Below are 120,662 nucleotides of genomic sequence, written 5' to 3' on the forward strand. Positions count from 1 at the left end.
TTATTAAGTGCTTACTATGTGCAAAGCACTGTTCTAAGCGCTGGGGGGATATAAGGTGATCAGGTTGACCCACAGGGGGCTCACAGTCTTCATCCCCATTTTCCAGATGAGGGAACTGAGGCACAGAGAAGTGACGTGACTTGCCCAGAGTCACACAGCTGACAAGTGGCGGAGCTGGGATTTGAACCCATGACCTCTGACTCCAAAGCCCGGACTCTTTCCAGTGGAAAGAGCCATGCTGCTTCTCTTCTACTTCCCAAGCGCTTAGTACAGTGCTCTGCACACAATAAGCGCTCAATAAATACGATTGAATGAATTACAGAGGAACCCGAGGCCCAGAGAAGTGAAGTGACTTGCCCAAGGTCACACCGCAGACAGGTGGCAGAGCCAGGATTAGAACCCAGGTTCTTCTGACTCTCAGGTCCAAAATCTATCCACTAGGCCATGCTGCTTCTCAGCTGCACGCTCCCACTGCTTCCTGTCATCCGTAATTTCCATTTCATTGTACACAGCACGGAGAGTGTTGAACATATGGTAACTTTTTTTTTTTAATGGCATTTATTAAGCGCTTACTATGTGCAGAGCACTGTTCTAAGCGCTGGGGAATTTACAAGGTGATCAGGTTGTCCCACATGGGGCTCACAGTCTTCATCCCCATTTTACAGATGAGGGAACTGAGGCCCAGAGAAGTTAAGTGACTTGCCCAAAGTCACACAGTTGACAAGTGGTGGAGCCGGGATTTGAACCCATGACCTCTGACTCCAAAGCCCGTGCTTTTTCCACTGAGCCACGCTGCTTCTCTACTTATATATACGTAGCCAGAAACCAGCTGGGGCCTGCTGTTAAGCATCCCGTAGTCATTTATACTCTAAATTTGTGCTTCTTAAAAGAAGAGAGAGGAAACTGAGTCTCGCTCTATGCTTAAGTACCTTTTCCCCTGACCCCCATCTTTGGAGAAGTGAGGAATCGATCTCTATCATCCAATCGGTAGTATATATTGGGCCTTTACTCTGTTCAAAGTACTAAATGTCTGTGAAGGCAAAATAGAGTTAATGGATAATATTAATATAATAATGGTGGTATTTGTTAAGTGCTTACTATGTGCCAAGCACTGTTCTAAGCACCGGGTGAGATACAAGGTGATCAAGGTTGTCCCATGTGGGGCTCACAGTCTTCATCCCCATTGTACAGATGAGGGAACTGAGGCCCAGAGAAGTGAAGTGACTTGCCAAGGTCACACAGCTGACAAGTGGCGGAGCAGGGATTCGAACCCATGACCTCTGATTCCAAAGCCTGGGCTCTTTCCACTGAGCCACACTGCTTCTGTGAATCCTGTCCTCAAGGAGTTTATGGGTACACTGAACACTTTGGAGAGTACAACACAATCAAGTTGGTAGACATGAGCCCTGTCTACCTCAAATTCCTCAAGGAATTTCCTGTCTACTCCATGCAGAGAGCTGGATCGACGCTTGGGAGAGTCCAGTAGAGTTGGTAGACATGACTCCTACCCTCAAGGAGCTTCCAATCTAGAGGGAATAAAGCACTGTAATAAGCACTCAGGAGAGGACAGTAGAGATAGTAATAATAATAATGGCATTTATTAAGCACTTACTATGTGCCAAGCACCGTTCTAAGCGCTGGGGGATACAAGATGATCAGGTTGTCCCACGTGGGGCTCACAGTCTTCATCCCCATTTTACAGATGAGGGAACTGAGGCCCAGAGAAGTGAAGTGACTTGCCCAAGGTCACACAGCTGACAAGTGGTGGAGTCGGGATTTGAACCCATGACCTCTGACTCCAAAGCCCGGGCTCTTCCTACTGAGCCACGCTGCTTCTAGATGGGATTGCTATGCCCAGACAGCTTCCAGTTTAGCATGGGAGGGAGATATTACAATAAATTACAGGCAGGATGCCGTAAGAGAGTTAAAAAGATATATACACGAGGACAATGAGAATAGGGTGATATTGCCCAAGTGCTTTTAAGAAAAGGAGAACGTGCCCAAGTGGCGGTTGGTAGGGGGGAAATAGGCTGGGGGAGGTGAGAGATTAGTCAGAACTTCCTAATTGGAGGCAATTTCTTAATCCTGGTGATTCTTTAAAAGGACATATTTTCACCCAAAACACAAGGGTCGAACCCACGGTCCATTTTTTTTATAGTATTTCTTAAGCGCTTACTCTGTGTCAGGCACTGGGGTTGATACAAGCTAATCAGGTTGGACGCAGTCCACGTCCCACAAGGGGCTCACTATCTTCATCCCCATTTTACAGATGAGGGAACTGAGACCCAGAGAAGGGAAATGACTTGCCCAGAGTCACACAGCAGTCGAGTGGCAGCCCGTTCATCCCGGGACATCTGGGGAACAATGGGAGTCGCAAGTTGGAAGGGATTTTTAAGAACTCCATCCAGACAATGCGGGGCCCAGGTGTCTTTTCATTATTCTGTTTCAGGTGGAGTCAATGACATATCTTCGGGGCCCAGTCCGCTCCGGAATATCCCGCCTACTTTTCCAGTCGGGACCTCAAGAATTATTTGTTGGGGATCTGAGGACGCAAGTGACATCTCCTAAACCAATCTGGTTACGTGGAATCCCATCATCCAATATGACTGCGTGGTTGCGCTCAGACGCAGCAGTTGTCTGGGTGGAATTGAGCTGGAACCTGGGCCTGCGTGTCTGAGGTCCTAGGTTCTAATCCAGGCTCCGCCAATCAATCAATCAATCAATCAATCGTATTTATTGAGCGCTTACTGTGTGCAGAGCACTGTACTAAGCACTTGGGAAGTACAAGTCGGCAACACATAGAGACAGTCCCTACCCAACAGCGGGCTCATAGTCTAGAAATCCGCCACTTGTCCGCTGTGTGACCGTGGGCATGTCATTTCGTTTCTCCGGGCCTTGGTTTCCTCATCTGTAAAATGGAGACAAAAACTGGACGCTCTCTGTGAGACAAGGACTGTGTCCAACGTGGTTAGCTAGTATCTAAGAGAAGCAGCGTGCCTCAGTGGAAAGAGCCCGGGCTTTGGAGTCAGAGGTCATGGGTTCAAATCCCGGCTCCGCCAATTGTCAGCTGGGTGACTTGGGGCAAGTCACTTCACTTCTCTGGGCCTCAGTTCCCTCATCTGTAAAATGGGGATTGACTGTGAGCTCCACATGGGACAACCTGATGGCCTTGTAAACTCCCCAGTGCTTAGAACAGTGCTTTGCACATAGTAAGCACTTAATAAATGCCATTATTATTATTATTATTATCTAACCTAGAGTTTCGTACAGTGCCTGGCACATAGTAAGAGCTTAACAAATGCCACAACCGTTATTATTATTTTCATGGCTCCTTCTTTTTTCCCCCACCTTCCCCTACATCCAGCATTGAAATGCATGGAGCAACTAAAGGAACAATCCCAGGATCACGGAAAAACCAGGAGCATTGACAGTTCTTTGGAAAGCGACGTGGTGAAACGCGTTTAGCCTTCAGATCTGGTTTGCGATTGTCATTTTTTGATTTCTCATATCCAGACGGTTTTCATTGTTGGGTATTTCTTCCCAAGTGTCTATAGAGCCCTCCACTGGCTTTTCTTTGTCTCCTTAATCTTTGCAGCGCAAATCCAAGGAGGGGGACCCAGGATGCGGCAAGGAAAAAAGTCACAGCATAGAAATGGCTTGGGAGTTAAAGGTCCTAACTGTTCTCTGGGATTGAAATGGGCAAAATGAAATGCCCTGGAGGGTAGTTTTGTGTAGAAAAGGTGCTGAGATGTCAAACCACTTTGTGAAAGTGAGTGTGTGTTTGTGTGCCCATGCATATGTGTGGGAGAATGTGCCCATGTGTGGGAGTGCTGTGCATGGTGTGTAGGGATGTATATGCACATACATGTGTATGTGTGTATATAAGTACACCTGTATGGGTCTGTGCACATGAGATCACCTGCATGTGCATGTATGTGCATGTTTGGGAGTTTATTTGCATAGTGTGGGTGTGTGTGTGTATTCATGTGTGCATATGTTTAGCTGCAGGGGTGTGGACACATGGGGCATGCAGGTGAGTGTGTATGTGAGGGAGTGTCATGTGTGTACCTTTTCATTCATTCATTCAATCGTATTTATTGAGCGCTTACTGTGTGCAGAGCACTGGACTAAGCGCTTGGGAAGTACAAGTTGGCAACAAGTTTACCTGTACGTCTGTGTGCATATGAGGGTACCTGCATTGGCATTTGCATGTGCTGGGGTGTACAGGTGAATAAAGGCCATTCATTCATTCATTCATTCAATCGTATTTATTGAGCGCTTACTGCATGCAGAGCACTGTACTAAGCGCTTGGGAAGTCCAAGTTGGCAACAGAGAGAGACAGTCCCTACCCAACAGCGGGCTCACAGTCTAGCAGGGGGAGACAGACAAGAAAGCAAAACATATTAACAAAATAAAAGAAATAGAATAAATATGTACAAATAAAATAGAGTAATAAATCTGTACAAACATATATACAGGAGCTGTGGGGAGGGGAAGGAGGAGGGGGAGAGGAAGGAGGGGGCTCAGGCTGGGAAGGCCTCCTGGACACAGTAAGCACTCAATAAATACGATTGAATAAATGACCGAGCCCCCTCCTTCCCCCTCATCCACCTAGCCTTACCTCCTTCCCCTCCCCACATCACCTGTACAGATGAGTGTATGTTTGTGCGTATTTATTATTCTATTTTATTTATACAATTTATTTATACAATTTATACTCTATTTTATTTGTACATGTTCTATTCATTTTGTTTTGTTAACATGTTTTGTTTTGTTGTCTGTCTCCCCCTTCTAGACCGTGAGCCCGCTGTTGGGTAGGGACCGTCTCTCTATGTTGCCAACTTGGACTTCCCAAGCGCTCAGTACAGTGCTCTGCACGCAGGAAGCGCTCAATAAATACGATTGAATGAATGACTGAGCCCCCTCCTCTCACTGCCCCATCCCAACAATACATTCACGGGCACCTCGCATCACAGGCCGGGAGCCACATAAACACATTCTGGAGCTCATTATGGGCTTCGAGTCTAGACAATTTTAATTTGCTTTCTTGAGGAAAAGGAAAGATTTTTCTTTTACCCCCGCTTAATCTGTCAAAAAAAAAAAGAAAAGAGGAGAGAGATGACGAGGAGGAAACCGAGTGATGTGCGGTGACAGTGGAAAAACCAAAGAAAATAAAAAGTTCAGAGCTAAGGGGTCCGGAGCCGGTTTGCATCCAAATTCTTTAGGAAACGTTGCCATCTCCTGGCTACTCTGCCGCAGTCGGAGCTGGGCAACTTGCTGCCTGATTCATTCCATCTTATTTATTGAGCGCTTCCTATAATAATGATGGCATTTATTAAGCACTTACTATGTGCAAAGCAGTTTACTAAGCCCTTGGGAGAGTACAATATAATAGACACAGTCCTGGCCACAACGAGCTCACGGTCTGGATTTCATGGCCAGGGATGCAAATCGATCAGTGAATTGATGGTATTTATTGAGCGCTTATAATAAAAACGGTGGTATTTGTTAAGCGCATACTATGTGCCAAGCACTATTCTAAGCACTGGGGGCGGATACAAGGTAATCAAGGTTGTCCCACGGGGGGCTCACAGTCTTCATCCTCATTTTTCAGCTGAGGGAACTGAGGCCCGGAGAAGTGAAGTGACTTGCCCAAAGTCACACAGCTGACAAGTGGCAGAGCCGGGATTAGAACACAGGACTTCTGACTCCCAAGCCCGGGCTCTTTCCACTGAGTCACGCTGCTTCTCTTGGTCTTATAACAGACCAAGCTGGAGAACAGAGACAAATGCTAGCCAAAATCCTAAGGTATTAAGACTGCGAGCCCGATGCAGGACAGGAACTGTTGTCATCATCATCATCAATCGTATTTATTGAGCGCTTACTGTGTGCAGAGCACTGTACTAAGCGCTTGGGAAGTACATATTGGCAACATATAGAGACAGTCCCTACCCAACAGTGGGCTCACAGTCTAAAAGTCCAAAATTGTTGTCCAATTTGATTTGCTTGTACTCACCCTGGCATTTAATACAGTGCCCGGCACACAGTGAGTGCTTAACTGTGAGCCCGCTGTGGGCAGGGATTGTCTCTATTTGTTGCCGAATTGTACTTCCTAAGTGCTTAGTACAGTGTTCTGAACACAGTAAGCGCTCAATAAATACAATTGAATGAATGAACTAATACCACAATTACACCACTCATGCGTGCCCCAAACCAGTGACTTCTAAAACCTCCCTGAAAATTAAGCACATTGTTGGCAGAGAACGTGTCTCCCAACTATTCTTATGTACTCTCCCAAGAGCTTAGTACAGTGCTCTGCACACAGTAACGCTCAATAAATATGATTGATTAATCTTGTCCCCAACACTGTCGCAGTAAACTCCTTGAGGAAGTTTACTGTCTAGAGAGGAAGACAGACATTCAGAGTCTCAACTTAGTAATAATAATAATAATAATGATAATGATGGTATTTGTTAAGCGCTTACTACGTGCCGAGCCTGTTCTAAGCTCTGGGGTAGGGACAACTCATGGTCTGGCCCTTGAAGGTGATACATTACACATGGTATATTACACCTGAAACATTCAGGTGTTGTAGCTGTACTATTCATGGTATTTATTGAGAGTCTATTGAGTGCAATTTACTGTACTAAGCTCTTGGGAAGTTCAAGACAGAAAAGCAGCCATAGCCTAAGGGAAAGAGCACAGGCCTGACGGACAGAAAACCTGGTTTCTAATCCCAGCTAGTAACGATGGCATTTATTAAGCACTTACTATGTGCAAAGCACTGTTCTAAGCACTGGGGAGGTTACAAGGGGATCAGGTTGTCCCACGTGGGGTTCACAGCCTTAATCTCCATTTTACAGATGAGGTAACTGAGGCCCAGAGAAGTTAAGTGACTTGCCCAAAGTCACACAGCTGACAATTGGCGGAGCCAGGATTTGAACCCATGAGCTCTGACTCCAAAGCCCGGGCTCTTTCCACTGACCCATGCTGTCTGCTGTGCGACATTGGGCAAGTTATCTAATTTCTCTGGGCCTCAGTTTCCTCATCTGTAAAATGAGGATTAAATCCCTCTCCCTCTTACTTGGACTGTGAGCCCCATATGGGATAGGGATTGATTAATTTGTATCTACCCTATCCCTTATACGGTACTTGGCATAAGGTAAGTGATTAACAAAGACCATTTTAAAAAGTGGCCCGTCCCCTGCTCCACAAAAACCTCATCTAATTTAAACCAACCTGAAAGATCAGCTCCTCGCTTAATGAAGATACCACAGCAGTGAGGGCTAAGTAAAGGAGTGAATGATCCAGATCTAAGGGAAGACTTGCCAAAATCTACAAGCGGAGAAGTGAGGGGTGAGAGATGAAGAAAATTGAGGATAAAGCGGGAAAAAGGTCAAACACACCAGGACAAATCAGCTGAAAAAAAATACCTGAATGTCCCAATGAATATATAAGACATATAAACTAAAATATACAGAGAATAAAAAACTAATCCTGGCTCTGCCACTTGCCTGCTGTGTCTTACCAACTCTGTGGAATTTTACTCTCTTAGGCACTTAGTACAGTGCTCTACCCAGCATAAGCCCTTAATAAATACCATCGGTTGATTTCTGCGTGACCTAAGGCAAGTCACTTAACTACTGTGGACCTCACTTTCCTCATCTGTAAAATGAGGATTCAGTACCTCTTCTCCCTCCCCTTGGATTGTGAGCCCCATGTGGGACAGGGACGGTATCTGCTAGGATTGTACTGTATTTGCCCCAGCCTGGCGCATAGTAAGCACTTAAATATCATAATTGTTATTATTAGTAGTAGTAATAATAATGATGATGGCATTTGTTAAGCGCTTACTATGTGCCAAGCACTGTTCTAAGCGCTGGGGGGGATACAAGGTGATCAGGTTGTCCAACGTGGGGCTCACAGTCTTAATCCCCATTTTACAGGTGAGGTAACTGAGGCTCAGAGAAGTTAAGTGATAATAATAATAATAATAATAATAGCATTTATTAAGCGCTTACTATGAGCAAAGCACTGTTCTAAGTGCTGGGGGATACAAGGTCATGAGGTTGTCCCACATGGGGCTCACAGTCTTCATCCCCATTTTACAGATGAGGGAACTGAGGCCCAGAGAAGTGAAGTGACTGGTCCAAAGTCACACGGCTGACAAGTGCGGGAGCCGGGATTTGAACCCATGACCTCTGACTCCAAAGCCCGGGCTCTTTTCCACTGAGCCACGCTGCTTCTCTAAGCCTGGCCTCCAGGATCTGTTCTGGGGCTGGGCTCAGTTTCTTCTACACTCACAAAACACGCTCCCAAGACAGAAAGCGAAGAAAAACCGGGTTATTTCCAACGCTCTGTTGCTCAGAGTTCGCGGTTTCCAGGGCTAGTGTTTCTTCAGCTCTCGTCCTCCTCCGGGCCTGGATGGGATCCTTCGTTTGGCAGATGAACTGGGGCAGGATCTCCAAGAAACCAATCCATTCCTCATCCCAACCCCACCGTATCAGCCCGCAGAAAGACCCCGGCTCAGAACCCAAACCGCAGCAGGGTCAAAGCCTACCTTTCCCAGAACCTACTGGCTGGCTATTTGGATATTTGCGTTTTTCACAAAGAGGTGTTTTGGACTCCAGGCACAAATGGAACTTACACACGCGCGCATACGCACCCGCACACACAAAAGCTTTGGGGGGGAGAAACAGAAAATAATGTTTTGCAATTACAGTCCACAGCTGCTGCAGCTCCAGTGAGGTTGATATACACAGGTGCAGCTATTATAACAATGAATAGCGTACATTAAAGGTGCCATCCAGAGAGGGACTAATACTAGGGTGGAAAAGGTAGTTTCATTTGCAGCCTGATGTGAGGCTGAAATAAAATGAATAAAATGCAGCCTGATGGCTCAGCTGCCGCCTGAGATCTCGGCGATTCGTGACGGGTCCAACTGGGATCCGCTGGTGAAGTCCTGCTGGTCAGCGGGGGTGGGTTGTGGTCATCGGATGGCCAGTGCCAGCCCCCACGGCTGAGAAATCCAACCTCGTGGGATCCTCGGTCCAAGTCAGCGCTTAGAACGGTGCTTGGCCTATAGGAAGCGCTTAGCACGTACCATCATTATTATTATATCTCCCCGCTCCTCAAGAACCTCTAGCTGTTGCCCATCCACCTCCGCATCAAACAGAAACTCCTCCCCATCGGCTTTAAAGCAGTCAATCGTCTTGCCCCCTCTTACCTCACCTTGCTGCTCTCCTACAACCCAGCCCGCACACTTCACTACAGTAATAATAATAATGGCATTTGTTAAGCGCATGCTATGTGCCAAGCACTGTTCTGAGTGCTGGGGAGGTTAAAAGGTGATCAGGTTGTCCCATGGGGGGCTCACAATCTTAATCCCCATTTCACAGATGAGGTACCTGAGGCACAAAGAAGTTAAGTGACTTACCCAAAGTCACCCACCAGACTTGACAGAGCCGGGATTAGAACCCATGACCCAAGCCTGGGCTCTTTCCACTCAGCCACGCTGCTTCTATAATGCTAAGCTACTCACTGAACTGCCTGACCTCTCGCCCATGGCCTGGAACATCCTCCCTCCTCATATCCGACAGACAATTACTCTCCCCCACTTCAAAGCCTTACTGAAAGTACGTCTTACAGGAGGCCTTCCTTAAATCCTCACAGTAAATAGACGAGTTCCCTGCCCACAAGGAGCTTACACTCTAGGGAAGGAAGCATGGCTTCCTCAGAGTCCAAATCACCAGCCTCTCTGTGGCCACAGGCCCTTCTCCCCAGGCCCCAGAGGCACGGAGGAGAAGGCAGCCATGCCCAGGACAAGCTGGGCAGATGCTGGGAAATGCAACAGATCCTTTTTGGCCTAAGACAGCAGCACCACAATCCATTTCAGGGGCCTGCAAGGGAGGTGAGCATAAAAATTCATTGGAAACTTTGCAGGAAATCCGTGTAATGAAGACAAAACTGGATGGATGGATGGGCGGGCTGGCTGGCTGGCTTCCACACTGGGAAAGAGCTCAGACAGCTGAGTACTGGGTAGACTGGGGTCTGCTGGACACACACACACACTCAGGGTGTGGTGTAGACAGCGTGGAAAAACACTGAGGGGAGGGAGAGGGAGAGGGATGGGACAGGAATAGGGATTGTCAGCCATCTGCCTGGGAGAGTGGTAATAATAATAATGGTAATAACTGCGGTATTTGTTAAGTGCTCACTATGTACCAGGCACTGTACTAAGTGCTGGGGTAGGTACAAGGTAATTGGGTTGGACACAGTCCCTGTTTCACCTAGGGCTGACAGTCCTTATCCCCATTTTAGGGCGGCCCAGAGAATCAATCAATCAATCAATCAATCGTATTTATTGAGCGCTTACTGTGTGCAGAGCACTGTACTAAGCGCTTGGGAAGTACAAGTTGGCAACATATAGAGACAGTCCCTACCCAACAGTGGGCTCACAGTCTAAAAGAGAAGTGACTTGCCCAAGGTCACACAACAGATGAGTGGCGGAGTCAGGATTAGAACCCATGACCTTCTGACTCTCAGGACCGGGCCCTAATCACTACGCCATGCTGCTGTGGTAGAAAAAGGTAGAAGGGCCACCGGAGGAGGAAAGAAAAGAGGTGGGGAGGGAGAGAGGGAGAAAAGGGGAGGGAGGGTTTGTTTAGAGTCTATGTGGGGAAGACTTCAGGTAGCGGTCATTGAAAATATTGCGTTCCAGAGGAAGATACAGCAAGAAAAATGGGATCAGCTTCAGCTTTGATAAGTAGATTGGAAGCTCCCTGAGGGCAGGAAAGCCACGACTTGTTTTGTACCATTCTCCCAAGCACTTGGTGCAGTGCTTTGTTCTCAGAAGACTCTCAGGAAATACCACTGATTGACGGATTGATAATGAGAAAAGGATTTTAAGTAATGGTCGCTCTGAACTCCTCCTTCAAGAGAGGCTCCCTTCCCCTTCTTCCATCTGGAGAAGGGTCTAGATGCTTTTCTCTACCACAGGTCCCGTCCATTTCTGGGAAATCAGCAAAACCTCTGGGAATTCAGCGAAATCATCCGGGAATGCAGCCTCTTTACCACAGAGACATTCCCCATCTACAGCCCTTGTCTGGAAAGAAGCAGTTTTGCCTAAGGGAAAGAGCACAGCCCTGGAAATCAGAATTCCGAATCTGCCACTTCCCTGGGTGACCTTGGGCAAGTTCCCTTAATGTCTCTGTTTTCTCATCTGTGAAACAGGGATAATAATAATAATAATGATGGCATTTGTTAAGCGCTTACTATGTGCAAAGCACTGTTCTAAGTGCTGGGGGGGATACAATGTGATCAAGTTGTTCCACGTGGGGCTCACAGTCTTAATCCCCATTTTTACAGATGAGGCAACTGAGGCTCAGAGAAGTTAAGTGACTTGCCCAAGGTCACACAGCAGACTTGTGGTGGAGCTGGGATTCGAACCCATGACCTCTGACTCCAAAGCCCGTGCTCTTTCCACTGAGCCACGCTGCTTCTCAAGAAGCTTCTCAAGAAGAAGGGATGAAAGAAGCGTCCTCCTTAGTAATAATAATAATAATGGCATTTATTAAGCGCTATGTGCAAAGTACTGCTCTAAGCGGTGGGGAGGTTACAAGGTGATTATGAATCCCCATTTTCCAGATGAGGTAACTGAGGCACAGAGAAGTAAAGTGACTTGCCCAAAGTCACACAGCTGACAATTGGAGGATCCCCTCCCTGAGACTGTGAACCCCGTGTGAGATGGGGATTGGATCTGATCTGATTATCTTGTATCTACCTCGGCGCTTAGCACAATGCTTGGTACATACCGTGATTATTTTGGGGACGAGTCGGAGGACTTTTTTGACCAAGCGAGGACCTCCACCTACAAGCCTGCAGGAAACTTCCCAAGCGCTTAGTACAGTGCTCTGCACACAGTAAGCGCTCAATAAATACGACTGAATGAATGAATGAAAGAGTAGGCTCTCTCTCCCACCCAAGCGGCCTTGCTAGCCCTGGCCCCTCCCCCCATCTCCCCACCGCAGTTTTCCCCGTAATTTAATAACATTCACAGGGAGAGTGGATTAATTGGATTTTAATTCCAGATGACTGTGAACGCCGAGAGATGAGTCACCAGCCTGTACTAATGAGTCGCTCTATTAAGGATCCTGCTCTGATAGACACCTTACAGCAGGGCTATAAATATTTCATCCCCAATTAATTGAATTTTGCCCCTTCTGCGCCCCTCTGCCCCAGAACGTTCATCACCCGAGGATGGAGAAAGAAGGGGGTGGAAGCAAAAGCCAAAAGAATTTGGCATCCACCTCCCTGCTTTCCTCTCCCCTCCGACCCACCAATCCTTCCCCTCCCCATGACACCAGGCATCCCCTGCCAACCCACATGAGACCAGCAGAAAGGAGTCGCTGCCTTTTTACCCCGACTGCAGCTGCTTCCACAGGGCAGGGAAATTAATGTTAATTAATCAGGCAGCAGTTTGATACCGGGCTTTGTGCGGAAGGTTATTCGAGTCCTGCTGCAAATGGATTGAGAGGTGGAATCGCCACGCTGGGCGACCCTAGGTAAACGGGCTCATTAAACTGGCCATCGCTCAAGAGGTCTAATTGAGAAGCGGGGCAGGAGGATAGGCGGGCACCCCTGGAGCCGGGCATTTGTTCGCCGAACAAAAAGAAGTTCTCCCGCCGGGAGGATTGGTGGCCTGCCCGTCCGGTCTCTCTGCCCAAGCCCGCCCACACGTCCCCGCTGCCAGCTCTCCAGAGGGAGGGTGGCACAGGCTTCGTAGGCCTCAGAGGACAGCATAAATCAACGATGCCCAGAAAGGTTGCCCACCTGGGCCCATCAGGCCGGGGCAGAAGTGGCCAGCTGGTAGGGTCTGAGCAGGGAGGACAGAGGGATCGTCCATCCTGCCCGATGACGAGAAGTGGCGTGCTACTGGGTACCCACTACCCACTAACTAGTGGGTACAGCACGTGCTTGGAAGTTAGAAAGACCTGGGTTCTAATCCCGGCTCTGCTACTTGTCTGCTACAAGGCCCTGAGCCAGTCACTTCACTTCTCTGGGCCTCAGTGACCTCATCTAATAATAATAATAATGATGGCATTTATTAAGCGCTTACTATGTGCCAAGCACTGTTCTAAGCACTGGGGAGGTTACAAGGTGATCAGGTTGTCCCACGGGGGGCTCACAGTCTTCATCCCCATTTTACAGTTGGGGTAACTGTGGCACAGAGAATTTAAGTGACTGGCCCAAAGTCACACACCTGACAATTGGCGGAGCTGGGATTTGAACCCATGGCCTCTGACTCCAAAGCCCGGGCTCTTTCCACTGAGCCACGCTGCTTCTCTTGCAAATGGCAAGCACTCAATAAATGCCACCGAATGATAATAGAAATGTTAGAGAAGTATACCTAAGTACTGTGAGGCAGAGGGTAGGGTGATTATCAAGTGCTTCTAGACTGTGAGCCCGCTGTTGGGTAGGGACCGTCTCTATATGTTGCCAACTTGTCCTTCCCAAGCGCTTAGTACAGTGCTCTGCGCACAGTAAGCGCTCAATAAAGACGATTGAATGAATGAATGAAAGTGCTGAAGGCGAACAGATCCAAGTTAATAAGTGACACAGAAGGGAAAGGGAGTAGAGAAAATGAAAGCCTATTCAGGGAATTTCCCACGCCTCCCATTAAACTATCTTTTCAAATTAATTCGCTATCTCCCCACAGTTCCTGGGTGACTCCCTACCCCACTGGCCCCGCCCCTGGAAACTCGACAATGCCAAATTGTAATGTCCAAACCAAGAGTAGATTTGTCAATCAACGGTGTTCTCCGAGCGCTTACTGTGTGCAGAGCCCTGTACTAAGCGCTTGGGAGAGTCCACTTTAACAGAGGAGGTAGGCCACACTGCTTCCCTGAATCCTCTCCCCTTACAGAACCGAGCCAGGATACCATTTCCACAGAGCACCGACCTGGACACCCGCCAAAGTTTCTGAAATTTCCTCCCACAAAGCCACCCCTCCTTTCCTGCCGGGCAATGAACGCTGCGAGGGAGAGGGGTAGGGTTAATCCAGGAAATCCTCAACCTAAATTCAAATGAATGCCATTATTATTATTATTATCTAATGCTAACCTCCTCACTGTGCCTCGGTCTCACCTGTCTTGCCACCGACCCCTGGCCCACATCCTACCTCTGGCCTGGAATGCCCTCCCTCCTCAAATAATAATAATAATAACGATGGCATTTGTTAAGCTCAAATCTGACAAACAGGTTACTCTCCCCCTCTTCAAACCTTTACTGAAGGCTCATCTCCTCCGAGAGGCCTTCCCAGACTTGGAACAGTGCTGGGCACATAGAAAGTGCTTAACAAATACCATTATTATTATTATTATGACTGTGTACCTACTCATTTTGTTGTGTGGTACTCTCCCAAGCACTTAGTACAGTGTTCTGTACACAGTAAGTGCTCCGTAAATATGATTGATAGTTGATACTCTCCCCCTCTTCAAACCCCTACTGAAGGCTCATCTCCTCCGAGAGGCCTTCCCAGACTTGGAACAGTGCTGGGCACATAGAAAGTGCTTAACAAATACCATCATCATTATTATTATTATTATTATGACTGTGTACCTACTCATTTTGTTGTGTGGTACTCTCCCAAGCACTTAGTACAGTGTTCTGGACACAGTAAGTGCTCCGTAAATATGATTGATAGTTGATACTCTCCCCCTCTTCAAACCCCTACTGAAGGCTCATCTCCTCCGAGAGGCCTTCCCAGACTTGGAACAGTGCTGGGCACATAGAAAGTGCTTAACAAATACCATTATTGTTATTATTATTATTATGACTGTGTGCCTACTCATTTTGTTGTGTGGTACTCTCCCAAGCACTTAGTACAGTGTTCTGGACACAGTAAGTGCTCCGTAAATATGATTGATAGTTGTAATTCTCTGGAGTCAGAGGAGTTCTGACAGTTACTTCATAGGAAGGAAATGGATCCGTGAAAAGTGAAGCCCTGCTTTTCCTCATCTTTCATTCCCTTCTCCGTCACTCTGACTTGCTCCCTTTGCTCTTCGCCCTTCCATCCCCACAGCACTTATGTCCATATCTGTCATTTTATTTATTGGCATTGATGTCTGTCTCCCCCTCCAGACTGTCAACTCATCATCATCATCATCAATCGTATTTATTGAGCGCTTACTGTGTGCAGAGCACTGTACTAAGCGCTTGGGAAGTCCCTACCCAACAGTGGGCTGACAGTCTAAAAGGGGGAAAAGGGGGAAAACAATAAAACTCATTGTAGGGAGGGAATATCACTGTTTATCGTTGTGTTGTACTTTTCCAAGTTCTTAGCATAGTGCTCAGCACACAGTAAGCACTCAGTAAATATGACTGAACAAATGAATTCAAAAGGCAACTTCCGTGCTTCTACCCTGTAAGGTTGTCCCCCGGGGGGCTCACAATTCATTCATTCATTCAATTGTATTTATTGAGTGCTTACTGTGTGCAGAGCACTGTACTAAGCGCTTGGGGAGTGACCTTGGACAACACAATTAACTTCTCTTTGCCTCAGTTATCTCATCTGTAAAATGGGGTTTAAGATTGGGAGCCCCATGTGAGACAGGGATTGTGTCCTACCGATTAGCTTGCATCTGCCCCAGCGCTTAGTATAATGCCTGGCACACAGTAAGCCCTTAACAAACACACTTTGAAGAAAAAACATCTTCTAAACTCTAAGCTTCCTGAGGGCAGGGAATCAATCAATTGTATTTATTGAGCGCTTACTGTGTGCAGAGCACTGTACTAAGCGCTTGGGAAGTACAAGTCGGCAACATATAGAGACAGTCCCTACCCAACAGTGGGCTCACAGTCTAAAAGAATGTGTCAACCGACGTTGTTATGATGTAGAGAAGCCGTGTGGCTCAGTGGAAAGAGCCCAGGCTTTGGAGTCAGAGGTCATGGGTTCAAATCCCGGCTCCGCCAATTGTCAGCTGTGTGACTTGGGCAAGTCACTTCACTTCTCTGGGCCTCATTTCCCTCATCTGTAAAATGGGGATGAAGACTGTGAGCCCTCCGTGGGACAATCTGATCACCTTGTATCCCCCCAGTGCTTAGAACAGTGCCTTGCACATAGTAAGTGCTTAACAAATGCCATTATTATTATTATTATTATTATTATTATTATTATTACTTGCCCAAGCGCTTAGGTCAGTGCTCTGCACACAGTAAGAGATGAATCATCATCAATCGTATTTATTGAGTGCTTACTATGTGCAGAGCACTGTACTAAGCGCTTAAAAAAACTGTTCTAAGTACTGGGGAAGTTACAAGGTGATCAGGTTGTCCCACAGGGGGCTCACAATCTTACTCCCCGTTTTACAGATGTGGTAACCGAGGCCCAGAGAAGTGAAGTGACTTGCCCAAAGTCACCCAGCTGACAGTTGGCGGAGCCGGGATTCGAACCCATGACCTCTGACTCCAAAGCCCGGGCTCTTTTCCACTGAGCCACGCTGCTTCTCTGTGGCTCAATAAACACGGTTCAGTGATTGGTAACATTGCTCCTACTAGAAAACCTTCTGACTTGGAGCCTTTTGACAAGGCAGTTTGCGGGAGGGAATTGTGTCCCTGGATTGTTTCAACCGCTCTGCGTGGATTGATAAGGAGAGCGCCACTGAGTCAGCTCAAGGCCCACTAGATGTCACTAAACCAATGCTTTCTGATGAAACGTTTCGGAAAAACTTCTTTCCTGCATTCAATCCTATTTACTGAGCGCTTACTGCGCACAGAGAACTGTACTAAGCGCTTGGGAAGTACAAGTGGGCAACATTATAGAGACAGTCCCTACCCAACAACAGGCTCACGGTCTAGTCTAGTACTTCTTGCCACAAGGGATGCTTCAACATGGCCCTAGAGCAGACACTAAACGCAGGGTTTAATCGATCAAACTTATTGAACTCTTACTACTACTAATAATAATAATGATGGCATTTATCAAGTGCTTACTATGTGCAAAGCACTGTTCTAAGCAGTGGGGTGATTACAAGGTGATCAGGTTATCCCACAGGGGGCTCACAGTCTCCCCATTTTTACGGATGAGGGAACTGAGGCACAGAGAAGTGAAGTGACTTGCCCAAAGTCACACAGCTGACAATTGGCGGGGCCAGGATTTGAACCCACGACCTCTGACTCCAAAGCCCGGGTTCTTTCCACTGAGCCACGCTGCTTCTCTACTATGTGCACAACACTGAACTAAACTCTTGGGAGAGCACAATACAGCAACATTAGAAGATACACTCCCTGCCCACAAGGAGCTTACAGCCTAGAGGGGCAGAGACATTGGACAAGGAATGTGTCTGTTCTATTGTTATATTGGACTCTCCCGAGCGCTTGGTACAGTGCTCTGCACAGTATAAGCGCTCAATAAATACAATGAATGAATGAGGTGATTATACTTTGGACTCTACCCCTGCTCCTGCGGCCGATTCCCATAGTTTGGAAGTGGCGCCCAAGTTCAGCGGGACTTGGGAGGGGAAGGAATTGGGGCATGAATAGGAAGGGAGAGGGATGGACCGGGGGAATTAGTTTCCGGAGCTCCAGGGCCACTTCTGCAAAACGACACAAATAACATCAATCTGTTTCTCCATGTGCCCATGGTAACGCACGTACCAGTGCATGGGTCTGTGTGTCATTCAGTCAGTCGTATTTATTGAGCGCTTACTGTGTGCGCAGCACTATACTAGGCACTTGGGAGAGAACACTACAACAATAAAAGGACAAATTCCCTGCTCACAACAAGCTCTGGAGTTCACAAAGACCTTCGGTGTTCACCCTAAATAGACCGACCCTCTCGTAGGGGAAGACAGGAACAGTAATTAATCAGTCAATTGTATTTATCAAGGACGTTGCTTTTTTAAAAAAAAAATCGTATTTGTTAAGCACTTATCACGGGCTGGGTATTTGTACTAAGCACTGGAGAAGGTCCAATTTAATCAGTTTGGACACAGTCCATGTCCCACATAGGGCTCAAGGACTTAATCCCCATTTGACAGATGAGGTAACTGATGATGATGATGATGATGATGGCATTTATTAAGCTCTTACTATGTGCAAAGCACTGTTCTAAGCGCTGGGGAGTTTACACGGTGATCAGGTTGTCCCACGGGGGGCTCACAGTCTTAATCCCCATTTGACAGACGAGGTAACTGAGGCCCAGAGAAATGAAGTGGCTTGCCCAAGTTCCCACAGCAGACATGTGGCAGAGTCGGGATTAGAGCCCATTCATTCATTCAATCAATCAATCAATCAATCGATCGTATTTATTGAGCACTTACTGTGTGCAGAGCACTCTACTAAGCGCTTGGGAAGTACAAGTTGGCAACATATAGAGACAGTCCCTACCCAGCAGTGGGCTCACAGTCTAAAATCGTATTTATTGAGTGCTTACTGTGTGCCCATGACCTTCCAACACCCGGGCCCGTGCTCTACCCACTAAATAATAATAATAATAATGGTATTTGTTAGGCTCTTACTATGTGCAAAGCACTGTCCTAAGCGCTGGGGAGTTTACAAGGTGATCAGGTTGTCCCACGGGGGGCTCACAGTCTTAATCTCCATTTGACAGACGAGGTAACTGAGGCCCAGAGAAATGAAGTAGCTTGCCCAAGTTCCCACAGCAGACATGTGGCAGAGCCGGGATTAGAGCCCATTCATTCATTCATTCAATCGTATTTATTGAGTGCTTACTGTGTGCCCATGACCTTCCAACACCCGGGCCCGTGCTCTACCCACTAAATAATAATAATAATACTGGTATTTGTTAGGCTTTTACTATGTGCAAAGCACTGTCCTGAGCACTGAGGGGATGCAAGGTGATCAGGTTGTCCCACGTGGGGCTCGCAGTCTTGATCCCCATTTTGCAGATGAGGGAACTGAGGCCCAGAGAAGTGAAGTAACTTGCCCAAAGTCACACGGCTGACAATTGGCGGAGCCGGGATTTGAACCCCTGACCGCTGACGCCAAAGCCCGGGCTCTTTCCACTGGGCCACGCCGCTTCTCTAAACCCAAACCTCTTAACTAAACCTCGCTGCTTCTTGATGGCCAAGAGGCAGCCTGGATTCTGGCCACCAAGGGCCCACCAGAACCCCCCGCCAAGACCCGGCCGGGACAGGGAAGGATTGTCCTCACAGAAAGGCGGCATCAGCGGGCACGCTGGGAGTGAGAAAGCCAGGCCCCCGACCTCCGTCGCCTAGCAGACACCAAACAGTGGAGCCAAATTGGGGAGGAATGAATGGGTGGATTGTAGACAGCAGCTGCTGAGTCAGCGACCGCTTTAATGCCCAATCTGTTTACCCCTAAAGAATCCCCTATTGTCGGAGGGCAGACAAAGGGCGCTGTTGGATCCGACAACACCGTGTGCCCGGCAACGCAACGGGAAAAAAAGTGTCTTTCGGTCCACAAAATCCCCCTGGGCAGCCTGACCCCCTGAAGACCGCTGCGGTCAGCAGGGCCGCTAGCTGACGGAGAGATTTGGTTTAATTCGGCCCTCTCGGTGCCGTGTTTCCCCCAATCCGGAGAGCAGAACCTTTGGAATTCCGCTCCGCAGCCCAGACTTCTAACCGGCCAAATTTCTGGCGCTTAGTACGGTGCCTGGCGTGTACTAAATGCATAACGAATACCATAAAGTCAGCCCATCCACAAGCCGACTCTGGGAATCAGTGCTGCGGCCTAACAATAATAATGATGGTATTTGTTAAGCGCTTACTATGTGCAAAGCACTGTTCTAAACACTTGGGAGATACAAAGTAATCAGGTTGTCCCACGTGGGGCTCACAGTCTAAATCCCCATTTTACAGACGAGGGAACTGAGGCCCAGAGAAGTGGCTTGTCCAAGGTCACACAGCTGACAAGCGGCGGAGCGGGGATTTGAACCCATGACCTCTGACTCCCAAGCCTGGGCTCTTTCCACTGAGCCACGCTGCTTCGGGCCTGGGTGTTGGAATAACCTGGGTTCTAATCTTGGTTCTGCTACTTGTCTGCTGTGTGACCTTGGGTAGGTCATTTCACTTCTCTGGGCCTCGGTGACCTCATCTATAAAATGGAGATTAAGACCGTGAGCACCATGTGGCACAGGGACTGGTGTCCAACCTGATTAGTTTGCATCCACCCCAGTCTTAGAACAGTGCTTGACACATAAGTGTTTAACAAATACCACTATTATTATTATTATTGTGTCCTAATAAATCGGTGAAGAAGTGCTTTTTCCACTAGTTGGATTTGAACTTCATCTTCTTCCGAACCCCCATCACTGCCACCCAAGCACTCACACACAGACACAGTTGCCCGGTAATTTAGGGGCTTTTTATTCTCTGAAAACCTCAATGGACCTTTCCCCTTCAGCGCCCCTTAACTACCCCCCCAAAAGCCCCAGCTCCGATAGGAAATTCCTCTAGTTCTCAGATACCCATCACTTGAGGGGGAATTGGGGAAAATGAGCAGGGAAGCGTTGGTTCCCACAACCCAACACAAACCACACGCTCGCAAATCAGCTCCCAAACCTCACATACAGCAAAAATACGCTTCAAGCATTGAGATTCCTGATTCGATCACTGGACGAGGCGAAATTCAAGGAAGAAGTGAGGACTTTTGCCCAGGCGAAGTCTTTTTCTGAACCCCGGAGAAAAACAGAACTGAGAAAGCTATAAATAAGTTTGATTCCCTTGGCATCTTCTTGACAAAGTCCTCCACAACTCTCTACACTCAAGAATTCGGCTGCCCTCACGTACTCTATCTGTATATATCCTTAGGTCTGTCTCCTCTGCCAAATGTGTGAGCTTCTTGTAGGCAAAGAAAAAGTCATTCCTTTACACTTTCTTTCATTCATTCAATCGTATTTATTGAGCGCTTACTGTGTGCAGAGCACTGTACTAAGCGCTTGGGAAGTACAAGTTGGCAACACATAGAGATGGTCCCTACCCAACAGCGGGCTCACACTTCTTAAAACTCTTTTAGACTGTGAGCCCACTGTTGGGTAGGGACTGTCTTGCCAACTTGTACTTCCCAAGCACTTAGTACAGTGCTCTGCACACAGTAAGCGCTCAATAAATACGATTGATTGATTGATTAAAACCTTAAAACAGTGCAATGCACCAAGTTGAGCACTTAATAAATATTTCTAATACTACTAAGGAAGGCCACAGGGAAACAGCATCCGGGCCTGGGAGTCGAAGCATGTGGGTTCTAACCTCGGCTCTACCACTTGCCTGCTGTGTGTCTTTGGGCAAGCCATTTCACTTCTCTGTGCCTCCGTTACCTCACCTGTAAAACGGGGATTAAGACTGTGAGGCCTACGTGGGACAGGGACCGTGTCCAACCATCTACCCGAGAGCTTACAACAGTTCCTGGCACATAATAAGCACTTAAATACAACACACTGCTACTACTGCGCTGCCCATTTGGTCTCCATGAGTTCTGCTGGTCCAGGTCAAGTCTTCTCCTCAACGGTCAACGTCATTAGCAAGCCACAATTAGGGCCACCGGCTTCAGCTCTACCAGGGGAGAAGGTATCTTGAAAGAACGAGGTTTCCTAATTTTTCTAGAGGGACCAGCTCGGAATTAAGAGGGAGGAAGAAATAGAAATCAATGTTACGTCCACCCTGGAACGAGGCGGCCCCGGCTCAGCTCAGTCAGCCCAAGATGATCGTCTCCCTGCAGGATTTGCCCTTCTGGTCCACCCGCTGCTGACTGCCCGCCAATGGACGGTCCCCGTCCGGAGGGAATTCTCACTTCCAACTACGTGGCAAATCAAGCAGCGGGCAGCTTGGCTTAGTGGTTAGAGCACAGGCCTGGCAGCCAGAAGGATCTGGGTTCTAATTCCTGCTCGGTCATGCGTCTGCTGGGTGACCCTGGGCGAGTCACCTCGCCTCTGCTTAGGTGCACTGCTTAGAGAAGCAGTGTGGCTCGGTGGAAAGAGCCCGGGCTTTGGAGTCGGAGGTCATGAGTTCAAATCCCGGCTCCGCCACTTAGCTGTGTGACTTTGGGCAAGTCGCTTCACTTCTCTGGGCCTCAGTTACCTCATCTGGAAAATGGGGATTGAGATTGTGAGCCCCACATGGGACAGCCTGATCACCTTGTATCCTCCTCAGCGCTTAGAACAGTGCTTTGCACATAGTAAGTGCTTAACAAATGCCATCATTATCATTATTATTATTCTCAGGGCCTCAGTTACCTCATCTGTAAAGTGGGGGTTAAGAGTGTGTGTGTGTGTGTCCAAGCTGATTAACTTGTATCTACTGCAGAGCTCAGAACAGTGCTTGGCACACGGTAAGCGCTTAAAAAGTACTGTTATTATTATCAAGGCCGTCATCCTGGAATTCCCTGCCGCCTTCCTCTTCCCTGCTGGGGCTTTGGTGGAAGCAGCCAGGCAGTGCTCGTCACTTCCAGATTCTACCGTCCGACACAAAGATGTGACACAAGGCCTCCGAACTTTCCAATTCCTCGCCCCCAGCAGAATGGCTCCGAAGGCGCCCTTGCAAAATCCTCCCCAACGCTTGCCCGCGTGTTACGCAAATCTAACCGTCAACAACCCGCGCTGATGTCCGTGTATAAAAAGGTTTGATTAAAAAAAAAAAACAAAACCGCACTCCAAGACACAGCAAGAAACGAAGGAACTGGCTTCAGATCTCCTGCTGTTCCACGGACTTTCTGTCTCCTTCGCTGTTCGGTAGCGGAGGAGGCCACAAACGCTTATCGAAGGCTTCCGAACACCTCAACTTAGCAAAAATAAAAGAACTCCATTTCCCTTTGCTTGCCATCTTCCTCTAGACTGTAAGCTCGTCGTGAGCAGGGAGCGTGTCTTTTTATTGTTGCAGTCTCCGAAGCGCTTAGTTCAGTGCTCCGCACACAGTAAGCGCTCAATAAATACAATCAAATGACTCTTCCTTGGCCAGATGCCTGCAGGCTCCCTCTGAAGAGATCACATCTGCTTTCTGTTGTTGGAGTTTAGGAGCTGTCTCTTAGAGGAAGCCCGGGGCTTGAGAGGCAACACAAGCAATACCAAGAGGCTGATGATGTGTACGTGAAAGTACATTGACCTAGGGGAATAAAGAGCAAAAAGGATGTTTAAAAAAAACTATAGTGGTGTGGATTCAGTGCTTACTACGGGCCAAGCCCTGTGCTGAGCTTTGGGGGAGGCGAAAGTTCATCCCATTAGAAGGTCCCCATCCCCTATCACATTCACAACCGATGAGGGAGGGAAAGCAGATATCCCCATTTTACAGTAGTAACAATAATAATTGTGGTATCTGTTCAGTGCTTAGTCTATACTAAGTACCGTTTTAAGCACTCGGGTGGAGACAAGATCATCAGGCCGAATGATCACAGTCCCTGCCCCACACGGGGCTCACGGTCTTAATCCCTATTTCACTGAGGCACAGAGAATAAGAATAATAACTGTGGTATTTGTAAAGCGATTACTACGTGCCAGGCACCGCACTAAGCTCTGGGTTGTATACAAAGCAAATCGGATCACAGTTCCCCTTCCCACGTGGGGCTCACGGTCCTAACTCCCATTTTACCGCTGAGGCCACAGAGAAATGGAGGTCCCACAGCAGACAAGTGGCAGAGCCGGGATTAGAACTCAGGTCCTCGGACTCCCGGGCCTTTCCTCTTTCCTCTAGGCCACTCTGCTCGTGGCCTTCACCCTCGGGCTCGGGTTCCCTTCATGGGGACCGCCGCTGGGTCACGGCCTGGTCAGTCCTGGCCGTCCGCAGAGAAGGCTGCTTCCAGTAGCCGCCCCGGGCTTGGGAAATGGCCCTGTCCATCAGCCGTTAGAGATTTCCAGAGGACTGGGAATGTTTCCAAACTTGGCTCCCAAACAGGACTGCCCGCACGCAGACACGCCCAACCCTATGAGTTGCCCAACTGCCCGGCCAATGCCCGTTCCCACTCACCATGCCCATCTCCCACACCCCGCTCTGGCCACGCTCACCTCCCGCCAACAAGGCTGAGGGAAAATGGGTGTCTGTGGGTGGGGCGGCCCCCGCTCATGGGGTCTTCAGCAAAACCGGGGATAATTTTAATCCCCAGAAACAGGGAACACTTTACAAGCCTCCCTCACGGGGCTGATGTCCAAAGGAGTCTTCAACTGAGGCACCATGGCGACCGTTGTGACCAGAAGGACTCTGTTGTCCTTTGCCATGAAGAAAAATGCGTCCTTGGTCAGGAAAGCCAAACTTCCGACTTGGCAAATACCTTCTGTAAAAGGAGTTCTTCACGCAAGAATTGCCTGGGAACTTCCATTTATTTGAAGAGGCAGAGTTTTTGACTTTCCTCACTCTTTGGCAGCCGGAAAGGAGGGAAAAAACCCATCTTCCGAAGACATTTTTAGTCTGGTCACTTCAGCTTTCTCTCTGGCTGCTTCAGGGCTCCTCTCATTTGAAAGAGAGAGTCTGTGGACTCACCTCTAGTCCAAACGAAGAAAGCTGTTCATTCATGAACGGGAGTGAATGGAGATTGGATATCTGTATTGCTAAACTAATATTCCTATTTAGCGGTGCAAAGCACCCTCGAAAAACACGAATGTGGTCTAGACGTTGGAGGATGCCCAAGGTTCTGGGAAGGAAACCGCAGAGTCCAGTGGAAAGGGTGGGAGTCAGGAGACCTGGGTTCTGCCCCAGGTTGCTGTGAGACCTTTGGCACGTTGCTTCGCCAGTCTGAGCCTCAGCTTTGTCATCTGTATAATGGGTATGATTCACCTGCTCTCCATTGGGCGGTCAACTCTGAGGGCAATGATCATGTCTACCCACTGTATTATGCTCAGCCAATTAATCCCCTCTCTCTTCGATGGTGAACTCAGAGTCTGTGTCCAACTGATCACCTGGCGTCTACTTCAGTGCTAAGCAGCTACACCAATACCTTCCGACCGACCTGAATACAAACCTACTAGCTACACCAATCATCATCATCAATCGTATTTATTGAGCGCTTACTATGTGCAGAGCACTGTACTAAGCGCTTGGGAAGTACAAATTGGCAACATATAGAGACAGTCCCTACCCAACAGTGGGCTCACAGTCTAAAAGACCATCATCATCTTGTTATAGGCAGGAAACATACCTGCTAATTGTTCTGTAGTGTACTTTCCCCCTAGTGCGTAGTACAGCGTGCTGCATGAAGTAAGCACTCAATAAATACCATTGATCGATCGATCAATCATCCGGGGACAGCCAAAAGATGGACAACATATCTCCCTCTGCCTCTCCTACTGTTGGATTCCCTTAGTCAAGTCCCGAAACGCCAACCTCCTCAAGCACCTCCCAAATGTCAGCAACATTTACTCTATTTATTTATTTTGCTTATACATATCTATTCTATTTATTTTATTTTGTTAATACGTTTGGTTTTGTCCTCTGTCTCCCCCTTCTAGACCGTGAGCCCACTGTTGGGTAGGGACCGTCTCTATATGTTGCCGACTTGGACTTCCCATGCGCTTAGTGCAGTGCTCTGCACACAGGAAGCGCTCAATAAATATGATTGATTGATTGATTTCCCCCCGTCGCCCTCCCAACTCCCCACCCCGAAGGGCCCGAGGGCTTTCGGAAAGGCAGAAACTCACTTGTAGACGCTAATGGTGGGCTCCACGGCCAGAAGGACAAAAGGGACGACGGTATAGGAGATGGCCAGCTGGGTCATCACCCAGGTGATGAGGTCATAGGTTGTCTTGAGAGCCTTGTTCGAGAGGAAGTACGGTCTCACGTTGTTCCTTACCTGTGAGCCAATGAAGGAGAAAAAAAAATAAATACAAAATGCTTCCGGTTAGTCCCTTGCGTCCAAACATCCAGGGCCACAGATGGCAACCGCTTTGGACCTCAGTGCTCCCACCTGTAAAATGGAGGGGGAACAACTCCTTGCCCTCCCTTCCCTTCTTCCCTCCCGGGGATGCTGTGTGGACGAAAGGAGGTAAGAAGAGTAGCAGCGTGGCTCAGTGGAAAGAGCACAGGCTTTGGAGTCAGAGGTCATGGGTTCAAATCCCGGCTCCTCCACTTGTCAGCTGTGTGACCTTGGGCAAGTCACTTCACTTCTCTGTGCCTCAGTTACCTCATCTGTCAAATGGGGATGAAGACTGTGAGCCCCGCCTGGGACAACCTGATTACCTTGTATCTCCCCCAGTGCTTAGAACAGTGCTCGGCACATAGTAAGCACTTAACAAATACCAATATTATTATTCATCCCCTGCCCCTCGGCCCAGGGAGTCCCCGTCTCTGCCTGGTCTCCCCCGGCGCTGGAAGCCCGCATGCTTTCTGCACATGTTCCTCAGGAAGTGTGGCCGAACACCAGCTGCTCGTGTCAAGGACGAGGACCCCAACACGATCCCAGAAGCTGTGACCACCCTCAGGATGTCCAGGAGGAGGGAAGGGTCAGACCTCAGACCTCAGCTACCTCCAGAGCCACAATAACGGGAGGGACAATCCCTTTTAAAGCTCCCCGCCCCCTCCCCGGAGACAGAGAGGGCAGGAAATTTACCCTGAGGACAGCCTCGAGATCCAAGTCAGTCAATCATATTTATTGAGTGCTTACTGTTTGCAGAGTGATAACAATAATAATAATAATAATGGCATTTACTAAGCGCTTACTATGTGCAAAGGAGGTAAGAAGAGTAGCAGCGTGGCTCAGTGGAAAGAGCACAGGCTTTGGAGTCAGAGGTCATGGGCACTGGGGAGGATACAAGGTGATCAGGTTGTCCCATGTGGGGCTCACAATCTTAATCCCCATTTTCCAGATGAGGGAACTGAGGCCCAGAGAAGTGAAGTGACTTGCCCAAAGTCACACAGCTAAGTGGCGGAGCCGGGATTTGAACCCATGACCTCTGACTCCAAAGCCCGGGCTCTTTCCACTGAGCCACGCTGCTTCTCTAAGTACTGTAATCAAGAGTACAGTAAGAGTACAGTACAGTAAGAGTACAGTACAGGAAGAGTACTGTACTAAACGCTTGGGAGGGTACAATCTAACATTCCCTGCCCACAGAGAGCTTACAGTCTAGAGGGGGAGACAGACATTGATAGAAATAAATACAATTTTAGATGGGTACAGAGCCTTCCCAGACTGAGCCCCTTCCTTCCTCTCCCCCTCGTCCTCCTCTCCATCCCCCCCCATCTTACCTCCTTCCCTTCCCCACAGCACCTGTATATATGTATATATGTTTGTACATATTTATTACTCTATTTATTTTACTTGTGCATATCTATTCTATTTATTTTATTTTGTTTGTATGTTTGGTTTTGTTCTCTGTCTCCCCCTTTTAGACTGTGAGCCCACTGTTGGGTAGGGACTGTCTCTATAGGTTGCCAATTTGTACTTCCCAAGCGCTTAGTACAGTGCTCTGCACATAGTAAGCGCTCACTAAATACGATTGATGATGATGATGATGATGCTGTGGGGATGAAGAAAGGGAGCAAGTCAAGGCAACCCAGAAGGGAGAGGGAGAAGAGGAAAGGAGGGTGCAGTCAGGGAAGGCCTCTTGGAGGAGATGCACCTTCACTGAGGCTTTGAAGGGGGCAGGGGAGGTGCTCTTACCGCTCTGGCCGCCGCCGTGACGAGGAGCCCTGTGATGAAAGTGAAATAGTAGCCGGGGTAGACACCGTGCCAGAGGGCTGACAGGATAAATGTCAGGGCCGTGGGGTACCAGGGAGCCCGCTCATAGCAAACCCTGCAGAGAGAGAGAGAGAGAGAGAGAGAGAGAGAGAGAGAAAGGGGCAGCCAGGGGAGTCGGGGTGGGGAGAGCAAATGAAGAGTGCCAATCTAGCCCCGGAAAAACCAGAATAATAATAACCATCGTATTTCTTATGTGTTACCACGTGCCAAGCACCGTACTCAGGGCTGGGATGGATACAAGTAAATCGGGTCGCACACGTCATCTGTCTTTCCCACTAGAATATAAGCTCCTTGAAGGCAGGGATCTTGCCTGCCAACATTTTTGTATTATACTCTCACAGGCACTTAGTACTCTCACAATCGCTTAGTACAGCTCTCTGGACCCGGTTGACTGTAACTTCCTCAAGGGCAGGGATTCTGTCTACCAACTCAGAGAATCAGCGAGGCTTAGGGGAAAGAGCTCGGGCTTGGAAATCAGAGGTCGTGGGTTCTAATTCCGGCTCTGCCGCTGGTCAGCTGTGTGACCTTGGGCAAGTCACTTGACTGCTCTGTGCCTCAGTTACCTCATCTGTAAAATGGGGGTGAAGACTGTGAGCCCCACGTGGGACAACCTGATGACCGTGTATCTACCCCAGCGCTTAGAACTGTGCTTGGCACATTCATTCATTCATTCATTCAATCGTATTTATTGAGCGCTTACTGTGTGCAGAGCACTGTACTAAGTGCTTGGGAAGTACAAGTTGGGCGTAGTAAGCGCTTAATAAATGCCAACGTTATTATTATTATGCTCTCGCGAATGCTTAATACAGTGCTCTGCACACAGTAGACTGTAATTCCTTGAGGTCGGAGATTGCGTTTAACAAATCTATCATACTCTCCAAAGCGCTTAGTACATATTCTGCACAGTGTAAGTGCTCAGCCAATACCACTGATCGATAAATGGGGCTGCAGGAAGCATCTTTCTCTCCCCTTGGCAGTCCGCATCAGCATTTCCCCCTTCCAAGAGTTCCCCAGAGTGACTTCGCCGATCTTACCGCTTTAGCCAAGCAGCTGTCTGAATGTTCCAGTTGTCTATGTACATTTTGAAACTCGTGGCCGTCTAGGAAGAAAAGAGTTAGACCTATCGTCGGTTTCGGATCACACCTATCTGAAGCTAGCCCTCCCCAAAGTGCACATCCGGGGGACAGCGGAGAGCGTGTACCATCTTTAACCTACGTATATTTGTACATATTTATTACTCTATTTATTTATTTATTTATTTTACTTGTACATATCTATTCTATTTATTTTATTTTGTTAGTGTGTTTGTTTTTGTTCTCTGTCTCCCCCTTTTAGACTGTGAGCCCACTGTTGGGTAGGGACTGTCTCTATATGTTGCCAACTTGGACTTCCCAAGCGTTTAGTACAGTGCTCTGCACACGGTGAGCGCTCAATAAATACGATTGATGTGATGATCTTTAAGATTGGAAGCCCCCTGTGGGACAGGAACCGTGTTTAACTCCCACCTGCTTATTCTTCCCCATGCTTAGTACACCGTAAACTAAGTAAGAAATGGTGTTCTGCCCTTGTCGGCTGTGGGACCTTGGGTCAGTTACTTCACTTCTCTGAGCCTCAGTTCCCTCATCCGTAAAATGGGGATGAAGACTGTAAACCCTAGGTGGGACTGTGTCTAATCCAAGTACCTTGTATCTACCTCAGTGCTTAATATAGTGCCTGACACATAGTAAGCACTTAAGGAATACAATTATTATTATTATTATTAAACTGCAAGCTCCTTGTGGGCAGGGAATGGGTTTTCCAACTCTGTTGAATTGTACACTCCCAATCCCTTAGTACGGTGCTCTGTACCCGGTAAGCAAAATTAAAGCCCTCACTGAGAAGCAGGGTGGCCTAATGGATAGAGCACGCTGGGAGTCAGAAGGACCTAAGTTCTAATTAAATGGTGTGGATTAATGAAGCAGAAAACTGCCTTGCCAAACTGTTGATATTTTTATGGCTGCCCCCCACCCCCACCCCGATTAGACTATATGCTCCTTGTGAGTAGGGAACAGTCTCTTTCTTCTGCTGTATTTTCCCAAGCATTTATTACAGTGCATTGCACCCACGGACACTAAATCCATATCATCATTATTATTGCAATCGCAAGCAGAGCCACTGACAATACAATTTAATTGCATGAGCCACGACCGAGGAAAAAGAGGAAATGCTCAAGTGGACAATCCCAGCAACCGTTTATATTTGACTTTTTATACTAACAATTAGGGACTTGGAGCACTTTGGGAGGGATGCTACTACTAACAATACTATGGAAGAATATTACTACTAGTCATAATAACAATGATAATAATGATAGTGGTATTTGGTAAGCACTTACTCTGTGTCAAGCACCGTATGAACCCCAGGTTAGACGCAAGATAATCGGTTCAGACACAGTCCCCGTCCCACGTGGGGCTATCAGTTTAAGTAGGGGGAAAACAGCTATTTTGCTGATGAGGAAACTGAGCCACAGAGAAATGAAGTGACTTTCCTAAGGTCACAAGGAGGGCAAGTGGTGGTCCTAGGATTAAAACCCAGGTCGTTTGACTCTCAGGCCAGTGCTCTAAATCACTAGCCGACCCTGCTTCTCAGTGACCAAATGGCCAGGCTATTTTTTCCTTTTTTCCTCCCTGTATCTCATTCCATACGAAGCTTTTGATCCAAGAGAGCTCTCCCCTTTCTCTCTTCACCTACTGTTACTTCTACTACTAACAACAATGTCTTTTATTTGGATTACTGTGTGCAGAGCATTGTACAAAGTGCTGGGGAGAGCATATTGTAGTTGGTAGATACAATCCCTGCCCTCAACTAACTTACCCTCCAACACCCTCATCAACAGAATTCACTGAATGTGTACCTATGAACAGAGCACTTTACTAAGCACTCAGGAGAAGACAGTAAAAAAGAGTCATCCTCATGGAGCTTACTATCTAATAATAATGGTAATAACTGTGGCATTTAAGTACTTACTATGTGTCAGGCACTGTACTAAGCACCGGGGTGGATACAAGCAAATTAGATGGGACACAATCCCTATCCCACGTGTGGCTCACAGTCTCAACCCCCATTTTACAGATGAGGTCACTGAGGCACAGAGAAGTGAAGTGACTTCCTTTCCCGAGGCCACACAGCAGGCAAGTTGGAGATTCGGGATTAGAACCCATGTCCTTCTGACTTCCAAGCCCCTAAGCCATGCTGCTTCTATGATGGGGGGGGGCAGACACTTAAAAAAATTTACCGATAAGAGGAATAACTGAACATCGTCTATAATATATGCATTCCGGTGCTATCGGGGGCTCTGGAAAAGACAGAGGGGAAGTTGGGGAATTCAAGGTGGGGAGATAAGAGATTACTTGGAGAAGGAAGCAACTTGATCTCAAAAAGGGGTTGGGAAAAGAGAGCTATCGGCCAGGGTAACTGCTCTCGCCAGCACAAAAGGAAGCAAAGAAAAGCTCAGGAAATGCAAGGTGCAGACAGACAAAGACAAATGTCTGCCACGGAGGAGGTGGAGGAAGGTCTGAAACTAGAATGCACATTCGCCCCAATATTTCCTTTCCAGGTTCTCTCCCGAGACCTGTGACCGTCAGAGTTTTGAACATCTAAGCACTTGGTCTGAGACCGCTGAATCTTGTCTGCCCAATTTTTGGACACAAAAACAGCGACGGAGGTTGGGGAAAATGACTTCCCGATTTTGGGGGGATATAGAGAAGCAGCATGGTGAGGTGGATAGAGCCCGGGACTGGAAGTCAGAAGTTCATGGGTTCTAATTCCAGCTCTCCCACTTGTCTGCTGTGTGACCGTGGATGAGTCACTTCTATTCTCTGAGCCTCAGTTATCTCATCTGTAAAATGGAGATTGAGACTGTGAGCCCCACATGGGACAGGGACTATGTCTAACTCAATAGGCTTGTGGGCAAGTCACTTAATTTCTCTGTGCCTCATTTCCCTCATCTGTAAAATGGGGATTGACTGTGAGCCCCCCATGGGACAACCTGATCACCTTATAACCTCCCCAGCACTTAGAACTGTGCTTTGCACATAGGAAGCACTTAATAAATGGCATCATTATTATTATTATTTTCCACCCCAGCACCTAATGCAGTGCCGGGCACATAGTAAGTGATTAACAAATACCATCATTATCATTATTATTATTATTATTATTATATGGGTGCTCCACCCAGAATTCTCCTGGGCCTCTCCCGGAATTCCCTGGGCCACCAACCCACAACCCAAAATCAGCTGCCTTCAAAATAAGAGAAAAATCCTGGGATTGGCACACCATCTCAACTGCCCTACTTCTTCCAGGCTCCCAACTGAGGGACCTTTGTCTAGGCCTCCTTCCTCATGCGCGGCCAACGAGGAGAGGCCACTCCCGGAGTGGGGAACCAGAACCAGAAACTGGGTTGAGGGGTTGAAGGAAGACAGGCTCACTTCGATCTTCCAGATGTTTAGGTTGGAGAGGAGGTCCCAGCGGAAATTTCCGTCCCGATCCACCCCGCTGAATCCGTAACCGGCGGCGTTGTGGATGGCGTCAGCTGCAATGGGGAAACAGGGCAAATCGAGACGTGGGTGGGCTCATCTCTCGTTGTGGCACCGATTAACGCTGCTGTGTCTTCATTATGGCATTTGTTAAGCGCTTGCTAGGTGCCAAGCACTGTGCTGAGGCTCTGGGGTAGATCAAATACCAACAGATCAGAAGCAGTCCCTGTCCCACGAGGGGTTCCCAGGCTAGGAGGTTGAGACAGAAGTGAGGCTAAGCCCATTCTGCTGAAGGGAGGCTAAGTGACTTGCTCAGGGTGACTAAAACCCAGAAGTCCTGATTCCCACTCTTCTTTTCTAGGGTACATCAATCAAGTAACTTCACCCCAGCACAACACACCAGAAAAAGAAGAGATGCCCGCCACGGAACATTTTCTTCTAAATCCAACCCTTTGGTCCGGGGGCGGGTGGGACTTGTGAATTCTGATAACAATCGGGAAGATGGTCTATTGTAATAGCAGGCCTGGCCCCTTCTTCTGGTTATTATAACACTAATGATGGCATTTGTTAAACTCTTACTATGTGCCAAGCGCTATTATCATCGTCTAATTATTTATCGTTAGGTTGGCTTTTCAACCCCAGCATTTTCTACCTCACGGTGGTGAGATTAGTAGACCCAGAATCCTCCCACTTCCCAATTTGCTACCAATGTAGTCCGTCGGCGATACGGTTCAGCAGTGTGGCCTGGTGGACAGAGCAAGGCCCTGAAAGTCAAGGGTCCTGTGTTCTAATCCTGGCTCTGTCGCTTGCCTGCTGTGTTCCCTTGGGCAGGTCACTTCACTGCTCTGTACCTCAGTTTCCTCACCTGTAAAATAGGGATTCAATGCCCGTTCTCCCTCCCCTATAGTCTGTGAGCCCCATGAGGGTCGGGGACTGTGCGTGATCTGATGTTTGTGTATCCTCCCCAGCGTTTAGTGCAGTGCTCGGCCCATAGTAAACCCTTAACAAACGCCACCGTTATAATCATTAGTCACTGATCATGAAGGACCTCCTCAGCGTCACTTACCTAACGTCCAAGCAAAGTAATACTTTGGTTTTGAGGCTTGCATGACGACGTAGAGGTAGCAAAGTCTGGACAGGAAGGATGCTTTATTGACAAACCAGTCGTCGACGAGGCAGGAGACAGAGAAAGTTTTGGACAGAGTCAGGAAGAAAAGGAGCGATACCAGGGTGACGGCCAGCTTGTGCATCACTGCTCCCTGAAAAAGGACAGGAGAGAAAATCCAACAGAATTCCTCACCGGGATCCAACGAGACACCCCCGGAGAGTCCAGGGAGAGAGTCAAAATTGAAGAGCAAGGTAGTAACCATGCTCGATTCTCCCGGACGCGGAAAGCCCTCAATAAATACAACTGAATGAATGGTGGAGTGAAAGGTCATCCCCGATCACGGGCTATCGACGCTCACCGTCGGAGACGGGTCCGGGAGCCTGGCGTAACCCTTCGCCTTCCAGTTCACGTCCATCAGCTTCATGAGCACGTGCCTCCCCTCAATGAAGGCGATGTAATCCTTGTAGTTGCTACAGGGCCCGGCTATGACGCTCATGAAGTTCAGGAGGTAGCTTGAGTACTCGAGGAAGGAGGGCCGGGACCTGCCAAAGCCAGGGGGAGAGCCAAAAACTCAACGTTCAACGACCTCCCCTGGAAGAAGGGATTACCATTTTTATGGGAGTATTACATCAACTCTTCCGGTAGAATTTCCTTTGAAAATATCAGGGGTCAGTAGTCATCACCCCCGATATGTTGCCAACTTGTACTTCCCAAGCGCTTAGTACAGTGCTCTGCACACAGTAAGCACTCAATAAATACGACCGGCTGAATGAATGAATCAGAGATTAAGATTCCCAACCCAGGGACGCTCCTAGACATCCTCTGGAGCTCACTGTTGGGTCAGAAACGGGAGCCCGATGAGACAACCCTAACACCCTTATTTTTTCCCACCCACTTGGAGGGTGGGCCTTGTACTCACATAAATACGGTATTGCATTCTTGGAGGAAGTGATTCGCCCAAGATCACACAGCAGAGGAGTGGCCGAGCCAGGATTAGCACCAAGTGCCAGGCCTATGCTCTACTCACTAAACCACGTTGCTTCTCCATTTTTCCAAAGGCCTCAGGGCAACCCTCTTCCCCCTTCCCTTTCCATCCTCCCAAGGACATCTCTCCCGCTTAATCCTAACATCCTGGGAATGTATCATCATCCCCATTTTAGAGATAGGGAAACTGAGGGTCGGAGAGATTGTACTTCTGTACAAAGAGCACAAGCCAAACTAGCGGCTGCACTGCCAGAGGAATGGAGTTAGGATTATCATCAGTGGCATTTATCAAAAGCTTACTGAGGGCAGGGCACTGTACTATGCTTACCTTACGGCGAGTTGTTGCTGCTCAAACGTGAGATCCTCTGCTCGCTGACCCAATCCTGGTATGGAAAAAGAACCCACGTGAGCTGACTGACATCACAGGGAGAAACTGAACTTCAGAAAGGAAGTCGTCAATGCCTGGTTTGGGATGCTGAACTCTCTGTGGCTTCCCAAATCCTGACAACAGTGGGATTATTCACTGAAACTCACCCAACTGGCAGAAAAACTATGAACGGAACCCATATTTCAGCTGTGCGTGTATCGAATTCCGCAGAAGGCAGCTTGGCCTAGTGGAAAGAGCTTGGGACTCAGAAGACCTGGGTTCTAGCTTGCCTGCTATATGACCTTGGGCAAGTCACTTGACTTCTCTGGACCTCAGGTTCCTCGACTGTAAAATGGGGATCCAGTATCGGTCCTCTCTACTACTTTGCCATGTAGGACAGGAACTGATTAACTTGCATCTTTCCCAGGGTTTTGAACAGCACTCAACAATTAGTAAGCACTTGACAAATACCGTAATTAGGGCTGACAGAGATAGTCTGTAGTTGAACCGAGGAGCCTCACCTCAAACAATCACTGGTAATCACTCAATCAGTGGCATTTTGTGTACTCAGCACTCTACTTAAGCCCTTGGGAGAATGTGTCATGATCCCCGCCCTGAAGGAGTTTACAACCCTGCACATCTACTAGTGTGCAAACAGCTAGGAGAGTCCTGATCGACTGCTCAGGGACCAGAGAAATCATTCAAGTCACTGCACTTCTCTGGGCCTCAGTTCCCTCATCTGTAAAATGGGGATGAAGACTGTGAGCCCCACGTGGGACACAGACTTTGTCCAACCTGATTAGCTTGTATCTACCCCGGCACTTAGTACAGTGCCTGGCACATAGTAGTTTCTTAACAAATACCATAAAAAAATCCCAAAAAGGATGGAAAAATCTCTTTAAAATCTCCTTTTCCTCCCGCAAGAAGGAAAAAAAAGGAGGAAAATATTTCCGTGTTACTAGGTGGTGCTCGATTAAACGTTCCAAGCAGTCAGAGACTAATCTAGTGAGGTGGGAGTAAAATAAAATAAATAACAGTAGAAGTCATTTTTGAAGTGGATTTTAAATAAACAGAGTCTTTTTTTTATCCTTGGTTTAAAGTTTTTGTCTTTGAGATCAAGTGAAGAGGGTTGGAATGAATAGCACCCAGGATATAGTTTTCCTTTCTAGGTCTGTCCTTACCAGTGGCATTCTATAAAGCAGGGCTAGAATTCCAGTGCTTTAGACCCTGGATCATGAAAATTACACCAAACCCTTAACTGAAGAAGCCAACAAACTGAAGAGTTCAGCTCTCCCCCTCTCGACTGTAAACTCTTTGTGGGCTGGGAATGTTTCTATCAATGACAGAGCGCTTAATCTAGTGCTCTACTTACTATAAATACCATCGACTGATTGAATCTACAGGCGGAGGTTACCAGCGATATCACCAGGCAGGTAGAAAACCCAGCCTCAACCCTTCCATTCCCGAAGACGTGTGTTTTCAAAATGCCACCAGCCAAAACCAGAATCAAATGCTGCCATTTGGCTGCAAGTAGTAGCTTCTGGTCTTTGATTCTGGTACACCGGAAACTATAAACTGCTTTTGGGCACTGTTGGACAATCGAACAAAATGATTCCTTTTCAACGCTTTAAACCAAAAACGCTCTTCTTCCAACTATTTTTTATATATCCAGTCTCACCCTTACAAATCCCTGTGTGGCAAATGACTGGCTTCAAGGCGGGAAGTATTTCCAGTGACGTGTTCATTCAGTTGTACTTACTGAGTGCTTACTGTATGCAGAGCACTGTACTAAGCGCTTGGGAAAGTACAGTAAGATGTTAAGCCACCGTAAATGCTACGTGGGGAAGCCCTCTGACTGGATGGAAAGAATATGGGGACGGCTTCCCTTTAATGGATTTAGTGCTGGGAAGTCCGGAGGAGGAAATCAATATGAAATCCAGGCCAACAGAGGAAACCCATTTGTCTCAATCATTCTATGCCCACCATCTCACAAGGTGAGATAAGCCGGGCAGAGGGGAATTAACTGGGCATGGCGGAGCCTGAAATTAAAAAGTTAGGACAAGATGGGGCTCTTCTGGAAACACGAGGGGACCTGTGGGAAGGGGAGCAGAGTTGGGGCCTCAAAGGTCGCAGAAGCCCACCTGGAAGGGAATTTCCTCACCGTCATGAACTTGGAATGCCAGCGTGGTGATCTTCTGAGTCACGATCATCAGCGGGCTACGAGTTCAAGACAGAGAAAGACCATGAATCCACAGGCAGCCCTACTGGAGGAGAACTTGGCCCTGTTATTCTAGACAGCGCTTCTCCGTCTCCGTGAGGAAAGGGGACCGTGGGAAGGAGAAATCAAACGTTGGCTTCCCCTGCCAGACTCCTTCACAAGCGAACAGGTATAATGAGATCACAGTGAGACTGGAGAAGAATAGCACTGTGGAGCCTCAGGAGGTTATTCGAAACACCGGCCCTTCCCTAAGCCCTTCTAGATGAGAATCCATCTTGGGGTTTTTATTTGGTGCTTATTATGTGCCAGGCACTGTACTAAGAACTGAGGTAGATGGAAGCTAATCAGGTTGGACACAGTTCCTGTCCCACTTGGGGCTCATAGTCTTAATCCCCATTTTACAGATGAGGGAACTGAGGGACAGAGAAGTGAAGGGTTTTTTCGTTGTTTTTTTATGGTATTTAAGTGCTTAGTACAGTGCCTGCTGGCATGTAGTAAGTGCTGGAGTAGATACAAGCTAATTGGGTTGGACATAGTCCACGTCCCATATGGGGCTCACAGTCAATCTCCATTTTAAAGACGAGGTAAGTAAGGCACAGGGATGGGAAGTGACTTGCCTAAGGTCACACAGCAGACCAGTGGCAGAGCCAACACAAGAACCCAGGTCCTTCTGGGTTCGAGGCCCGTGCGGTATCTACTAGGCCACGTCGCTTCCCTGGTTTACATACTGGTCCACAGACATCTGACCCCAGTAGCACTTTGAAGAAGCTCTTGAATGACACTGTGAGCCTCAAATGGGACAGGGACCGTGTCCAACCCAATTGGCTTGAATCCACCCCAGCGCTTGTACAGTGCCTGATATGTAGTAAATGCATCACAAATATCACACTTATTATTATTAATTATTAGAAGGGCATAAGGGGTGACTAGAGGTGACGCTGGGGAGTTGGAGGACAGAGTTTGGGATACTAAATGGAAAGTCAATTCACTTTTCTGGGCCTCTGTTTCCTCATCTGTAAAATGGGGATTCAATATCTGTTCTTCGTCCTACGTAGGCTGCAAGCTCTATATGGGACTTGCCCATCCTTAACTGCAAAGCAGGATTTCCAGCTGGTCAGTCTCCATTCCTGGCCCCTCTTGAGAATGCTCTTCCCATGGTGGGAGACAGAATCCTGGGCTGGATTAGGCCACTGAGGGAACCCAGTTCAAATCATTGTTCCATGCGTTGTTCTTTGGAGGGCAATTTCCTAGGCAGGCTTGGGCAAAAGTGTATTTTTTAAAGCCAACCCTAATACCGATAGTCTATCCACGACCTGAGCCGTCATCTCATCCTACAAGCCAATCCTATAAATCTTTGGAGTTATAGGAATCTAAATCTCCAAAGATTTATTACCAGTGCAGAAGAAATCGGCAACTTTCCGAGAATGAGAGAGAACAGGCAACTCACCATCATTTTCCTCTTAGCGGCAAGAAAAGAAAGAAACGTGGGATTAAGCCAAGAGTTCAGGAAATAAAACACGTTGAGAGTCTTTACAAAAACAGAACTAAAACCAATCTTTTTAATTCTTTGGAAAGAGGGAGAAATACCAGCACTAAAGTTAACTTCCCATTTCCTTTCCTGTGGGTTTGAGATGAGAGGGAGAGAGAGAGAGAGTGTGTGTGTTTGTGTGTTTCAGTGCAAGATAAATGCTAAGTGTGCAAAGTCACCCAATTCGCCATCACCCCAGTGGCTCCGCTGAACGAAATCCTGCACCCTTGTGTTTTGGTCAAGAGACGAGATCACCGAAAAGATCTTACAGCCAAACGGATCGATCGGTGGTGTTTATTTGAGCACTTAAGAGCATGCAGGGCACTGTACTATCTAGAATCCTCCTTTTGTTCTGTGTTGGGGTCTTTGAAGGAATTCCCCACAGCCAGGAAGTGTACCCATGGGGAATCTCGCTGGGGGAGGGAGATGAAACTGGGGGGATATTTGAGAGCAGCTAAGAAATCCTCGGGACAATGGGGCTTTTCATCCCTAGAGCTGCTTAGAAAAGGCACCGAATCTTTAAGGGTAACATCCTGCCCTTGGCTTTCAGCTGGGCACGCTGCCCCTTTCTCTGCCAGACCTCGAGTCTGAAATGAGTATCATCATCATCACAATACAGTCCTCTAGACTGTAAGCTCATAGTGGACAGGGAATGTGCCTGGTTTTCATTGTTTTGCCCTCTCCCAGGCGCTTAGTACATTGCTGTGCACACCGTAAGTGCTCAATAAATATGACTGACTGAATGCTTGCTCTGTGCAGGGCTCTGTACTGAGAAAATCTGACACTAGTCCTCCAGGAACTTGCAATCCAAGGGGGTTGGTGTTGGATGCAAATTGCAAACATAATAATAATGATGATGATGGTGTTTGTTAAGATTTTACCAGGTGCCAAGCCCAGGGGTAGATTCCTCATAATCAGTCGGGACAGAGGAAGCAGCATAGCCGAGTAGGAAGAGCATAGACTTAGGAGTCAGAGGACGTGGGTTCAAATCCCCACTCCACCACTTACCTGCTGTCTGACCTTAGGAAAGTCAATTCATTTCTCTGAGCCTCAATGAATGGGGATTCAGTATCTGTTCCTCCCCCTAATTAGACTGTGAGCTCTATAAGGGACTTGCCCACAGTCACATAACTGACAGGAGGCCTAGGTAGGATTAGAACCCAGGTCCTCTGACTCCCAAAGCCTGGTCTTTCCACTAGACTATGCTGCTTACTGTGTCTCAGCATAAATCAAAGTTCCATGGGCTGATATCAGGGCCAATGTGAGAGAGTCCTACACTCTAATCTTGGCTCTGGTACTCGCCTGCTCTGTGACACTGAGCAAGCTGCTTTGCTTCATTGTGCTTTAAATTTCTTCATCTGTAAAATGAAGATTAAATAACTATCATAAATAATAATAATGTGTGGTATAAAGCGTCTACTATGACTCAAACACTGTACTGGGCACTGAGGTGGATAAGAGATAATCAAGTTGGACACGGCCCCAGGGCCACACAGTCTAAACAGAAGGGACAATAAGTACTGAATCCCCATTTTACAGATGAGGAAACCGAAAGCTCATTAGAATTAAAAGCCAGTATATATTTACTATTCTGTTTATTTTGTTAATGATTTGCATCTAGCTTTATTTCTATTTATTCTGATGACTTGTCCCCTGTCTCCATGTTTTGTTTTGTTGTCTGTCTCCCCCTTCTAGACTGCGAGCCCGTTGTTGGGTAGGGACTGTCTTCCCCTTCTAGACCGTGAGCCCATTGTTGGGTAGGGACCGTCTCTATATGTTGCCGACTTGTACTTCTTAGTACAGTGCACAGTAAGTGCTCAATAAATACCACTGAATGAATGAATGAATGAATAAACACCCCTGCTCAATTCAAGTCACTCACCCAGAGAAATCTGTCGTCAGAATCCCATAGTGGAAGATGTATATGCGGCTGATGTGGCATATGGTGAGGTAACCCATGGCGACCACAAAGGAGTACCTGGAAACACAGCACACAGACCACCCAGATTACTCACGACACCACTTCCCGGAAACCCCGGTAACCACCAATCATTCTTTTAACTCCTCTTCCCACACCGAGAGCCGGGACCGGTCCCACGTGGGGAGTGGACCCAAGGCCAGTTCAAGGGGACCGCGGCCACCCGTGGGCGGTCACCCCTACGGGCTTCTGGCAGTCGTAGTTCCCGTTGCCTTGGACTTGCCCAAACTTTGGGCAGCTCACGGAAATGTCTTCGCTTCCTCAAAAGAGGGTCGGGGGTTGGCTACACCCGGCCCATTTCTGACCGAATCCGGCTTCTGGGTCGCACCCATTGTCCCTGTGGGTTAAGGACCATTGGGCCTCTCCTGGTCCGTGGGGCAGTTAGTGGGGTGCCCCACCTCCCTGGGTATGGACAGCAAATCACCGGACACTAAAGGCCTGGGCCGGACAGCAAAGAACCAGCTGGGACTTCGGGGTGAGACTCCCCGCGTGGTAATTTATTTATTTATTTTATTTGTACCTATCTATTCTATTTATTTTATTTTGTTAGTATGTTTGGTTTTGTTCTCTGTCTCCCCCTTCTAGACTGTGAGCCCACTGTTGGGTAGGGACCGTCTCTATATGTTGCCAGCTTGTACTTCCCAAGCGCTTAGTACAGTGCTCTGCACACAGTAAGCACTCAATAAATACAATTGATTGATTGATCGATCGATTGATCTCTCCTTTTGGGCACAAAATGTCAGGGCGTTCACCTCAGAGAACCAGCTTGGCCTAATGGATAGAATCCAGACCTCGGAGTCAGGAGGACCTGGTTTCTAATACTGGCAGTGCGACCTTGGGCCTCAGTTCTCTCATCTGTACAATGGGGATTAAGACTGTGAGTCCCATGTGGGACAGGGACTGAGTCCAACTTGATTAGCTTGTATCTACCCCAGCGTTCGACACACAGTAAGCCCTTAACAAATATCATTATTAATTCATTCATTTCCAGTGCCAGGCCGATGTTCTCGGGAGACCAGACGAGTCTGACATGTCTGGAGCCGAGAACCACCATTCCCTCCTGGCTCCCTGTGGCCTTAACCTCCGCTTACTTGACAAGGAACATTCCAGCCCTTTGGCTCCCAAATCTTGACCTTCCACACCGGGCTGGCAAGAACAGCTCCCAGGGTGGAGAGCAGCTCACAGCCACGAGCTCTTCTGGGTAGCGACAGGAATTTAATCCCCATTTTCAAGGTAAGGAAACTGAGGCACAGAGACGTTAAGGGATTTGCCTAAAATCAGACAGCAGACAAGTGTGTTGGCACCAGGATTCCCAGGCCACTATTCTTTCCACTAGACAATACTGCTTCTCCTTCCTACCCATCTCTTCCATTTTCCTGGCTCAGAAGTGCGAGAAAAACGTCCCTAGTGTTTTTGAGCACAGTCCTGGGACGGGTCTTTGAATCCTATTTACTTGTAAAATGACCCGATGCATCCGCCTGAAACAATCAATCAATCGATCAATCGTATTTATTGAGCACTTACTGTGTGCAGAGCACTGTACTAAGCTTGGAAAGTACAAGTTGGCAACATATAGAGACGGTCCCCACCCAACAGTGGGCTCACAGTCTAAAAGGGGGAGACAGAGAACAAAACCAAAGATACTAACAAAAAATAAATAGAATAGAAATAGAAACAGTAGCTCCCACCTTCCAAAGAGCTGACGACTGTGTAGATAAACACAGGGGAAGGAAAGAAAAATCTCATTCTGGCTCTCCTCTCTTCGGTCTGATGACATTTTAGGAAGCCACATTATTAGTCGGTGGTCAGTGACCACGGGGCTCCAGTTCCGGCAGAGTCGGAAAGTTCTGTTAGGGCTCTGACTCACTCCGAGTCCTCCTCCGTAAAATGCCATCCAAGGCCACAGCCCCCCTTGGGGGTGGGCGAAGATGGCTGCCGACCGGATATTCATTCATTCAGTCGTATTTATTGAGCGCTTACTGTGTGCAGAGCACTGTACTAAGCGCTTGGGAAGTCGTTCTGACGACTTGACACCTGTCCGCACGTTTTGTTTTGTTGCCCGTCTCCCCCTTCTAGACTGTGAGCCCGCTGTTGGGTAGGGACCGTCTCTATGTGTTGCCAACTTGTACTTCCCAAGCGTTTAGTACAGTGCTCTGCACACAGTAAGCGCTCAGTAAATACGATTGAATGAATGAATGAATGTGGTGGGGGACTGGAGAAAATGTTGCTGGGTAAATGCCCGGCATTGTAAGTACCGGACCGAATCCAGAGCCATCCGTTAAGAGGCCAAACTGCCTCAGGAAGACAGGACTTGGGATGATAATAACGGTATTTGTTTAGTGCTTACTATGTGTCAAGCACTGTTCTAAGCGCTGGGGTACATACAAGCTTACGTTGGACACAGACTCTGTCCCACACGGATCTCACAGCCTTAATTGCCATTTTGCAGATAATAATAATACCAATAATGGCATTTATTAAGCGCTTACTATGTGCAAAGCACTGCTCTAAGCCCTGGGGAGGTTACAAGGTGATCAGGTTGTCCCACGGGGGGCTCACAGTCTTCATCCCCATTTTCCAGATGAGGTAACTGAGGCCCAGAGAAGTGAAGTGACTTGCCCAAAGTCACACAGCAGACAACTGGCGGAGCTGGGATTTGAACCCATTACCTCTGACTCTAAAGCCCGGGCTCTTTCCACTGAGCCACGCTGCTTCTCTACAGATGAGGTAACAGGGTGACAGGGTGATTCCCGTGACATCACATAGGTCTGCCCCCTCCCCATTAGCGGCCCCCCTTCTCTTCCCACCCCCAGGAGAAAAGATCCCAAAGCACTAAAGAGATTATTCCAAGGGGGCCTTCGGGTTCCGGTCTCACCTGTGTACGTTGGCAGTGCTCGCCGTCACCATGATCCCATAGCACATCAACACCAGAACGAAAATGTGGAGGGAATACCTGAGCCGTCCAGCCAGAGAGAAAACAGAGTATTATCTCTGATAATACTGTTAGGGTGTACTCTCCCAAGCATTCAGTGCAGTGCTTTGCACACAGTGAGCACTCAATAAATACAATTAAATGAATGCATCTCCTCCAAGAGGCCTTCCCCAATTAAGCCCTCTTTTCCCCACCATGCTCTCCCTTTTGCATCTATGCACTTGGATTTGTCATCTTCGGATGCTTCATATTCACCCCACCCCCAACCCCACAGCATTTATGTACTTATTTTTAAATTATAAATTACTTATTTATTCCTATTAATGTCTGTCTCCCCCTCTAGACTGTAAGCTAGCAGGGAACATCTCTGCTAATTCTGTTGTATTGGACTCTCCCAAGAGCTTGGTTGATCAATTGAACTCCTGTGAATTTGGGGAAAAAAGGGGAATGTTTGCCACCCTGAGCCCATCTCCCTAAAATATGTCCCACAACTCTACTCCCTCACTTATCCAATCAATGGTACTTATTGAGCACTTACTGTGGGCACAGTACTGTACTAAGTGCTCCTTCACTGTATTAAATACTTCTCGCCTCCTTCCCCCAACACATAAAAAAACCAATCAATGCACAGTCTCAAGGGATTTTTGTTGTTGTTGTTGTTTTTTAAATAGTGCTTACTATGTGCCAGGCATTGTACTGAGTGCTGGGTTAGACGCAAGCTAATCAGTTTCGACAGTCCATGTGCCACATAGGGCTCACAGTCTTCATCCCCATTTTACAGATGAGGCAACTGAGGCACAAAGAAGGTAAATGACTTGCCCAAGGCCACACAGCAGACAAGTGGCAGAGCTGGGATTAGAACCCAAATCCTCTGAATCCTGGGCCCGGGCTCTTTCAGCTAGGCTATGCTGCTTCTCAAATTCCGTTCCAACTTTGAGATAAGGGGGAAAACATTTGAACAATTGAGCTCCAAAAGAAAAAAAGGGGGAAAACATTATAACAATGGAGCTCCGAAAGAAAGAAAGAGGGAAAACATTTTAACAATTGAGCTCCGAAGAAAGAAACCAATCTTGAAACAGCTCAAGGACTTGCTGAATGAAGCATAAACTCCTTACCGTTGGCTTTAAGGCACTCAATCAGCTCCCTCTCTTTTACTTACCCTCACTCTTCTTTCACTAGAATCCAGCCCTCACCCTTGCCTCCTTAATAATAATAATAATAATAATAATAATAATAATAATAATAATAATAATAATTTTGGTATTTGTTAAGCACTTACTGTGTGCCATGAACTATTTTAAGTTCTGTCTCCCCCTTTTAGACTGTGAGCCCACTGTTGGGTAGGGACTGTCTCTATATGTTGCCAATTTGTACTTCCCAAGCGCTTAGTCCAGTGCTCTGCACACAGTAAGCGCTCAATAAATACGATTGATTGATTGATTGATTGATTGATTGATTAAGTGCTGGAGTAGAGACAAGCAAATCAGACTGGACACAGTCCCCATCCCACATGGGCCTCACTCAGTGAAAAGAGCCCGGGCTTTGGAGTCAGAAGTCATGGGTTCAAATCCCGGCTCTGCCAACTGTCAGCTGTGTGACTCTGGGCAAGCCACTTCACTTCTCTGTACCTCAGTTCCCTCGTCTGTAAAATGGGGATCAAGCCTGTGAACCCCAGTGGGACAACCTGATCACCTTGTATCCCCCCAGCGCTTAGAACAGTGCTTGCACATAGTAAGCGCTTAACCAATCCCATCATCATTATTATTAAATCCCATTTTATGGATGAGGGAACTGAGGCACAGGGAAATGAAGTGACTTGCCCCAAATCACACAGCGGAGAAGCGGCGGAGTTAGGATTAGAAGCCAGGTCCTTCTGACTCCCAAACTCACGCTCTCTTCACTAGGGAACACTGCTTCTCTTTCCTGCCAAATCATTCCCTGGATTCGCTCTCTCCTCTCTCACCACTGACCCTTTCCTCCGACCTGAAACTCTTTCTTCCTTCACATTCAGCAGCAGCTCTCTCCATCTTCAAAGCTCTACTTTGTTTCTTTTTTTTTAAAAAAAAAATGGAATTTGCTAAGCATTTAAGCACGGTTCTATGCTCTGGGGTAGGTACAAATCAATCAGGTCAGACAGTCCCCTGTGCCACCTGGGGCTCATTCACAGTCTAAGTAGGAGGGAGAACAGGTACTGAATCCCCATTTTACAGTTGAGGAAACTGAGGCAGAGAAGTGAAGCGACTTGCCCAAGGTCACACTGCAGGCGAGTGGCGGAGTCGGGATTAGAACCCAGGTCCTCTGACTCTCAGATCTGTACTGCCTCCACTGGGCCGTAATGCTTCCCACCGTGGCTCAGTGGAAAGAGCCTGGGCTTTGGAGTCAGAGGTCATGGGTTCAAATCCCGGCTCCCCCACTTGTCAGCTGTGTGACTTTGGGCGAGTCACTTCACTTCCCTGTGCCTCATTTCCCTCATCTGTAAAATGGGGATGAAGACTGTGAGCCGCCCGTGGGGCAACCTGATCACCTTGTAACCTCCCCAGCGCTTAGAACAGTGCTTTGCACATAGTAAGCGCTTAATAAATGCCATCATTATTATTATTATTATTATCCCAATCACAATGACAAATCACATCTCCTCCAGGAAGTCTTCCCTGACTAATTCACATTTCTCCACCCTGCTACTCTCCCCACTGTCTCACTTATGCTCTTGAGTCCTCACCCTGTAAAAACTTACCTATTCACCCCTACAGCCCTGATGTGCACAGCTTTACATTGGGTTGCTTCAACTTATTGCTCCGCACTTGTCAGCTGTGCGACTTTGGGAAAGTCGCTTCACTTCTCTGTGCCTCAGTTACCACATCTGTAAAATGGGGATTATGACTGTGAGCCCCACGTGGGGCAACCTGATTACGCTTCACTTCTCTGTGCCTCAGTTACCACATCTGTAAAATGGGGTTTATGACTGTGAGCCCCATGTGGGACAACCTGATTATGCTTCACTTCTCTGGGCCTCGGTTACCACACCTGTAAAATGGGGATTATGACTGTGAGCCCCACGTGGGACAACCTGATTACCTTGTATCTACCCCAGTGTTTAAAACAGTGCTTGGCACATAGTAAGCACTTAAATACCATCATTATTATTATTATTATTAATAATAAAATGGGGATTAAGACTGTGAGCCCCACGTGGGACAACCTGATTACCTTGTATCTACCCCAGTGTTTAAAACAGTGCTTGGCACATAGTAAGAGCTTAAATACCACCATCATTATTATTATTATTATTATTAAAATGGGGATTAAGACTGTGAGCCCCCTGTGGGACAACCTGATTACCTTGTGTCTACCCCAGAGCTTAGAACAGTGCTTGGAACATAGTAAGCACTTTAATACCATTATTATTTTATTATTTTTATCAGCAAATAATAGACAGCCTAAGCTAGACTTCCTAAAAGGTCTGGGAAAGTGTGGCAGGAGGGTTAGCAGCGTGGCCCAGTGGAAAGAGCGCGGGCCTTTGGAGTCAGAGGTCATGGGTTCAAATCCCGGCTCCACCAATTGTCAGTTGTGTGACTTTGGGCAAGTCACTTCACTTCTCTGGGCCTCAGTTCCCTCATCTGTAAAATGGGGATTAAGACTGTGAGCCCCCCGTGGGACAACCGGATCACTCTGGAACCTCCCCAGTGCTTAGAACAGTGCTTTGCACATAGTAAGCGCTTAATAAATGCCATTATTATTATTATTATTATTATTATTATTATTATTAGCAACAACTTCAACTAATCACCAGGGAGTTGGTAGGGGGGAAATGGGGCGCTGGGGAAGACAGGGTTGCCTCCTGAACCCTTTGAGGAAGAACAGCTAATGAATCCAACTTCTGCTCTTCCGGAGATGGGATGATGCCCAGCCCATGAATTCCCCTTTTAGACTGTGAGCCCACTGTTGGGTAGGGACCGTCTCTATATGTTGCCAACTTGGACTTCCCAAGCGCTTAGTACAGTGCTCTGCACACAGTAAGCGCTCAATAAATACGATTGATTGATTGATTCCCCTGCACTGCGCTCCCCTCTAAGCAGGCGAGAGACACTGCACTGCACTCTCCTTCGCACTGCTGGCCTCCCCGTCTACGATGAGCGGATCCCCGACTTCCACTGTCCGAACGACTTTCTGGCCGCCTCCCTGTCTGCAGGGGCATCTACAAGGCTCAGTACTCACCATCCGAAGCAAAAGATAACAAAATAGATCCCGAAAGTGGTGGCAAAGGCGTGGCGGACGCCAGAACTGGCGTTACCGGGACCCAGGTAGGTGCGAAACCAGAAGGCAGCAAACAGGGCGAACAGCTGACAGGCCACAAAGTTCACCTACCAGAAAAGAAAAAAAGGAATAAAAGGCACTCAGTACTCAGATACTGCACTTGGGAGATGGATTTAATGGGGAGAGACGGATTCAGGTTTGATTTGCGGGGGAGGATTAACAGAGACGGACACACAGGAGACTGTGAGCCCCACGTGGGACAACCTGATCGCCTTGTAACCTCCCCAGTGCTTAGAACAGTGCTTTGCACATAGTAAGCGCTTAATAAATGCCATTATTATTACTATCAAGGGAGAGCCAGAGAGAGAGTGAGACAGAGAAATCTGTCTCTAGTCTGTACGCTTCTTGCGGGCCAAGAACGTGTCTACCAGCTCTGTTATATCGTACTCTCCATACGGTAAGTGCTCAATAAAATGATTGATTGATTGTTTTATCCGGCCCTGGGACCCTTTTTGGAGGGCGAGAAGCTGAGAAACCTGTCTCCGTCTGGATTGAGAGAGCAAGGACCAGATGCCCTTTGACCTTCTGAAGCCCTGAGGGGCTCACCAAAGCTTTTTTTGCCACCCTCCTCCCAAACACACAGACTATCGAAAGGCAAGGGGCCACCTCGGATAACCAAGCGGTCTCACGGCTTGTTCTCGACCCTTGGTTTCTGTCCCAACTCACCACCACTCTCCGCTACACCGTGGGGAGACCCAGTCCGAATGGGTGACCAGGCCAAGCCCTGGGAGGCTTTGTACAAATAAAAAAGAGCCAATCATCCTATTGATCAGTGACCGGTCCTGGCTTGGGTTTCAACCCAGTTTAAGGAAAATTGGTAACTAAAATTGGGTGATATTCAGTGTCTGCTCTGTGGCCTTGGCCACTTCACTTCTCTGGACCTCAGTTCCCTCCTCTGTAAAATGGGGATTAAGATGCTGAGCCTCACGTGGGACAGGGACTATGTCCAACCTGATTACCTTGTATCTACCCCAGTGCTTAGAATAGTGCTGGGCACATAGTAAATGCTTAACAAATACCACAATTATTAATAATAATAATAATAATAATTGGCATTTGTTATTATTATTATTATTATAGTGTAGAGAGGCAGTGTGGTCTAGTGGGAAGGAACATGAGACAGTTCTAGTTCCAAATTTCTAGTTCCAACTACATCACTGGGCCAGTTACTTAACTTCTCTGAGCCTCAGTTTCCTCACCTGTACAATGGGGATAAGATACTCGCTCGCCTTCGCTCTTAAACTGTGAGCCCCATGCGGGACAAGGACCGCATCTGATTTGATTGTATGGGATCGAACCCAGCATTTAGCACAGTGCACGATAAGCGCTTAACAGTGCTCTGCACACAGTAAGCGCTCAATAAATACGATTGATTGATTGATTAACAAATACCATCATTATTTACAGCTTGCTGCGAACACAACGGGTGGGAAGAGAGTCGAAGAAAAGAGGAGGGGTAAGGACCGTAAGCTTGTCGCGGGCAGGAAATATGTCTACCAACTCTGTTGTATTGTACTCTTCCAAGCACTTAGTACAGTGCTCTGCACACAGTAAGCGCTCAATAATTCTAATCCCGGCTCCACCACGTATCAGCTGTGTGACTTTGGGAAGTCACTTAAGTTCTCTGTGCCTCAGTTACCTCATCTGTAAAATGGGGATTAAAACTGTGAGCTCCACGTGGGACAACCTGATTATCTTGCATCTACCCCAGTGCTTAGAATGGTGCTTGGCACATAGTAAGCACTTAACAAATACCATCAATCATTATTATTATTAATAAACACCGATGATGATAAAAAGTTCTGAGCCGGCAGAGGGGTGGGATACAAACCCAGATCCGTAGGTGATGGAGTAGGGAGGGAAAAAAAAATCAAAGTAAAAAACTGCCATAAACCTAAAAGAAGCTGAGGAAAACTCTCTCTGCCTCTGTCTCTCTCATCATTTCTGAATTAAGATAAATCAGTTCCCAGTCACTCGAGGAACCCAAACCCGCTAATTACAAGTACAGTCTCTCACTTTTCCCGAACCCTCGGTTAGAATACTTTCATCGTGATTCGCTTAGAATGCGCTTACCCAGCAAAGAGAAGCAGCCACGGTTACATAAACGCTTGCCTAAATTTAGACTCCAACATGGTTTTCGGGGCTTTCATTGAGCCAGAGTTCGGTGGTAGTCCTGACTGGGGAGGGAGGTCTAATGAAATATTACGACATTAAGGCCCTGTCGCAAATCGAAAGAGGAGAACTGAAGATTAGGGGGAGAGGAAAGGGAGTCTGGGAATTTTGTAAAGGGATTTCTTTGTCCCAAAATACCTCCACTGTGCCCTCTCTAGGATGTCTACTGCTCAATCAAGAATACCGGATTCCCACCCATTTGCCAATCCAATAATAATGGTACTTATTAAGCACTTACTATGTGCCAAGCACAGTTCTAAACACTGGCGTAGATACAAGTTAATCAGATTGGACACTGTCCCTGTCCCACATTCATTCATTCATTCACTCAATCGTATTTATTGAGCGCTTACTGTGTGCAGAGCACTGTACTAAGCACTTGGGAAGTACAAGTTGGCAACAAATAGAGACAGTCCCTACCTAACAGTGGGCTCACAGTCTAGAAACGGGGCTCACACTCTCAATCCCCATTTTACAGAAGGGGTAACCGAGGCCCAGAGTGGTTAAGCGTCTTGCCCTACGTCGCACAGTAGACGAGTAGAGGAGCCGAAATTAGAACCCAGGTCCTCCTGAGCCCCAGGCCCTGCTGCTTCCCCGGGTTCATCCTGCATAGGGCAGGCACTTTGGAAGAGTTCATTAGAGTTAGTAAACAAGATTCCCGCCTTTCTGGGAGTTTACAAATCAGTAAGGGAGTTTACAATCGAGTGGACTGAAAGGGGCTACGTGGTCAGAGGTCAGCTGAAGTGAAGGAGCAAGTGGTGACCAACAGATTTTTCCCCTTCTTCTGGCTACCCATCGGGATTCCAACTTATTCACTGTGCCTTGTTCTCATCTGTCTCACTATCGAACCCTTGCCCCTAACTTTCCACCAGCCTGGAAATCCCCCCATTTCCCATCAGACAGACCACCTCTTATTGAGAGCTCACCTCCTCCAGGAGGCCTTCCCAGACTGAGCCCCCTTTCCCCTCTCCTCCTCCCCATCCCCACCTCCCCACAGCACCTATATATAAGTTTGTACATATTTATTACTCTATTTATTTTACCTGTACATATTTACCATTCTATTTATTTTGTTAATGACGGGCATTTAGCTTTAATTCTATTTATGCTGACGGCTTGACACCTGTCCACATGTTTTGTTGCCTGTCTCCCCCTTCTAGACCGTGAGCCCGTTGTTGGGTAGGGACCGTCTCTAGATGCTGCTGACTTGGACTTCCCAAGTGCTTAGTACAGTGCTCTGCACACAGTAAGCGCTCAATAAATACGATTGAAAGAATGAATGAACCACCGCTCTCCCCAACTTCAGAGCCCTACTAAAATCCCATTTCTTCCATAAAGACTTCCCTGACTAATCTCATCTCTCCCCCACCCTATTTCTTCCCCTTCTGCGTTACCTATTTAATTCATTACTCACTCTTTAAGGACTTCGATTCCCACCACAACTCCGCCCTTCCCAGCCCTTTCACAACCTTTCCCTACCTAATTTTTTTTTCTTCCAGATTCATTCATTCATTCAATCGTATTTATTGAGCGCTTACTGTGTGCAGAGCACTTTACTAAGCGCTTGGGGAGTACAAGTCGGCAACATATAGAGACGGTCCCTACCCAAAAACGGGCTCGCAGTCTAGAAGGGGGAGACAGACAACGAAACATGTGGATAGAAAATAATAATATTAATAATAATGGTATTTGTTGAGCGCTTACTATGTGCCAAGCCCTGTTCGAAGCGCTGGGGGAGATACAAGGTAGTCAGGTTGTCCCATGTGGGGCTCACAGTCTTAATCCCCATTTTACAGATGAGGGAACTGAGGCCCAGAGAAATGAAGTCACTTGCCCAGGGTCACACAGCAGACAAGAGGCAGAGCCAGGATTGGAACCCATGACCTTCAGACTCCCAGGCCAAGGCTCTATAATAATAATAATAATAATAATAATAATAATGGCATTTGTTAAGCGCTTACTATGTGCAAAGCACTGTTCTAAGCACTGGGGGGGATACAAGGTGATTGAGTTGTCCCACGTGGGGCTCACAGTCTTCATCCCCATTTTCCAGATGAGGAAACTGAGGCTCAGAGAAGTTAAGTGACTTGCCCAAGGTCACACAGCAGACATGTGTTGCTCCACGACCTCCGACTCCAAAGCCCGAGCTCTTTCCACTGAGCCACGCTGCTTCTCTAACCAAATAACTGTCCAAAGTGGCCCCATTGTCTGAGGGTGATCCCCGTGTAGGACAGGAACTGTGTCCAACTGGATTACCTATGTCCACCCCGGCGCTTAGTACAGTGCATGGCACATAGTGCATAACAAACACCACGATTATCCTTTTAGTCTGGGTCTCTCGCTGACAAACTGGGTTTTGAGGAGCACAAATGGAGTTTCATTTTTCCACCGACTGCAGAGGAGCGAGTTGCCATTTCCTTCCAAAGGCATTTTTCTGGAGAAGCTAAAATCCAATCACCCCTTTTCCCAATCGGCCTGCTGTGCGACCTTGGGCAAGTCACTCAACTTCTTGGTGCCTCAGTTTCCTCACCAGTAAAATGAGGATTCAATATCTTGGTCTCCATTTATGTTAGATTGTGAGCCCCAGGACTGTGTCCCTCTTAATTATCTTGTATCTCCCCCGGTGCTTAATACTGTCTAGATTGTGAAGAAGGGTTGGGATTGCCTCTATCTGTTCCCTAATTGTGCTTTCCAAGCACTTAGTACAGTGCTCTGCACACAGTAAGTGCTCAATAAATACGACTGAATGAATGAATGAATAAGGGCTTAACAAATACCACAATTATTACTATTATCCTTTTGTGCTTATGGCATGACTAATAGAAAGGGACTGTGAGGTAGTAATAATGGTATTTATTAAGTTCCACTGGGCACAGTGAACTGTATTAAGCTCTTGGGAAGTTCTGAGAAATGACATAGTCCTTGTCCTTAAAGAGATAATACTCTAATGGGGAAGACAGACATAAAAATATTTACAAACTATTAAACCGGTATGAGCTCAGTAGCCATAGCAATCTCCCTAAAACCCAGCTTTTCCTCTCCCAACTTCAAGCAGTGTTGCCTAATGGAAAGAGATGGGGCCTGAGAGTCAAAGGACCTGGGTTCTAATCCTGGCCACTGCACTGACCTGCTGCGTGACCTTGGATGAGTCACCTTCTATTTATTTTATTTTGTTAGCATGTTTGGTTTTGTTCTCAGTCTCCCCCTTTTAGACTGTGAGCCCACTGTTGGGTAGGGACCGTCTCTATATGTTGCCAACTTGGACTTCCCAAGCGCTTAGTACAGTGCTCTGCACACAGTAAGCGCTCAATAAATACGATTGATTGATTGATTCCCTTCTCAGGGGGGCCTTAGATTTTCTCAGGGTGAAATACCTGTTCTCCAACCTTCTTAGACCACAAGTCCCTGGTGGGACAGGAATCGTCATTGTCTTGAATTCATTCATTCATTCAATCGCATTTATTGAGCGCTTACTGTGTGCAGAGCACTGTACTAAGCGCTTGGGAAGTCCAAGTTGGCAACATATAGAGACGGTCCCTACCCGACAGTGGGCTCACAGTCTGGAAGGGGGAGACAGACAACAAAACAAAACATGTTAACGAAATAAAATAAGTAGAATAAATATGTACTAGTAAAATAAATAGAGTAATAAACACAAGCTCTTACTGTGTACAGAGCACTGTCCTAAATGCTTGGGAAAGTACATTATAATAGACCCAATATAATGCACATAGTAAGCACTTGATACATACCGTTGACTGATTTGATTGACTGATGTCTAATTCCCCACCCGAGTAATAAATACGAGCTCTTACTGTGTACAGAGCACTGTCCTAAGTGCTTGGGAAAGTACATTATAATAGACCCAATATAATGCACATAGTAAGCACTCGATACATACCGTTGATTGATTTGATTGACTGATGTCTAATTCCCCACCCGAGTAATAAATACGAGCTCTTACTGTGTACAGAGCACTGTCCTAAGTGCTTGGGAAAGTACAATATAATAGACCCAATATAATGCACATAGCACTCGATACATACCGTTGATTGATTTGATTGACTGATGTCTAATTCCCCACCCGAGTAATAAATGCGAGCTCTTACTGTGTACAGAGCACTGTCCTAAGTGCTTGGGAAAGTACATTATAATAGACCCAATATAATGCACATCTACCCCATCACTTAGCGCTTGGCACAGAGTAAGCCCTTAAATTCATTCCTTCAATTGTATTTACTGAGTGCTTACTGTGTGCAGAGCACTGTACTTAAAGAATACCACCATTTATTACTAGTACCATTATTATTAATGTGTTTCTATAGGCAGTGCCTTCTTATTTTGCTGATCCCTGCCACACCCATGTACTCCTCATGTATATCCGCGTGTCCTGGGTACATTCATTCCAAACTCCTTCAGACTTGTCGGCGAGAAACACATTCCTTCCAGACACTGCCAGCTTCTTCCATGCCCCACTGAGCAAGCCAACATGAAAACAGCTTGGAAATCCGTTCTCCATGGCCCACCGAAAGATTATCCACAGGAAGGGTTGGTCTTCCTCACTAGAACCTCCCTGAGGTCAGGGCCTGTGTCTAATGATGGCATTTATTAAGCACCTACTATGTGCAAAGCACTGGTCTAAGTGCTGGGGAGGTTACAAGGTGATCAGGTTGTCCCACGGGGCGCTCACAGTCTCCATCCCCATTTTACAGATGAGGTAGCTGAGGCCCAGAGAAGTGAAGTGACTTGCCCATCGTCACACAGCTGATGGTTGGTGGAGCCGGGATTTGAACCCATGACCTCTTACTCCAAAGCCCGGGCTTTGTTCCACTGAGCCACGCTGTGTCTACTTACTGTATCCTTACTAAGCACCTACTACATTCGTTCATTCATTCAATCGTATTTATTGAGCACTTACTGTGTGCAGAGCACTGTACTAAGCGCTCGGGCAGTCCAAGTTGGCAACACATAGAGACGGTCCCTACCCAACAGCGGGCTCACAGTCTAGAAGGGGGAGGCAGACAACGAAACAAAACATATTCACAAAATAAAATAGAATCGTAAATATGTACAAGGAAAAGCTGTGTGACTTTGGGCAAGTCGCTTCACTTCTCGGTGCCTCAGTTACCTCATCTGTAAAATGGGGGTGAAGATTGTGAGCCCCACGTGGGACAACCTGATCACCTCGTAACCTCCCCAGCGCTTAGAACAGTGCTTTGCACATAGCAAGCGCTTAATAAATGCCATTATGATGATGATGATGATGAACAGCATCAGAGATAGTCACTTTGCACATAGCAAGTGCTTAATAAATGCCATTATGATGATGATGATGACCAGCATCAGAGATAGTCACTGTAAAAAAAACCAAAAAACCAAGGAAGCAGGTACTGTGAGGGCTCGCAAAGCGATTTCTCAAATGGGCTGGAAATTTTGAAATAGCCCAACTTTGCAAAATCTGGTTTGAAAATCAGCCCTTTTGTCAATCCCCTTACAATGCAGCCTTCTTTCCCTACTCTGGCACGGCACAGAGAGGCGTCAGAACAAGCCCTCGGAAAAACGTGAAGGAGAATTCCTCAACTGCTTTAGGGATTGGATCACAACTTGGTTTCACCGATCCCTCTGTCGGGGCCAGCTTGTAGCACAATGCCGAACCTTTGTCGGAGGAGGACGCAGATATCAGCTGGGAAATGGTGCGGGTGAGAAAGGGAAGGGGATTGTGAGTACGGCAAGGGGAAGCAAAAGCCTGCCATCTCTGAAGACAGAGAGTATAATAATAATAATAATAATAATAATGGCATTTATTAAGCCCTTACTATGTGCAAAGCACTGCTCTAAGCGCTGGGGAGGTTACAAGCTGATCAGGGTGTCCCACGGGGGGCTCACAGTCTTCATCCCCATTTTCCAGATGAGGTAACAGAGGCCTAGAGAAGTGAAGTGACTTGCCCCAAGTCACACAGCTGACAGTTGGCGGAGCCGGGATTCGAACCCCTGACCTCTGACTCCAGAGCCCGGGCTCTTTCCACTGAGCCCCGCTGCTTCTAGGCCTGAGGGACGGTGAGGGCATTGCTTGAAACGAAAGAAGGGGAATGCTGCTGTGTCGAAGGAGGGAAATTTCATCACCAGCAGTCGTGTGGGGTCGAGGAAGAGAAATTCTGACTGAAGGGCCTTCACAATACAAGCTGTACGTTAAAAAAAGAGTCGGGTTAGGAAAGAGGCACAGTGTAAACCGGGAGAGGCCGGAACATTTTCTGCCCCGCGGGATATCCCTAGAAGCCCTTACTCAAACAAGAAAGAATAGTAAAAATGTGTGAAACACTTAAACATAACATAAAACAAACAGAGAGGCAGCATGGCCTACTGGAAAGAGGACCTGAGTTCTAATCCTGCCTCCACCACATATCTGCTGTGTGGCTATTATTCTATTTATTTATTTATATTACTCTATTTATTTATTATTACTCTATTTTATTTGTACATATTTATTCTATTTATTTTATTTTGTTAATATGCTTTGTTCTCTGTCTCCCCCTTCTAGACTGTGAGCCCGCTGTTGGATAGGTACCATCTCTATATGTTGCCAACTTGTACTTCCCAAGCACTTAGTACAGTGCTCTGCACACAGTAAGCGCTCAATAAATATGATTGAATGAATGGCTTTTTTTTTTTTTTTTAAATGGTATTTGTTAAGCACAAAGGGCCAGGCACTGTTCTAAGCACTGGGGTAAATCCAAGCTAATCAGGTTGGACACAGTCCCTGTCCCACATGGGGCTCACTGTCTTAATCCCCACTTTACAGATGAGGCCACTGAGGCCCAGAAATGTGAAGCGATTTGCCCAAGGTCCCACAGCAGACAAACGGCGGAGGCAGAATTAGAACTCAGGTCCTTCTCACTTCCATTCATTCATTCATTCATTCATTCAATCGTATTTATTGAATATTTATTTATTCCAGGCCCATGCTCTAACCTGTGTCCAACTACCCCGATGCTTAGTTATAATGCCTGTAATAGAAGTGCTTTAAACAGCATTTTTTTAAAGAAAAGATTCATTCTTTTTTAATTAAAAAAAAAGAGTCCACATTTAGACTACAACACTCAACCGGAGTCAAACCAAAAGTTCTTGGAAGGAGACTTAGAGACTAGGAAGTCTTATCTTCCGTGAAAAGAGCCCCTGGGAATGCCACAAACTGATTTATGAAGTTAGTCATCCATAAAATCGGGATTAAGACGGTGAGCCCCCCGTGGGACAACCTGATCACCTTGTAACCTCCCCGGCGCTTAGAACAGTGCTTTGCACATAGTAAGCGCTTAAAATGCCATTACTATTATTATTATTAGTCAATAGGTACAGGGCTTACCAGGAAATCAGAGCATTAGAAGTTCCCTGTACCATCCAGTGACTTCATCCGATTCCCGTTCTAAAGGCAGAATGACTCGTGAGAGAAAGCTTAAAAACGTGATCCTTTTTCTTCTTAATGATTTCCTTGTTTGGATTAAGTTAAAAAAAAAAAAGTCCTGATAGCAATGCCTTCTGACCAAACCGTTTTTTCTCCACATTGAAAAGAAGAAATCTTTGAACTTGAAGGCGCTGTTCAAACAAACCAAAATGGGAACCTACTTTTATCCGTGATATCAGCTCCGGGTTGACGGGGAAGTCTTCAGTCAGTCAGTCAATCAATGGTATTTATTGAGCGCTTACTACGAGCAAGGGCACAGTACTAAGCGCTTGGGAGAGTCCAATATGACAGAATAAGCAGACACTTTCCCTGCCCATGACGAGCTTTGTCACCTATCCACATGTTTTGTTTCGTCATCTGTCTCCCCCTTCTAGACCGTGAGCCCGTTGTTGGGTAGGGATCGTCTCTACCTGTTGCCAACTTGGACTTCCCAAGCGCTTAGTACAGTGCTCTGCACTCAGTAAGCGCTCAATAAATATGATTGAATGAATGAATGAGCTTGCAGTCTAGAGACAGACATTGATATGAATAAATAAGGAATTAGGGTAAATAAATTCATCCCAAAATTGATTTCACTTCAACACAACGGTCTCTGCTTTGACCTGCTTTCAAGTTTTATGAACTCCAGGTGTAATTACAGTGCCACATCACCATGAATAATGGGGAAAACTGGAGTAAAGCACCAATAATCTAGACGTCCCAGTGATAGCAGGTCTTTTAGGAGGAAAGGTGTGAGCCCACTGTTGGGTAGGGACTGTCTCTATATGTTGCCAATTTGTACTTCCCAAGCGCTTAGTACAGTGCTCTGCACATAGTAAGTGCTCAATAAATACGATTGATGATGATTGATGAAAGGTGGAGGGTGATTATCAGCTGTTCTGTTGTGGGTAGCTGACAAATCCTTTATAAAAAGGATGGAGAATTTACCCCGGAGAAACTCAGTTTGCTTTCTTGGGCCTCGTTCATTCATTCAGTCATATTTACTGACCACCTCAATAAGGAGGGAATTCTAAATAATTCATTCAATCGTATTTATTGAGCTCTTACTGTGTGCAGAGCACTGTACTAAGCACTTGGGAGAGGACAATACAACAACAGACACATTCCTGCCCACAACGAGCTCACAGTCTGACACTTCCTTACTCGGCGACCTTGGGCAAGTACTTCTCTGTGCCTCAGTTCCCTCCTCTGAAAAATGGGGATTCAATAGCTGTCCTACTTAGACTGCGAGCCCCGTGTGGGACCCAATTATCTTGAATCTAGGCCACAGTACAGCGGTTGGCGGAGAGGAAGCACTTAAATACTACGGTTAAGCCGGTGAAAATAAAACGGCACTAGGGGAAAAATCCTACCCCAAAACTGGCATTTGAGGGAGACTATCAGACAGTGCTCAAATCAACTCATCCAGACCACAAACTGCGTTTCTTTTTCCACTTCACTTGGTGTGCGGAAAACAGAAAGCCTGTTGGAAACCAGTGAGCTGGAACCATTGGCTCATTCATTCATTCATTCATTCATTCAATTGTATTTATTGAGCTCTTACTGTGTACAGAGCACTGTACCAAGCGCTTGGGCTCCCATGTACAAGATTAGAGTCTCAACCTCTTGTGGCTAGGAAATGTGTCAATTATTAATTCTGCACTTTGCAAGTGCCCAGGGGACAGCCAATAAATACAATTAGACTGCAAGCTCATTCATTCATTCATTCAATCGTATTTATTGAGCACTTACTGTGTGCAGAGCATTGTACTAAGCGCTTGGGAAGTACAAGTCGGCAACATATAGGGACGGTCCCTACCCAACAGCGGGCTCGCAGTCTAGAAGGTGGGCAGGGAATCTGACTGTTTATTGCTCTGATGTACTCTCCCAAGCGCTTAGTACAGTGCTCTGCACACAGTGAGCGTTCAATAAATATTGCTGAATGAATGATCGGATTAGTACTATTACACTGTGCACCTTAAACACTCAATCAATCCACCAGAGGTATTTATTCATTCATTCATTCAAGCAATCGTATTTATTCATTCATTCATTCATTCAATCCCATTTATTGAGCGCTTACTGTGTGCACAGCACTGTACTAAGCACTTGGGAAGTACAAGTTGGCAACAAATAGTGACAGTCCCTACCCAACAGCAGGCTCACAGTCTAGAAGGGGGAGACAGACAATCAATCAATCAATCAATCAATCGTATTTATTGAGCGCTTACTGTGTGCAGAGCACTGTACTAAGCACTTGGGAAGTACAAGCTGGCAACATATAGAGACAGTCCCTACCCAACAGTGGGCTCACAGTCTAGAACACAAAACAAGACATATTAACAAAATAAAATCAATAGAATAAATATGTACAAATAAAATAGAGTAATAAATCCATACAAACATATATACATATATAAAGGTGCTGTGGGGAGGGGAAGGAGGTAAGGTGAGGGGGATGGGGAGGGGGAGGAGAGGGAGAGGAAGGAGGGGGCTCAGTCATTCATTCATTCAATCGCATTTATTGAGCACTTACTGTGTGCAGAGCACTGTACTAAGCGCTTGGAAAGTCCAAGTTGGCAACATATAGAGACGGTCCTTACCCAACAGTGGGCTCACAGTCTAGAAGGGGGAGACAGAGAACAAAACAAAACATACTAACAAAATAAAATAAATAGAATAGATAGGTACAAATAAAGTAAATAGAGTAATAAATACGAGCTCTTACTGTGTACAGAGCACTGTCCTAAGTGCTTGGAAAAGTACATTATAATAGACACAATACAATGCACATAGTAAGCACTCGATACATACCGTTGATTGATTTGATTGACTGATGTCTACTTCCCCACCCGAGTAATAAATACGAGCTCTTACTGTGAACAGAGCACTGTCCTAAGTGCTTGGGAAAGTACATTATAATAGACCCAATATAATGCACATAGAGGTCATGGGTTCAAATCCCGACTCCACCACATGACTGCTGTGTGACCTTGGGCAAGTCACTTCACTTCTCTGAGCCTCAGTTCCCTCATCTGGAAAATGGGGATTAAGATTGTGAGCCCCACATGGGGCAACCTGATCACCTTGTATCCCCCCCAGCGCTTGGAACAGTGTTCTGCACATAGTAAGCGCTTAACAAATGCCATCATCATTATTATTATTATTATAGTAAGCACTCGATACATACCGCTGATTGATTTGATTTGAAGCAGCGTGGCTCAGTGGGAAGAGCACGGGATTTGGAATCAGAGGTCACGGGTTCAAATCCCAGCTCTGCCAATTGTCAGCTGTGTGACTTTGGGCAAGTCCCTTCACTTCTCTGGGCCTCAGTTCCCTCATCTGTAAAATGAGGATGAAGACTGTGAGCCCCACGTGGGACAACCTGATCACCTTGTAACCTCCCCAGCGCTTAGAACAGTGCTTTGCACATAGTAAGCGCTTAATAAATGCCATCATTATTATTATTTGATGGACTGCCTAATTCCCACCCGATGACTCTCTCTCCCGGGACTGAATAAAGTGCTTTAAACACAGTAAGCGCTTAAATACGTTACTCCTCTTCCTATTACTACTACTCCAAGGTGATTTTTTAGAGAAGGTTCCCCCGGCGATATGTGTACACGGTCTCTTGCAGGAGTTACATGTTTGAAATAGTTAATCACTGGCATTATTTGGCACCCACTTTCTGAAAAGCCGCCAACTTTACCTGATCCGGACAGGTGTAACCCGTATGGAAAGCGCCTTATCTGGGCTCATTTTACTGACGCGACTGCACGGTGGTGATTTTTATCCGCGAGCCTTTACTTCAGCGGACAAGGGCTTGGCCGATCCAGAAATAATCTACTGTCTAGCCATTCGTATATACTGAGTGCTTACTTTGTGCAGAACAACGTACCCGGCACTTACCAAACCCCGTTTGAACGTCCAGCTGATGCCCTTCCAAACTGCCAGGGCCCGAAATCAACCCCCTTTTTTCTTTAATGGCATTATTTATTTATTTGATGGCATTTATTAAGCGCTTACTATGCGCAAAGCACTGTTCTAAGTGCTGGGGAGGTTATTATTTATTTTGTGAATTTATTTTGTGAATAGTGCTCTATTTTACTTGTACGTGTTTACTATTCAATTTATTTTGCGAATGATGTGCGTCTAGCTTTAATTCTATTTGTTCTGACGACTTGACACCCGTCCACATGTTTTGTTTTGTTGTCTGCCTCCCCCTTCTAGGCCCAGAGAAGTGAAGTGACTTGCCCAAAGTCACGCAGCTGACAAGTGGTGGGGTCGGGATTCGAACCCATGACCTCTGACTCCAAAGCCCGGGCTCTTTCCACTGAGCCACGCAAGCGCTTCCTGGGTGCCAAACACTGTATTAAGAGCTGGGGTAGAAATAATAATAATAATAATAATGATGGTATTTGTTAAGCGCTTACTATGTGCAAAGCACTGTTCTAAGCACTGGGGAGATACAAGGTGATCAGGTTGTCCCACGGGGGGCTCCCAGTCTTCATCCCCATTTTACAGATGAGGGAACTGAGGCCCAGAGAAGTGAAGTGACTCACCCAAAGTCACACAGCTGACAAGTGGCGGAGCTGGGATTTGAACCCATGACCTCGGACTCCAAAGCCCGGGTTTTTTCCACTGAGCCACGCTGCTTCTTGGGCTCAGTGGAAAGAAACGTGCTAATCGGACTGGATTCGGTCGATGTCCCATATTCAGTCATTCAATCGTATTTATTGAGCGCTTACTGTGTGCAGAGCACTGGACTTAGCGCTTGGGAAGTCCAAGTCGGCAACATCTAGAGACGGTCCCTACCCAACAACGGGCTCACGGTCTAGAAGGGGGAAAACAAGGTAATCAGGTTGTTCCACACGAGGTTCACAGCCTCAATCCCCATTGTACAGATGAGGAAACTGAGGCACAGAGAAGTTAAGTGACTTGCCCGAGGTCACCCAGCAGTCAAGTGGCGGAGCCGGTATTAGAACCCACGACCTCCGACTCCCAAGCCCGGGCTCTTGACATTAGGCCACGCTACGCCTTATGGGGCTCACGGTCTTCACCCCCATTTTACAGATGAGGTAGCCGGGATACAGAAAAACGACGGGACTCATCCAAGGTCACGCAGCAGACCAGTGGCGGAAGAGGGATTAGAACACAGGTCCTCCTGACTCCCTGTTTTGCGGTCTATCCACTACGCCAGGGTCATTCGCTCAGTGGAAAGAGCCCGGGCTTTGGAGTCTGAGGTCATGGGTTCAAATCCCGACTCCTCCAGTTGTCAGCTGGGTGACTTTGGGCAAGTCGCCTCACTTCTCTGGGCCTCGGTCCCCTCGTCTGTAAAATGGGGATGATGACTGTGAGCCCCATGTGGGACAACCTGATCACCTTGTAACCTCCCCGGAGTTTAGAACGGTGCTTCGCACGTAGTAAGCGCTTAACAAATGCTAATATTATTATTATTTTATTATTATTATTATAAGGACGGACCCCTGGGTTCCGCGAATCGGCCCGGAGGACACAGCGGTTCAGTTGAGGCAGGATTCGGGCCTCCTCCAAGCGGGGCTGCCGCCAGTCGGTTCCAGCCGGTCCAAGTGGGCAGGGAGGGCAGGGAGGAGGGAATGCCAACGGAGCAGGGATTCAGTTTCCCTCTCCTTCTGCTCCATCAGGAAAAACCGGTTCAGAGGATCCCTCCCCCGTCACCAGTAGCTGCCCGCACCTCCAGACCTGCCCTAGACAGCATAAACATCCCAAACTCCAGCCGATCCGCGGTATTTATTAACAATAATAATGATAATAATGGTATTTGTTAAGCGCTTACTATGTGACAAGCGCTGGGGTAGACAGAAGGTCATCAGGTTGTCCCACGTGAGGCTCACAGTCTTCATCCCCATTTTACAGATGAGGGAACTGAGGCACAGTGAAGCACTTACTATGTGCCAAGCACTGTTCTAAGCGCTGGGGTAGACACAAGGTCATCAGGTTGTCCCACGTGAGGCTCACGGTCTTCAACCCCATTTTACAGATGAGGGAACTGAGGCACAGTGAAGCGCTTACTATGTGCCAAGCACTGTTCTAAGCACCGGGGATGATACAAGGTTATCAGGTTGTCCCACGTGGGGCTCCCGGTCTTCATCCCCATTTTACAGATGAGGGAACTGAGGCACAGTGAAGCGCTTACTATGTGCCAAGCACTGTTTTAGGCACCAGGGGTGATACGAGGTTATCAGGTTGTCCCACGTGAGGCTCCCGGTCTTCATCCCCATTTTACAGATGAGGGAACTGAGGCACAGTGAAGCGCTTACTATGTGCCAAGCACTGTTCTAGGTACCGGGGGTGATACAAGGTTATCAGGTTGTCCCACGTGGGGCTCCCGGTCTTCATCCCCATTTTACAGATGGGGGAACTGAGGCACAATGAAGCTCTTACTATGTGCCAAGCATTGTTCTAAGTGCTGGGGTAGACACAAGGTGATCAGGTTGTCCCACATGAGGTTCAGTCTTCATCCCCATTTTACAGATGAGGGAACTGAGGCACAGTGACGCACTTACTATGTGCCAAGCACTGTTCTAAGCACTGGGGTAGATACAAGGTGATCAGGTTGTCCCATGTGGGGCTCCCGGTCTTCATCCCCATTTTACAGATGAGGAAACTGAGGCACAATGAAGCGCTTACTCTGTGCCAAGCACTGTTCTAAGCACTGGGGTAGATACCAGGTGATCAGGTTGTCCCATGTGGGGCTCCCGGTCTTCATCCCCATTTTACAGATGAGGGAACTGAGGCACAATGAAGCGCTTACTCTGTGCCAAGCACTGTTCTAAGCACTGGGGTAGATACAAGGTGATCAGGTTGTCCCATGTGGGGCTCCCGGTCTTCATCCCCATTTTACAGATGAGGGAACTGAGGCACAATGAAGCGCTTACTATGTGCCAAGCACTGTTCTAAGCACCGGGGGAGATACAAGGTCATCAGGTTGTCTCACGTGAGGCTCACAGTCTTCATCCCCATTTTACAGATGAGGGAGCTGAGGCACAGTGAAGCGCTTACTATGTGCCAAGCACTGTTCTAAGCACTGGGGTAGACACAAGGTCATCAGGTTGTCTCACGTGAGGCTCACAGTCTTCATCCCCATTTTATAGATGAGGGAACTGAGGCACAGTGAAGCACTTACTCTGTGCCAAGCACTGTTCTAAGCGCCGGGGTAGATACAAGGGGATCAGGTTGTCCCACGTGGGACTCCCGGTCTTCATCCCCATTTTACAGATGAGGGAACTGAGGCACAGGGGAGTTAAGTGACTTGCCCAAAGTCACACAGCTAAGTGGCAGAGGCGGGATTAGAACCCAGGACCTCTGACTCCCAACCCCGGGCTCTTTTCACTAGGCCATGCCAAGCAGTGTCAGGGTCACGATACGACAGGGGCATTCTCTGCCCACAACGAGCTTACAGTCTAGAGGGGGAATGTCGGGACTTACAGCCCTGGAGATCAAACAGTCAGGTTTTTCCCCTTGCTGCGGGGGAAGCCACTCAGTCAGTCGTATTTATTGAACGCTTACTGTGAGCAGAGCACTGTACTAAGCGCTTGGGAGAGGACAGAAGAACGATCGACAGACACTCTGCCCGACCGCAACAAGCTTACGGTCTAGGGGAGGAGACGGACATTAGTAGAAATAAATAAATGACAGATATGGACATAGAGAAGCAGCGCGGCTCAGTGGAAAGAGCCCGGGCTTGGGAGTCAGAGGTCATGGGTTCGAATCCCGCCTCCGCCACTTTTCAGCTGCGTGACCTTGGAGAAGCCACTTAACTTCTCTGGGCCTCAGTTCCCTCATCTGGAAAATGGGGATGAAGACTGTGAGCCCCACGTGGGACAACCTCATCACCTTGTAATAATAATAGTAATAATAATGGCATTTTTTAAGTGCTTACTATGTAAAAAGCGCTGTTCTAAGCACTGGGGAGGTTACAAGGTGATCAGGTTGTCCCACGGGGGGCTTACAGTCTTCTGTACTTCCCAAGTGCTTCGTACAGTGCTCTGCACACAGCAAGCGCTCAATAAATATGATTGATTTTACAGATCCCCATTTTCCAGATGAGGTAACTGAGGCCCAGAGAAGTGACTTGCCCAGGGTCACACAGCTGACAATAATAATAATAATAATGTTGGTATTTGTTAAGCGCTTACCATGTGCAAAGCACTGTTCTAAGCGCTGGGGGGAATACAAGGAGATGAGGTTGTCCCACGTGGGGCTCACAGTCATAATCCCCATTTTCCAGATGAGGGAACTGAGGCCCAGAGAAGTGAAGTGACTTGCCCAAGGTCACACAGCAGACATGTGGCAGAGCTGGGAATAGAACCCATGACCTTCTGATTCCCGGGCCTGGGCTCTAGCCACTAAGCAACGCTGCCTCTGCAAGCCCACCTCCTCCAGGAGGCCTTCCCTGACTGCGCCCTCCTTTCCTCTTCTCCCACTCCCTTCGGCTTCGCCCTGACTTGCTCCCTTTATTTATGCCCCCCGCCCACCCCCACGGAACTGAGTTTTTTAATGGTATTTGTTAAGCGCTTACCATGTGCGAAACACCAGCGTGGCTCAGTGGAAAGAGCCCGGGCTTTGGAGTCAAAGGTCATGGGTTCAAATCCCAGCTCCGCCAGTTGTCAGCTGTGTGACTTTGGGCAACTCACTTCACTTCTCTGGGCCTCAGTTCCCTCATCTGGAAAATGGGGATGAAGACTGGGAGCCCCACGTGGGACAACCTGATTACCTTGTATCCTCCCCAGCTCTTAGAACAGTGCTTTGCACATCGTAAGCATTTAATAAATGCCATTATTATTATTATTATTATTATGGGTTCTAATCCCAGCTTCGCCACTTGTCAGCTGGGTGACTTTGGGCAAGTCACTTCACTTCTCTGGGACTCAGTTCCCTCATCTGGAAAATGGGGATGAAGACTGTGAGCCCCCCGTGGGACAACCTGATCACCTTGTATCCTCCCCAGCACTTAGAACAGTGCTTTGCACATAGTAAGCGCTTAATAAATACCATCATTATTATTATGGGTTCTAATCCCAGCTCCGCCACTTGTCAGCTGGGTGACTTTGGGCAAGTCACTTCACTTCTCTGGGCCTCAGTTCCCTCATCTGGAAAATGGGGATGAAGACTGTGAGCCCCACGTGGGACAACCTGATTACCTTGTATCCTCCCCAGCACTTAGAACAGTGCTTTGCACATAATAAGCGCTTAACAAATGCCATTATTATTATTATTATTACATGAGGAGGGAGGGCATTCCAGTCCACTGGCAGTGACCGCCCTGGCAGTGGGGGCACCCCATTCTTAACAAATGCCATTATTATTATTATTATTATTATTATTATTATTATTATTATTATTATTATTATTATTCCCCTCTTTCCCGCTTCTGACCTCTTGCTCAGTTCCTCCACACTCCCTCCCCCTTCCCATCTAGCAAACTTCAAAGTTGTTCTGAAATTCCCTTCCCTAGGGTGTCTTCCCCATTTCCTTTCCACTTCCTCACTTCCATCATTTCAGCACTTCAGCGGCGTGGGCCTAGTGGGAAAAGCACGGGACTGGGAGCCTGAGGACCCGGGTTCTAATTCCGCCTCAGCTAATTGCTTGCTGTGTGACTTTGAGCAACCCACTTAACTTCTCTGGGCCTCGGTTTCCTGATTTATGAAATGGGGATTCAGTACCTGTTCTCCCTCCTACTTAGACTGTGAGCCCCGTGTGGGACACGGACTGTGTCCAACTCTCTTTTACGCCAGTGCTTAGAACAATGCTTGACACATAGTAAGGGCTTAATAATAATAATAATAATAATAATAATAATAATAATGGCATTTGTTAAGCGCTTACTATGTGCAAAGCACTGTTCTAAGCCCTGGTGGGGGATACAAGGTTGTCCCACGTGGGGCTCACAGTCTTCATCCCTATTTTACAGACGAGGTTAATACATTTTTAAGTGCTCTAATCTAGTGCTCTATTTTACTTGTACATGTTTACTATTCAATTTATTTTGCGAATAGTGCTCTATTTTACTTGTACATGTTTACTATTCAATTTATTTTGCGAATGATGTGCATCTAGCATTAATTCTATTTGTTCTGACGACTTGACACCCGTCCGCATGTTTTGTTTTGTTGTCTGCCTCCCCCTTCTAGACCGGGAGCCCGCTGTGGGGTAGGGACCGTCCCTGTATGTTGCCGACTTGTACTTCCCGAGCGCTTAGTACAGTGCTCTGCACACAGTAAGCGCTCAATAAATACTATTGAATGAATGAATGAATGAATTCTTGGCCTAAGGGGCCTGAAGAACCAAGCCGGTTTCCACTGAGGGTGCCAGGAGTCGTTTCTGGGGCAGCCGGCCGACAAATTCTTGCGGCGTTTAGGGATGTGCCAGCCCAAGGCAAGAAGGCACCGTGCCCATCCTTTCTATCCAGAACCTTCCTGATCCAGCCTGCCGGGAGGAGGAGGAGGAGGACGGGGGCATTCCTGGGGTGGCACCCTGTGGGTGGCACCCGGTGGGTTTTACAAGGTGATCAGGTTCTCCCACGGGGGGCCCACAGTCTTCATCCCCATTTTACAGATGAGGTAACTGAGGCACAGAGAAGTGAAGTGACTTGCCCAAAGTCACACGGCTGACAAGTGGCGGAGCCGGGATTTGAACCCATGACCTCTGACTCCCAAGCCCCTGCTCTTCCCACTGAGCCACGCTGCCGGGAATAAATGTGCTGGGGAGAGAGGAAAGGAGACAGAAAGAGAAGAAATTTCAGGAAAAAATGTGACGTGTTTTGTAAACATCTAACGCCTCCAGATAATTTTACTAGAGAAGGAAATAGGTTAAATAAAGCTTTAGACCCTCTCTCGCCTTGCCACAAGTTACTGGCCCTAAACTAAAAAAGTTTAGCCCCCTGCTCCTCCCTAGATCCAGATCCTAGATCCAGACTCCCCCTTTTAGAAAAAAAAAATCTCCCCCTTTCAGACTGTGAGCCCACTGTTGGGTAGGGACTGTCTCTATATGTTGCCAATTTGGACTTCCCAAGCGCTTAGTACAGTGCTCTGCACATAGTAAGCGCTCAATAAATATGATTGATGATGATGATGATGATGATGTTGATATCGGCTCACCCACACCACCCGGGCAAATGCCAGGGACCCTGCATGCCAAGGGGGAAGGCCGGCAACAGCTTTCATCCACAAAGAGTGACGCAAAAAAAAAAAAATAAACCAGTGCGGATAATAGCATTTTTTTTTATTTATTCCTGAGGGCTATTTCCTTTGGGGCCCACTGAGGAGACTGTGAGCCCACTGTTGGGTAGGGACTGTCTCTAGATGTTGCCAGCTTGTACTTCCCAAGCGCTCTGCACACAGTAAGCGCTCAATAAATACGATGGATTGATTGATTGAAAAGCTTTAGGGAAACTCTCTCGTCCATCCTGTCCTCCTCCTTGAGAAGCAGTGGAAAGTCCCCCTTCTAGACGGTGAGCCCGCTGTTGGGTAGGGACCGTCTCTGTATGTTGCCGACTTGGACTTCCCAGGCGCTTAGTACAGTGCTCTGTACACAGTAAGCACTCAATAAATACGATTGAATGAAAGACAGAAAGACAGAAAGACAGAAAGAAAGAAAGAAAGAAAGAAAGAGGACGGGCCTTTGGAGTCAGAGATTATGGGTTCAAATCCCTGCTCTGCCAACTGTCAGCTGTGTGAATCTGGGCAAGTGAGCCCACTGTTGGGTAGGGACCGTCTCTATATGTTGCCAACTTGGACTTCCCAAGCGCTTAGTACAGTGCTCTGTACACAGTAAGCACTCAATAAATACGATTGAATGAAAGACAGAAAGACAGAAAGACAGAAAGAAAGAAAGAAAGGAAGAAAGAGGACGGGCCTTTGGAGTCAGAGGTTATGGGTTCAAATCCCGGCTCTGACAACTGTCAGCTGTGTGACTCTGGGCAAGTGAGCCCACTGTTGGGTAGGGACCGTCTCTATATGTTGCCAACTTGGACTTCCCAAGCACTTAGTACAGTGCTCTGCACACAGTAAGCGCTCAATAAATACAAGAAAGAAAGAAAGAAAGAAGGAAAGAAAGAAAGAAGGAAAGGAAGAAAGAAGAAAGAAAGAAAGAAAGAAAGAAAGAAAGAAAGAAAGAAAGAAAGAAAGAAAGAAAGAAAGAAAGAAAGAAAGAAAGAAAGAAAGAAAGAAAAGAAAGAAAGAAAGAAAGAAAGAAAGAAAGAAAGAAAGAAAGAAAGAAAGAAGACGGGCTTTGGAGTCAGAGGTTATGGGTTCAAATGCCAGCTCTGCCAACTGTCAGCTGTGTGACTGGGCAAGTGAGCCCACTGTTGGGTAGGGACCGTCTCTATATGTTGCCAACTTGGACTTCCCAAGCGCTTAGTACAGTGCTCTGCACACAGTAAGCACTCAATAAATACGAGAAAGAAAGAAAGAAAGAAAGAAAGAAAGAAAGAAAGAAAGAAAGAAAGAAAGAAAGAAAGAAAGGAAGGAAGAAAGGAAGAAAGAAAGAAAAAAAGAAAGAAGGAAAGAAAGAAAGAAAGAAAGAAAGAAAGAAAGAAAGAAAGAAAGAAAGAAAGAAAGAAAAAGAAAGAGGATGGGCTTTGGAGTCAGAGGTTATGGGTTCAAATCCCTGCTCTGCCAACTGTCAGCTGTGTGACTCTGGGCAAGTGAGCCCACTGTTGACTAGGGACCGTCTCTATATGTTGCCAACTTGGACTTCCCAAGCGCTTAGTACAGTGCTCTGCACACAGTAAGCGCTCAATACGATTGAATGAATGAAGTCACTTCACTTCTCTGGGCCTCAGTTCCCTCATCTGTCAAATGGGGATGAAGACTGTGAGCCCCCCGTGGGACAACCTGATCACCTTGCAACCTCCCCAGCGCTTAGAACGGTGCTTGGCGCATAGTAAGCGCTTAAATACCATCATTATTATTATTATTATTACCCCGATGACACTTTTTCCTCCCAGAATTTCCCATCGGGGCCGACAAATGAGTCACGCGTTGCATCGCACTGTAATAACCACGGCCTGACCCAGCAGGACTTTTGAATTTCAGGTTTGCCCTAAAATGTCCTTTCACGCTACGGTGCAAGAGTGTTTTTGGAAAGTTAGCGAGGGCAAAAGCAATCCTGAGAATCAAATAGGATTCCCCTCCCAACACTGTTGGCTCACACTAAAAACCGACGGTGGTGATTTAATAATAATAATAATAATAATATTCTAATCCCCCTTCTAGACTGTGAGCCCGCTGTAAGCACCTGTATATATGTATATATGTTTGTACATATTTATTACTCTATTTATTTATTTATTTTATTTGTACATATCTATTCTATTTATTTTATTTTGTTAGTATGTTTGGTTCTGTTCTCCGTCTCCCCCTTTTAGACTGTGAGCCCACTGTTGGGTAGGGACTGTCTCTAGATGTTGCCAACTTGGACTTCCCAAGCGCTTAGTCCAGTGCTCTGCACCCAGTGAGCGCTCAATAAATACGATTGACTGACTGATTGATTGATTGTTGGGTAAGGAGCATCTCTATATGTTGCCAACTTGTACTTCCCAAGTGCTTAGTACAGTGCTCTGCACCCAGTGAGCGCTCAATAAATACGATTGAATGAATGAATGAATGAATGTTGGGTAGGGACCGTCTCTATATGTCGCCAACTTGGACTTTCCAAGCGCTTAGTACAGTGCTCTGCACCCAGTGAGCGCTCAATAAATACTATTGAATGAATGAATGAATGAATGAATGTTGGGTAGGGACCGTCTCTAGATGTTGCCAACTTGGACTTCCCAAGCGCTCAGTACAGTGCTCTGCACCCAGTAAGCGCTCAATAAATACAATTGAATGAATGAATGAATAATAAGATAATAAGGCCAAGAGGGTTGAACCGGCTGTTAAAAATCACTTCAAATTCATTCGTTCATTCACTCGTATGTATTGAGCGCTTACTGTGTGCAGAGCACTGTACTAAGCGCTTGGGAAGTACAATTTGGCAACAGGTAGAGACAGTCCCTATCCAACAACGGGCTCACAGTCTGGAAGGGGGATGCCTCCCCCTGGTCTCCCTTGGGTCTCATAGCTCATAATAATAATAATCATAATAATTATGGTATTTGTTAAGCGCTTACTAAGTGCCGAGCACTGTTCTAAGCACTGGGGTAGATACAAGGTCATCAGGTTGTCCCACGTGGGGCTTCCAGTCTTCATCCCCATTTTATAGATGAGGGAACTGAGGCACAGTGAAGTGAAGTGACTTGCCCAAAGTCACCCAGCTGAGCACTTACTGTGTGCAGAGCAGTGTACTGAGCGCTACAGCATTCGAGACAACCGCCGCCCAATACAGTCTGGGGGGATGGGGGGGGGGGGAGACGGACAGCCATCCAAAAAAAATTAAATCGCTCAATCCTATTTACTGAGCACTTACTGTGCGCAAAGCAGTGTACTAAGTGCTACAGCAATAAGGAGAGAGAACCGCTGCCCAATACAGTCTAGAAGGGGGGAGAGACGGACATCCATCCAAAAAGACATTCATACCAACGCTTAGAACAGTGATTGGCACATAGCGCTTAACAAATACCATCATTATTAATACTATTTACTGAGCGCTTACTGTGCACAGAGCACTATACTGAGCGAGACAGCAATAAAGAGAGAGACGACCGCTGCCCAATACAGTATAGGAGAGGGGAAGAGACGGACAGCCATCCCCAAAAAATTAATTTCCTCCTTCGAGCCTATTTACTGAGCGCCTACTGTGTGCAGAGCACTGTACTGAGCGCTACAGCAATGGAGAGAGAGAGACAACCACTGTCCCAAACAGTCTAGAAGGCGGGGAGAGACAGACAGCCAAACCCAAGAAAGCATTCATTCACTCATCGAGCCTATTTACTGAGCACCTACTGTGTGCAGAGCACTGTACTAAGCGCAACAGCAATAAAGAGAGACGACCGCTGCCCCAAACAGTCTAGAAGGGGAGGAGACCCATCCAAAAAAATTCATACCAGCGTCTAGAACAGCGCATGGCACCCAGTAAGCGCTTAACAAATACCATCACTATTACTCCTATTTACTGAGCGCTTACTATGTGCAGAGCACTGTCCTAAGCGCTACAGCAATGGAGGGAGAATGAGACAACCGCTGCCCAATACAGTCTAGAAGGGGGGGAGAGACAGACAGCCATCCACAAAACATTCATTCCCTCCTTCAGGCCTCTTTACTAAGCTCCTGCTGTGTGCAGAGCACTGTACTGAGCGCTACAGCAATGAAGAGAGAGAGAGAGAGAGACGACGGCTGCCCCAAACAGTCTAGAAGGAGGGGAGACAGCCAGCAAAAAAAAACCCCATTCATCCCAGCGCTTAGAACAGCGCTTGGCACCCAGTAAGCGCTTAACAAATACCATCATTATTAATCCTATTTACTGAGCGCTTACTGTGTGCGGAAGACTGTACTGAGCGCCACAGCAATGGAGAGAGAGAGACGACCACTACCCCAAACAGTCTAGAAGGAGGGGAGACAGACATCCAGCCAAAAAACCATTCACCCCAGCGCTTAGAACAGCGCTTGGCACCCAGTAAGTGCTTAACAAATACCATCATTATTAATCCTATTTACTGAGCGCTTACTGTCTGCAGAACACTGTACTGAGCGCTACAGCAATGGAGAAGGAGAGAGAGAGAGAGACGACCGCTGCCCCAAACAGTCTAGAAGGAGGGGAGACAGCCAGCCAGCCAAAAAACCATTCATCCCAGCGCTTGGCACCCAGTAAGCGCTTAACAAATACCATCACTATTAATCCTATTTACTGAGCGCTTACTGTCTGCAGAACACTGTACTGAGCGCTACAGCAATGGAGAGAGAGAGAGAGAGAGAGAGACGACGGCTGCCCCAAACAGTCTAGAAGGAGGGGAGACAGACAGCCAGTCAAAAAACCATTTATCCCAGCCCTTAGAACAGCGCTTGGCACCCAGTAAGCGCTTAACAAATACCATCACTATTAATCCTATTTACTGAGCGCTTACTGTCTGCAGAGCACTGTCCTAAGCGCTACAGCAATGGAGAGAAAGATAGACAACAGCTGCCCAAACAATCTAGAAGGAGGGGAGACAGACATCCAAAAAACCATTCATCCCAGTGCTTAGAACAGCGCTTGGCACCCAGTAAGCGCTTAACAAATACCATCATTATGAATCCTATTTACTGAGCGCCGAGCACTGTATTAAGCGCTACAGCATTGGAGAGAGAGAGAGAGATGACCGCTGCCCCAAGCAGTTTAGAAGTAGGGGAGACTGACAGCCATTCCAAAACCCATTCATCCCAGTGCTTAGAACAGCACTTGGTACCCAGTAAGCGCTTAGCAAGTACCATCATTATTAATCCTATTTACTGAGGGCTTCCTGTGTGCCAAGCACTGTATTAAGCGCTACAGCATTGGAGAGAGAGAGAGACGACGGCTGCCCCAAACAGTCTAGAAGGAGGGGAGACAGACAGCCAACCAAAAAAAACCCATTTATACCAGCTCCTGGCACCCAGTAAGCGCTTAACAAATACCATCACTATTAATCCTATTTACTGAGCGCTTACTGCGTGCAGAACACTGTCCTAAGCGCTACAGCAATGGAGAGAAAGAGAGACGACAGCTGACCCAAACAGTCTAGAAGGAGGGGAGACAGACATCCAAAAAAACACTCACCCCAGCGCTTAGAACAGCGCTTGGCACCCAGTAAGCGCTTAACAAATACCATCATTATTAATCCTACTTACTGAGCGCTTACTGTGTGCAGAACACTGTCCTAAGCGCTACAGCAATGGAGGGAGAGCGAGACAACGGCTGCCCAATACAGTCTAGAAGGGGGGGAGAGACAGCCAGCCAAAAACCCATTCATCCCAGCGCTTAGAACAGCGCTTGGCACCCAGTAAGCGCTTAACAAATACCATCACTATTAATCCTATTTACTGAGCGCTTAGTGTGTGCAGGACACTGTCCTAAACGCTACAGCAATGGAGAGAAAGAGAGACGACAGCTGCCCCAAACAGTCTAGAAGGAGGGGAGACAGCCAGCCAGCCAAAAAACCATTCATCCCAGCGCTTAGAACAGCGCTTGGCACCCAGTAAGCGCTTAACAAATACCATCATTATTAATCCCATTTACTGAGCGCTTCCTGGGTGCCGAGCACTGTATTAAGCGCTACAGCATTGGAGAGAGAGAGAGATGACCGCTGCCCCAAGCAATTTAGAAGGAGAGGAGACAGACAGCCATTCCAAAAACCATTCATCCCAGCGCTTAGAACAGCGCTTGGCACCCAGTAAGCGCTTAGCAAGTACCATCATTATTAATCCTATTTACTGAGGGCTTCCTGTGTGCCAAGCACTGTATTAAGCGCTACAGCATTGGAGAGAGAGAGAGACGACGGCTGCCCCAAACAGTCTAGAAGGAGGGGAGACAGACAGCCAACCAAAAAAACCCATTTATACCAGCTCCTGGCACCCAGTAAGCGCTTAACAAATACCATCACTATTAATCCTATTTACTGAGCGCTTACTGCGTGCAGAACACTGTCCTAAGCGCTACAGCAATGGAGAGAAAGAGAGACGACAGCTGACCCAAACAGTCTAGAAGGAGGGGAGACAGACATCCAAAAAAACACTCACCCCAGCGCTTAGAACAGCGCTTGGCACCCAGTAAGCGCTTAACAAATACCATCATTATTAATCCTACTTACTGAGCGCTTACTGTGTGCAGAGCACTGTCCTAAGCGCTACAGCAATGGAGGGAGAGCGAGACAACGGCTGCCCAATACAGTCTAGAAGGGGGGGAGAGACAGCCAGCCAAAAACCCATTCATCCCAGCGCTTAGAACAGCGCTTGGCACCCAGTAAGCGCTTAACAAATACCATCACTATTAATCCTATTTACTGAGCGCTTAGTGTGTGCAGAACACTGTCCTAAACGCTGCAGCAATGGAGAGAAAGAGAGATGACAGCTGCCCCAAACAGTCTAGAAGGAGGGGAGACAGCCAGCCAGCCGAAAACCCATTCATCCCAGCGCTCAGAACTGCGCTTGGCACCCAGTAAGCGCTTAACAAATACCATCATTATTAATCCCATTTACTGAGCGCTTCCTGGGTGCCGAGCACTGTATTAAGCGCTACAGCATTGGAGAGAGAGTGAGATGACCTCTGCCCCAAGCAGATTAGAAGTAGGGGAGACAGACAGCCATTCCAAAAACCATTCATCCCAGCGCTTAGAACAGCGCTTGGCACCCAGTAAGTGCTTAACAAATACCATCACTATTAATCCTATTTACTGAGCGCTTACTGTGTGCAGGACACTGTCCTAAGCGCTACAGCAATGGAGAGAAAGAGAGACGACAGCTGCCCCAAACAGTCTAGAAGGAGGGGAAACAGACATCCAAAAAACCATTCATCCCAGCGCTTAGAACAGCGCTTGGCACCCAGTAAGCGCTTAACAAATACCATCATTATTAATCCTACTTACTGAGCGCTTACTGTGTGCAGAACACTGTCCTAAGCGCTACAGCAATGGAGGGAGAGCGAGACAACCGCTGCCCAATACAGTCTAGAAGGGGGGGAGAGACAGCCAAAAACCCATTCATCCCAGCGCTTAGAACAGCGCTTGGCACCCAGTAAGCTCTTAACAAATACCATCATTATTAATCCTACTTACTGAGCGCTTACTGTGTGCAGAGCACTGTCCTAAGCGCTACAGCAATGGACAGAAAGAGAGACGACAGCTGCCCCAAACAGTCTAGAAGTAGGGGAGACAGCCAGCCAGCCAAAAAACCATTAACCCCAGCGCTTAGCACATAGTAAGCGCTTCACAAATACCATCCTTCTTAATCCTATTTACTGAGCGCTTCCTGTGTGCACTGTGTTAAGCGCTACAGCAGTGGAGAGAGAGAAAACCGCTGCCCCAAACAGTTTTGAAGGGGGGAGAGACGGCCAGCCAGCCAAAGAACCATTCATCCCATTCACAAATACCATCCTTCTTAATCCTATTTACTGAGCGCTTCCTGGGTGGCACTGTATTAAGCGCTACAGCATTGGAGAGAGAGAGACGACTGCTGCCCCAAACAGTCTAGAAGTAGGGGAGACAGACATCCAGCCAAAAAACCATTCCCCCCAGCGCTTAGCACACAGTAAGCGCTTCACAAATACCATCCTTCTTAATCCTATTTACTGAGCGCTTCCTGTGTGCCGAGCACTGTACTAAGCGCTACAGCAGTGGAGAGAGACAGACGACCGCTGCCCCAAACAGTCTAGAAGGAGGGGAGACAGACATCCAGCCAAAAAACCATTCACCCCAGCGCTTAGCACACAGTAAGCGCTTCACAAATACCATCCTTCTTAATCCTATTTACTGAGCGCTTCCTGTGTGCACTGTGTTAAGCGCTACAGCAGTGGAGAGAGAGAAAACCGCTGCCCCAAACAGTTTTGAAGGGGGGAGAGACGGCCAGCCAGCCAAAGAACCATTCATCCCATTCACAAATACCATCCTTCTTAATCCTATTTACTGAGCGCTTCCTGGGTGGCACTGTATTAAGCGCTACAGCATTGGAGAGAGAGAGACGACCGCTGCCCCAAACAGTCTAGAAGTAGGGGAGACAGCCAGCCAGCCAAAAAACCATTCACCCACAGTAAGCGCTTAACAAGTACCATCCTTCTTAATCCTATTTACTGAGCGCTTCCTGGGTGCACTGTATTAAGCGCTACAGCAGTGGAGAGAGAGAAAACCGCTGCCCCAGTCTTGAAGGGGGGAGAGACGGCCAGCCACAGAAAGAACCATTCATCCCAGCGCTTGGCACCGAGTGAGCGCTTCACAAATACCACCGTTATTATTAATCCTATTTACTGAGCGCTTCCTGGGTGCCGAGCAGTGTACTGAGCGGTTTTGGGGGGGAGGCCGGGGGGGCGTGTCTCACCTGGTCGAGGGGGAGGCCCAGGAGGAGGCTGAGCGGGAGCAGCAGGGTGGAGCCCGTGGTGCGGGCCGGAGGGCTGCCCGGAGGAGGAGGAGGACGAGGAGGACGAGGAGGAGGAGGAAGAGGAGGAGAAGGGGCGGCCATCCCGCATCTTGTCACCGACCTGCGGCAGTGGGATGGACTGGGAGGGGAGGAATCCCACCCAAGACGGCGGGGGGCCTGGGCCTGGGCCTTCCTCCTCCTCCTTCTTTTTCTTCTGCTTCCTCCTCCTCCTCTTCTCCTTCTTCTTCTTCTCCTCCTCCTCCTTTTTCTTCTTCTTCCTCCTCCTCCTCCTGCTCCCGGCAGGCGGGGATGAACCCCGGCTCCGGCCCCGCCCCCCGCTAGGCAGGGCCTACTGTCTAGCCCCTCCCTCTGCATCCCGACCCCCACAGGGAGAGCACCTAGTAGAACCACTACTAATATAATAATAATAATAATAATAGCATTTATTAAGAGCTTACTATGTGCAAAGCACTGTTCTAAGCGCTGGGGAGGTTACAAAGTGATCAGGTTGTCCCATATGGGGCTCACAGTCTTCATCCCTAGTATCATTAGTAGTAGCATTAATAATAATTATTATTATTATCCACCCCTCCCTCTGCATCCCGACCCCCACAGGAAGAACACCTAGTAGAACCACTACTAATATAATAATAATAATAGCATTTATTAAGCGCTTACTATGTGTAAAGCACTGTTCTAAGCGCTGGGGAGGTTACAAAGTGATCAGGTTGTCCCACATGGGGCTCACAGTCCTCATCCCTAGTATCATTAGTAGTAGCATTAATAATAATTATTATTATTATCCGCCCCTCCCTCTGCATCCCGACCCCAACAGGGAGAGCACCTAGTAGAACCACTACTAATATAATAACATAATAATAGCATTTATTAAGCGCTTACTATGTGCAAAGCACTGTTCTAAGCGCTGGGGAGGTTACAAAGTGATCAGGTTGTCCCACATGGGGCTCACAGTCCTCATCCCTACTATCATTAGTAGTAGCATTAACAATAATAATAATTATTATTATTATCCGCCCCTCCCTCTGCATCCCGACCCCCACAGGAAGAACACCTAGTAGAACCACTACTAATATAATAATAATAATAGCATTTCTTAAGCGCTTACTATGTGTAAAGCACTGTTCTAAGCGCTGGGGAGGTTACAAAGTGATCAGGTTGTCCCACATGGGGCTCACAGTCCTCATCCCTAGTATCATTAGTAGTAGCATTAATAATAATTATTATTATTATTATCCGCCCCTCCCTCTGCATCCCGACCCCCACAGGGAGAGCACCTAGTAGAACCACTACTAATATAATAATCATCATCATCATCATCAACAATCGTATTTATTGAGCGCTTACTATGTGCAGAGCACTGTACTAAGCGCTTGGGAAGTACAAACTGGCAACATCTAGAGACAGTCCCTACCCAACAGTGGGCTCAAAGTCGAAAAGGGGCTCACAGTGGGCTCGCAGTCTAAATAATAGCATTTATTAAGCGCTTACTCTGTGCAAAGCACTGTTCTAAGCGCTGGGGAGGTTACAAAGTGACCTTTTAGACTGTGAGCCCACTGTTGGGTAGGGACTGTCTCTATATGTTGCCAATTTGTACTTCCCAAGCGCTTAGTACAGTGCTCTGCACACAGTAAGCGTTCAATAAATACGATTGATGATGATCAGGTTGTCCCACATGGGGCTCACAGTCCTCATCCCTAGTATCATTAGTAGTAGCATTAATAATAATAATAATTATTATTATCCGCCCCTCCCTCTGCATCCCGACCCCCACAGGGAGAACACCTAGTAGAACCACTACTAATATAATAATAATAATAATGGCATTTGTTAAGCGCTTACTATGTGCAAAGCACTGTTCTAAGCGCTGGGGAGGTTACAAAGTGATCAGGTTGTCCCACATGGGGCCCACAGTCTTCATCCCTAGTATCATTAGTAGTAGCATTAATAATAATTATTATTATTATTATCCACCCCTCCCTTTGCATCCCGACCCCCGAAGGATAACAGCTAGTAGAAGCACTACTAATACAATAATAATGATAATAATAATAATAATAATAATAGCATTTATTAAGCACTTACTCTGTGCAAAGCACTGTTCTAAGCGCTGGGGAGGTTACAAAGTGACCTTTTAGACTGTGAGCCCACTGTTGGGTAGGGACCGTCTCTATATGTTGCCAATTTGTACTTCCCAAGCGCTTAGTACAGTGCTCTGCATACAGTAAGCATTCAATAAATACGATTGATGATGATCAGGTTGTCCCACATGGGGCTCACAGTCTTCATCCCTAGTATCATTAGTAGTAGCATTAATAATAATAATTATTATTATCCACCCCTCCTTCTGCATCCCGACCCCCACAGGGAGAACACCTAGTAGAAGCATTACTAATATAATAATAATAATAGCACTTATTAAGCCCTTACTATGTGCAAAGCACTGTTCTAAGCGCTGGGGAGGTTACAAAGTGATCAGGCTGTCCCACATGGGGCTCACAGTCCTCATCCCTAGTATCATTAGTAGTAGCATTAATAATAATTATTATTATTATTATCCGCCCCTCCCTCTGCATTTGACCCCCGAAGGATAACAGCTAGTAGAAGCACTACTAATATAATAATAATGATAATAATAATAATAATAATAGCATTTATTAAGCGCTTACTCTGTGCAAAGCACTGTTCTAAGCGCTGGGGAGGTTACAAAGTGATCTTTTAGACTGTGAGCCCACTGTTGGGTAGGGACTGTCTCTATATGTTGCCAATTTGTACTTCCCAAGCGCTTAGTACAGTGCTCTGCACACAGTAAGCGTTCAATAAATACGATTGATGATGATCAGGTTGTCCCACATGGGGCTCACAGTCCTCATCCCTAGTATCATTAGTAGTAGCATTAATAATAGTGATTATTATTATTATCCGCCCCTCCCTCTGCATCCCGACCCCCACAGGGAGAACACCTAGTAGAACCACTACTAATATAATAATAATAATAATAATAATAATAGCATTTATTAAGCGCTTACTATGTGCAAAGCACTGTTCTAAGTGCTGGGGAGGTTACAAAGTGATCAGGTTGTCCCACATGGGGCTCACAGTCCTCATCCCTAGTATCATTAGTAGTAGCATTAATAATAATTATTATTATTATCCGCCCCTCCCTCTGCATCCCGACCCCCAAAGGATAACAGCTAGTAGAAGTACTACTAGTATCATTACTAGTATTATTAGTAGGATTATTAATAATAATGATTATTCGCCCCTCCCTCTGCATCCCGACCCCCACAGGGATAACACCTAGTAGAAGCACTACTAATATCATTACTAGTATCATTAGTAGTATTATTAGTAGTAGCATTAATAATAATTATTATTATCCACCCCACCCTCTGCATCCCGACTCCCGAAGGATAACAGCTGGTAGAAGCACTTAGTATCATTACTGGTATCATTAGCAGTATCATTAATAATAATAATAATTACCCACCCCTCCCTCTGCATCCCGACCCCCATAGGGATAACAGCTGGTAGAAGTACTACTAGTATCATTACTAGTATCATTAGCAGTATTATTAGCAGTATCATTAATAATAATAATAATTATCCACCCCTCCCTCTGCATCCCAACCCCCACAGGGATAACAGCTAGTAGAAGCACTACTAGTATCATTATTAGTATCATTAGTAGTATTATTAGCAGTATTATTAATAGGATTATTAATAATAGTGATTATCCACCCCTCCCTTTGCATCCCGACCCCCACAGGGATAACAGCTAGTAGAAGCACTTCTAGTATCATTACTAGTATCATTAGTAGTATTATTAGCGGTATTATTAGTAGAATCATTAATAATAATAATAATTATCCGTCCCTCCCTCTGCATCCCGACTCCCGAAGGATAACAGCTGGTAGAAGCACTTAGTATCATTGCTAGTATCATTAGCAGTATTATTAGCAGTATCATTAATAATAATAATAATTATCCACCCCTTCCTCTGCATCCCGACCCCCACAGGAATAACAGCTTGTAGAAGCACTACTAGTATCATTATTAGTATCATTAGCAGTATTATTAGCAGCATTATTAGTAGTATCATTAATAATAATAATTATCCGCCCCCTCCCTCTGCATCCCGAGCCCCGAAGGATAACAGCTAGTAGAAGTACTACTAGTATCATTACTAGTATCATTAGTAGTATTATTAGCAGTATTATTAGTAGTACCATTAATAATAATAATAAGTATCCGCCCCCACCTGCATCCCGACCCCCACAGGGATAACAGCTAGTAGAAGCACTACAAGTATCATTACTAGTATCATTAGTAGTATTATTAACAGTATTATTAGTAGGATTATTCATAATAATGACTATCCGCCCCTTTCTCTGCATCCCGACCCCCGAAGGATAGCAGCTAGTAGAAGCACTACTAGTATCATTACTAGTATCATTAGCGGTATTATTAGCAGTATTATTAGTAGGATTATTAATAATAATGATTATCCGCCCCTCCCTCTGCATCCCGACCCCCACAAGGTAACAGCTGGTAGAAGCACTACCATTACTAGTATCATTAGTAGTATTATTAACAGTATTGGTAGTATTATTATTAATAATAATGATTATCCTCCCCTCCCTCTGCATCCCGACCCCCTCATAACAACTATTATTATTAGAAGAAGTAATAAGAATTGCCCGCCCCGACCCCTGCATCCCGACCCCAGATAATAATTAATAATTATCCGCCCTTCCTCCTGAATCCCGACCCCCGATGATAATAACAATAATAATGAAGATCCGCGCCCCCCTCTGCAACCCGATCCCCTGATGATAATGACAATAATAATTAGTGATTATCCTCCCCTCCCCCTGCATCCCTACTTCCTGATGATAATAATTAATTATCCTCCCCTTCCCCTGCATCCCAACTCCTAATAATAATAATAATTATTATTCTCCCCTCCCTCTGCATCCTGAACCCCTGATACTAATGATGATGATATTAGTTAAGCGCTTACTATGTGCTAAGCACTGTTCAAAACGCTAGCTCCGCCCCCCATCCCCACGACCCCCTCATCCGCCCTTCCACTGCTCCCTAATCCCCCGATAATAATAATAATAATAATAATTGTGGTATTTGTTAAGCACTTACTCCCCCAGTGCTTAGAACAGTGCTTGGCACATAGTAAGCGCCTAACAAATACCACAATTATTATTATTACTATGTGCCAAGCACTGTCCTAAGCGCTGGGGAAGATACAAGTTGATCAGGTTGTCCCCTGGGGGGCTCACAGTCTTCGTCCCCATTTGCCAGATGAGGGAACTGAGGCCCAGAGAAGTGAAGTGACTTGCCCAAGGTCACACAGCTGACAAGCAGCGTGGCTCAGTGGAAAGAGCCCGGGCTCTGGAATCAGAGGTCATGGGTTCAAATCCTGGCTCCGCCACTTGTCAGCTGGGTGACTTTGGGCAAGCCACTTCACTTCTCTGGGCCTCAGTTCCCTCATCTGGAAAATGGGGATGAAGACTGGGAGCCCCCCGTGGGACAACCTGATCTCCTTGTAACCTCCCCACCGCTTAGGACAGTGCTTTGCACATAGTAAGCGCTTAATAAATGCTATCATTATTATTATTATATAAGTGATGAAGTTGGGGTTAGAGAAGCAGTGTGTCTCAGTGGAAAGAGCCTAGGCTTTGGAGTCAGGGGTCATGGGTTCAAATTCTGGCTCCGCCACTTGTCAGCTGGGTGACTTTGGGCAAGTCACTTCTCTGGGCCTCAGTTCCCTCATCTGGAAAATGGGGATGAAGACTGTGAGCCCCCCGTGGGACAACCTGATCTCCTTGTAACCTCCCCCGTGCTTGGAACAGTGCTTTGCACATAGTAAGCGCTTAATAAATGCTATTATTATTATGTAAGTGGCGGAGTTGGGATTAGAACCCACCACCTCTGACTTCCAAGCCCAGGCTCTTTCCATAAACCACGCTGCTTCTGATGCCCACCCCACACCCCAAATAATAATAATAATGGCATTTATTAATCGCTTACTATATGCAAAGCACCGTCTTTATATGTTGCCAACTTGTACTTCCCAAGCGCTTAACACAGTGCTCTGCACTCAGTAAGCGCTCAATAAATGCGATTGAATGAATGAATGAAAGGTAATCAGGTTGTCCCACGTGGGGATCCCAGTCTTCATTCCCATTTTCCAGATGAGGGAACTGAGGCCCAGAGAAGTGAAGTGGCTTGCCCAAAGTCACCCAGCTGACGAGTGGCGGAGGCGGGATTTGAACCCATGACCTCTGACTCCAAAGCCCGGGCTCTTTCCTCTGAGCCAGGGAATATGCCCCCCCCACCCCTGGTGGCACTGTAGGTGATGCCCCCCTGGCCGGGGTGGGGAAGGGGACAACTAGGCCCCTCCTGGACCTCCCTTCCAAGTTCTAAAATTCCCTGACCCCCCCCCCCCCCCATCTCTTCCCAGCCACCCGTCCTTCCAGAGTTTCCCAGTCCCCTACCCCTTTTTCATCCCTTTTTCCCCAGCCTGGGCTCCACCACCTGCCAATCCCTCCCGCCCCTTCCCAGTTTCCCAATCGTGGCAGGAGTAGGAATGCCGGGAAGCCTGGCTAGGGAAGTGGGGATTTCGGTCAGTGAGATGGCAGAGGTGGGGGGATAAATGATCTGCAGAGGGGAAGGATCCCCCCTCCTCCCACCCACAACTTTCTCCTTTTCCTCTCTGTCCTTTCCCCTCTTCCCCAGCAGCTCCTGGCCCGGGAGGTCTGCTCCGTCTCAGGAAAAATCCAGGCCCGGGAGCTCTGCTCCCTCTCAGGAAAAATCCTGGCCTGGGAGCACTGCTCCCTCTCAGGAAAAATCCTGGCCCGGGAGCTCTGCTCCCTCTCAGGAAAAGTCCTGGCCCGGGAGCTCTGCTCTCTCTCAGGAAAAATCCTGGCCCGGGAGCTCTGCTCCCTCTCAGGAAAAATCCAGGCCCGGGAGCTCTGCTCCCTCTCAGGAAAAATCCTGGCCCGGGAGCTCTGCTCCCTCTCAGGAAAAATCCTGGCCCGGACGCTCTGCTCCCTCTCAGGAAAAATCCTGACCCGGGAGCTCTGCTCCCTCTCAGGAAAAATCCAGGCCCGGGAGCTCTGCTCCCTCTCAGGAGAAATCCTGGCCCGGGAGCTCTGCTCACTCTCAGGAGAAATCCTGACCCGGAAACTCTGCTCCCTCTCAGGAGAAATCCTGGCCCGGGAGCTCTGCTCCCTCTCAGGAGAAGTCCTGGCCCGGGAGCTCTACTCCCTCTCAGGAAAAGTCCTGGCCCGGGAGCTCTGCTCCCTCTCAGGAAAAATCCTGGCCCGGGAGCTCTGCTCCCTCTCAGGAAAAATCCAGGCCCGTGCTCCCTCTCAGGAAAAATCCTGGCCCGGGAGCTCTGCTCCCTCTCAGGAGAAATCCTGGCCCGGGAGCTCTGCTCCCTCTCAGGAAAAATCCTGGCCCCGGAGCTCTGCTCCCTGTCAGGAAAAATCCTGGCCCGGGAGCTCTGCTCCCTCTCAGGAAAAATCCTGGCCCGGGAGCTCTGCTCCCTCTCAGGAAAAATCCTGGCCCGGGAGCTCTGCTCCCTCTCAGGAAAAGTCCTGGCCCGGGAGCTCTGCTCCCTCTCAGGAAAAATCCTGGCCCGGGAGCTCTGCTCCCTCTCAGGAAAAATCCTGGCCCGGGAGCTCTGCTCCCTCTCAGGAAAAATCCTGGCCCGGGAGCTCTGCTCCCTCTCAGGAAAAATCCTGGCCCGGGAACTCTGCTCCCTCTCAGGGAAAAGTCCTGGCCCGGGAGCTCTGCTCCGTCTCAGGAAAAATCCTGGCCCCGGAGCTCTGCTCCCTCTCAGGAGAAATCCTGGCCCGGGAGCTCTGCTCCCTCTCAGGAAAAGTCCTGGCCCCGGAGCTCTGCTCCCTGTCAGGAAAAATCCTGGCCCGGGAGCTCTGCTCCCTCTCAGGAAAAATCCTGGCCCGGACGCTCTGCTCCCTCTCAGGAAAAATCCTGGCCCGGACGCTCTGCTCCCTCTCAGGAAAAATCCTGACCCGGGAGCTCTGCTCCCTCTCAGGAAAAATCCAGGCCCGGGAGCTCTGCTCCCTCTCAGGAGAAATCCTGGCTCGGGAACTCTACTCCCTCTCAGGAAAAACCTTCAATTGGCTCTGCGGGTCTGAGGAAAAACCCAAAATTGGCTTGAAGGCACCCGACCCCTTTGCCAGCCAAGCCACATAAAACTAGCCTTACCCAACCTTCAACCCGCCCCACCCCTCCCTGGCATTTCACCGCTTTGGGATTTTCCTGGCCCATCTTCCAACCCCCTGAATCCTCCCCCTGGGTTCCCGGGTCCCATGTCCTGCCTTTCCCAATCCACACCTCTAACTTCCATTTCCCCACGCCACCACCCTAAGAGGAGGCTTCCTGCCCCTGCAGATTTCCCTGCCAGGTTATAAAGCTCCCTGGCAGAGCTGGTGTAATAATGATGATGATGATGATGGCATTTATTAAGCGCTGACTATGTGCAAAGCACTGTTGTAAGCTCTGGGGAGGTTACAAAGTGATCAGGTTGTCCCACGTGGGGCTCACAGTCTTTGTCCCCATTTTACAGATGAAGGAACTGAGGCACAGAGAAGTGAAGTGATTTGCCCAAAGTCACCCAGCTGACAAGTGCCGGAGCAGGGATTTGAACCCATGACCTCTGACTCCAAAGCCCCCGCGGGCTCTTGCCACTGAGCCACGCTGCTTCTCAAGATGAGGTGTAGACAAGGCTACCAGCCAGCCCTCACCAGGCCAATTCATTCATTCAATTGTATTTATTGAGTGCTTACTGTGTGAAGAGCACTGTACTAAGCGCTTGGGAAGTACAAGTCGGCTAATGTACATCAGGTTATAAACCAGCAATGGCAGGGTAGATGATGTTCCGTTCAATCATATTTACTGACCGCTCACTCTGTGCAGACCACTGTAATAATAATAATAATAATAATAATAATGGCATTTGTTAAGTGCTTACTATGTGCAAAGCACTGTTCTAAGCACTGGGGAGGTTACAAGGTGATCAGGTTGTCCCACGTGGAGCTCACAGTCTTCATCCCCATTTTCCAGATGAGGGAACTGAGGCCCAGAGAAGTGAAGTGACTTGCCCAAAGTCACACAGCTGACAAGTGGCAGAGCAGGGATTTGAACCCATGACCTCTGACTCCAAAGCCCGGGCTCTTTCCACTGAGCCACGCTGCTTCTCGAGACGAGGTGTAGACGAGGCTACCAGCCAGCCCTCACCGGGCTAATTCATTCACTCATTCAATCGTATTTACTGAGCCCTTACTGTGTGTAGAGCACTGTAATAATAATAATGATGATGGCATTTGTTAAGCGCTTATTATGTGTCAAGCACTGTTCTAAGCTCTGGGGAGGATACAAGGTGACCAGGTTGTCCCACGGGGGGCTCACAGGCTTCATCCCCATTTTACAGATGAGGTAACTGAGGCACAGAGAAGTGAAGTGACTTGCCCAAGGTCACACAGCTGACATGCGCCTGTACTCAGCACTTGAGCGAGTACAACAATAAACAGGCACATTCCCTGCCCACCACGAGCTGACAGTCTAGAGCAAGGGAGACAGATGTTAATATAAAAAAATAAGTTACAGATTTTTAGACGGAGCAAAGAAGCAGCGTGGCTCAGTGGAAAGAGCCCGGGTTTGGGAGTCAGAGGTTGTGGGTTCTAATCCCGCTCCACCGCTTGTCTGCTGTGTGACCTTAGGCAAGTCACTTCACTTCTGTATTCTATTTATTTCATTTTGTTAATACGTTTGGTTTTGTTCCCTGCCTCCCCTTTCTAGACCGTGAGCCCACTGTTGGGTAGGGACCGTCTCTATATGTTGCCAACTTGGACTTCCCAAGCGCTTAGTACAGTGTTCTGCACACAGTAAGCGCTCAATAAATACGATTGATCGATTCTCTGTGCTTCAGTTACTTCATCTGTAAAATGGAGATGAAGGCTGTGAGCCCCACGTGGGACAACCTGATGACCTTGTATCTACCCCAGCGCTTAGGACAGCGCATGGCACAGAGTAAGCGCTTAACAAATACCAACATTATTATTATCTTCCATTTGCCGGTCTAAAGATAGAGGTGCAGCCTGTGATCTTAGCATAGCTACAGGCCCGCTTTGTTAGGGTTCCTTTTAAACTGCAATAACTATTTTGCTGGAAAACCTGTAAGGTTGGAAGGCATCAACTTAATCTGTGTTTTATAAACGTGTCATTTCTTATCTGTGACTTTAATTCTGGATTTACAAACGCTGTAATCACTGGCTCCTAATCCCCCCGAGAGGAGGGTGCCTCTAAATATGGAATATAAGGGCTTCGGTTCAAAAATAGACAACAGGAGAGCCGAAGCAAAAGAGGGTAAAACTACAAAGAGGAGAGACACGCTTGGGGTGAGCCATTCATTCAATTGTATTTATTGAGCGCTTACTGTGTGCAGAGCACTGTACTAAGCGCTTGGGAAGTACAAGTCGGCAACATATAAAGACGGTCCCTACCCAACAACGGGCTCACAGTCTAGAAGAGGGTGCCAACGAAAGGAGGGCATAAGAGGTGGAGTATAATAATAATGGCAGTGATTAAACACTCTGTATGGCAAGCACTGTAATAATAATAATAATAATGTTGGTATTTGTTAAGTGCTTACTGTATGCCAAGCACTGCTCTAAGTGCTGAGGAGGGTACAAGATAATAATAACAATAATAATAATGGCATTTATTAAGCGCTTACTATGTGCCAAGCACTGCTCTAAGCGCTGAGGAGGGTACAAGATAATAATAATAATAATAATGGCATATATTAAGCGCTTACTATGTGCAAAGTACTGTTCTAAGCGCTGGGGAGGTTACAAGGTGATCAGGTTGTCCCACGTGGGGCTCCCAGTCTTCCTCCTCATTTTCCAGATGAGGGAACTGAGGCCCAGAGAAGTAAAGCGACTTGCCCAAAGTCACACAGCAGACAAGCGGCGGAGCTGGGATTTGAACCTTCTAGACTGTGAGCCCGTTGTTGGGTAGGGACCGTCTCTATATGTTGCCGACTTGTACTTCCCAAGCGCTTAGTCCAGTGCTCTGCACACAGTAAGCGCTCAATAAATACGATTGAATGAATGAATATATGTTTGGACATATTTATTACTCTTACTTGTACATATTCATTCTATTTATTTTATTTTGTTAATATGTTTTGTATTGTTGTCTGTCTCCCCTTCTAGACTGTGAGACCGTTGTTGGGTAGTGACCATCTCTATATGTTGCCGACTTGTACTTCCCAAGCACTTAGTACAGTGCTCTGCACACAGTAAGCGCTCAATAAATACGATTGAATGAATGAATATATGTTTGGACATATTTATTACTCTATTTTACTTGTACATATTCATTCTACTTATTATATTTTGTTAATATGTTTTGTTTTGTTCTCTGTCTCCCCCTTCTAGACTGTGAGCCCGCTGTTGGGTAGGGACCGTCTCTATATGTGGCCGACTTGCACTTCCCAAGCGCTTAGTACAGTGCTCTGCACACAGTAAGCGCTCAATAAATACGATTGAATGAATGAATGAATCCCACTGCATTTCTACATATCTTTGATCTCTATTGCTTACTCTAACTATCCCATTTTTCAAAACCCTGTGCTTATTTTCCCCCCTGTAAACAGGGAGTTGAAAGATATTACTTCCTAATGGCATTTGAATGAATATAGACAGAAAATGCCAATGCCTGCAGTGACCCCACATCACCTCCCTCTCCATCTCAGAGGATAATAATAATAATGGCATTTATTAAGTGCTTACTATGTGCTAAGCACCGTTCTAAGCTCTGGGGAGTTACAAGGTGATCAAATTGTCCCTCGGGGGGGCTCACAGTCTTAATCCCCATTTTCCAGATGAGGTAACTGAGGCACAGAGAAGTGAAGTGACTTGCCCAAAGTCACACAGCTGACAGTTGGCGGAGCCGGGATTTGAACCTGTGACCTTTGACTCCAAAGCCCGGGCTCTTTCCACTAAACTGGCTTTGAGTCCCCCGACGTGAATCATAAGGCCGAAAGACAGGTCGAACCAGAAATGAGTTCCTCAGGAAATGAACCGAGAAGGATGGGAACAGCCAAAGGGAGATGATAAAAAATTAAAAAAAAAAAACCCAGCGCCTTCAAGGAATGACTTTCCCGCCATTCCCCATTTTCCACTTCCAAGTAGGAAGTTCGGATGACAGGCATATCTTTGGAGGAGAAAGCCAGAAGAAAAACCCTTCGGCTCCACCGCTCACCTCTCTGCTCGCCCTGCCATAATAAGGCATAAATCAAGCCGGAGAAGGAGAACTTCCAACCCTCCGGCAGCCAAAATATACAATTTTTTAGGTGTGCCTAGAGCTGGAATGAGTCACCAAAGAGGAAGGAAGAAGGGAAGAACGAAATGTTCCACAGGTGCAACTCAGAAAACCCGGCCTTGACTCCAACCCCATCATCTCGGGCCTTGGAGCCAACGGAAGAGGTGAATCATACGCGGGCTGGGCAGGTTGACGAGGGATTGGCGAGGAAAAAAGGTGAATCACCTGGCTGATGCCCATAAAAAAAGGACAGAAAGAAAAGAGAGGTAATCATGGAAAGCCCTTAATTCGCTGTAGTTATTTATTTCTGCATTTAGTCCAGTGCTCTGCACACAGTAAGCGCTCAATAAATACCACTGAATGCATGAATTTCTTTAATGGTATTTGTTAAGCGCTTACTATGTGCCAGGCACTGTACTAAATGCTGGGATAGATGCAAAATAATCAGGTTAGGCTCCGTCTATGTCTTATTATTTTATTTTGTTAGTATGTTTGGTTTTGTTCTCTGTCTCCCCCTTTTAGACTGGGAGCCCACTGTTGGGTAGGGACTGTCTCTAGATGTTGCCAATTTGTACTTCCCAAGCGCTTAGTACGGTGCTCTGCACATAGTAAGCGCTCAATAAATGCGATTGATGATGATGATGATGATGTCTCACCCAGGGCTCGCTTCGTTCATTCGTGGCTCAGTGGGAAGAGCCCGGGCTTGGGAGTCAGAGGTGGCGGGTTCAAATCGCAGCTCCGCCAATTGTCAGCTGTGTGACTTGGGGCGAGTCACTTCACTTCTCCGTGGCTCAGTGGAAAAGAGCCCGGGCTTTGGAGTCAGAGGTCACGGGTTCAAATTCCGGCTCCGCCAATTGTCAGCTGTGTGACTCTGGGCAAGTCACTTCACTTCTCTGGGCCTCAGTTCCCTCATCTGTCAAATGGGGAGGAAGACTGTGAGCCCCATGTGGGACAACCTAATCACCTTGTATCCGCCCCAGCGCTTAGAACAGTGCTTTGCACATAGTAAGCGCTTAATAAATGCCATCATCATCACGTGGGACAACCTGATAGCCTTGTATCTACTAACGCTTAGAACAGTGCTTGGCACATAGTAAGGGCTTAACAAATACCATTATTATTATTATTAACTGAGTGCTTACTGTGCGCAAAGCAATCGATCAAGCAGTCGTATTTATTGAGTGCTTACTGTGTGCAGAGCACTGTACTAAGCGCTTGGGAAGTACACACTCGGGAGAGTGTCTCCCCCATTGGATTACAAGTTCCTTGAAGGCAATTCTACACACAGTCGACCGTAAGCTGTTTGAGGGCAGGAATTGCATCGACACATTCTACTGCATCGACACATTCTACAACTTGATTACCGTACCCATCCCAGCTCTCGGCACAGAGTGAGCGCTTAAGAAATACCATAATTATTGATTATTATACTCTTCCAAGTGCTTAGTATAGCTCTCGGCACAGAGTGAGCGCTTAAGAAATACCATAATTATTGATTATTATACTCTTCCAAGTGCTCAGTATAGCGCTCTGCACACAGTAAGCGCTCAATAAATACCCTTGATTGCTCAAACACAACAATGTCGTTGAGACTTTCATTTTTCCATCATAGTAGTAATAGTATTTATTAGGTACTTAGTGTTTGAGGAGCACTGTGCTAGCACTGGGAAAGAGTATACAAGTGGGAATTAAAGACGGGCCCTTCTTTAAGGAGCTCACAAAGTACGAATATAGATCGGGGAGGGGTGGGGGAATTGGAGGCAGACCCACTGAGAGCAGTGAAACGCTAATCCCAGCGTTTAGAACAGTACTTGGCACATAGTAAGCGCTTAACAAAAGCCATCATCCTCATTATTATTAATAAAACCTTGGAACAACTTAAGTGACGAGGACAATATGCAATATCCAAAATGAAAACACAGCTCCCCCTCAACTCGTGATGTCGCCGACATTCAGTTGGTAGCATTTATTGAGCATCTACTTTGCGCAGAGCATTGAACTAAGCGCTTGGGAAGTACAGCTGTACTCATTGAGAGCTCACTGTGCGTAAAGCACTGTACTAAGCGCTTGGGAGAGTATAAAATAACAATGAACAGATGCATTCCCGGCCCACAGCGAGCTTACAGTCTAGACGGGGAGAGAGACATTAATAGAAATAAAGAAGTACAGTAGGGCCTGTTCCACATGGGGCTCAAAGTCTAATGGAGAGAACAGGGATTGAATCCCCATTTTACCGATGGAGAAACTGAGGTACAGAGAAGTGAACTGACTCCCCCAAGGTCCCACGGCAGACAAGTGGCAGAGCTGAGATTAGAACTCAGGTTCCCTGACTCTCGGCCCCGCACTGTTTCTCAAGGAAAAACTTCCAGATTCTCCAGCCAGCCCAGAATTCCTGAACATTTCCCTTTAATCAATCAATCAATCAATCGTATTTATTGAGCGCTTACTGTGTGCAGAGCACTGTACTAATCCCTAAACCCTTCAGGGATTAGAGGGCACTTTAAATTTCTACCCATCATTATTGAGAGTTGAGAGGATAAGAAGACTTCTGCTAGAATAATGAGGAAGAAAGGGGGGCTAGAAGAGGAGTGGAAAGAGCCCGGGCTTTGGAGTCAGACGTCATGGGTTCGAATCCCGTCTCCTCCACCTGTCTGCTGTGTGACCTTGGGCAAGCCACTTAACTTCTCTGTGCCTCAGTTACCTCATCCGAAAATGGGGATGAAGACTGCGGGCCCCACGTGGGACAACCTGATGACCTTGTATCTACCCCAGCGCTTAGAACAGTGCTTGGCACATAGCGCTTAATAAATACCATAAAAAAAAGTTAAAGGGAAGACTTGGCAAACTGAAGATCCCGATTATAGTCCTGGCTCTGACCTGCTGGGCAATAATAATAATAATAATGGCATTTATTAAGCACTTACTATGTGCAAAGCACTGTTCTAAGCGCTGGGGAGGTTATAAGGTGATCAGGTTGTCCCACGGGGGATTAAGATTGTTAATCATTTTACAGATGAGTTAACTGAGGCACAGAGAAGTTAAATGATTTTCCCAAAGTCACACAGCTGACAATTGGCAGAGTCGGGATTCGAACCCATGACGTCTGACTCCAAAGCCCGGGCTCTTTCCACTGAACCACGCTGCTTCCCCAATCTTGGGCAAGTAACTTAACCTCTCTGGTCATCAGTTAGTCTTTCTACAAATAGGGATAATTTCTACTTCATCCCTACCTCCCCGGGTTAATTAGAAGTCTGCAAACCTCCTTGGAGATTTCATACCTACAAAATGTATTACAGTTTTCCAACTTATCTAAAAACTTGGTTTGTGGGAGGATGAATTCGCGGATAACTGCTTATTTGCTGCGGTAGAATTGTCATTAATATGGCATCTATTCAGTGCCTAGTTCTGTACTCAGATTTAGGGTAATGATAATAATGGTGATGGTAATTAAGTGCTTACTATGTGCTAAGCACCATTCTAAGCGCTGGGGAGGTTACAAGGTGATCAGGTTGTCCCCGGTTGGGGGGGGGAGGGGGGATGCTCACAGTTTTAATCCCCATTTTCCAGATGAGGTAACTGAGGCCCAGAGAAGTTAAGTGACTTGCCCAAAGTCACACAGCTTGACAGCTGACAGTAGGGTAGACACAAGGCTATCAGATCAGACACAGTCCCTGCCCCACATGGGGCTCACAATCTCCTACATCCACTTGAGAAGCAGCGTGGCTCAGTGGAAAGACCCTGGGCTTGGGAGCCAGAGGTCATGGGTTCTAATCCTGCCTCCACCACTTGTCAGCTGGGTGACTGTGGGCAAGTCACTTCACTTCTCTGGGCCTCAGTGACCTCATCTGGACAATGGGGATGAAGACTGTGAGCCCCATGTGGGACAATCTCATTACCTTGTATCCCGAACAGAGCTTTGCACATAGCAAGCGCTCAATAAATGCCATCATTATTATTATTGTAGATTCTAATCCTGGCTCTGCCACTTGTCAGCTGTGTGACTTTGGGCAAGTCACTTCACTTCTCTGGGCCTCAGTGACCTCATCTGGAAAATGGGGATGAAGACTGTGAGCCCCATGTGGGACAACCTCATTACCTTGTATCCCCCCCCAGTGCTTAGAACAGTGCTTTGCACATAGTAAGCGCTAATAAATGCCATTATTATTATTATGGGTTCTAATCCTGGCTCTGCCACTTGTCAGCTATGTGACTTTGGGCAAGTCACTTCACTTCTCTGGGCCTCAGTTCCCTCATCTGGAAAATGGGGATGAAGACTATGAGCCCCACGTGGGACAAACTGATCACCTTGTAATCTCCTCAGCGCTTAGAACAGTGCTTTGCACATAGTAAGTGCTTAATAAATGCCATTATTATTATTATTATTATTATGGGTTCTAATCCCGGCTCCGCCACTTGTCAGCTGTGTGACTTTGGGCAAGTCACTTCACTTCTCTGGGCCTCAGTTCCCTCATCTGGAAAATGGGGATGAAGACTATGAGCCCCACGTGGGACAAACTGATCACCTTGTAATCTCCTCAGCGCTTAGAAAAGTGCTTTGCACATAGTAAGCACTTAATAAATGTTATTATCATTATTATTATTATTATTATTATTATTATTATTATTGGTTCTAATCCCGGCTCTGCCACTTGTCAGCTGTGTGACTTTGGGCAAGTCACTTCACTTCTCTGGGCCTCAGTTCCCTCATCTGTAAAATGGGGATGAAGACTGTGAGCCCCATGTGGGATAACCTCATTACCTTGTAACCCCCGCAGTGCTTAGAACAGTGCTTTGCACATAGTAAGCGCTTAATAAATGCCATTATTATTATTATTATTATCATGGGTTCCAATCCCGGCTCCGCCACTTGTCAGCTGTGTGACTTTGGGCAAGTCACTTCACTTCTCTGGGCCTCAATTCCCTCATCTGGAAAATGGGGATGAAGACCGTGAGCGCCCCGCGGGACAACCTGATTACCTTGTATCCTCCCCTGCGCTTAGAACAGTGCTTTGCACCTAGTAAGTGCTTAATAATAATAATAATAATAATAATGGCATTTGTTAAGCACTTACTAGGTGCAAAGCACTGTTCTAAGCACTGGACAAATGCCATCATCATTAGTATCATTTGGCAGGTGAGAAAACTCAGGCCCAGAGTGTTTCAGTGACTTACCCACAGTCACACAGAAGGCAAGTGTCAGAGCAGGACTGTCAGCTGTGTGACTTTGGGCGAGTCACTTCACTTCTCTGGGCCTCAGTTCCCTCATCTGGAAAATGGGGATGAAGACTGTGAGCCTCATGTGGGACAACCTGATCACCTTGTCACCTCCCCAGCGCTTAGAACAGTGCTTTGCACATAGTAAGCGCTTAATAAATGCCATCATTAATTAATTAGTAATTAATTAGAACCCAGGTCCCCTGACTCCCTCTAAGCCCGATTGTGTTGCACAACAATGTTGTGTGCACTTCACAATGTGTTGCGCCGTTGCCACCTGCTGGGCCGCGGAGAACATGACGGGCAAGGACAATTTTTTCTTTCTTTTTTCATGGTATTTAATAATAATAATAATAATCACGGCATTTCTTAAGCGCTTACTTAAGCAAGCCCGGCAAGAGTGGCAAGAGCCCGGGCTTGGGAGACAGAGGACGTGGGTTCAAATCCCGACTCCATCCCTTGTCTGCTGTGTGACCTTGGGCAAGCCACTCAACTTCTCTGTGCCTCAGTGACCTCATCTGGAAAATGGCGATTAAGGCTGTGGGCCCCACGTGGGGCAAGCTGATTACCTTGATTCTACCCCAGCGCTTAGAACAGTGCTTGGCACAGAGTAAGCACTTCAGAAATGCCAGCATTATTATTATAGTGGAAAGAGTATGAAATTGGGAGTCAGAGGACCTGAGTTCTAATTCCAGTTTGGGGCCTCAGTTCCCTCATCTGCAAAATGGGGATTCAGTGTCTGTTCCCCCTCCTAATCAGACTGTGCGCCCCATCCGTTCATTCAATCGTATTTATTGAGCGCTTACTGTATGCAGGACACTGTACTAAGCGCTTGGGAAAGAACAATACAAATACAAAGGGGAAACAGCGTGGCTCAGTGGAAAGAGCCCGGGCTTTGGAGTCAGAGGTCCCGGGTTCAAATCCCGGCTCTGCCAATTGACAGCTGAGTGACTTTGGGCGAGTCACTTAGCTTCTCTGGGCCTCGGTTACCTCATCTGTAAAATGGGGATTAAGACTGTGAGCCCACCACGGGACAACCTGATGACCTTGTAACCTCCCCAGCACTTAGAACAGTGCTTTGCACATAGTAAGTGCTTAAGAAATGCTATTATTATTATTATTATTATTATTATTATTATTCTCTGGGCCTCAGCTATCTCATCTGTAAAATGGAGATTACGACTGTAAACCCCACGTGGGGCACCCTGATTACCTTGGCTCTACCCCAGCGCTTAGAACAGTGCTTTTGGGTAGGGACCGTCTCTATATGTTGCCGACTTGGACTTCCCAAGCGTTTAGCACAGTGCTCTGCACACAGTAAGTGCTCAATAAATACAATTGAATGAATGCTTTGCACATAGTAAGTGCTTAATAAGTGCCATCATTATTAACAATACGACAGTAAGCGGTGACATTCCCGGCCCACAGTCTGTGATACCTGATTATAATAATAATAATAATAATAATAATAATAATAATAATGATGGTGGTATTTATTAAGCGCTTACTATGTGCGAAGCACTATTCCAAGCACTGGGGAGGTTCCAAGGTGATCAGTTTGTCCCACGGGGGGCTCACAGTCTTCGTCCCCATTTTACAGATGGGGAAACTGAAGCACAGAGAAGTGAAGTGACTTGCCCAAAGTCACACAGCAGACAATGGGTGGCGGCGGGATTCGAACCCACAACCTCCGACTCCAAAGCCCGGGCTCTTTCCACTGAGCCACGCTGCTTCCCCAGCGCTAAGTACGGTGCTTGGCGCATAATAAGCGCTTAACCAATATCATTATTGTTAGTAGTAGTAGTATCATTATTAACAAATATCACTATTATTAGTAGTGGTAGTATCATTATTGTTATCATTATGGTTATTTCAGTTAAATGAGAGAAGCAGTGTGGCTCAGTGGAAAGAGCACGGGCTTTGGAGTCAAAGGTCATGGGTTCGAATTCTGGCTCTGCCAGATGTCTGCTGTGTGACCCTGGGCAAGTCACTTAACTTCTCTGAGCCTCAGTGACCTCATCTGTAAAATGGGGATTAAGACTGTGAGCCCGACGTGGGTGAACCTGATCACCTTGTACCCCCCCAGCGCTTAGAACAGTGCTTTGCACATAGATAGTAAGTACTTAACAAATGCCATTATTATTATTATTATTATTATTATTATTATTGTTATTATTATTATTATTAACTTCTCCCAAAAGTTGTGGGAGTTTGTGAATTGTCACTTCACCACAAGAGGGCAATCACCAAAAGGCAGTGAAATGCGCCTTGTATTTGAGTTTGAAGTTCAAACAATCACCAAAAGGCAGTGAAACGCGCCTTGTATTTGAGTTTGAAGTTCAAACAATCACCAAAAGGCAGTGAAACGCGCCTTGTATTTGAGTTTGAAGTTCAAACAATCACCAAAAGGCAGTGAAATGTGCCTTGTATTTGAGTTTGAAGTTCAATCACCAAAAGGCAGTGAAACGTGCCTTGTATTTGAGTTTGAAGTTCAAACAATCACCAAAAGGCAGTGAAATGTGCCTTGTATTTGAGTTTGAAGTTCAAACAATCACCAAAAGGCAGTGAAACGCGCCTTGTATTTGAGTTTGAAGTTCAATCACCAAAAGGCAGTGAAACGTGCCTTGTATTTGAGTTTGAAGTTCAAACAATCACCAAAAGGCAGTGAAATGTGCCTTGTATTTGAGTTTGAAGTTCAAACAATCACTGAAAGGCAGTGCAATGCGCCTTGTATTTGAGTTTGAAGTTCAAACAATCACCAAAAGGCAGTGAAACGTGCCTTGTATTTGAGTTTGAAGTTCAAACAATCACCAAAAGGCAGTGAAACGCGCCTTGTATTTGAGTTTGAAGTTCAATCACCAAAAGGCAGTGAAACGTGCCTTGTATTTGAGTTTGAAGTTCAAACAATCACCAAAAGGCAGTGAAATGTGCCTTGTATTTGAGTTTGAAGTTCAAACAATCACTGAAAGGCAGTGCAATGCGCCTTGTATTTGAGTTTGAAGTTCAAACAATCACCAAAAGGCAGTGAAACGTGCCTTGTATTTGAGTTTGAAGTTCAAACAATCACCAAAAGGCAGTGAAATGTGCCTTGTATTTGAGTTTGAAGTTCAATCACCAAAAGGCAGTGAAACGTGCCTTGTATTTGAGTTTGAAGTTCAAACAATCACCAAAAGGCAGTGAAATGTGCCTTGTATTTGAGTTTGAAGTTCAAACAATCACCAAAAGGCAGTGAAACCCGCCTTGTATTTGAGTTTGAAGTTCAATCACCAAAAGGCAGTGAAATGTGCCTTGTATTTGAGTTTGAAGTTCAATCACCAAAAGGCAGTGAAACGTGCCTTGTATTTGAGTTTGAAGTTCAAACAATCACCAAAAGGCAGTGAAACGCGCCTTGTATTTGAGTTTGAAGTTCAAACAATCACCAAAAGGCAGTGAAATGTGCCTTGTATTTGAGTTTGAAGTTCAATCACCAAAAGGCAGTGAAACGTGCCTTGTATTTGAGTTTGAAGTTCAAACAATCATCAAAAGGCAGTGAAACCCACCTTGTATTTGAGTTTGAAGTTCAATCACCAAAAGGCAGTGAAACGCCTTGTATTTGAGTTTGAAGTTCAACCATCAGTGATATTTACTGAGCACTCCCTGGGTGCAGAGCACTGAGCAACACGCATGAGAGAGTGCGGGGGAGTCGGTAGACACAATCCCTGCCCTCGAGGAGCTTACAGGCTCGTGGGCCTGTAATTCTATTTTACGGAATATTTCTATTTCTATTCTATTTTACAGAAAGATTTCATTCCACAAGCCATTCCCTGAACGGAATTCAGTCGAGCCGAGCAGACTGCAGTGTGATGGAAAGGAAAGTGATGAACACCTAGGAAAAATTAATCAATCAATATGCGATATTTGCTGAGAGCACCGGGTGACTCCGCTTTGGGAGAGTACACCAGTAGCAAGACCCCAGCGATTTAAAAAATACAAAAAAGATCAGAAATCAAGGTGTTTGTCCTTTTGGATGGCGAATCCCACAGATGCAGATTTGAAGAGCGATTCATCTTCAAACAGCCCTGTGGAGTAAGGAGACTATCCGCAGAATATTCTCATTTTTTTCTGAGAAAAGTACCAAGCTTCAGACCATCGTCCCATGCCCTAGATAATAGGGGTTGATTTTGGAATAAACTCCGGATCTGTCCTTTTAATAATGATGATGATAATAATAATGTCATCATCATCAATCATATTTATTGAGCGCTTACTGTGTGCAGAGCACTGTACTAAGCGCTTGGGAAGTACAAATTGGCAACATATAGAGACAGTCCCTACCCAACAGTGGGCTCACAGTCTAAAAATAGTAAAAAATAATAGTAAAAAAAAATAATAGTAAAAAATAAAAAATATAATAAAAATATAATAATATATATAGTAAAAAATAAAAAATATAAAAAAGTAAAAAATAGTAATAGTAAATGTTCAGCGCTTATTATGTGCCAAGCACCATGCAAAGCGCTGGGATAGACACCTCAAAATCAGGGAGGACAGATTTTGCAGATGAGGGAACTGAGGCACAGAGAAGTGAAGTGACCTGCCCAAGGTCACCCGGGAAACAAGGGACAGAGCCGGGATTAGACTGTGAGCCCACTGTTGGGTAGGGACCGTCTCTATATGTTGCCAACTTGTACTTCCCAAGCGCTTAGTACAGTGCTCTGCACACAGTAAGCGCTCAATAAATACGATTGATTGATTGATTGATTGATTGATTAAAGCCCAGGTCCTCTGACTCTCGGGCCCGAGCTCTTTCCACTAGGACACACTGCTCCCCCAAAATAATAATAATAATTTGTTAAGCGCTTACTATATGCCAGGCACTATCGTAAGCGCTAAGGAAGATAAAAGCTAATTAGGTTGAACACAGTCCGTGTCCCACATGGGGCTCACAGACAATCCCCATTTTACAGATGAGGGAACTGAGGTACGGAGAAGTGAAGTGACTCGCACAAAGTCACCCAGCAGACAAGCGGTGGAGCCAGAATTAGAACCCAGGTCCTTCTCATTCCCAGGCCCGTGTTCTATTCCCTAGGTCAAGGTGCTTCTTATTTTCCAAACGTTGGAAAGCCCTGAGCTCCGGCTGGGGCTGCTGGAGCTCGCGGACTGAATAGCGCTAAATAGCAGATGTAGAACTCATAAAAGTATTTATTAAGCACATGTGGTGCGAAAATCAATCAATCGCATTTATTGAGCGCTTACTGTGTGCAGAGCACTGTACTAAGCGCTTGAAAAGCACTTCACTAAGCACTGAGAAAGAATGCATGGGAGAGAATGGGACAGGGTTCCTAGTCATTGAAGGGCCCATAATCGCCGGATCAGACCGAGTCTCTGTCTCCCCTGGAACTCACGGTCTAAGAGAGGGGGAGAGTGGGTATTAATTCCCATTTTATAGGTGAGGAAACAGAGGCTCGGAGAGGTTGCTTTCCCTCCTGCTTAGACTGGGAGCCCCATGCGGGACAGAGACGGTGTCCGACCTGATCTGATTAGCTTGTATCTGCCCCAGAACTTAAAACACTTAACCTATACCATAAAAAAGACCCCCATAACCCGTCTTCATCCCCATTTTACAGATGAGGGAACTGAGGCCCAGAGAAGTGAAGTGACTTGTGGCACAGCTGACAAGTGGCAGAGCTGGGATTTGAACCCATGACCTCCGCCTCCAAAGCCCGGGCTCTTTCCACTGAGCCACACTGCTTCCCCATCTTGGATCTTGGAACAGCGCTTAGAACAGTGTGTGGCATATAATAATAATAATAACAATAATAATAATAATAACAATAATGATGGCATTTGTTAAGCACTTACTATGTGCCAAGCAAGACAGTGCTGAACAAGTACCATAATTATTATTATTATTATTTAAGTAAGGGTCCCTCCAGCAAATGGGGTAAGCGACGGGGAGGAGGCAGTCCCCTACCAATCAATCAATCAATCAATCAGTCGTATTTATTGAGCGCTAACTGAGTGCTTGGGAAGTACAAGTTGGCAAAATATAGAAGATTCCCTGGCCAAGAGCTCGGCTGCTCAGGCTTGGTGACGGTAGGGACCGTCTCAATACATTGCCAACTTGGACTTCCCAAGCGCTTAGCCCAGTGCTCTGCGCACAGTAAGCGCTCAATAAATACGACTGAATGAACGAACGAATCCATCCTCAGCCCTCCCTGCCAGGCTGAAGCCGGAACGCACGATTTCCACTCAGAACTTGGGGAGATCATTTAGAGCCCTCTAAAGGGCTTTAGTAAGCACCTAGTAAGCGCTCAATAAATACGACTGATGATGATGATGATGATCACGCACAATGTGCCCCTCCGACTTGGAGAAAATCTAGAAAAGAACAAGAGATTCAAGTGGGGTGAGGCATTAGGAGACTGATGATGAAGTTTAGTGTCTTAGGTAAATGAAAATGTCTTCACTGACGGTTTAAGTTCTTCCTCAGAAGACAACACCCATTCATGAAAACAACACCCACACAGATCTACGGCGTTCACCGGTAGTTTGAAAAAGACATAATTATGAGTCATATAGTCTCCGTATCGACGCAACCCCCAGTGAGATGCTGGATAAGCAGAAGAAGCATACATTTTCTACCTCGGTTCACCAGGGCAGACTCTGGCAGGGCTGCCGAGGCCCCGAAACCTCCCTGGGCACTATGAGATGGCCGACCTTTCCCCTCTGAACCATCTGGGTCTAATCAATAATAATAAGAATAATAATAATGGTATTTATTAAGCGCTTACTATGTGCAAAGCACTGTTCTAAGGGCTTGGGAAGTCCAAGTTGGCAACGTATAGAGACGGTCAATGCTCCCCCGGGGGACAAGGACTCCTCCCTTCAAGGCCCTACTGAGAGCTCACCTCCTCCAGGAGGCCTTCCCAGACTGAGCCCCTTCCTTCCTCTCCCCCTCCCCCCATCTTACCTCCTTCCCTTCCCCACAGCACCTGTATATATTATATATGTTTGTACATATCTACTACTCTATTTATTTATTTTACTTGTACATATCTATTCTACTTATTTTATTTTGTTAGTATGTTTGGTTTTGTTCTCTGTCTCCCCCTTCTAGACTGTGAGCCCACTGTTGGGTAGGGACCGTCTCTATATGTTGCCAACTTGTACTTCCCAAGCGCTTAGTACCGTGCTCTGCACACAGTAAGCGCTCAATAAATACGATTGATTGATTGATTGATTGATGACTGAATTTCCATGGACACAAGGTCCAAAAGAATCTCTCCCAAGGACATTCACATCCGTGGAATTTTCTCCTAGGTGTAAATTATTTTAGCATCTCTACTGGGTGATTCATTCAGTCGTATTTATTGAGCGCTTACTGTGTGCAGAGCACTGTACTGAGCGGTTGGGAAGTCCAAGTTGGCAACATATAGAGACGGTCCCTACCCAACAGTGGGCTCAATCAATCAATCAATCAATCGTATTTATTGAGCGCTTACTGTGTGCACAGCACTGTACTAAGTGCTTGGGAAGTACAAGTTGGGAACATATAGAGACGGTCCCTACCCAACAGTGGGCTCACAGTCTAGAAGGGGGAGACAGAGAACAAGACAAAACATACTAACAAAATAAAATAAATAGAATATGTACAAGTAAAATAAATAGAGTAATAAATACATAAAAACATATAAACTCCTTGAAGTAGGGATTATGCCTAACTCAGTTATACTCTCCCAAGCACTTAGCGCAGTACTTGCACACAATAGCTGCTAATTATCATGATGATAACAATTGTACCTCCCAAGCGCTTAGTACAGAGCTCTGCACACAGTAAGCGCTCAATAAATACGATTGAATGAATGAATGAATGAATGAATGAATCTCATAATATTCCAAGCTCTGGGAGACAGAAAAGATAACCAGATCAGACCCAGTTCCTGTCATTTCCAGGGCTCACGGTCTAAGAGGATGGGAGAAAAGTTATTTTACGCCCATTTTAAAGATGAAGATACAGAAGCACAGAGCGGTTAAATTCATTCATTCAATCGTATTTATTGGGCGCTTACTGTGTGCAGAGCACTGTACTAAGCGCTTGGGATGTCCAAGTCGGCAACATATAGAGACGGTCCCTACCCAACAACAGGCTCACAGTCTGGAAGGGGGAGACAGACAAGAAAACAAAACACGTAGACGGGTGTCAAAATCGTCAGAACAAATAGAATTAGAGCTAGATTTTTATTAACAAAATAAATCATTAACAAAATAAATAGAATAGTAAATATGTACAAGTAAAATAAAGAGTGTTGAATGACTTGCCCAAGATCACACAGCAGGCAAGTGACAGAGCCAGGACTAGAAACCAAGCTCTTTCAATTAGGGGACACTGCCTCCTCCTTTATTTATCTTTTGATAAATAGATACAGTCTCACAGACGATGTAATCTACAAACTTAGAGAAGCAGCGTGGCTCGGTGGAAATAGCCCGGGCTTTGGAGTCACAGGTCATGGGTTCAAATCCCGGCTCCGCCAATTGTCAGCTGTGTGACTAGGGGCCAGTCACTTATTCATTCATTCATTCAATCGTATTTATTGAGCGCTTACTGTGTGCAGAGCACTGTACTAAGCGCTTGGGAAGTACAAGTCGGCAACATCTAGAGACGGTCCCTACCCAACAACGGGCTCACAGTCTAGAAGGGGGAGACAGACAACGAAACAAAACATGTAGACAGGTGTCAAAATCGTCAGCACAAATAGAATTAAAGCTATATGCACACCATTAACACAATAAAAAGAATAGTAAATATGTACTAAACGTTTTCCAATGGCTGTTAACACTGTCCAAATATTTCCTAACATAGTGTTGTGGTGACCCAGCCAAGAGGAAAAAGTCTCAATTGTATTTTCAACACAGTCTTATAGATGTCCCTCTTAACTTCTCTGGGCCTCAGTTACCTCATCTGTAAAATGGGGATTGAGACTGTGAGCCCCACGTGGGACAACCTGATCACCTTGTAAATTCCCCAGTGCTTAGAACACTGCTTTGCACATAGTAAGCACTTAATAAATGCCATTATTATTATTATTAGAACAGTGCTTTGCACATAGTAAGCGCTTAATAAATGCCATTATTATTATTGTTAAACTGAATGGAAACAATTCTACTACCATTATTACTGCTGCTCTACTGCTAGTACTGCTACTGCTTCTACTGATTATGATTATTATTGTTATTATTGTAATTATTGTATTTGTTAAACTCCTATTTTGTCAACTAGGTCATGCTGCTTCTCATTTCCATGAGCCGGGTCAGGAAACTTCTCGGAATTCGGGTCTCAGCGACGGACCTTAGGTATGTGATAGTGTTTAACAAATGACCAAAACCCCCCCGAGAGCAACAGAGACCATGAAACCTTCACCCCTCTATGACACCAGACTGACCACAATAATACGTTACAGACTCTATTTTGAAGAAAGAAAAATAGTATCCATTTGGAGATGCCAACAAGCGCCTAGTGAGTGTTGAAGAAATGCTGAGGAACAGCAGGCATCCTTGTATTTCAGCCTAGCCCTGAAACCGAATCAATAGAAAAAAAAGGTATCTGCTGTGGTTTGGGAAATAAACCCATCCGACAGTACACACGTGCAAGTGACTCAAGTGGTGGATGGGTTTAGACCACAGGAGTTCAGTCAAAAAGAGTCAAACCACGACCATTTCTTGAAAATAAGAAGAGTTCTCAATGTCAGTTGGCCTAGTGTAACTTCTCGGGCCCCCAAAAGTCATGACAGAAGAATCTTTTGAATTAGAGGGAAACTAGAACTATACCAAGTCTTCTCTTTTTTGGGGCCACATTAAAGCGATTCTGCAAAATGAACTCTGTCCTTCTCAATTCCAATAAAACTCCCAGCTAAGAAGAAACGGCAACATGAAAGTTGAGATAGGAGAGGAAACCACCCAAAAAAGTGTCTAATGGGTCCCAGATCAGCATTATTTCCCCGGGTACAGCTGTCTTTTAATTCATTTTAGCTCATTTTTCCAAGTTGGCTTGGAGTGTGTTTTCTGTTATAGTGAGAGTAGGAGCACATATCTTCCCACATGGTGGTGGGAAGGCTTTTAGGTATAGACATCGCACACCCCAATCAGAACCAAAAGAAATTATGTTCCTAGTGAGCGAGATTTCTTACCATGATGTAGGGTTTGGAAAAATGAAGCACCGAAGGTCCTAACATAGTAGTGAATTGAACAAGATCACCAGTAACAAATAAGCCACTCTTCTGTTTAGAATTGGTGAAACCTTCCCCAACAGCCTCTCTATTTCTGTCATGGTTTGGGCTTGTGATTGTCAATCAATCATATATACTGAGAGCATATTATGTGCTGAGCACTGTACTAAGCCCTTGGGAGAGCACAACGAAGCAAAGTTGGTAGTCATATTCCCTGCCCATGATGAGTTGACAGTCTAGGCTGTCATTACAGAGCTCAGGAAGGTTGATGCCCTTTCCAAGTTATCTAAAAAATCCCAAGAAAATTAGTGTAAAAGGGTCCATTTGAGGTTCATTCATTCATTCAATCACATTTATTGAGTGCTTACTGTATGCAGAGCACTGTACTTTACCAGTGCCAGCACTGTTCTTGAATAAATTCTGGGGAGGAGATGAAGGAATTAAGGTTTCAAGTTGGAACTGCAGTGGTTACTCGGGACAGATACATCAGAGATACTCATGGTCCCGAATACAGAATCAATCAAACAAAAGTGTTTATTGAATGCCTACTCTGTGCACAGCAGTGCTCTAAGTGCTTGGGAGAGGATTGTAGAGTTAGAAAGCAATGATCCCTGGCCTAAAGGAGCTTATAGTCTCATGGGGGAGACAGACACTCAAATAATTTACAGATGGGGGAAAAAAAAAAGACAGGAAAGATGGATGTGTGAAATGCATAAATAGTTCCTCCTCCCACCTGGCTGTAGGACCTGAAGGCCAAAAGGAAACTCAATATTTATCCTTTAGACTGTAAACTCGTTGTGGACAGGGAATATTTCTGCTATATTATTAAACTGTACTCTCCCAAGTGTTTAATATAGTGCTCTGCACACAGGAAGTGCTCAGTAAATACTAATGATATATCCCACCCATCCACGAAGTGAAGTAGAGAAGCAGCGTGGCTCGGTGGAAAGAGCCCAGGCTTGGGTGTCAGAGATCGTGGTTTCTAATCCCGGCCACTTATCAACTGTGTGACTTTGGGCAAATCACTTAACTTCTCTGTGCCTCAGTTACCTCACCTGTAAAATGGGGATTAAGACTGTAAACCTCACGTGGGGCAACCTGATTAACTTGTCTCTACCCCAGAGCTTAGAACTGTGCTTGGCACATAGCGCTTAAAACAAATACTATTATTATTATTATTGTTAGTATTAGTATAATTATCCTAAACCATCTAGCCTAACCATACTAACCCAGCCTAACCAATCCAATCAATCAATCTATCAATAGGGTTTATTGAGTGCACTAAACTAAGCAGTTGGGAGAGTACAATACAGTACTACTACTACTACTACTACTACTACTACTACTACTACTAATAATAATAATAATAATAATAATAATGGCATTTATTAAGCACTTACTATGTGCAAAGCACTGTTGTAAGCACTGGGGAGGTTACAAGGTGATCAGGTTGTCCCACAGGGGGGCTAACAGTTTTAATCCCCATTTTACAGATGAAGTAACTGAGGCACAGAGAAGTGAAGTGACTTGCCCAAAGTCACACAGTTGACAAGTGGTGGAGCCGGGATTTGAATCCCTGACTTCTGACTCCAAAGCCCGGGCTCTTTCCACCGAGCGACGCTGCTTCGTGTTAAGCACTTGTTCTGTGTCAAATGTCATTCATTCAATCATATTTATTGAGCGCTTACCGTGTGCAGAGCACTGTACTAAGCGCTTCATTCTAAGCGCAGGCAAAACACAAGGTAATCAGGTCAGACACAGTCCCTATTCCACACAAAGCTCGCAATCTAAATAGGAGGGAGAAGGGGAGAAGGGAATCTCCATTTTACAGATGAGGCGACAGAGGCACAGAGACGTGAAGTGACTTGCCCCAAGTCACACAGCAGACCCGCGGTGGAGCCGGGATAATAATAATAATAATAATAATGGCATTTATTAAGTGCTTACTATGTGCAAAGCATTGTTCTAAGCGCTAAGCGGGATGAGAACCCAAGTCCTCTGTCTCCCAGGCTTGTGCTCTTTCCACTAAACCACACTGTACTTTGTGCCTCTAGAGCAGATAAAGGTGATCTCTGCCCACAAAGAGCTTACAGACTGTTAAGAAAAAGCAAAAGTCATTATATAGATAGCACTGAGGCTTATGAGAATTTGGGGATTGTTGAAGGGGACAGTGTGTTAATAGATTGTAAAGGTTTAAATCTTTCTAGTGAAATAAAATATAGTCTTTCTTTTCCCCTACGAAGTCACGGGTTTGAACTGGAACCGAAGATCGTCAGATTTCCTGAAAAGGGAAGAAACCCCCGATAGGAAATGTTCTGCTAAAGTCAGTAAAGGAAAGGCATTTATTTTTGGCCGCTCTTCAGCGGAAGGCATAGGGAGAAAATAAAAGAAGAGGTAAAATGTCTAGGAATCAGGTCTTTCTCGAGAGAATATCTTGTCCCAAGAGAAGCCTGTGACCGCGGGAGAGGCCGTGAAGTTCTGTGACACGTTCCCTGCTCCCAAAGAGCTTCTACTGAAAACATGAGGTGAGAACACGCACTGTAGAATAACAGAGTGTCCTAAAGGATGTTTCAAAACACTGGGGTTTTGTCATCTTTTACCACAAATTTTCCAACACCAGATTCAAAGCTCCTTGAGGGCAAGATCGCGTCTACTAACCACTAAACACTAAGCACTGGTGAGAGTCCAACACAATGAAATAGGTAGTCACCATCCTTCCCCGCAGGAAGCTTACAAACATAGTAAAGTGCTTGATAACTACTATTAATGGATTGATTCGTCCCTAAATTCATCCGTCTAATCTACAATTTAATATATTAAAAAGTGTGGTTATTAGATGCAGTAATTTGAAACAAATCTTTTCTGAAAAATTGCCCCAGATGATCCACAGAGGCCAGATCATACAGAGCTAAATTCCCTGTGGTGGCGCGAATTTTTAATTTTATTAGTTGGACAAAGGAAGGGAGATTGAGAGTCCAAGGTTGGGAATCAATCAATCAATCAATCACATTTATTGAGCGCTTACTGTGTGCAGAGCACTGTACTAAGCAGAGTAAGTACTAAGCACTGTACTAACAGCGGAGTGAACGAGGAGCCCAGGTGGTCATTAATTTTAGGCCAATTTGCTTGACTTTGTGAACACGGGATTACTGCTATCTGACTGCAAAACCTCCCACGATTCTGTGAGCCCACTGTTGGGTAGGGACCGTCTCTATATGTTGCCAACTTGTACTTCCCAAGCGCTTAGTACAGTGCTCTGCACACAGTAAGTGCTCAATAAATACGATTGAATGAATGAATGAAGGTCAGCATCATCACCTTTGAATTGGGAGGGAACTCTATTTCTCCACTTGAGATCCATCGCCCCCGGAAAAAACTCCGTGAGATGAGACACTGAGATGCCCCTAAAGAATCTTCTTCATCGCCCTAGCCCAGGGGGAAAAAGTAGCTTTTTTTATTTAATGGTAACTAAAATGTGTCAAGCACTGTTTTAAGTGCTGGGTCATATACCGATCAATCGGGTCAGACACTGTCCCTGTCCCACCTGGGGCTCACAGTCTACGTAGGAAAGAGAAGAGGTATCGAATCGTCATTTTACAGTTGGAGAAACCGAGGCCCAGAGAAGTGAAGTGGGTTGCCCAGGGTCACACAGAGCTGGGATTAGAACCCAGGTCTCCCAGTGCTCTTTCCAATAGGCCATTTACTGGTCCGTTTATTTTAGGCTAATTGAATTTAGGCCAGTTTCCCTCACCTCAGAACCGGAGATGCTGCGATGGAAGATACATCATCATCATCATCAATCGTATTTATTGAGCGCTTACTGTGTGCAGAGCACTGTACTAAGCGCTTGGGAAGTATAAATTGGCAACATATAGAGACAGTCCCTACCCAGCAGTGGGCTCACAGTCTAAAAGGGGGAGACAAAACCACACATACTAACAAAATAAAATAAATAGAATAGATATGTACAAGTAAAATAGAGTAATAAATATGTACAAACATATATACATATGTACAGATACAAATCACCCTTCCCAAGAAGACTGAATTAAAAGGGCCCAGGAGCTGATATGAATGGGCCAATTTAGCCAAGAAGTGTTTACAAAGGCATTACACACATTGTTTCTCAAATAAAACTCCCCTAGGGGATGAGAGGATGATTAGAATTATTTCTGAAACAAATAAGTCCACCAGGCGATAGGACAGGAGTGGAATCAGCCCCAAGGAAGAAAGCAAAGAATGAGGGAAGAGAGGGAAAAGCTGGTAGGTAGTGGATAATAATAATAATAATAATAATGATAACGATGGCATTTGTTAAGCACTTATTATGTTCTAAGCACTGGGTAGATACAAGGTGATCAGGTTGTCCCCCATGGGCCTCACAGGCCCATTTTACAGAGGAGGTTGCTGAGGCACAGAGAAGTGAAGTGACTTGCCAAAAGTCACACAGCTGGCAAGTGGTGGAGCCGGGATTTGCCCAGTGCCGAAGGAGCAAGTGACAGGGAAAGCAGGCGGGGGGGAAAATGACGGGGAAAGCACATGCCTGGGACTTTCATGAGGTGATTTAGGGAGGTGAGGAAGAGTTCGGAAAAGAAATCCAGCTAAAATCAGCAGCCGAAACCAAGGAGAACTTGAAGAGTTGAAAGAATCACGAGGCTGCCACGGAATACCCCTGTGGCAGCCGAAGACGAAAAGAGAGAGGGGAGAAACAAATTCAAAATGGATGAAATATGTACCAAGTGTGACAATGACCTCCATTCATCTAAAATCACATTTAATCACATTCAGCCAGCAGGGACCCCGGGAACCAGCCCTGGAAGTAATTTAGGAAGAAACTGAATATTCCATCCGTAGAGGGGGCAAAAAGGGAAAATTCCAGAGGAGGGATCATCATCATCAATCGTATTTATTGAGCGCTTACTATGTACAGAGCACTGTACTAAGCGCTTGGGAAGTACAAATTGGCAACACATAGAGACAGTCCCTACCCAACAGTGGGCTCACAGTCTAAAAATGATGATATTTGGATGGCATGTCTCTAAGCAGGGGTTATCATAATGATAATAATAATAATGATGGCATTTATTAAGCGCTTACTATGTGCAAAGCACTGTTCTAAGCGCTGGGGAGGATACAAAGTGATTAGGTTGTCCCACGTGGGGCTCACAGACTTAACCCCCATTTTACAGATGAGGGAACTGAGGCACAGAGAAGTCAAGTACCTTGCCCAAAGTCACACAGCTGACAAGTGGCGGAGCCGGGATTTGAACCCATGACCTCTGGCTCCAAAGCCCGGGCTCTTTCCACTGAGCCACGCTGCTTCTGGTTATGAGTTCTAATCCCGACTCTGCCCCTTGTCTGCTGTGTGACTCTGAGCCGGTCACTTCACTTCTCTGTGCCTCTGTTCCCTCTCCTGTAAAATGGGGATTAAGACTGTGAGCCCCATGTGGGACAGGGACTGCGACCACCCCGATTTGCTTGAATCCATCCCAGTGCTTAGTACAGTACCTGACACATAGTAAGCGCTTAAAACATACAATAATAATAATAATAATTCTGATGACTTGACACCTGTCCACGTTTTGTCTTGTTGTGTGTCTCCCCCTTCTAGACTGTGAGTCCGATGTTGGGTAGGGACTGTCTCTATATGCTGCCAACTTGTACTTCCCAAGCGCTTAGTACAGTGCTCTGCGCACAGTAAGCGCTCAATAAATACTATTAAATGAATGAACGAATAATGGGGATGAAGATTGTGGGACAACCTGATGACCTTGCATCACCCCAGCGCTTAGAACAGGGCTTGGCACATTGTGAGCGCTTAACAAATACTATCATTATATTATCATAAAATGGGGATGAAGACCGTGAGCCCCACGTGGGACAACCTGATTAAGTTGTATCCCCCAGCGCTTAGTACAGGGCTTGGCACATAGTAAGCGCTTAACAAATGCCATCATTATTATTATTAAATGCCACTATTGTTTATTATTATGATTATAATGGGGAAGAAGATTGCGAGCCCCGCGTGGGACAACCTGATGACCTTGTATCCCCCCAGCACTTAGAACAGTGCTTGGCACATAGTAAGGGCTTAACAAATACCATCATTATTATTAAATGCCACAATTATTTATTATTATGATTAATTATGTTGCCAACCTGTACTTGCCAAGCGTTTAGTCCAGTGCTCTGCGCACAGTAAGTGCTCAATAAATATGATTGAATGAATGAATGAATAATGGGGATGAAGACCGTGGGACAACCTGATGACCTTGTATCCCCCCAGCGCTTAGAACAGTGCTTGGCACATAGTAAGGGCTTAACAAATACCATCATTATTATTAAATGCCACAATTATTTATTATTATGATTAATTATGTTGCCAACCTGTACTTCCCAAGCATTTAGTCCAGTGCTCTGTGCACAGTAAGCGCTCAATAAATATGATTGAATGAATGAACGAATAATGGGGATGACGACTGTGGGACAACCTGATTAACTTGTATCTTCCCAGCGCTTAGAACAGTGTTTGGCACATAGTAAGCGCTGAACTAATACTATCATTATTATTATTATTAAATCCCACAGTTATTCATTATAACGATTAATTATGTTGCCAACCTGTACTTCCCAAGCACTTAGTCCAGTGCTCTGTGCACAGTAAGCGCTTAACAAATACTATTATTATTAATATATTAATAATTAAGATTATGATGATTAAAGAAGCACCCGCTGTTGGGTAGGGACCGTCTTTATATGTTGCCAATTTGTACTTCCCAAGCGCTTATTCCAGTGCTCTGCACACAGTAAGCGCTCGATAAATACCCTTCAAAGCCCTACTGAGAGCTCACCTCCTCCAGGAGGCCTTCCCAGACTGAGCCCCCTTTTAATGATAATAATAATAATAATAATAATCATGGCATTTATTAAACCCTTACAATGTGCAATGCACTGTTCTTTTTCCTCTCCCCTTCCCCATCCCTCCCGCCCTACCTCCTTCCCCTCCCCACAGCACCTTTATATATGTATATGTTTGTACAGATTTATTACTCTATTTCACTTGTACATATTTATTCTATTTATTTGATTTTATTAATATGTTTTGTTTTGTTGTCTGTCCCCCTTCTGGACTGTGAACCCACTGTTGGCTCGGGCTTGTGTCTATTTGTTGCCGAATTGTCCTTTCCAAGCGCTTGGTCCAGTGCTCTGCACAGTCAGCACTCAATAAATACAATCGAATAAATGATATATGTATATATGTTTGTACGTATTTATTACTCGATTGATTTATTTTATTTGCACATATTTATTCTATTTATTTTATTTTGTTAGTATGTTTTGTTTTGTTGTCTGTCTCCCCCTTCTAGACTGTGAGCCCGCTGTTGGGTAGGGACCGTCTCTATATGTTGCCAACTTGGACTTCCCAAGTGCTTAGTCCAGTGCTCTGCACACTGTCAGCGCTCAATAAATACGATTGAATGAATGAATGAATGAATGAATAAAATACCCTTCAAAGCCCTACTGAGAACTCACCTCCTCCAGGAGGCCTTCCCAGACTGAGCCCCCCTTTTTCCTCTCCTCCTCCCCATCCCCCCCGCCCTACCTCCTTCCCCTCCCCACAGCACCTGTATATATTTTTTTACAGATTGATTACTCTATTGATTTATTTATTTTACTTGTACATATTTATTCTATTTATTTTATTTTGTTAATATGTTTTGTTTTGTTTTCTGTCTCCCCCTTCTAGACTGTGAGCCCGCTGTGGGGTAAGGACCATCTCTATATGTTGCCAACTTGGACTTCCCAAGTGCTTAGTACAGTGCTCTGCACACAGTATGCGCTCAATACGATCGAATGAATGATATATGTACATATGTTGGTACGTATTTATTACACTATTAATTTTATTTGTACATATTTATTCTATTTTGTTAATATGTCTTGTTTAGTTGTCTGTCTCCCCCTTCTAGACTGTGAGCCTGCTGTTGACTTGGGCTTGTGTCTATTTGTTGCCAAATTGTCCTTTCGAAGAGCTTAGTCCAGTGCTCTGCACACAGTCAGCGCTCAATACGATTGAATGAATGATAAATGTATATATGTTTGTACGTTTTTATTACTCTATTGATTTTATTTGTACATATTTATTCCATTTTGTTAATATGTCTTGTTTTGTTGTCTGTCTCCCCCTTCTAGACTGTGAGCCCGCTGTTGGGTAGGGACCATCTCTACATGTTGCCAACTTGGACTTGCCAACTTGTACTTCCCAAGTACAGTGCTCTGCACACAGTCAGCGCTCAATGCGATTGAATGAATGATAAATGTATATATGTTTGTACGTATTTAGTACTCTATTGATTTTATTTGTACATATTTATTCTATTTTGTTAATATGTCTTGTTTTGTTGTCTGTCTCCCCCTTCTAGACTATGAGCCCGCTGTTGGCTTGGGCTTGTGTCTATTTGTTGCCGAATTGTCCTTTCGAAGTGCTTAGTGCTTAGCCCAGTGCTCTGCACACAGTAAGCGCTCAATAAATACGATCGAATGAATGATATATGTATGTTTGTACGTATTTATTACTCTATTTTATTTGTACATATTCATTCTATTTTGTTAATGTCTTGTTTTGTTGTCTGTCTCCCCTTTCGAGACTGTGAGCCTGCTGTTGGCTAGGACTTGTGTCTATTTGTTGCCGAATTGTCCTTTCCAAGCGCTTAGTCCAGTGCTCTGCACACAGTCAGCGCTCAATATGATCAAACTAATAATATATGTATATATGTTTGTACGTATTTATTACTCTATTGATTTTATCTGTACATATTTATTCTATTTTGTTAATATGGCTTGTTTTGTTGTCTGTCTCCCCCTTCTAAACTCCCCCTTCTACTCCATCAATAAATATGATGGAATGAATGAATTGTCCTTTCGAAGCGCTTAGTTCAGTGCTCTGGACTCAGTCAGTGCTCAATAAATATGATGGAATGAATGAATGAATTGTCCTTTCGAAGCGCTTAGTACAGTGCTCCGGACACAGCGCTCAATAAATGTGATGGAGTGAAGAACAAATTGTTCTTTCGAAGCGCTTAGTGCAGTGCTCTGCACACAGTCAGCACTCAATATGATGGAATGAATTGTCCTTTCGAAGCGCTTAGTGCAGTGCTCCGCACACATTCAGCGCTCAGTAAATATGATGGAATGAATGAATTGTCCTTTCGGAGCGCTTAGTCCAGTGCTCCGCACACAGTCAGCGCTCAATAATTATGATGGAATGAATGAATGACTTGTCCTTTCCAAGTGCTCAGTCCAGTGCTCTGCACACAGTCAGCGCTCAATAAATACGATGGAATGAATGAATGAATTGTCCTTTCGAAGCGCTTAGTCCAGTGCCCTGGACACAGTCAGTGCTCAATAAATATTTTGGAATAAATGAATGAATTGTCCTTTCAAAGCGCTTAGTGCAGTGCTCTGCACACAGTCGGCGCTCAATAAATGTGATGGAGTGAATGAATGAATGGTCCTTTCCAAGCGCTTAGTCCAGTGCTCCGGACACAGTCAGTGCTCAATAATTATGATGGAATGAATGAATGAATTGTCCTTTCGAAGCGCTTAGTGCAGTGGTCCGCACCCAATCAGCGCTCAATAAATGTGATGGAATGAATGAACGAATGGTCCTTTCGAAGCGCTTAGTGCAGTGGTCCACACACAGTCAGCGCTCAATAAATGTGATGGAATGAATGAATGAATGGTCCTTTCGAAGCGCTTAGTCCAGTGCTCCGGACAGTCAGTGCTCAATAATTATGATGGAATGAATTGTCCTTTCCAAGTGCTCAGTCCAGTGCTCTGGACTCAGTCAGTGCTCAATAAATATGATGGAATGAATGAATGAATTGTCCTTTCGAAGCGCTTAGTCCAGTGCTCCGCACACAGTCAGCACTCAATAAATGTGATGGAATAAATGAATGAATGGTCCTTTCCAAGCGCTTAGTCCAGTGCTCCGGACACAGTCAGCGCTCAATAAATATTTTGGAATAAATGAATGAATTGTCCTTTCGAAGCGCTTAGTGCAGTGCTCTGCACACAGTCAGTGCTCAATAAATGTGATGGAGTGAATGAATGAATGGTCCTTTCCAAGCGCTTAGTCCAGTGCTCTGGACACAGTCAGCGCTCAATAATTATGATGGAATGAATGAATGAATTGTCCTTTCCAAGTGCTCAGTCCAGTGCTCTGCACACAGTCAGCGCTCAATAAATACGATTGAATGAATGAATTGTCCTTTCGAAGCGCTTAGTCCAGTGCCCTGGACACAGTCAGTGCTCAATAAATATTTTGGAATAAATGAATGAATTGTCCTTTCAAAGCGCTTAGTGCAGTGCTCTGCACACAGTCGGCGCTCAATAAATGTGATGGAGTGAATGAATGAATGGTCCTTTCCAAGCGCTTAGTCCAGTGCTCCGGACACAGTCAGTGCTCAATAATTATGATGGAATGAATGAATGAATTGTCCTTTCCAAGTGCTCAGGCCAGTGGTCTGCACTCAGTCAGCACTCAATAAATGTGATGAAATGAATGAATGAATGGTCCTTTCGAAGCGCTTAGTGCAGTGCTCCGCACCCAGTCAGTGCTCAATAAATGTGATGGAATGAATGAATGAATTGTCCTTTCGAAACGCTTAGTGCAGTGCTCCGCACACAGTCAGAGCTCAATATGATGGAATGAATTGTCCTTTCGAAGCGCTTAGTTCAGTGCTCCGCACACAGTCAGTGCTCAATAAATATGATGGAATGAATGAATGTCCTTTCGAAGTGCTTAGTGCAGTGCTTTGCACACAGTCAGTGCTCAATAATTATGATGGAATGAATGAATGAATTGTCCTTTGGAAGTGCTTAGTCCAGTGCTCCGCACAAGTCAGCGCTCAATAAATATGATGGAATGAATGAATGTCCTTTCGAAGTGCTTAGTGCAGTGCTTTGCACACAGTCAGTGCTCAATGATTATGATGGAATGAATGAATGAATTGTCCTTTCCAAGTGCTCAGTCCAGTGCTCTGCACACAGTCAGCGCTCAATAAATATGATGGAATGAATGAATTGTCCTTTGGAAGCGCTTAGTCCAGTGCTCCGTACACAGTCAGCGCTCAATAAATATGATGGAATGAATGAATTGTCCTTTGGAAGTGCTTAGTCCAGTGCTCCGCACACAGTCAGCGCTCAATAAATATGATGGAATGAATGAATGAATTGTCCCTTCGAAGCGCTTAGTCCAGTGCTCTGCACACAGCGCTCAATATGATGGAGTGAATGAATTGTCCTTTTGAAGCGCCTAGTCCAGTGCTCCGCACACAGTCAGCGCTCAATATGATGGAATGAATGGTCCTTTGGAAGCGCTTAGTGCAGTGCTCCGCACACAGTCAGCGCTCAATAAATATGATGGAATGAATGAATGTCCTTTCGAAGTGCTTAGTGCAGTGCGTTGCACACAGTCAGTGCTCAATAATTATGATGGAATGAATGAATGAATTGTCCTTTGGAAGTGCTTAGTCCAGTGCTCCGCGCAAGTCAGCGCTCAATAAATATGATGGAATGAATGAATGTCCTTTCGAAGTGCTTAGTGCAGTGCTTTGCACACAGTCAGTGCTCAATAATTATGATGGAATGAATGAATGAATTGTCCTTTCCAAGTGCTCAGTCCAGTGCTCTGCACACAGTCAGCGCTCAATAAATATGATGGAATGAATGAATGAATTGTCCTTTCGAAGCGCTTAGTCCAGTGCTCTGGACTCAGTCAGTGCTCAATAAATACGATGGAATGAATGAATGAATTGTCCTTTCGAAGCGCTTAGTGCAGTGCTCTGCAGTCAGTGCTCAATAAATATGATGGAATGAATGCATTGTCCTTTCGAAGCGCTTAGTCCAGTGCCCTGGACACAGTCAGTGCTCAATAAATGTGATGGAATGAATGAATGAATTGTCCTTTCGAAGCGCTTAGTCCAGTGCTCTGCACACAGTCAGTGCTCAATAATTATGATTGAATGAATGAATTGTCCTTTCCAAGTGCTCAGTCCAGTGCTCTGCACTCAGTCAGCGCTCAATAAATGTGATGGAGCGAATGAACGAATGGTCCTTTGGAAGCGCTTAGTGCAGTGCTCCGCACACAGTCAGAGCTCAATAAATATGATGGAATGAATGAACGAATGGTCCTTTCGAAGCGCTTAGTGCAGTGGTCCACACACAGTCAGCGCTCAATAAATGTGATGGAATGAATGAACGAATGGTCCTTTCGAAGCGCTTAGTCCAGTGCTCCGGACAGTCAGTGCTCAAGAATTATGAAGGAATGAATTGTCCTTTCCAAGTGCTCAGTCCAGTGCTCTGGACTCAGTCAGTGCTCAATAAATATGATGGAATGAATGAATGAATTGTCCTTTCGAAGCGCTTAGTGCAGTGCTCTGCACACAGTTAGTGCTCAATAAATGTGATGGAATGAATGAACGAATGGTCCTTTCCAAGCGCTTAGTCCAGTGCTCTGGACACAGTCAGCGCTCAATAAATATGATGGAATGAATGAACGGTCCTTTCGAAGCGCTTAGTCCAGTGCTCTGGACACAGTCAGTGCTCAATAAATATGATGGAATGAATGAACGGTCCTTTCGAAGCGCTTAGTCCAGTGCTCCGGACTCAGTCAGTGCTCAATAAATACGATGGAATGAATGAATGAATTGTCCTTTAGAAGCGCTTAGTGCAGTGCTCTGCAGTCAGTGCTCAATAAATATGATGGAATGAATGCATTGTCCTTTCGAAGCGCTTAGTCCAGTGCCCTGGACACAGTCAGTGCTCAATAAATGTGATGGAATGAATGAATGAATTGTCCTTTCGAAGCGCTTAGTCCAGTGCCCTGCACACAGTCAGTGCTCAATACTTATGATTGAATGAATGAATTGTCCTTTCCAAGTGCTCAGTCCAGTGCTCTGCACTCAGTCAGCGCTCAATAAATGTGATGAAATGAATGAATGAATGGTCCTTTGGAAGCGCTTAGTGCCGTGGTCCGCACCCAATCAGCGCTCAATACATGTGATGGGATGAATGAACGAATGGTCCTTTCGAAGCGCTTAGTGCAGTGGTCCACACACAGTCAGCGCTCAATAAATGTGATGGAATGAATGAATGAATGGTCCTTTCGAAGCGCTTATTCCAGTGCTCCGGACAGTCAGTGCTCAAGAATTATGAAGGAATGAATTGTCCTTTCCAAGTGCTCAGTCCAGTGCTCTGGACTCAGTCAGTGCTCAATAATTATGATGGAATGAATGAATTGTCCTTTCGAAGCGCTTAGTCCAGTGCCCTGGACACAGTCAGTGCTCAATAAATATTTTGGAATAAATGAATGAATTGTCCTTTCAAAGCGCTTAGTCCAGTGCTCCGCACACATTCGGCGCTCAATATGGTGGAATGAATGAATTGTCCTTTCGGAGCGCTTAGTCCAGTGCCCTGGACACAGTCAGTGCTCAATAAATAAATTTTGGAATAAATGAATGAAATGTCCTTTCAAAGCGCTTAGTGCAGTGCTCTGCACACAGTCAGTGCTCAATAAATGTGATGGAGTGAATGAATGAATTGTCCTTTCGAAGCTCTTAGTGCAGTGCTCTGCACACAGTTAGTGCTCAATAAATGTGATGAAATGAATGAATGAATGGTCCTTTGGAAGCGCTTAGTGCAGTGGTCCGCACCCAATCAGCGCTCAATAAATGTGATGGAATGAATGAACGAATGGTCCTTTCGAAGCGCTTAGTGCAGTGGTCCACACACAGTCAGCGCTCAATAAATGTGATGGAATGAATGAATGAATGGTCCTTTCGAAGCGCTTAGTCCAGTGCTCCGGACAGTCAGTGCTCAAGAATTATGAAGGAATGAATTGTCCTTTCCAAGTGCTCAGTCCAGTGCTCTGGACTCAGTCAGTGCTCAATAATTATGATGGAATGAATGAATTGTCCTTTCCAAGTGCTCAGTCCAGTGCTCTGGACACAGTCAGTGCTCAATAAATATGATGGAATGAATGAATTGTCCTTTCGAAGCGCTTAGTGCAGTGCTCTGCAGTCAGTGCTCAATAAATATGATGGAATGAATGCATTGTCCTTTCGAAGCGCTTAGTCCAGTGCTCTGGACTCAGTCAGTGCTCAATAAATACGATGGAATGAATGAATGAATTGTCCTTTCGAAGCGCTTAGTGCAGTGCTCTGCACACAGTCAGTGCTCAATAATTATGATTGAATGAATTGTCCTTTCCAAGTGCTCAGTCCAGTGCTCTGGACTCAGTCAGTGCTCAATGAATGTGATGGAATGAATGAATGAATTGTCCTTTCAAAGCGCTTAGTGCAGTGCTCCGCACACAGTCAGAGCTCAATAAATATGATGGAATGAATGAACGAATGGTCCTTTCGAAGCGCTTAGTGCAGTGGTCCACACACAGTCAGCGCTCAATAAATGTGATGGAATGAATGAACGAATGGTCCTTTCGAAGCGCTTAGTCCAGTGCTCCGGACAGTCAGTGCTCAATAATTATGATGGAATGAATTGTCCTTTCCAAGTGCTCAGTCCAGTGCTCTGGACTCAGTCAGTGCTCAATAAATATGATGGAATGAATGAATGAATTGTCCTTTCGAAGCGCTTAGTGCAGTGCTCCGCACACAGTCAGCGCTCAATAAATATGATGGAATGAATGAATTGTCCTTTCAAAGCGCTTAGTTCAGTGCTCTGGACACAGTCAGTGCTCAATAAATATGACGGAATGAATGAATGAATTGTTCTTTCGAAGCGCTTAGTGCAGTGCTCTGGACACAGTCAGTGCTCAATAAATATTTTGGAATAAATGAATGAATTGTCCTTTCAAAGCGCTTAGTCCAGTGCTCCGCACACATTCAGCGCTCAATATGATGGAATGAATGAATTGTCCTTTCGGAGCGCTTAGTCCAGTGCCCTGGACACAGTCAGTGCTCAATAAATATTTTGGAATAAATGAATGAATTGTCCTTTCAAAGCGCTTAGTGCAGTGCTCTGCACACAGTCAGTGCTCAATAAATGTGATGGAGTGAATGAATGAATGGTCCTTTCCTAGCACTTAGTCCAGTGCTCCGGACAGTCAGTGCTCAAGAATTATGAAGGAATGAATTGTCCTTTCCAAGTGCTCAGTCCAGTGCTCTGGACTCAGTCAGTGCTCAATAATTATGATGGAATGAATGAATTGTCCTTTCGAAGCGCTTAGTGCAGTGCTCTGCAGTCAGTGCTCAATAAATATGATGGAATGAATGCATTGCCCTTTCGAAGCGCTTAGTCCAGTGCTCTGGACTCAGTCAGTGCTCAATAAATACGATGGAATGAATGAATGAATTGTCCTTTCGAAGCGCTTAGTGCAGTGCTCTGCACACAGTCAGTGCTCAATAATTATGATTGAATGAATTGTCCTTTCCAAGTGCTCAGTCCAGTGCTCTGGACTCAGTCAGTGCTCAATAAATGTGATGGAATGAATGAATGAATTGTCCTTTCAAAGCGCTTAGTGCAGTGCTCTGCACACAGTCGGCGCTCAATAAATGTGATGGAGTGAATGAATGAATGGTCCTTTCCAAGCGCTTAGTCCAGTGCTCCGGACACAGTCAGTGCTCAATAATTATGATG

The 120,662-nt window shown here is 46.2% G+C and overlaps 1 protein-coding gene across 1 annotated transcript; it reads right to left on the reverse strand.

Moving 5' to 3' along the window:
- Window positions 1–22,328: 22,328 nt before the first annotated feature.
- MBOAT1 (membrane bound O-acyltransferase domain containing 1) lies at window positions 22,329–77,361 on the reverse strand. Its single transcript, XM_038771158.1, has 13 exons — window positions 77,155–77,361; window positions 47,485–47,630; window positions 43,213–43,290; window positions 40,242–40,337; window positions 36,775–36,830; window positions 34,575–34,629; window positions 33,621–33,804; window positions 33,221–33,413; window positions 32,107–32,210; window positions 28,672–28,736; window positions 27,560–27,692; window positions 25,602–25,753; window positions 22,329–23,079 (listed from the first exon to the last, which is right to left on the reverse strand). Exons 1-13 carry the CDS (start codon window positions 77,293–77,295, stop codon window positions 22,962–22,964), a joined length of 1,521 nt encoding a protein of 506 aa, XP_038627086.1. The 5' UTR covers window positions 77,296–77,361; the 3' UTR covers window positions 22,329–22,961.
- Window positions 77,362–120,662: the final 43,301 nt, after the last annotated feature.

This window comes from Tachyglossus aculeatus, chromosome X2 (assembly GCF_015852505.1).
Source record: "Tachyglossus aculeatus isolate mTacAcu1 chromosome X2, mTacAcu1.pri, whole genome shotgun sequence".
Lineage (NCBI taxonomy): Eukaryota > Metazoa > Chordata > Mammalia > Monotremata > Tachyglossidae > Tachyglossus > Tachyglossus aculeatus.

Coding starts and splice junctions, on each gene's coding strand:
- MBOAT1 (XM_038771158.1), bottom strand. CDS start 77,295: ATGGCCGCCCCTTCTCCTCCTCTTCCTCCTCCTCCTCGTCCTCCTCGT. Junction 27,693..28,671: donor ACAGCTGCTTGGCTAAAGCG/GTAAGATCGGCG, acceptor CTCTCTCTGCAG/GGTTTGCTATGAGCGGGCTC. Junction 23,080..25,601: donor CCCACCATTAGCGTCTACAA/GTGAGTTTCTGC, acceptor TTATTCCCCTAG/GTCAATGTACTTTCACGTAC.